Here is a 144179-nt window from a genome sequence, read left to right on the forward strand (position 1 = left end):
TTTAGAGTATTCTCTTTTGGAAAGCTTAAATTTCATAGTGTTTAAGGTCAGAAGTGACCAGTGGATCATCTAATATGAACTCCTGTACATCATATGCCATTACATTTCACCCAGTTACCATAATACTGAGCCCAATAACTCTAGTGAGACCAAAGCATTTCAGTTGGCAAGAGACTAAATTGTTGTGTGGCACAGAGAGACAGAGGTGCTAGCAATGCCCAAGACCTCTGCAATGTCAGGGAATTGATTAGGTGAGATATATACTTACATGATCCTATGCTGCAGAGGAAGGTAAAAAAACAAACAACACACACACACACAAGGTCCCCTCCAATCTGACCTGGAGGGAAATTCCTTTCCAACCCCAAATCTGATGATCAGTTTGACCGTGAGCAACACACAAAAGCCAGGCATCTTAGAAAGAGGATTCTCTGTACCAGCTCAGAGCACTGAGCACCCAGCAATGTCCAACAGTCCCATCTCCAGCTATGTCCAATATCTGGAACTTCTTCTAGACTAGGAACACTTCTTCCTCCCCATTTCACCAAAACTGGAAACTTTACAGAGCTGTGCACCAGCTTCCAGGAGCGAAATTACATGTTTTCATAACTTGAATGACAGAGCCATGTCGCTCTATTTTTCTTTACATAAATTATGTAAAAATCTGAAATGCCTGGTGCCCAATTACCTATAGTTAGCTTGAAAGAGGTCAACAGAGGTATCATTCCAAACACACAAGGTAAGATGACCAGATGATAATCAAACAATCTTGAAAAATCTTTTCCTGCAGCTGACAGACCACGGGTGGGCAAACTACGGCTCGTGGGCCGGATTCGGCCCCTCAGGGCTTTGGATCCAGCCCGCGGGATTGCCCCCCATGGTGCCACAGGCCCCGCGCCACTCTCAGAAGCAGCCAGCACCATGTCCCTGGGGCCATAGGGAGAAGCAGGGGGGCAGAGGCATTGTGTGTTGCCCTTGTCTCCAGACACCGTTCCCTGCAGCTCCCATGGGCCAGGAACAGGGAACTGCAGCCAATGGCGCTTCGGGGGAGGTACCTGGAGGTGTGGTAAGGGCAGCACTCAGAGCCCTGTTCCCGCCCCTCCTCCAGGGCAGGCATGCAGGGAGCCTGTCCTAGCCCCGGTGCGTGCCGCTGCCACCCCGAAGCCACTTTAGGTAAGCGGCACTGGGCCGGAGCCCAAACCCATCTACACCCCACCCCCAACTCCCTGCCTGCACCTCGCACCCCTCCTCTGCCCCAATCCCTTCCCCGGAGCCCATTCCTGCACACCGCACCCCCTCCCGCACACCGCACTCCCTCCCGCATCCCAACCCCCCTGCCCCAGCCCTGCATACGATTTTCCCACCCAGATGTGGCCTTCAGCCCAAAAAGTTTGCCCACCCCTGTGACAGACTAATTAACATCTGAGAGGGCATTTCCTTTCTCCCTATCTTTATTATAATACTATACATAATGTTTCTATTCCTTCTAGAAGTAGTCAATCAACAATATAATGATAGTCATCTAAAAAACCCTGGCAGCTGTGAGTTGTTTGATAGGTCATACACTATAGTATTTTATTTAACTTATTCTTTCAGAAATGCCCATTTCATATGGACATGTGGTAACCACTAGTTTATACAATTAAAAATCAACACCTATCCTCTTTTATACATTGTAACTTCTATGGAACGTTCATAGATGGTCACTAGTTCAAAAAGTCACTCAGAATTCTTACTGTATCTCAAAGCAAATATCGTCCTTATTTTCCTTTCTTCCCTAAGATATAAACCCACTGAAGGGCATCCACTGATGTTGCAAACAAGAAAATTAGACCTTGAATACAGTCTTCGTGATTGCATAACACACTGTGGAGGTGCCTCTCAGATTGGGCCTATTTGAAGCAGTTTATTTACCAAAATAAATCAAGTTAAAACTTACCTGAGTCTGAATGTGAGCAGCCAAAATTTGGTCTTTTTTAAGAAATATTTGTAGAAAGAACTATGTGGGATAATTTGTATGCATTGCAGATTAAGAATACAATCCACTCCAAAGTACAGGAGGCTGTATGGTCTCATGGTTAAAGCGTAGGACTGTGTCAAGAGACATGGATTCTATTCTTGTATCTGCCAAAGACTTTGTCTGACCTTGGGGAAGTCCCTGTGCCTCAATTTCCCCTTCTGTGAAAGAGATGCAAATATACTAACTTCACAAAGATTACTAGGCCTAGTTTCCTAGTGATTTTAAAGCACTTACAGATTCCAGGAGAAAAGATGCTATAAACATTCAAAGCATTGTTGTTAATAATAAACACATATGATCTGAGTGGGAAGTGGAAGAAATACTTGCGATTCTTTTGGCATTTCCAGGCTTGATTTTTTTTCACTAGGATTGCAAGGTTAGAAAAAATGCCTGTATGCTGGAAAAAGAATGAGGAGTACTCTAAGGTGCCACAAGTATTCTTCATTCTTTTTGCTGATACAGACTAACACAGCTACCACTCTAAAACCTGTATGCTGGAAAAAATCGCCTTTCCACTGGGCTGGAAATATTAACCCCGCATCTGGGAAATCTTGTTGGCGTGGACCCTCTGTGAATGGTAGCAGATGTCAGGGCCTTGTGGGTCTGCTTCCTATTGGAGGAGAAATCCATGATGCAGAGTTTGGGTATAGTCTTATTGCAACTTGTTCATTTACATATGTCCACCACTCATGGAAAAGAAGTGGTCACAATGGAATGTGAGCAATTCCCTCTTTCTGAACGCGCAGCACCAGAAATACCCAGGGAACAACTCTGCTGACTCTAGGCAAACAGAAAGCAAACTCTCCTGCTGCATGCCACACCTCCCTCCAGGAACAGCATCAACAAAACAAAACTCCACAACACAGCATTCCCGCCAAGGCTAAAAACTTGCCTGCATACTAAGGAAGAGAATTTGTAAGGCTAAGGGTATGTCTACGCTGCAAATCCAGAGGTGTAACTGCAGCACATGTAGACATACCAAAGCTAGCTTTGATCTAAGCTAGTTCAAGTAACAGTTGCGGTGAAGCTGAGGTAGCACAGGATGCAGCTGCTCGAATATGTATCCAGGGTCCCTTGGGGGGCAGAGCTAGTCTGAGCAGCTGTGGCTTCACTGCTATTGTTACTTCAGCTAGCTTTGATCCAGCTAGACTACAGTGCAGACACACCCTATGTGTAACAGTGCTGTCTGATGAACACTGTCATAACATTTGTTTCTAAAGTTTCGCACACTTCAGTTGTGCTACTGAGACAGCCACCAAAGGAGCTAATTATGCTACTTAGCTATTCATGTACTCCTTATGGGCACCTGAGTCCAACAATAGCACTACCACAGTTAGGAAACAGGGTGTGGGGGGGGCAGTAGAGGTTTTGCACAGTGCACCATGTTCACTAAGAGGGTGGTGAAACACTGGAATGCGTTACCTAGGGAGGTGGTAGAATCTCCTTCCTTAGAGGTTTTTAAGGTCAGGCTTGACAAAGCCCTGGCTGGGATGATTTAACTGGGACTTGGTCCTGCTTTGAGCAGGGGGTTGGACTAGATGACCTTCTGGGGTCCCTTCCAACCCTGATATTCTATGATTCTATGATTCTATGATTCCTAGGGCTAGAGTGTCAAAACTGAGGGTTGGAGGGGGGAAGAGAGGGGCTAGGCACTTTAGGATATCTTTACTTTGACTCAGGTCTGTGCACTACTTTGTGGATGCCAGAGCCCAAGGTTCAAGCATGGGCAGGGACGCTGGAACACTTTTTGTAGTGGGGTGCTAAAAGCCAGCTAAGGAAACTGTAAAGCAGGGGTCCCCAAACTTTTCACCTCATGCCCCACTTATCCCTGTCTGTGCTCCCCATTCTCTCCCCCCTCCCCAAAGCTGTGGCTCCGGGGGGAGGACAGGGACAGGGTAAGGGGCTGAGGCTAGGTCCACAGCTGGGGGTAGGCGTGGGGCAGGAGCAGAGCCCAGGGCCAGCAGCCGGGAGCCCAGGCGGAGCCAGGAGTTGAGCCCAGGGCATGGGCTGGGGCTGCTACAGCACCCCCCACACACCTAGGTCCCGTGCCTATGATCATGGGTCAGAAAATGCTTAAGCTAGGGTTCAAATGCAGTGTAGATGCTCAAGCCCAGGGTTCCCTGATACAGGTCAGCTGACTCAAGTCCAACAAACACTAGCCTTACATTCCTGTGTAGTGTCTTTTTGGTCTTTGGGCAAAATTCAGCTCTAGAATATGTGGGCAGTTTTCCATTAAAGCTGCACTCACTCACTAAGGACTGTTTGGCGCCTTGTATTTCTAAACAGAAACAAAAGCCTTGTCTATAAAACAACATTGCACTGGGTTAATATAGATTTAATTAAGCCAGTGAAAACCCCTTTGTGGATGCTCTTATTTCAGTTTAAGAGTGTCTTATTTCAGTTTAACAAACAGTTTCCTAATCCATTTAAACTACAATGAAACAAGCCTGGTTTAAACTCAAGTAAGAGTGTCCATCCATTGTTCTGCACCAGTTTGACTAATTTGGTTTAAAAGAAAAAAAATCACACCTTTAGTTAAATTGGTGCTACCTTCTCATGTAGACAAGCCCTGCAACAGTTTGAAGATAGGAGACATAGTTAGCACCAAGCTACTCCCTCTTCCAGCTTTCACTACTTGGTTTTGAACTGATGTAGGAGTATGTCTACACTTACAGAGTTTTTGAGCTGTAAGTTTCACCAGTGATAGTGAACCGGTAAAAGTAAAGCACTGGTTTGTGTACTCACTCAATTCCTCAGGGGTCAGAGAGTGTTTACACTACCAGCACTTCCATCACCGATGAGAGCAGCGCTGTAGGGCAGCTATCCCACAGTGCAGCTCTCTTGATAGATCATGTGGGAAATGGGGGGGAGGAGTGAGCAGAAGGCATTCTGGGTCCCTGCTCAGTGCCCTGTGCTGTCCTGCTTCACGTCTCAGGAGCCCCATTACTTACTGGTTTCTTCCGTGGCATTTTTTTAAAAACCTCCTGCTGTCTGGCTGCTTTCCCCACCACATCTACAAACAAAGGGAAAGGGCACTTCAAACTTCCCGGGGCTTACAGGGAGAAGGGCGGATGTCCATGCATCAGAGCAGTGGATATGCTGGCCAAAGTGGTCGCTTTTGGAAGTGTGGGATATCCTTCAGAGGCCAAAGGGTGTTTACACTGGTGGAACATGTCTTCACTTTCACAGCAGCACAAAAAGAACAGCGGTAAGAGCTGTACACCTCTCGTGAAGGTGGTTTTCTTTTTTGCCGTGAAACTGCTGAGTTTCACCTCAAAAAGTCATTAACAAGTATAGTTGCTCCCGCGGTTTTAGCACAAAAAGGGGACTTTTTGCACTTTAAATGGTAAGTGTGGACATACCCTAAGTCTCTGAAGGCAGTACAGGAATATCCGTAGTTCCATCACTACCACCACTATTGTGGCTACTTTTGCTGTTTTTCAGCTACATGATCTCTTCCAGCTACCCCACAATACTGAAAGATATACATTCTAAATACATGTTAAACATGCAAGATTGTATTACCCTTTGCAGTGTACAGCTACTAGGGGTTAATTTTTAAATGTTCATTCTCCCATAGTATTATTTTATCTCTGTTATTTGCCTTTGGAGTTTAACTGTCATATCCTCTTCCGCTGTACTTCAGGGAGTTGCAGAAAGATACCTCCAAAAGGATAAACATTAGGGATGAAATCCTTGCTCCAGTGAAGTCATTAACAAAACTCCAATTGATTCCAGTGGAGTCAGGATTTCATCCTAGAAGCCTAGGTTTTGGTATGAGAGTAGCAAACACGTTAAATTGCTTGGTAAACTTGTGTATTATTCTATGGAGGTGGCACAGGGAAGGGAAGGAGATGTAGCAAGAAAAATGACTAACAAGAGGGTGTAAGACAGTGGGTTACTTTTTCTAGCTGCAGTATTGTCCCACAGCATACAAGATACCCCAATTTACTAAGATTTAATTCACAACACCATATAAATCACCTCTGAATTTGTCCCTAGTTGTCAAAATAGATTGTAAGCTCTTTGGGGAGTAGACCATGTATTTGAGTATGTTTTTACTACATCTACTACAATGGGGTACCATTCTTGTCTAGGGTCTATGGCATTACTACAATACAAAAGTTAATAATAACCAGAATGGGGAATTTTCAAATCAAAATGTGGTTCAATAAAATGCTCAAGTGACACTGTATTAAAATGGTTATGCATAAATTAATTTACCCATTGGTACCACATGCAAGTAGCATACTAGAAAATTATGTGTATTTATTACAAAATCATTGCAAAGGTTTGCAAGAAAACATGTCTATTTGTCTGTAGGAGATGGAAAGTAATGTAGCCAAGAGGCATGCAACATCACATGCTGAGAGGTAAGAGAACACACACACATAAATGGACAAATTCATTACTGCTAAAACTGTTGAAAACGGAACAGTTACATCAGAAATGAAGCTGAGCCTTTGTGCAGGAGCTAGGATACGGTTTTGTTACAGCCAGTTCAGTGGATGAACACTAGTAAATGCACAAAAGGGAATAATCCTGCATTGGCAGAGAGATGGACTGGATGACCTAATGGTCTTTTCCATCTCTAACTTCTATCATATGATGAGCCTCGGATTTAGTGCCACCATGGAAGGACACAAAGGAAAATGTTAACTTGCCTTTCAATCACTGAGCACAAAGTACGCATGATTTAATACAATTCTTTTCAAAAAATTTCCCCTTTCCCAATGAAACATCAACAGGGATTGAACAGCATTTCTCTCATGTACAGATCTTGACTGGTCTTATTATTTAGCCCCCATCGCTCTTACTGACCTCAGAGCTGTGGGGAGTCAGTGTTTTTGAAGCACTTTGTGATCCCTTTAATATTTCTACATTGACTTGCGTAAAGGGACACGATCAATTTGTTACATTTCAGAATGAACTTTTTACCTAATATTCTTGCAAAGAACCTCTGAAGATTTCTGTTATTGAAAAAGATTTGAGGGGAAAATGATTTTCTCTTTTTTCCTTTGCTTGTTTTGTACATTTGATAGACCCATGTGTACAGTTTCCACTGTTTTCCCTGAATTTCCCCTGTTTGCGTGGGTCTTTCACACAGCAACAAAAGAGATAAAAACCAGTTCAAAATATAGGAAAGTGTAATGGTAAAGATTTGACGGGGGACTCATTGACTAAAACTATTTTAAAACTGGCTATTTTCTATTAATTTTATTACTGTAGTTTTTCTCCTGGACCCCAGCACCTTTCAAGTCCAAGTCTTCTGGTAGCACTTACAACCACTGTTCCCTCTAAGCTGTGCGCATGTGCACGCGCACGCAGATCCTAAACCCCGTGCACATGGTGAAACACCATGCACACACAAATGAAATATTACATCGGAGCCAGGCTGAAATATCATTTACAAGCGACTTTTGACATTGTTCACCTGCGATCTATCAACACTGACAGATTCTACTAGCTGGCAAGGGCAGGGGAAGAGAAAGGAGGGCAATGAATCGTAGCCTCCCTGCCAGCATTTCAAACATGGAACATTGATCACATTGGGATGGTCGGGACTCACACATCTCCTTGTAGTCTGTTCATTTGGCTGTGTACAAACTCAAGTACGTGCGAATAAGTCAAAATGCCTGGCCGTAGTTGCGAAGGAACTGCAAAGATTTTCCAGAAATGAACAAAGGTAAGTGTTGTTTTCGTGACTGCAATCTTTCAAAGGCATTGGACTTCATACATTTACTCGTGATGTTTTACCATTTTCCCACGTTTTTTGCCACAGATGCATGGACGTGATCAGAGCTATGCACAAACTTCCAGTATCCTGATATGAATGATCTCCCATTTGCCCTTTTGTTGAGTCACGCTGTTAAGTGCATTGAAATAGTAGCCATATAATAAAAGTATTAATTTTAAATAAACCAATGTGGTAAAAAATCAGTCCCAAAATGTCACTGTCTAGACATCTGAAGCGTAAAAGAACAGAGACTTCATTTAAATCTGGATGGTTGGATGAGACTATAGAGACGGTTACACCGAAGTCACATAGTGTAATGCTTGTTAAACTTTGTGAAATATTCATATATGAGGAGGACAACGGAGAGGTTTGTATATATTGTCGAGATGCCAGAGCTTCGTGAGAATTTTCAACAGGAAGAATGTGGAACAATGTATGAAAGTTGGATTTCTTAAAGCATCATTTGTCAAGTAAGTCTCATATAGATGGTGTAACAAGACTTAGAAACAAAAACCCTTCTTTACAGAGCGGATTGCTTAGCATGATTCTTGAAAGTCCAGCTGAAAAGCAGAGGAGACAAATTAATCTTGAACACAAGCACTCAAACCCAGAAGAAATCAAAGTACTTATTTACAGTGTGTTGTTGGCTATTAAAATGAACAGCTCAGTGCTTTCTGTTCAGGATATTAATGACCATATGGAAAACTATGTGCGCATACCAGCGAGCTGGAGAAGTAAAAATTATGCTTTTGAATTTCTTGAAATTATCAGCTGTCCAAAATGACCTCATGCATGAAATAGCATCGGCAATGTTTCATACTCTAGCTGTTGATGAAAGCACTGATATATCCATTAACAGATACTTGATACTCTACTTTAAATATAGATCCATAAATTCTGCAGACTATAAAACTTCGTTTGGTGGACCATTATGATTGCAAGAATGTGATGCTGTTTCAATAGTGTCTGCAATCAAAGAGTTTTATAAAAACACCAACTTGATCTAATGAAAATGGTGATGTTCACATCTGATGGTGCCTCCGTGATGTTGGGCAAACTCAATGGCATGGTGCCTCAGCTGAAACGTGATATTCCACACTTAGTCCAGCAACATTGCGTTGCACACCGGGAAGACTTGGGGATTTCTGATGCATGGAAAGAGGTCAAACTGATAAGAGACATCGAAACCTTAATGAGAACTGTCTACACTGTCTACACAGTGTTTGCAGTAGCTGAAAGAATCAAAAGCCAATTGGTTTTAAGTTTCCCGGAGATGGTGACATTTGCTCACCAGAACAAACAGTTTCGGGATCTTGCAAAGTTGATAGATATTGGAGGAACATTCCTAGCATAAAGTGCCGACTGTGAGCGTGGCTTTAGCTTAATGAACACTCTAAAAAACAAACTATGGAATCGTTTACAAGTAGATCATTTGGACATGCTGATGTGTATTAAGAGTTACCAACTGGATGGAGGACTGATAGATCTGGACAGAGTTTATATTGAATGGGCAAATGAAAAAGATTGCAGGGAAAAACAGTAAGGTTAGTTTAGCAGTCTTTGACATTTTTACCAATAAGGAAATAAAAATACATTTGTAATTACATATCTTATTCTTGGCTGATAATCATTTATTGATATTTTTTAGGAAAATTTTAAATTTAAAACACAAACTCGTTTTTCTTTTTTTTACTTATGATGTCTCTATCTGAAAACCCATATGAATTGACATAATGGCATACTTATTGAATTGTCTTTATTATATGTTTATCAAAATCTTTTCAGACGTGTGTAGAATGAAAGGTGAAAGTGGACACCAATGGGCAAAAGTCTATGGACTGATAATGATCATGATTAATATGTGCTTGATATATGCTCGCGATTGTCTATAAAAAAGATCATAAAGCGTAATGCTTAAAACTAACTTCTGCTTCATGAAGAATGGTTAAATCTCCCTTTTCTAGGTATTTAAAAATGACATTTATAAAATAACATGGTGTAAAACCATTATTATCACAAATTGCAAATTAAATGTATAAGCATTTTACTCACTTGGGTGCATTTGCCTCATGGCACAAATTTGAACTCTGCTTCAAAAATTTGCACAGAAGAATTTTTTTGCTCACAGGGCCTGTCAAAAATTAGAGGGAACATTGCTTACAACTGTCCAATGCATCTTTTTCTCTCCTTCACCACTTCTAATCGCCTTTCTCCACTATTGACATTTTATGGAAGTTTATCTTTCATTAAAAATCCCCTCTAGGACTAACAACCTCTTGAAATAATCTCCAGCAATGACACTTATCGTGTGTTAACCGTCTCTCTTTTACAGGCCAAGCATTGCTGGATTTGTTTGTGCCAGCCCCGGAAGAGTAAGGTGCGGGGAGGCGGCAGTCAGGCATGCCCCCTTATAAAACATATGGTATTTTCTAAAATATTTGGTCCGGATCTGTCCCGGAGTAACATAACACCACATATCACGCCTGCCTCGGGGTGATTTATTTTAGGCTGGTGGCTAGGCACAGAATAAGAGCACGGCTGGTGGCTTTCCCAGTTGCCCTAACCAAGCAGATCATGTTCTTCGTTGACCGAAAGGCCAAATCCTTTCGCTCACCGGAAAAGAAGCTCTGGTCCCAGCAACGTTTTGAACTCCTTTGGCTGACCAAATGCCATCGACTCGCTGCGTGCCTCCAGGAGCTTTCCAAAGCATGTGCCCGGGGTTAACCCTGCCTGGCCCAGGCGGCAGCAGCGCCCAGGCGTGCACCGCACGAGGCAGTGCCAGTGAAACTATCAAATGCCAGGGGAAAGCCGGGGGTCAGCTTGTGCCAGGGGGACTCTCCATCGCCGGCACCACCCCGGGGCACGCTCCCAATGGAGGCCGTTTAGATCTGTGCAGGGGAGGGAGCCCCTGGACCACGCACAGTCGCATCCCCGGGAACCCCCTCGCTCCCCAGAGGGAGGCTGTGCGCGCATCCTCCCCCGGGGGCCACAGGGGGAGACACTAGGGATGCAGCTGCTCGCCCCAAGCACCGGCCCCCGGCCATCGCCCAGCCCCCCCTGACCGCAGCCCTCCCTCTTGCTCTGCCCCTCCAGCTGTGGCTGCCCGTCCCCTCCCCTTGGCGATCAGACTGCAGCGGCACACGGGCGGGCGCCTGCCTGCCTCACCCGAGCCTGGTGCCCCTCTCCTGCCCCCTGCCCGTCCCCAGGTCCCAGCCCCAGCCCGACCCGGCTCCTGCCGCCCACAGGCAACCTCCGACCCGCAACTTTCTTCATCCGCTTAGCTACTGGTGCAGAACAGCGACACCCCCCGCGCCCTGTCCCTCCCCCCCCCTCCCGCCCCCCAGCCCAGGAGATCGGCGCGGGCTGCTGCTTTGTGTGCATGGGCGCTGCCAGCCACCTGGACACTGCGCGGCTGCTGCAGCGGGGCGCTTAACTGCAGCCCTGGGTCCTCGCAGCATGAACCTCCCTGTGACCCCCACTGGCCGGAGAGCCGCTCTTCTGCCGCTGTGTCTGCTCTTCCTCAGGACCTGGCTGCCAGCGCACAGCTACCTCTACAACAACCGCTACGCCGGGTAAGTCCGCTTCGAGCTCGCATTGCGCTACTCACACCTCCGGTTTGCACTGGGATTGATGAGCTCCTGGACTTGTCCTTACTGGTTGAGGGGGGGGGGGTCGGCTTAAACACCCCTACTTACTAAAACAGCAACCACCCACGAAATACTCAGATCGCCTTTTTCTTTCTCCTCTAAGATCTAGCCATGCTAGCGGTAGAAATCTGGCTATTCTCCCCCCTCCCCGCCGCCGCTTAACTTTTTGCCTTACACCGGATCTTAAATGCATTATGCTCTAGTTCTCTTTTTGGTGATATCACACACACGCGCGCTAATACTTAAATGTGAACGATGCTACCTCCAAAGGAGTTGCGTTGCAGGAATATGACCAGTCTATTTAGAAACAAGAACTTTCCTTTTACACAGAGGATTTTAAAAACAAAACAAAACAAAAAAACCGACGCTGCATTTTATTCTAAAGCAATGGAAGTTTGCATTTCTTGTAAAAGTGAATATACATGTTTTCTGAAACTCACTGAATTGGTTAGGAGAAAGTAAAATAATCTTACTGAATGCAAAAAAAAAAATCACATCCAAAACATCAAGGGAAACTGATTAATTTAGTTATAACAGAATTTGGTGATATTTTTACATTATTTAAAATTAGACCTTTGCTCATTTAAGAGTAATCTTTGTGTTAGAAAGGGGACAGTATGGTCTACATATCAATGAAAGACTGTGTAACATCATTGGGCCCCTGGTGTTCTTACTATGCTAGACTTTTCAGTAAGGGCACATATATACGGCTACATACACTTTTTGTAGAATAGATCTTTATTAAGTATTTAACCAAAATAATGTTATCATCAATAGATGTGGTAACATCATCCATTAATTTCTAACCAGAGATGGGGGATTGCTAAACATAGGAACCACTAGAAGCAAAATGGTGTATTTTCCACAGATAGTATAAAATTCAGTAAAACAGATCCGCAAATTTCTTAATCAGCACAAGTAATCCTGGAAGTAAGAACTGTATTTCCACTTTTATTTTATTAAAGCAGTCAACTAGGTACCTTAATTCCACTGCTGAAACCACATTCACTGAAGTTTAAAGGCCATACCCTAGGCTCCAGGGAATGGCTGGCTATGGGAACTGGTAACGTGATATGAAGCCTTTCACCTCTAGGTCACCAGTAGTGACAGAAAGTACTTAACATGTGACAGCTGTTTCGCCTTCTCAGGCCGATTGTCCCTGGGGTATAGCCATCAACATCTCAAAAAACAAGCACTCTTGTTGGCAGCATCAGAGAGGGGTGGACAGGGAGACGGAATTCCCCTCTGACACCAGGATCCTACAATAAGCTGTGGGTGGGTGCCGGGTTCCACCCACGAGGAGCTCATTGAAGGATTTATGGTGCTCTTTGGCCTCATCCCCAGAGGTGATGGTCTTTACATTATGGCTGTACTGCATTTGTTTGAAGATAAATAGGGAGGAGTTCAGTTTCCCAGTACTGTGAATCTGGCACCTTTCATGAGTACCAGTTGTATATATTATAATATATTGAAAATGTCTGTCTATATCTTCTAGGCTTAAATGAGACAGTCAAGTTAAAACTTAGTCAATTAAGAGAGAAAGTTAAAAATAGTTTCAGGTACTATTAGGCTTTGCAAGCCAGTCAACTGATAAGTCAAATAATGTCAATTGACTGCCTATTATTTCTTTATCATAATCAAATATTGTCAGATATACCAGGGAGAATGCCCTCATGTAGGCAATGCTCCTTTCTGAGTACATCATGGCACCATTCTTTCATTTTTTAGAACTCTGAAAAATGTGAAACACAATAAAATGGAGTTAAAATAATTCAGTTACGTAACTTGTGTTTTTCAATTCGGCATAAGTATCTACTAAAGGCTAAGCCTATTGAAGACCACAAGTCTTACTGTTGTTATTGTTCAAATAAATTAGTGCTTTAAACTATTTGACCATTTTTACATTATTTGACTGGTCAGTTAACCAAATATTTTTGGAATGGTGAGATGCCCAACCCTAGGTATAATACGTGACCCCAACTCCCTCTGCTAATTGGGTTCACAAGCACATTTTCGTACGTGTTTTTTTCGGTTTTGGTTTTTTTACTTCTTCTCCTGTTGCTTTTTGAAAGACCTGCACAAACAACTATCTGCATCATATGGCCCCTATCCTGCAAAACTACTCCACACAACGAGACCCAGGAATATGGTCCTTCCTACAGAAGTTAGCCCAATTCCGATAAGCTTACAGGATCTGGGTGTGTGCAACACACACAGAGAAATTTACTAGTCGCAAAGTGCTGTCAAATGCATAGAGCAAACTAGAAAAATATTTCCCCCTCTACTTTCTTTCATTTATATTAGTCATAAGTATTACTTGTGACAATAGTAAGTTAAAAAATCAGACAAATATGATTTTTCAAATTGAAAAGATCCCTTTAAGATGCCAGGTATCTCTTGCACTTCTGAAGCCTCTCTCAACAGGTTTTGGTCCTGGGCAGAATCACTCTATTTCACTGATCCTTTTTTGTGCTCCAGATTATAAACTGTACAGAATTGCAACAATTGAGCAGGTGTGATTATCATTACTGAACTTGTTTGACAGCCATGGATTAGTGAAGTGCTCTTAAGAACAACAGTCAAGAAAGGGAACACAGGTTTTCTCTGTTCACTATAAAAAAGGATGGTGCCACCCCCACCCCTCACTTTCTTTTAAAGAAATTTATCAATCTAAAGCAGATGTGGGCAAACGACGGCCGGTGGGACCGTCCTGCCCAGCCCCTGAGCTCCTGGTCCAGGAGGCTCTCCCCCGGCCCCTCCCCCGCCTCAGCTCACTGCTCCACCAGTGCAGTGCTCTGGGTCGTGGAGCAGCGAGCTCGTGGGGCAGCACAGCTGCGGGGCCCAGTCTGACCCGGTGCTCTGTGCTGCGTGGCGCGGCTGCCTGTCGCGGTGCAGCCGCACCACCAGCCACTGGTGCTCCAGGCAGCGTGGTCACGGGGCAGGGAGCAGGGGACGGGGGTTGGATAGAGGGCAGGGGAGTTCGGGGTGGTGCTCAGGGAAGTCAGAGGGTGGTTGAATGGGGGTAGGGTTCAGGGGGCAGTCAGGAAGAAGAGGTGGGGTTGGATGGGATGGCGAGGTCAGTCAGGGGCAGGGGTTCTGGGGGCAGTCAGGGGACACGAGAAGGGGTGATTAGATGTGGCAGAGGTCCCGGGGGGGTCAGTCAGGAAGGGGGGGGTTGGATGAGGCAGCAGGGGGCAGTCAGGGGCAGGGAGTTCAGGGGCGGTCAAGGAGAAGGGGTGGTTGGATGGGGCAGCGGTCCCAGGGGGGCAGTCAGGAAGGAGAGGGGGGAGTTGAATGGGGCAGCGGGGGCAGTTGGGGGTGGTCCAGGGACAGTCAGGAGACAGAGAGCAGGGGGGTGGATGGGACGGGGTCCCTGGGGGGGGCTGTCAGGGAACAGGGGGGTTGGATGGGGCAGGAGTCCCAGGGGGACTGTCAGGGGGCGAGAAGCAGATGGGGTCGGATGGGGGCGGGGGCTGGGCCATGCCTGGCTGTTTGGGGGGCACAGCCTCCCCAACCGGCCCTCTATACAATTTTAGAAATCTGATGTGGCCCTCAGGCCAAAAAGTTTGCCCACCCCGATCTAAAGTATTCAGGTATACCTGTAGTATCCCGTCGTCATTGCAGTATCTATGTGATAGGCACAGCTTTAAGTGTAACAAATCCATAATGGGGGCTTGAGGATAAAACCCCTCTTTTTAAAAATAAAAAGAGACTTAGTTTGAGGTCGGAGTACTGGTGCTGCTCTGAGGATGGCTGTAGCAGAAATCAAAGCAGCACCAAGAGGCAGGAAGACAATTGAAGATGTTCAGCTGGGACTCTGACCTATAGCTGCTGATATTCTCATGTGCTCCTTTTCCGAACACCTTCAAAGATATCGGGAAACAGACAGGGAGGGAACAGAATGGAGTTGCAGACAGGTGTAGGAGAGGAGCAACTGTTGCTGCCGAAGAACAGAAGGGCTTTCTAATAGCCACTGCCACTTGGGAAAAGAATCAGCTCCTGTCAGTGGTCAAGACCTGTTAAGTCAAAGGTACATCCCCACTTCCTCTCCAAAAAAATCAGTTCACTATCTTTCCTAGTTCAGCTCTATTCCCTCCACTTGCTACTAGGCATTTGTGCAAATTCCCCCTCCTCCCGAAGCAGCTGTGACGCTACCTTTCCAACCCATCATGCTGTTCTGAGGAGTTTTGCTACAGTTATTTCCAGAAGAGTGCCAGCAAACCTGCCTCAAACCACCAAATGGAGGCATGGGCTGAAAAACTGAGGAAACTCATCCATCAGTTAAAGTGTTTTGGTGTTTTAACCCCAATTTGCAACTGGGGTGTTGGGGGTTATAACTAGAGTTCATTAATCTCAATAGAAGTACGAGGCACAGAAAGAGTGGCAATCACACAGTTGCATTACCAATTTTTTTGGCTAGCTACATGACACATTTCCTCAGACTCATAAGTAATTAGGTACCTACAGAGTCTAAAAATGATGCTGAGGCAGACAACAGGTGGGAGAACTTGAAAAGAGAAAGAAAAACTCTTTAAAACCAAAAATATGACATGCATAGACATGGCTACATGGCTAGTGCATCACATTCCATGAAGTTTGCTTATTTCAGATTGGTGTTATTAATTATTCCGGGTATGCATAACCATGTCTTGTAGACGAACAGCAGCTAGCAAAACTGGGAACATTCAATCAAAGTTCAGATAGTTTAATGAGTATTACATTTATATACTATGGTATAGTGCCTGTATTCTTCTGGTGCTTTACACACAATGGTTGGGGGATTCCTCCCTCTTATGAAACGAGGCTTGAGAGGAGATCCTGTTGTCAAAGGTGGGAGGGGAAGTGTACAATTCCCTTTGTGGCATTTTTTTCCAAATTTTATAATCTGAGGACAAACGGGGTGGTAGGGTGGTTTGTTTTGTTATGTTTAAAACACAACAAAAAGAAGTCACAGTGGCTGAGTTATGTCCCAAATAATCAGGTTTACCAGCTGTACACAAACATGCAAGCTACATACATACTGTGGCTTTGGCAGCTTCTAAATCATGGAACACTATGAGCACAACTAGAGGGCTTGCACAGTACTTAAAGCATCCCCTTCTAGAAATCTGACCACAAAACCACTGATTTCTGAGATCAGCCTGGATCTCTGGGGTCCACAGTGGTTCTGGGCGCTCTAGGCCCACTCCGCTCCTAGCAACATGGCTCTGATTTTTTAATGTCTCATCATCTGAAATCCCCACATTGCAAGTTGCCTGGCTTTCAATTTATCTCCTTCTGAAGGATGAAGGGTGGAATCAGTACTGCCAAAATTTGAAAGTTTTGCTCCTTTAAGTCTAGGCATTTCAAATTTGATGGTTAATCCATGAATGTTTCCTCTCTACCTAAAAAAAGATATTCGATCAGAGCAACCTTTTGGAGAATTTTTAGTTGTGCTTTCCCTCCTTTGTACTGTAATTTGCATAACTGGTCAGAATACAATGCAGGTAGGTTGGGGAAGTCTCAAAGCATTATGGTCTTCCAAAAAGAATGATTCTTTAGGAAGTTTAAGATCGGATCCCACTGATCTTCAAATGTCCCTTGTATATAATTATATATGAAAAAGGAATATAAAAAGTTAAAAAATGTAATGTTCTATGCGTGGTACTGACCACAACAATTAAATATGCATTTTTGCAAGAACAAGTACATGACACTTTTATGATGAGTTTTAGTTAAAATTATCTAAAAAGGAGAAACTCCTTGTTTTCAGACCCCCCCATCCTTGAAGGATCCACACTTAGCACCAAACTCCACTCTACCTCTGTGGAAAACAGTAGCAGCAGCAGGAAGAGTTCATAGGGGGCTGGCTATGGCCTTCCCTAGAGCAACTATCGCCAGTTACAACCAAGCCAAGCCCTTGCAACCATATCCCAGACATCCCCCTTCCCCAGCCCTTGGAGGTAAGTATCTAAGTCCCATTTTTCTAAGTTACATAATGATTTTGAAAATTTTGCCCCACATCTTCATGTGTGTTTGTACAGCACCTATCGCAAGCCCTTAGCAAGAGAATAATTCTGAGCCCTACTGTAATACAAATAATGTTTGTGACAATGTGTGTTGAAAAAAATCTGGTGTTCAAGTCTCTCCCTGAAAGATATGAATAATTCCCACTGAAGACAATGGTTCTAACTTGTATCCTTCAAGGGAAGAAGAGAGCCCATGAATGAGCAAATTTCTTTGCAAAAATCAAGGGGTTTGGGATACAGGCATATGAAAAGAGAGGGAAATAAAATTCTACACTTTTTTCCATACGTTTGGCCAGCTGCGGTGAAATAAAATCCTACTGCACGATCAAAATGAACAGAGTTTGCCTAAAATCCTGATACCTAAAAACAACAGCCACCACAATCAGCATTAGGCAGCCATTATGTGGAGACAGACCAGACCTTACACCAATTCAGGGTGGGTACCAACAGGACCCTCAATCATTTGTATTTCACATGGTACAGAACAACCAATTGATTGGTCTAGTGTAGGCAAGGCCCTAGAACCACACAGTGCAGGAAATTATAGTTTGTAATAGATATCCTCAATAAAAGGTATTATGTAAATACAGTAAATACAAATAATAATACGTTCTCAATATCTTTGTGAGTTAAATCTCAATATACCCATTTTGCAGAACTTGTATCTAGATAATGTACTTCCTGTCCCCTCCCATCCCTTATACAATATTACATCTATGAAGATAAAAAAAATCTATTCCTTTTTTGTATTAAAATTTTAAATATTTAACATGTTTAATTAAATCTACACAATGAAAAGGCAAAGAATGAAGGAAAAAATCAATATGTTGTCATAGTTTGGTGATCTGTCAAATAATTACAGATTAATGTAAGCAAAACTAATATTTATGACTATGCAGATAGCACTGGAAACTGAAAGCATACACTTAGCTTTGTTCTAACAGTACATTTTGTTTTGTTGCCAGGCAGAAGATAAAGACAGACAATTTCCCCTGCAGTGTAAGTCATGTGTACACCCCATCCCAACAGAAACAACCCCCCACCCCAACATTATATTTTTTCCTCTCCTCCTCCCAATTAACCTATTTTTATTTTTTATAATTTATAATATAATTTAAATAATTTTATAATTATTTTTCCTATCAATATTGGTTTTCATTCAGAAAGCAATTTGCAGTAAATCCTACATTCTCTTCTTTGAGACCAAAGAAGCCTACGGTTGCCAAAGTGAGAGCTGACACCTGTATAAGCACACATCAGAAACTGTCCTGAAATCCTGCTACAGGCAAAACTCCCACTCTAAAGCTTCTAGAACACTTGAAGAACTAACGTCACTTTAAATGGGGGCATGACAAAAATAGAATAATCTGTCACATCAAAACATTTCTTTCTTCTGTGTAGTGTATCCTAAAAAATGGCTTTACAAAGTGAAACTATTGAGATAAAAGCTAATACATGCACACTGTACACTGAATGCATCCAATGAAGTGAGCTGTAGCTCACAAAAGCTTATGCTCAAATAAATTTGTTAGTCTCTAAGGTGCCACAAGTACTCCTTTTCTTTTTGCGAATACAGACTAACATGGCTGCTACTCTGAAAACTGTACATATGGTTTATAATAGTAAAGTTATTCTGCAGCAGCAGCATTAACAGTTTGCTACACCAAAACTTCAAGAGGCATCACAGCACTTTAATAATACAATCAGTCAGTGCCACACAAATGACTCAGAAAGAAGTGCAAACTAGTGCATCTTTGGCTTTGATTTAGAGGAGAATGGGACAGCACTAATGACCAGAGTGATCCTTGGATGTTAAATGGCTGAAGTACCAACTAGGTAGCAGGGCACATTTCAGATATCAGACAATACAACAGTTTAGTACAGAGAAAGTCATTGTGTTGTGCACACATTGTGTGGAGTAGGTAGAGTGCATACTAAAATTGTGTACCATAGATGGGATTTCAAATGTAAACACCATGGCGCCTTCATTTTTCTCCCCCAAAGCATAAAGACACAAATCTACTTTAAAAATAAAACAAAGAAACTTTCCCTCTCCCACTTAAGTCAATAGAAGAGTTCCATTGTTTCTACAGGAGAAAGATAGAGTCCTAATCTCCCTATAGAAGAGGGGAGGAAGGCCGGAGAGGCAGGTGAGAAACATCTACTTTTTAGAAGCCCTGATGACCAAATGGCGCATTTATTGATTTACTAGAATGGACGAACGCCTATGAAACCCGCCACCAGGCACTAGTGTAATATGAGAAGAATGTGCAAGATCATAACCCTAGAAAAGTTACTCCTGTGTAGGAACAAGGGGAGTCTAGGACAACACCCAAACCTGCTGTACACTTAATCTATACCTCTGAGCACCATAGGAATGCTAACCCGCTATGTAAACACAGCTAGGTCCATAGGAGAATGCTTCCATTGACCTAGCTATTGTCGCTCGAGCAGGCAGTGTTCCTACAGTGATGGAAAAATCCCTTCCATCTGGGTAGGCTGCATCTGCACCATTATGTTGGCCTTGCCAAAACACTGTAATTGTGCCAGCATAGTCCCCATAGTCTAGACATGGCACAAGTCCAGATATGTGAGATTCTTGGATCAGAGGAGGTAGGTAGGGCTTGCAGGAGGAAACAACTGCAGGGGGCACGCCGCAAAGCTAGCGTCTCCCCTTCTCTTGCCCTTATATTACAAACAGAGACCAAGCACTCTGACCTCAGAGGAGCAGATTTTTATATAGATTGATTGCCTTGTCTGAGTTCTCTCTGAGGCCAGGAAAGGCAGAAGCGATTGCCTGTGGGCAAGGGAGAGTGAGAGTGCTCCTAACTATCACCTCACACAGAACCCCCGGTGTTTAGAATGACACGTTTCAGAGTAGCAGCCATGTTAGTCTGTATTCGCAAAAAGAAAAGGAGTACTTGTGGCACCTTAGAGATTAACAAATTTATCTGAGCATAAGCTTTCGTGAGCTACAGCTCACTTCATCGGATGCATTTGGTGTATTTTCCACCAAATGCATCCGATGAAGTGAGCTGTAGCTCACGAAAGCTTATGCTCAAATAAATTTGTTATTCTCTAAGGTGCCACAAGTACTCCTTTTCTTTTTGGTGTTTAGAATGGAGCCTTGTAGATTGCAATTAATAGAAACCCAGTACTAAGGACATGTTTAAACTCAGGTGCTAAAATGGTATAGCTACAGCGCCATAGCTATGCCATTGTAACCCCATAGACTGGACACAGACTACAGCGACAGAAGATGTTCTTCTGTTGCAGTAGGAATTCCACCTTTCCAAGCAATGGTAGCTAGGATAACAGAAGCATTCTTCCATCAGCCTAGCTGCTGTATCTACACCAGGGGCTAGGGCAGCTAAGCTACAGTGCTCAGGGGTGTGGATTTTTCACAGCCCTAAGCACTAAAGCAACATCGACCTAAATTTTAAAGTGTAAACCGGGCCTAATTAGTACTAGTACAACTACTGCACCATTATGCTAGGAGTCTTCCTACCAGTTTGCACACAGGGACACAGTGCTGTAAAATCATTCAAGATGGAGGATCATAAATAATGAGAAACTAGCTACATGCTCCCTCTAGCTCTGTGACACATTTGTTCTTTGTTTATCATTTTCCCTAATCTAAAGAAAGTTATCTGAGCTGAAAGTACGTTAGCTTCTGTGTATGAAAAAATAGGTCTTTGAATCTGACACACTGTGCTCACATGGCCACCAGTTCAGATGGTCAGAATCTGCCTGGGTTTTCAGTCAAAAAACAAAACACAGGAGACAAAAACATATTCTTGCAAACCTGACTAGGCTAGGCCCTGACAACCAGTCCCAGTTTTCAAAGATAAATTGTCACATTATATGTGATCAAGGCAAACAAGATTCAGCATTTTAGAAGGTTCATCCTATCAGTGATAACATTTACCAGCTTTCAGGTTTATCTAAAGTTACTGAAATATTTGCAGCTAAATTGCTAAATGATCAGTGTCTCTGTTAAAAAAGGACAAAGAATTGTACAAACTGGTGGGAGTACAAGCATGGTACCAGGATGACCCATTTTGGCAGCACCACCACAGAAGAAATAATTATCAAGATATACTCAGCAATTAATAGTTCATCCATCCTGTTTGGAAACATGACTTGTTCAGAGACAAAAAACAGCTCAAGCTTCAGAGAAACAAGGAAAGAATTTTTAAAATTCACTGTGGTTAAAAGGACTTTACTGCTTGCAAAGATAGCTAAATAAATGGCCAAACTAAAAGAGGGTAGTTTTTAAAACTTATCAAATTACAAGTATGGTATTTATCTTTAGACTATGTGCAGTAAAGTACCAGATGTTACACAAAAAAGGAATGTCAGAGCAAGAAAGGGCCATAATGCCCAAGAGGAACAGTCAAATGCTCACTTTTAGTAGAGTTTTCTTGCTTGTAAAAACAAGAAACTTTGCATTAAATATAATAAACACCAGCAGATACATTCAAGACTTGCTTTCCTATAGCCTGTGGGGTTTTTAGTTCTTTGAAGCTTTCTTTTCATTATTGCTAGCATTGCACAGAGAAAAAAATATCTAAGAAAGAGTTTGTGATGGAACCTTTAAAAAATATTGTCAGCATTCTTAGCTTTTAATAGCACCAGCTGATGGGAGTGTAGCCCATTGGATAGAGTACTTGACTGGGAGTTAGAAACCAGTGTTCTCTTCCTGGCTATACCACTGATTTGTGTGAACCTGGTCAAGTCACTTCACTTTCCATTTTACAAATGGAAAATGGAAGCACAGGGAACAGTATACTTTTCCTTTAACTTAGAAGGATGAAAAAAATCACTGTATGAAAGCTAATGTTATCACTACATAACTGGGTTGTTTTTATGCACAATGTAGTTTTTTGACAGTTTATATAGCTGGAGTATCTAGAGGGTAAAGTCTGATTTTCCTTGAAATTTTGAATCAGGGTAATTTGTATAGGAAATAAGGTCCTTTGACAGAAGACTGGACTAGATGGTTTAATAGCTCTCTGCAGCTCTAATTTCTGTACTTCAATATAATCCCGGATTACACAGCCATTAACATAGATTCATAGATATTAAGGTTAGAAGGGACCATTATGATCATCTAGTCTGAACACCTATACAATGCAGGCCACAGAATCTCAATCACCCACTCCTGCGATAAACCTCTCACCTATGTCTGAGCTATTGAAGTCCTCAAATCATGGTTTAAAGACTTCAAGGAGCAGAGAATCCTCCAACAAGTGACCTATGCTACAGAGGAAGGCGAAAAACCTCCAGGGCCTCTTCCAATCTGCCCTGGAGGAAAATTCCTTCCCGACCCCAAATAGGCGATCAGCTGAATCCTGAGCATATGGGCAAGATTCACAAGCCAGATACTCAGGAAAGAATTCTCTGTAGTAACTCAGATCCCATCCCATCTAACATCCCATCACAGGCCATTGCGCCTATTTACCATGAATATTTGAAGATCAATTAATTGCCAAAATCATATTATCCCATCATACCATCACCTCCATAAACTTATCAAGTTTAATCTTGAAGCCAGATAGGTCTTTTGCCCCCACTGCTTCCTTTGGAAGGCTATTCCAAAACAGTTTGTACCAATCCTACCAAATGTACACTAGTGTATGCATGTTATCTGGGCCTCTGCACCTTTATATATTGAAATGATTGCACATGGAAATAAATTCATTCTGTACATGCATTGCAATGTGTGACATAGGAATCAATTATGTTTTCATGTGCATATGTTAACTGAACATTCAAATAAATGCATGGAATTTATTATTAATTAAATTTTACTTTAACACCTAACCTAATAATGAAAATAAACACTGCTGCTTTATGCCTGGTTTTGAGACTGTGTAATGTATTTATACGTTATTCTTTAGTGGAAAGTCGTCTACTGCACACTTTTTTTCCCAAATGGTCATTTTATAGTTTTCTAAATCATATTCCTTTAGCCACGAGGAAGGCAGCTGTCCTCTGATGGGACAAATTCCACAGCAACCTTAAAGTTTAATATTAATCACAGCTCTGAGTAATATAAATACTATAAGAGGACCTGAACAATTTTCTCTTTGTGTGAAATGTCCTCCCACTCTTAAGATTGAGACAAGTCAAATATGGCCATATAGGACTTAACCCAGTTTAACAAAAACATACACACCATATACACACTGCATCATTTCACCTTAGGCAGGGAACAACACATGGGAAGTGCTCTTTGATAACATCAGCTGGGAAACCGGCAACAGTGGTAGTGAAAGTGAACATGCCGCTTGAGAACAGATCTTTTGACAAATAACATCTCATTGATGGAATGTAGTTTCCCTCATAGTGATTTGCATCAATAATTATTTCACAGAAGGCTTCTGCTCATTTTCTCAGTTGCCATTTTCAAAGGACCTTATTCTCAGTTTAGTGGCTAGGCAGGTGGTAAACTGAGATTACAGCCTGCTGTGAAAAAGCTGCTCATTTTATTGTTACCCATTCACTCAGACACCACCCCATTTGTTTGTCTCTCATCCATCTCCCATCTTGTTGTAAACCTAAACTGTAAATCTCTTTGGCATAAGGACTGTATTTCTACTGCCTTTTTGGTCAGAGCATTGCAATATTGGGCTTTGTTTCTTTATGTCCTCTACAAATAAAAGTAAATCATATTCAACCCTAATAATGGTTATTTTGGACAAAAGAGGTAAGCTGATTAATGACAATGTTTTGCCTAAGAAGACAAACTTATTAATACCAATTATTTCGATTTTGGAATTTGTTTTTTAAAGTGGGATGGAAGACAGCAAATACTATGCAAAATCTCTTTATAATTGTCTAATCGGTTTGTTTAAAGACCAGCAGCCATCTCTACAAGGACCTTACTACAAAAGAGAGAGAAAAAGAAACTAAACTGTATCTGAAATAAATTAGTGGTTTCCATCCTGTAGACTAATATTTGCACTGAGCTTGGTAATCTTAGCAGAAATGCTAAGATGATTTGAATGGACAAGGATGGGATTCAAACAGCTGGGATGTGACTACAATTTGTGCTGGCACCTCTCTGAAGCTACAATATTGGTCTCCAGAATCTTGGCTTTCATTTGCACAAAAAGTAGATCTTTATCTCTTTTGGTTGTGAAGAAAATGTGTACCAAGTGTAACCGATGCAGAGGTGAGAGTCAGCAGAGAGCCAGGAACAATAGCACTGAGAGCAGTAAAATGCCTGTTCATCTCAGGGAAGTGTTAGCTCAGATGCCCAGAGCTGTTAAGTTAAATGTCAACATTGTTAACTATTTCAATATCCATGAGAAAGCAGGTCACTGATCCACACAATTTACTGTGAACAAAGTCTCATTTTGGTGCCACAATGGATGGTGTTAGAAGGATATTGCCATTTATTTTTTGATTTGGGGGAGCGAAAAGAACCAGAAAAGTAGCAGAGCTATTGGCATATTTCAAGCCCCACTGAAAGGGAGCCAAGCCATATACATGATTATATTTTAAATGCCTGCACTTTAAGGAGTATTTCATTTTGGCACCTCACATGTGTGGGATTTATTTTGTGGACAGAGTTTAGAAGAGCTCCATCGCCTTCTCTCCCCTCCCCCCAAATCTGACCCTTTGGACATGGAGACTGAATTACTTCCAAACCAAGTCAGGGTTGTGGCATGGTGGCAGAAGTGTGGGAGAAAGTAGTTCTACTGTTGCCTACACTGGACTTGTTCTATGGATAACCAAAGACCTCAGGTATGAGGATAATGAATCTAGCAGCACCTCAGAGGATGTGTGTATATGTGAATATTTTTGTCATAAGAGGGTATATTTTAAACCTTCCAAATTGTAAGCGAAAACATTTACAAGAGCAACTTGCATACAGAAAGTTAAAATGTATAGCTGTTAGGAACTGGGACATGGGCATTCTGGCCTACTAGTCTGAGGAGGAGTCAGGTCTAGGGGGCAAAGCAGGCATCCAGATCAGGGAAGGGGTGAGAGCCAGAGTCAACTGCCAAATACCAGAGCCAGGGAGTACAGCCAAAGTCAGGATCGGGAATTGAACCTGAGTATCAGAGGCGGGGTCAGATACCAAATGCCAGAGCTGGAGTCGGAGGCAGTGATCAGAGCCAGGATTGGTAGCCAATGGTCAGGAGCAAGGTGAAAAGGCAAGAACTGGAGGAAGGCGAGGATCAAGAGCAAAGTGGGAGCTAGGAGTGAGGAGCGGGCCAGGAGCGAAGCAGGAGTCAGGAACAAGATTGGATAAGGATTGCAGAAGGCAGGCAAGAACAAGGTCCTATGTGGCAGTAGCAGGAAGTTTGCACAGTTGCTTGAACCACATTCATAACCTGAGAATGATCAGGATCCAACAAATTAAGTAGATGTAGCCTGCTATGTTCTTCCACTTCTGTGTACTCTCCTGCTGACTGGCTCCAGAAGAAAAGCCAGCCTTTGCACATCTGACATCTATGACTTCCATCCCTCTGAGTTTTTGGAGCCCCCTTTCAGTCCTAACCTCAACCTTAATTTTCAAAATACAAATATATTGTTTCACCAGCTGGAATATTAGTAGGACAACCTGGGCACAATGCAGATATGGCAGGAGCCCTTTACCAGTGAAATCAGAATCAGGCCTTACATGTAGAAAATTTCTTAGTAATACATTTGTTTAACTAAGTAAATTCATGATATCACATCTGCTTAAACTCAAACTGTTATCCCTTGGCACTGCAAGTACCTTTGTCTTATGAAAAGATTTAAAATACAAAAATGACCGGCCGTTAAGATCTGGCTGTGTGTTTGTTTGGTTTGGGTTCTTCTAAAGTGAAAGACTAAGGACATTTATTATGTTGTTAACTTTCCAACACCTATTAGATGCAGTGCTACAGACCTCACTCCAACAAAACATTATTGAATACATGGACATTTTTCCTGTGTAAGACTGACAGAGCCAGTTTGTGCAAGTTCTTTTCATGTAGGATATCCATTGACATAAATGGGAATTCTTCTTGCAGAACCCCTACAGACTCAGGGTCAAAGACAACAAAGCTTCCAAAAATGGATTACGGCTAAAAGAGTAAAGGACACCAAGAACCTAGTGTTTTAGTCTTATCCTCAGAAAGTTTTTTTTAAAAGTTCTTTTTCTTTCAAGCTTCTAATTTTGCTGGTTATTCAGGTAGAATGAAAAGCTTTATTGCCTTATTCTTTGTTTCTTGCCACTTATGAAAAAACACAGAAATATTGTTTTTCTAGTAGGGAAAATGCAGATACTGATTCAAAAATGTGAATTACTTAGGGGCACATTAGCTTAGCAAATTCAGGTTTTGGTCGGTTGTCCGTAATCATGAATGTCCATCCAAAGGCTATAAAATTCTCCAAAGTGAATGGGACTGGTATGCATTTTAATTCAGCCTGTGACCATGGTTACTCACCCTCACTACCGAATTGTACAAATATATATATATAAAATCTGGCCACAGGGGCAAACTTTATTAGACCAAATCAGAAAATTTCATAGATACTATGCTGCCTATAACTCCCTATAAATAACTCCCTATAAATTAAGCAATATTGGTAATAGACACTAATCCACTGAGGCCCAGAGCACTATTTTAAGTAGAATATGTGTCACTTCAGAGCATTTTTCATTTTACCAAAAATGAAGGATTTTTGCAACCTTAAGCATATAAATTTTTTAAAAAATTAGATCAGAAACATTTTTATGAACATGGTAGCACACAGACTGTGGCAGGTGGTTAATGCCTCAGTATATTATATTCCTTTTCCTCCTTGGGAGAAGAATTAGAGAACTCAGAAGCAAAGATTCAGTACGTGGCAGAGAGAGTCTTCCAGCCGTAAGACATCTGGTTCTTTGGCAGCCTTTGCAGGCTTTTGTCTTGTCAGATCTAAATTAGCCATTTGAATCTGCCATATGCTTTAACTGCTGATGGGCCCTCTGGACTGCCATGTGCTGCTGGTGCCATTGCTTTAAACATTTACCTATTAGTCTTATCCCAAATGAGAGAGGATTTCTGCAAAGGCAGAAAGTTAGAGTCATATCTTCTGTCCAAAACATTTCCTGCCTCTCCCTCTCCCTACAAAACATAATTACCAGATATAGGCAAATAAAAAGCTAAATTTGCGATGTAGTAAGAATTATGATCCAGAATACTGTATTTCCAAATATCAATGAAAAAGTATTAATCTTGCAGATATTTGAGCAGAGCTTTCAGAACAAAGTTGGAGGGAAATTTCACAGATGCACAAGAGCATTCTAACCAATCAGATACTGTATTTAACTTCTCAGTCACAGGGCTCACTTCGGCCAAAATTTGTCATTTGTCTCTAATTTTACATGTCCAGCCTGATTTTGAGGAGTACTGAATTATCTGAAACCATTTGGTGCTCAGCAACTCTGAAAATGAGGCCTTAAGTGTCAAGCTGGGCCACCGAAAACCAGAGACCACTTTTAAATATTTTGACCCAAGTCATTCTGCAGTAGTTCTTTACTTGTTTGGGGAGTAGATAAAAGCAAATTGGTGTGTTTAGAGGGGGAAAATATCCCATAATTTCTTCCCTGATATCTTTATATTATATATTACAAACAAACAAAAAATGCATTATCCTGTAGTCTTTTACCTGACTGAATGTTTCCAGCTATCATTAGAATACCAGCACCTCTGAATACAAATATCCAAACACAGTTATTCACCCATCCACAAGAGCCACTGACCTGGTATCTTCTTTTGTTGAACTTCATCTTCAGAATTAAAGTGCATAGGCTGAGGCACAAAGGAGTCTCCAGACCACAGTTGCAAACTTTCACATGGTCAATAAGCACCCCGACTTTCACCTTAAGCCAAAAATCAAGCTAATCCCATTTCAAAACAAGCCAATCCCTAAGAACCCCAACACTCTATGTGAGTAGATCCCCATGGCATGCAGTCTGGGACTGTGGTGGGCCCACGGTGCAACCCTGACTCTCTCCCCCTTTTGCCCCAGCTTGCCCCGTGCCCCTGCTTGCCCCCCCTTACCCCTACTTGCCGGGAGCTGATCAAAAAAAAGAAGCAACAAGTTACAAGACAAACAAGCAACAAGCTACAAGTCAAAAACTAGCCAACAAGCAACTCACAAGCCAATTAAGCCAAAAACAAGCCCAATTTCTGCATTTTTTTCTGCAGGTTTGGCATGTCTGCTCCAGACTCTACAAAGTGATTCAGCGCAATCCCAGTCATTTTAGCTCAAATCACACCTACATCCTAATATAATGCTGACATTTAAATTAAATGTATGTGTGACTCAGACATAACCAACACAAGTCTCAACAAATGAAACGAATCATATTTGAAGGGACAGAATCATTAAAAAACTCTTCAGTTTTTTAATTGCTAAGTACTTAACTAAAAAAACAAAAAATTAGGGACACAGAATGTTAAACTCAAACTCTACAGTCCCTAACTATAAGGAATTTTCTGTTCTCTGAGAGATCCTTAGAAGTTATGTTCTGTACTAGTCTTCTCGTTAAAATACTCTATTGAGAAGTTTAAGGAAAATATTCCATCAGATTCACTGGCATTCACTCAGAACTATAACAATTCACATACGATTTTAATGTAAAGCATTAGCGTATTTCATTCATTTGAGTATGTTCAGACTTTCATAGCATTCAGATTTCACAACTCCTATTTGTTACCCCAGTTTTCTCTATGAACAAAAAAGCTGCCAAGTAGAACTCGTCAAAAACTTGCACTCAGAATTTTAGGAAAAATGTTTTTTCAACAAAATGGAACTTTCTGTGAGGAGATTTTATCAGTTTTCCATTGAGAAAAGAATTCAGTTTTCAAAAGCTGAAGGGATTACAAATATGTAAAACAAACAAAAAACCATGAAAGAACAACAAATATTGACAAAACATTTCTTTTTGTTTTCACCTGACCAGTTATTAGATAAATCAGAGTGTGCCTCAATTATGATGATAATATGAGGTAAAACTCTGCTTCCCTGAAAATAGGAAGACTGTTTATAGGTTGTGCTTGTCAGGAATCAGTGAGAAAATAGCTTTTTACAAACAATTCCAGACAAAGTATCTTTAGATACAGATTTCAGAGTAGCAGCCGTGTTAGTCTGTATCCGCAAAAAGAAAAGGAGGACTGGTGGCACCTTAGAGACTAACAAATTTATTTGAGCATAAGCTTTTGTAGCTGTAGCTCACGAAAGCTTATGCTCAAATAAATTTGTTAGTCTCTAAGGTGCCACAAGTCCTCCTCTTTTTTTTAGATACAGACTGGCTAACCTAATGAGGTGGGCTTTAAACTAGGTTTGACGGGGCAAGAGACAAAAGCCTACAGGTAAGTCAAAAACATGGAGACCCGAAGGGTCAGAATCTGGGGGCACATGGACAATCATAGCAGAGACAAACGAAAGACAAGAGAAACTATAGGGGAGAAAGCAAATCAGTATCTTAGAGTCTGTATACTAATGCAAGAAGTATGGGGCATAAACAGGACGAACTAGAAATATTAGTGAATATACAAAACTGTGACATAGTTGGTTCACAGAGATTTGGTGGGATAATACACATGACTGGAATATTGGTATAGAAGGGTCCAGCTTGCTTAGGAAGGCTAAGCAGGGAAAAAGGGGAGGAGGTGTTGCCTTGTATATCAAAGATTTATACAAACCTTGGACTGAGGTTGAGATGGAAATAGGCAAACCAGCTGAAAGTTTCTGGGGAAGGATAAAAGGGGTAAAAAACAAAGGTAATGTCATGGTAGGGTCTACTGTAGACCACTAGGAAGAAGAGGTGGATGTGGCTTTTTTTTAAAGCAACTAATAAAAGCATCAAAAGCACAGGACTAGATGGTGATGGGGGACTTCAACATCCCAGCCATTTGTTGGGAAAATAATACAGCAGAGCACAGAATATCCAACAAGTTCTTGGAATGTATTGAAGACAATTTTTTATTTCAGAAGGTGGCTAGCAGTGAGGCTGTTCTAGATTTGATTTTGACAAATAGGGAGAAACTGGTTGAGAATTTAAAAGCAGAAGGCAGCTTGGGTGAAAGTCATCATGAAATGATAGAGTTCATGATTCTAAGGAATGGTAGGAGGGAAAACAACAGAATAAAGATAATGGGTTTCAAGAAGGCAGACTTTAGCAAATTCAGGGAATTAGTAGATAAGATTCCTTGGGAAGCAAATCTAAGGAGAAGACCATGGAGAGGATAGGCCCATTACTCAATCAGGGGGAAAGTCAATAACAGAAAAACAGAAATGGCAGAAGTGCTAAATGCCTTTTTTGCTTCAGTTTTCACCAAAAAGATTAGTGGAGGTCAGACATTTAACATAGTGAATGCCAGTGAAAATGAAGTAGGATCAGAGGCTAAAATAGGGAAAGAACAAATTAAAAATTATTTAGACAAGTTAGCTGCCTTCAAGTCACCATAGCCTGATGAAATGCATCCTAGAATACTCAAGGAACTGACTGAAGAGATATCTGAGTCATTCACGATTACCTCTGAAAACTTATGGAGGATGGGAGAGATTCCAGAGGACTGGAAGAGGGCAAATATAGTGCCAATCTGTAAAAAGGGGAATAAGGACAACCGAGGGAATAATAGACCAGTCAGCTTAACTTCAGTACTAGGAAAGATAATGAAGCATATAATCAAGCAATCAGTTTGCAAGCACCTAGAAGATAAGAAGATGATAAGTAACAATCAATATGGGTTTGTCAAGAATAAATCATGTCAAACCAATCTAATAGCTTTCTTTGACAGAGTAACAAGCCTTGTGGATAGCAGAGAAGCGGTAGATGTGGCATATCCTGATTTTAGTACGGCTTTTGATACTATCCCGCATGACCTTCTCAGAAACAAATTAAGGAAATACAACCTAGATGGAGCTACTATAAGGTAGGTGCATAACTGGTTAGAAAATCATTCCCAGAGAGTAGTTACCAGTGGTTCACAGTTGCGCTGGAAAGGTGTATCAAGTGGGGTCCCACAGAGATTGATCATGGGTCTGGTTCTGTTCAATATCTTCATCAATTATTTAGATAATGGCATAGAAAGTACACTTATAAAGTTTGCGGATGATACCTCAAAGCTGAGAGGGGTTACAAGTGCTTTGGGGGATAGGATTAAAATTCAAAATCATCTGGACAAACTGGAGAAATTGTCTGAAGAAAATAGGGGGAAATTCAATAAGGACAAATGCAAAGTACTCCACTTAGGAAGGAACAATCAGTTGCACACATACAAAATGGGAAATGACTGCTTAGAAAGGAGTATTGCAGAAGGAGATCTGGGAGTCATGGTGGATCACAAGCTAAATATGAGTCAACAATGTAACACTGTTGCAAAAAAAGCAAACATCATTCTAGGGTGTATTAGCAGGAATTTTGTAAGCAAAACATGAGAAGTAATTCTTCTGCTCTACTCTGCACTGATAAGGCCTGAGTTGGAGTATTGTGTCCAGTTCTGGGTGCCACCTTTCAGGAAAGATGTGGCCAAATTAGAGAAAATCCAGAGAAGTGCAACAAAAATTATTAAAGGTCTAGAAAGCATGACCTATGAGGAAAGATTAAAAAATTGGGTTTGTTTAATCTGGAGAAGAGAAGACTGAGGAGGGACATGTTAATAGTTTTTAAGTACATAAGAGGTTGTTACAAAGAGGAGGGTGAAAAATTGTTCTCCTTAACCTTTTAGGCTCGGACAAGTAGCAGTGGTCTTAAATTACAGCATGGGACATTTAGGTTGGACATTAGAAAAAACTTCCTATCAAGATAGTTGAACAAATTGCCTAGGGAGGTTGTGGAATCTCTATCATTGGAGGTTTTTAAGAACAGGTTAGACAAACACCTGTCAGGAATGGTCTAGTTATTACTTAGTTCTACCTTGAGTGCAGGGTACCGGACTAGATGATCTACTGAGGTCCCCAGGGCCAGATTTAGGCACAGGTGACCCAAGCAACTGCCTGTGGTGCTGGGCTTGGGGGCAGTGGGCTCGGAGTGCTGTGCATGAATAAATTCAGATTTTCAGATCTTAGCATATAAATGTATCATCTTATGTGACAGGGATAAATCATGGATGCAAATCATGCATCAAAGTCGTGAAATGGGCTACAAATGCAATAAAAATAAAGGTATTGAAAAGTTTAACAAATGGAGGTGGTGGGGCACCAAAGACGGCCCTCGTCCGGATCGCCATTTGGTGTCTAGGGGTGGCCCTGGAAGTCCCTTCCAGTCCTAGACTTCTATGATTCTATATACACAGCTTTAGAGGTTTGAGAGATTCTCCACAAGGAAACATGTTCTTCAGAATTTGTATTATGCTAATTTTAAAACAGCATTAGAAAGAGAAATTGCTTAAGGAACATATGAGGTTAGGAATTACAGTGTTGGATCAAATCAGTAGTCCATCTAGTCCAGTATCCTATCTCCCACAGTAGCCAATACCAACTACTTCAGAGTAAGATGCATGAAAGCCTGCAGTGATGGAATAATCTGCCCACAGGGAAAGTTTCTTCCTAACTTCCAACAATGCATGGCTGATTTTTGCCTTGAATCATGAGAATTTATATATCTGCCAGGCTTTTTTGGAGTGGTGTAAAACCCTTACTACTGTGATAAGGTATTTTTGTTATCAGTATAAATATTAAATCAATCAGTGATGCCTACTAACCTCTTGGCTTACCTGAGGGCAATCTAACTTGTGGCAGGGACCAAGGCAGCCTCTCTGGCAGCTCTGGGCATCAGAGGAGTACAAGTATTACTAAAGTCTTCAAAAATGGGTGTTAAGTGATGCTTAAACCTTACACTGTCCCCCTGCACATGGGTAAGTTTCACCCATCATGAGCTTATTTATTTAAACGTGCAACCACTGAAATGAATGGAGAGCTATGTATTTCAGCATGCATATGTGCAGACATACTCATACTTGGGTGCACATTAAGAGCCTCATCTAGCAAAGATTTACACTTGTGCTTAATTCTGAACATGTGAGTAGTTCTATTAAACTCAGTGGGACTTAATTTCAAGCACATGTAAATATTTGCATAATTAAGGCTATAATTTGGAGGACCATACCAATAAATTGATTTTAAGCATGCTGATTTCATTATGAGTAATACACAGATTACAATAGTTCTTAACCGAAATATTTTCAAGTTTAGCAAAGCACACATTCTTCATTGAGGATTACAGACATGCCATATTTTAAAGCTTAGCCATTTTCAAGTTATCCATGTGTGTGGAGAAGTGAAGGAAGAGAGAGAGAGAGAGACTACATTTTTTGGAGTGCAAAAAGTGCATTTTCTTCAATCTGTCCAAAAAGACCCAGACCATTGACTAGAGTAGTTAATTCCAAATGTAAATTTTAAAGAAAGCTATAGGCAACTAGTAAAGAGATTTAGACCTCGGTCCTACAAACATTCATGCTTGGTACTAAGTTTATGCATTAACTCAATAGGATTATTCATGTGTGTAAAGTCATTCGTGTGCATAAATGTTTACAGGATGAGGGCCTTATAATGGAATGAAATGATCATGTTAAGGTTAACTATAGTATCATTAGCAAGATACTTAAATAAGGACAGGTTTAAGTTGTGCTGTGTGTATATGTCATTTGTAAAATGGAACCGAATGAACATCAGGGACATATGAGTTCAGTGGTACAGATAAGAAGAAAAGAAACAGAGCTAGTTTTGTGGCCATGTGAATATCACAACTATGTAACCCCAGTTTTGTTTTTAATGGAGGAGGCCCTGACTGATGGGTAGTTGCAGAAGGTTGATTATGCTACAGCTAACAAAAGTAACCCCTGGGCTGCCAACTAGCTGTTTGCAGCTGAATTGGCTCCTTCTCCCAGCCAGTAATGCAGCCTCCTGCCACAAGGGGAGCCAAGCAAACAGGGGATACTTATCTTGCAGCAAAGAGGAACCACCATGGCCCCAAAATTCTCATTCCCCCATCTCCAAGGGCAGCAGATTGGGCTAGTGGACTCTTATACTTCACCCATCTCTTCTCTGGTTAAGCAAGGATTGGTTGTCACTCTAAGAGTGCCCCAGTGCCAGAGGGCAAGAGGCTCCTGCTATCTAGTACCAAGCCTCAGCTGTCTTGACCAGCTCAGTGTACCCAAACTCACTATTGTCAATCTGTATCTAAAAGTTGTCACGTAAGGTATAATATGCAAACTGGTAACACTCTGGTCATTAAATATTATTGCAGGGTGTATGTACAGGTGATATAGAACAACTTATAAATGTGCTGGAAGTACGTTCTTAAAAATGTGTTAGGCAAGGAGAGCTTAAGTCACCCCACCCTAGACAAGGAATGTGGTTCCATCTGCTTGAATGTGTCTCCAATGTAAATTGAGCAACGAGAAACAGCGAAAGTACATTTATAGAAAAGATCAACAAAACCATCAAACTAGCAAGTGAGGGAGACAGCCTCTTAACTGTCATGACAGGGGGAGGAGACTCCAAAAGTTAACATGGCATCAGCTCCCCAGTGGACCCAGCAAGCTGAGCCCCCCTGACTTTTAAAACAATGAAAAAACTTGAAGGATATAAGCAGAGAGGAAAAGCCATTTGGGCATCCTTCACCTGTAGAGTCATAGACCTTGTCTACACTACAACTTACTTCAGCGATAGCTTAAGTCGCTCAGGAGTGTGACTAATGTCAGCAAGAGAGCTCCTTCCACCAACATAGCTACCGCCTCTCATGGGAGGTGGAGATATTAAGCCAACAGGAGAGCCATGAGTAGTGCTATAGTGTAGATGGAGCCACAGAAACCAAGCACTTGGATCACTCTGCTGGATCCTGGCCAAGAACTGCCATGCTGGAAGAGCAACGGTGGTGAGAAAGCTACTTTAAACAAAAAACCTCTAGTTTGTTAAGTTGGTTTTAGTCTTAGAAATGTATTTCTATCTCCAATCCTTTTACTGAGTGTCACTTACATATCTGTTCTTTGTCTATACACAACCTGGTTTTATTACACACCCCTGTCAGCACGGTGTTTCATACTGAAGGGTAAAATCCTCAGCCAAACTAACAGTACTGTCTCCTTAAAGGAGCAGCGAACTCGATAAGGTTTGTGAGTGTACAGTGAGAGGGGCTGAGCATTGCGGAGGAGAAGGCTTGGGGGTGAGTCGGGGCTGGCAGGGTCGTTGGTGTCATCCTACAAGAAGTACCCAGGCTGGTGGATGCCAGGATGAGGGCATTGTGCTGTGAGCAGGCAGCTGGTGTCAGGGCTCTGAGCCAAAGCTGCACAGCACAGAAGCACCCAGGGTTCCAGGGCAGGCAGTGGCACAAGCCCTTACTGGCCTGGGTGAACCCCCAAAAGGTGACAATGGTCTTCTCCCCTCATCCCAAGAATCTCTAAGTTCTAAAATCAGCCACACAGGAATATATCCAAAGTATATGTCAGAAAGCGTCTTTCCCCACTACTACGTTAAGCAAGATACCAGGCTAGATTGCAAAGGCAAAAGAATGAGGTCATTAGAGAAACAGTTGGATAGGTTGCTGGGGGAATGTCATACCAAAAATAACATAGATATTGATAGGCCACCAGTATCCTTCAGTGAGCTAAGATTTCCTTTTTTGTTGTTCAGACAGATTCCAACAGCTTTACCCTACTACCAGTCCACCAACTACAAAGGCAGCACTCTCTTCCGAAAGGGGCTTAAGTCACCCCACTCCCCTACTGAAAGTGACTGTGCAGAATCTAAAATGAAATGATAGTTTTAAAGGAGCTGTGTGGCCTAATGTGGATGTTTCATGTTAGATCTCTGTTATGAAGCTCAGTTAGGGAATAGCAATGGGACCAGGGATCCCTTCAAACCACATACAGATGGAAATGAATTTAGAGCCCTCCCTTCCCTCACTCAGGTCAAGGAGGATCTCCATACTACCATTTATTCTTGTGAATAAGAGCAAAGACCCTCAGTACCATAAAAGCCTATCTAGAGTAAGGAATTTATTTATACTGGCAAGACTTTTTCCTCTCCCATAACTTGGTGGGAGTAGTAACACTGCTCAAGCTTTAGTTGGGGCGGGGGGGAGAAGAGTATGTAATCCTGTATAGAGAACTAGGATGCCAACTATCCAGCAGCACTAAGTTCCTATTTTTGGTCTTGGAAAGTCTTTTGGTCTTTGCTTTGGGTAGGTTAGCTTACTGCATAGCCAGCATACACAGCCTCCTTGAGTTTATCTGGCCCAAAGCATAGTGGCCCTGATTTTCCACTGTCTTGCACCTTGTGTAAAATGGGTGTAAAATGTTACCACTGGTGTGAGTGGAGAGGTTCATTTGCACAGATGTATATGTCTGCACAAGGCAAAGGAGAATCAGGCCCAATATATTATTTTAGTTGGGTATGACCACATGCTTCTATGGTACCCATGTGTTAAAAAAAAATCACACTTTTAGTATTCAGTGCAATATTGTTTGTCTTGAATTCACTTACAATAGTTCTCTTTTTCACCTCTCCCTTCTAAAGAAAAAACAAACCCAAACAAGCCTTTAGAAGTTGTATCTGAGTCACAGCTGAGAGCAATGTCGTGGGGGTATTCTTCTCCCCCATAACAAGAGTGGTCTATGACAGGTTTTAACTTTTGAAGTTACTGTAACTGGAATCAAGTTACCACCAATGAGTTAAAGAAATTTAAAGACATGTTCCAACAGTCCTAAACAATTATTGAAATTGGGCTGAAGATTTAAGAGAAGATAAAGACTTGCCTGAGCTTGGCAGCTTCAGATTTATAAACTGAACTCAACTGTTCACAGCTTCTTGTCTGGGATGGGAGGGTCAGAAATCCCCAACCACATACTATTCAATGTTCTTGTTCATGCGACTTCAGTTGCCGCTTTTACATCCCATGCATTTGTTCTAGGATTTCATAGGCAAAGAGGACAGATTTTAGATTTCCTCTTCACCAGTCTGAAAATTACTAAAAAACCGTCATATTAGTATATTGTTGGAGTTGTCACAGAAGAAGAATTCCCTATCCAAGGTACTGGGTTCAGGAGTGCCATTGGAACTCATGTCCAGTGCCCAGAGTAAGCATAATACACGGGTCATATCACTCTCTAGTGACTGGTCCACTAGAGGAAGACAGCCTATTACTGTTAGCAGCCAATGAAGTTTCTCATTTTGCTCAAATGGTAGAGGCCTCTGCTTTGGCTCAGAAGGGCCCAAGTTCAAACCCTGCATAAGGGGACAGGAAAATGGGGCAGGAGGAGTTGTTACATTAGCATATTACTCTGAGGACAAGATTCGTCTCATGCACAAAGCCAACCTTTGTATTCCTGCAGTTCTTTTTCAAATAGCCAAATTCAATTTCTTTACTTTGACATAATAATTAGCCAACATATATCAAGCATTACATAGGTAAAGCTACATTTGAAGAGCATATCCATTACAATAGTCTGGCCAGCATCACATGGGAAGATCTATTTCATAGCCACTTACAGAGTCCTACTCTCGTGGATTCCAGTCCAGTGCTGTGGTGACAAGAGAACTTCCTTATTCTTTTTACAACCCTCTGCCTCATTCACTGTCCATCCTGTGCACTGTTTGAGGGTACACGAGAAAAATCCTATAATGGCAGACAACACGTGCTATTTAGTAAAACTTGGCAATCTAATTATAGATTAGATCTAAGACCCTGTCTTAGATGGGGGTACGCAGTAGACTATATTATTTGGAAAGGGGTACACAGCCTAAGAAGTTTGAAAACCACTGCTCTAGATCAAACAGTGTGTGATTATGTAATAAATGATGGTGCCAAAATGCATGCAGGGGTCACAGTTGCTACTACATTCCTCAGGCTATAGTAGTAACTGTGCAGATATTACATACATTGTCACTGTGTGTATGTATGAATTCAGTTATCGCAACCCTGGTGTAGGTCCCAGATGCAAGGGCCCCCTCATCATTGTGGTTTCATACAGGCAACCTTGGCCCATAGCACCTTTCATCTGAGAGTATCAAAGTAATTTTTACACACACTATAAATTAAGTCTTGTAACTCTCTTGCAAGGAAGGCAAGTATTTATTGCACTGACTTTCCAGATGAATGTGCTAACTCACACAGAAAGGCTATGGCCTGAGTTCGGAACAGAACGTAGGATTTTGACTTGCAGTCACAGTAAGCAGGGATACCATAAAAACCGACGCTTTACTAGTGCAACCCTTTATATATGGATTTTCAGCATTTGATGGTAGATTTACAGCATTTTATCCCTCCATTTAAAAACACTTTGCTTTCACTATTTTAATTGAATGTTCAGCATTATATGCATTTTTTCCCAAAAAAGGACTGTAAAGTGTAAATTTATAATAAGCAGAAATAAAAACCTTCAGGAGTTCTCTTTTGCAAAATCACCTTAATCTTTCTCTTTTAAGTTCTTGTTCCTTCCCATTTATCTGAAGTTTCTTCTTTTTATACTGAGGCTGGATCCATTTTACATTTAACACACTCATCTTGCTTTTATCATCCTTTGGAGTGGCCACTTTAATTTCCATCACTGACTGCATCATTCTCTCTCACTATCAGCTATTTCTCCCAATTTAGTGGCATCTGCAAACTTGGAGATCTGACTTAATACTCTCAGCTATTATGGAAGCAGGCTAGCTAACAAGAAGTGTGGGATCTAACATTTCCTCTCTGAAATACCTCTCCAGTAATTCCTTTATAGCTTGAAAAGGGTTGTGTTGTTGTTTTTTAAATCAAAGACTAGATAGGCTTTTTACCACTTTTATCAGAACAAAAAAGGCACAAAAGGATTAGATAAACTAAATTCAATGCCTTAGCAAAATGTAGACTTTTAAATGAGATACAGCTGATCAGCTTCACTATAGCATTCCTCTCAAACAGTTCTTCACAGCAATAACATACAATGTAAAGGTAACATTCATAACTGCCATACAAAGCCCAAATAACTAGACTTTGTGTGGCTGTATAAGAGACGAGGGCACAAAATCTTTTAAGCCAGCCCAGCAGCTACAGGGCAACCCCTCCATGTTTACTATTCCTGCTGCAGCCTCAGTGTGCCTACCCTCTGGATTCACATAATCACTAATACAGTCCCCTCTCTTATTATTTATATTGTAGCACCAAGGTCTCAGACCACGTCTCCATTGTGCGAGGCACTGCACAATCTAGAGCTGTCCAGAGGAGGACAGTTCCATTTTGTGGCAACTTTTGAGGTTTAAATGTTTGTTTTCATTCCACATTGGAACAAACCCAAAACTTTTCAAATGTCTGTGAAAACCAAATTGTGTCCAAAAGTCCATTTTAAAATCCAAACCTGAGCTTTTCCATTACCAAAGGTTTTTGGGTCCAGGACTTTCTGATCAATTCTGACCAGAAAGAGAGAGAGAGATTAGGGCACTGGCCTGGGACATGGGAGACCCAACTTCAAGTCCCTGCTTTGCTTCATTCAGAGCAAAGTTTTTCATCCCAGATCCCTCCAAGTCAGGCAGAGCAGCCAACAGGGACTTGAACCTGGTCTCCTACATCCCAGATCAGTGGCCTAACCACCAAATGTCAGTCAGCCAGTCACATACACTCCCTCTCCTTCTCTGCCTACACTTCTCCCCAGAGAGCCCTGGACCCAAAACTTGGTTGATGAAAACTTTGTTGAAATTGACCTGTGACCACAAAACATATCAGCTTCAATTAAACACATTTCAACACCATGAAATTTAACTGAAAATGTTCTAATCAACTCTAACAAACACATCATTTCCTTTATGATGTGTTTGTTAGAGTTGATTAGAACATTCAGATTAGATTAGATTCAGATTAGTTGATTAGAACATTCAGAAAAACATGGCCTCTGCCTGAAAGTGCTTTTACAGACTAAACCACCAATCCTGCAAAAGCCTCCACATGTACTTAACTGTAGTCAAATGAGTAAAGTTAAATATGCATACGTGTTTTCAGGACTGGGCCTAATTTAAGCAAAGGCACAAATGTAACAAACAAACGGAGGGAAGAGGGAGGAAAGATCCCTACTTTGAATAAACATTATTATTTTTTTGTTTAGGGGAACTGATCTTGCTTTTTAAAGGATGGTTTTATTCCGTTTATTTTTGATTGAGGAGTAGCTGAGTATTTGCGTCACTAAGGACAGGGACAAGTGCAGAAGCCCCACACAGTGATAGAGGTCAGCAATATTGTCAGAACACTGTTCTGCACATACACTATCACTCCGGTATCTCTTCATCTGATGATCCTAACATTCACGTCTACTATCACAGTAAGCACCAAACTTGTAGTCACTTCGTAATCTTATATGTCCAATAATTACCCCCAATCAGGATTTTAGAACAGAAAAAGCCAACAGGCATGCATCATGGTTAGTAATGCTACCGTTACTGCTGTACTCCAGAGATATTTATTTGTGAAAGGTTGAGTAAATGTTAAATACATACCAATAATAGACTCCTGGATTGCAGGATAATAAACATTCAGCATTAACATCTGCACGTCACAGTTGTCAGCAGGCATAAAAACCTCAAGGACAGATTCTCACTTTATGTAACAGAAATAACTTTGTTGACTTGAAAGAAGACATGGGAATTTACACCAGCTAAGAATCTGGTTCTAAATCCATGTAGAACAAAGTTTAAAAACAAAACATGATGTCAATATGCAACATGAATCTTTTACCATTAACTAACAACAATGGATAGTGATTACCAAAGGGTAAGTCAGCCGTATAGTTGTGCTGTTAGTAGAAACTGTTTGTTTCATGTCTGTGGTAAGAGATATCATCAAAACTGGCCAATTGATTTATTGCCTGTTCATCACCATTATATATTTTTAAAACAAACTATGTAAAATATAATCTAATGATGGATAGGAATAAAAACCATTCTCAACTGATTCAGAGAAACTTACTAAAATGCACAACATTCGTGCAAAGCTTGTTATAAAATGCCCAACAGCGAGTAGCTCTGGACTCATAAAACTGGAAGTTTGGTTCTCTTAATGGCCGAAAAAGCCAATAAAACAAATAGCCCAGAAGTAAAACTGCCAGACAACAGGAATATGTAATAGCCTATGCACAGTTTGCAGCACAATGAATTTGTCTTCCTGAGAACAAGCTTTCAGCAAACCTTCTGTTGAGCAAATAGTGATCACAGTAGCTCTGAAAATCCCTTTCCACAGAAATATTCTTGGGAGGAGAAGAAATGCATCATCTCCTCAGTTAAACAAGGACAGCCACCTCACAGAAGGAAACAGGGCCACTTTCCCATGTATCCACAGCAAGTTTTGGCCCGGCCTAGTTATGGCATTCCCTCTCTGCTCTCCAGCATGGCTGGCTCCTGGGCTGCCATTGCCCCTAGCCCACTTTGTGGTTGCCCATTCCAGACCCCTGCTGCAACAGGAGTCAATACTATTCGGAGGGCGAGAGGGAGTTTTACTAGTTCTACCACCATTAAAGTTCACAGCAAATTATCAGACATTTTTGGCTGTTTTCCCAGCAGAGTGGGCCATGTAGAGCAGTTGCTCCCTTGGCTTTACCCCCTAAAACTAGCCACCTATATACTCCCCACAAGCATCTTATACCTGTAAAGCTCCCAGGACATATTGCTAGAGTGGTTCTGCCAAGGGCTAAGGCACCAGGTTCCAACACATGTAAATACTGCTCCTATTCATGAGGGCTGCACTTCTCTGCAATTTAAGCATTAAAATATAAAAGGTGCATGCAAAATTATTTTCCAGTCTTTCCTGTTGTAAAACACCATTACCATAAATTGAAGGTGAAGAGCCTGGGGGTAAATTGCCATTTAGGCTGCATCCTTCAAAGACTCCTGCACATGCCACTAGTTCTACCAATTATTCATGTGCATAAAAACTTTGAAAGTCAAAGCCTAAGTCTGCCCCAGTGTGGGGAGAAAATATTATGACACTGGTCGTGCTAACATTTAAATGGGTGTAATTTAATTCATGTGAGTCATCCCATTTAAAAATAATAATAATAATAATAATTAATAATACTTCTTGTATGCAGTGCTTTTAATCTTTAGGTCTCAAAGCACTTTACAGAGAGGTCAGTATTATTTTCCCTTTTTATAACTGAGGTACAGACAGGAGAAGTGAGTTGCCCATTGAAGTCAGCGAGAGTACTCCAGGCGATTGCTCCTGAGAGTGAAGTTATGTACATGCTTAAGTATTTGCATGACCAGGGCCAACCTTCATTACGAAAAATTCTGGCATGCAAAATAATACACAACACATTCCAATGCCAATTGTTTTCCAGCAGATTAAGTCAGTCATTTATAAATCCAATACTGAAAATAAGTCAATTATTATTTAACAAGTTAAAGAGAATGGTATAACCAATTAAAAATCCACATAGCATAAAACAGCAATATCAGAGAGGAACATCTAACATTAAAGAGAATCTGTATAACCAATTAAAAATCCGCATAGCATAAAACAGCCATATCAGAGAGGAACATTCAGAACTAGGTGGTAGAGAGGATGCCAACAAATGGAACACCCAAGCATTAAGAAACTGTGCTGAGAGGAGGGAAGAAGGTGGCTGATGGCCAAAAAAATCTGCAATGAGGTTGTTTAAAAAAAAAGGCCTTGTAAAAACAAACTGCACACACTAACTGATTCACACATGTACTGAAAAGGAGTGTCAAATCTGACAATATATTTCCAAATATAAAAATTGTTTTGGTCTGTTTTTCTGAATTTATGATGCATTCCCATAGGTCTCTGATAAAGTCAATGGGAATGCCACATGCTGTATAGGGCAGCTGTAGGATTCGGCTATTTTTAGGCAAGCAAGCTAAATTTAATACATACATCATAAATTCATAAAAACAGACCAAAACCCTCTCATCCGGAGGAGCTTTTGTTTATAACACCATTTATTGTCAGGGCATCTGGCAAAACCAAGACGCTTATGAGGGACCCCACTCATATCACCCAAATTATGGTTGACACAACAAAAGAGTAAAACCCAAGCCCCAGCCTTGCTAAGTGCACTCCCCATACATACAGCTATTACCATAGGCCAGATAATGATTTTTAACAAAACTAATATATACAGAGGTGAACCTAGATGACCCAACAGGTCATCACCATCTCTAAATTGTGTAATCTATCCTCTGCTCATGACCCCCTTTTGCCATGATACCTGAAAACATCAGTCAAACTAAGGAGGTCTGGACACGCACATAGAGCTATAAATTCAAAGAATCCAGGCCCATCAAGTTAAGCTCAGCAATCTTGGGTAACTTTGTGATCTTATTACTGTTACTGTCTTCTTCCTTCCCACTCCCTTTCCTAGCTATCATTTTATACACTCATGCATGTATATAGCCCCATTTGATGTCAGTTTGATTCACACATGCTTAAGAGTTTGCAAGGTCAATGCTTTAGACTGTAAGCTCTTTCAAATTGGGATCCTGTCTTTTTGTGTGTCAGTTCAACACCTAGGTACCACCACAATATGAATAATAGTAATTGTCATAAATATAAAGGGAAGGGTAACCACCTTTCTGTATACAGTGCTATAAAATCCCTCCTGGCCAGAGGAAAAATCCTTTCATCTGTAAAGGGTTAAGAAGCTATGGTAACCTCACTGGCATCTGACCCAAAATGACCAATGAGAGGACAAGATACTTTCAAATCTGGAGGGGGGAAAAAGGCTTTTGTCTGTCTGTGTGATACCTTTGCCAGGAACAGATCAAGGATGCAAGCCCTTCAACTCCTGTAAAGTTAGTAAGTAATCTAGCTAGAAAATGCATTAGGTTTTCTTTGTTTTGGCTTGTAAATTCGCTGTGCTGGAGGAAATGTGTATTCCTGTTTCTGTGTCTTTTTGTAATTTAAGGTTTTGCTTAGAGGGATTCTCTCTGTTTTGAATCTGACTGCCTATAAGATTATCTTCCATTCTGATCTTACAGAGTTGTTCTCTTCTCTTCTCTTTGTTTTGTTCTTCAAATAAAGTTCTGTTTCTTAAGAATCTGATTGGGTTTTTAGTGTCTTAAAAAATCCAAGGCTGGTTTGTGCTCATCTTGTTTATTCTCAAGGGATTATAAAGGTTTGGGGGAATATTTTGGGGGAAGACATTTCCAAGTGGTCTCTTCCTGGATTCTTTGTTAAATTGCTTGGTAGTGGCAGCGTACCAAGTTTTAACCTAAGTTGTTTCCCAAGGCAAGAAAGAAATCTGTGCCTTGGAGAAGTTTTAACCTAAGCTGGTAAGAATAAGCTTAGGGGGTCCCCACGTCTGTACCCTAGAGTTCAGAGTGTGGAAGGAACCTTGACAGTAATAAAAATATATTTCCCTGATAAGTAACAGCAAGACAGCAACACCACAAGACTAGAACTCCCTTGGCTCACCTTTTCATTTAACATGGACCCTCCACTGCTAGCCCTTCCTCTGGAAGACTTCCATTTCACCTCCCTATAGCAAGCTGTCCAATTCCTTACTTTTAGCACAGAAAAACAAAACAAGTGTGGATCCAGTTGACTGAAGAGCAGATTATGGACCTAAAACTGCAAAGGAATTAGCCTGCACAAACTTCCATGTTTGGGCAGGCCAATGGGCAGCAGGTTTAAAACAAATAAAAGGAAGTTCTTCTTCACACAGTGCACAGTCAACCTGTGGAACTCCTTGCCTGAGGAGGTTCTGAAGGCTAGGCCTATAATAGAGTTTAAAAGAGAACTGGATAAATTCATGGAGGTTAAGACCATTAATGGCTATTAGCTGGAATGGGTTAGGAATGGTGTCCCTAGCCTCTGTTTGTCAGAGGGTGGAGATGGATGGCAGGAGAGAGATCACTTGATCATTACCTTTTAGGTTCACTCCCTCTGGGGCACCTGGCATTGGCCACTGTCGGTAGACAGGATACTGGACTGGATGGATCTTTGGTCTGACCCAGTATGGCCATGCTTATGTTCATGTCAGTCACCGGGATTCTGTATGAACAGAAGGTTCTGTACATGGGGATCCTTTTGCGGGATCAAGAAAACCTAAGTCTGCTGCTCTAAATATACAAGGGCTTGACAACATGAAGTATCCTGCTGGACAAGATAAACACAGAAGCAAGTCAGACCCTGCTGGAGCCTATATTAATGAACTCCATCTTCAGTAAAATAAGCAATGTTTCTTCCACACTCCTACTGTTAAATACAGCTGACCTAACAAGTTCCATCCAGGGTGCAATCCTTAACCTCATATTTGGGTTATACTAAAAGGCTTAAAAATGAACAGCATGTTCAAAATGGAGAGCTATCAAAGCAAATACTTGGTTGGGGTAACTATTGTACTGACTTTCAGACCCTATTAAAAATGTAATGAAGAAAATATTTAAAGGGACACAACTTAAAAATCACTCGTGTGAATTTTTTTAAAGCCTACTGTTATTACAATTAACATCTAATGCCCAGATACTGCAAGCACTTATGCTAACTTTAATCATATGGATGAAGTTACATGTGTGTATATTTACAGCACTGGGGCCTAAGCTTGCTCTACCTGAAAGTTTAAAACATATGATCTATATTTATTCAGTACTTTGTGCATCTGACAGCACACTGTCCCTACAAACACTTACACAAGTAACTATGTACATGTGAGCAGTTCCACTGAGCTCAATAGAGAAGGTTACTTACATGCAGAAGTGTTTGTAGGATCAGGTCCTTTGTGACTAGTCAAATTCCTCTCTTTCGCAGCATTGGTAAAGATATTTACACACACACAATTGTAAAACCACAAAGACTGGCAGGAAAATGAAGGATATTTCTACACTCTCAGCTCAAGGAAGCACACCCATGATAGCTTGTACAAAATATAGAGTGTGGTCTGGCAGTCATGCCTAGCATCTTAGACAGGTATAGACCGGGACAACTAGCCCCCACCTGCCACTTGCAATGTAGCAATTACCCTAGGGTGCTATCCTTAGCACACTAGCTTGATCAGAACTGACCTGGGTATGTCTCCTCAAGCTACAAGTTATGTGTCCAGCTTGAAGGGTAGAAGTGAAAGTTATAGTACCTGAAAATAGTTTAAACTTATCAGTAGTCAATGGGACTATTCTCATGCTGAAAGTTAAGTACCTGCATAAGTGTTTGCTAGATCAGGGGCTTCAAGTTTAAAAAATCCCATTCCCAGAAAAGCTTTAAAACGTATGTCCATAAATTCAGCACATGAAACAGCTTTTAAAAGGGAAGATATTTCATCAGTCATTAAGGGCTTCTTTTTGAAATAATTGGATGCCCTACCCCAGCCCAGAGCCCCCTCCCGCACCCAAACTCCCTCCCAGAGCCCACACCCCACACCCACTCCTGCACCAGGCTCAGCCTGGAGCCCCCTTCCACACTCCGAACTCCTCAGCCCCACCCCCCACCCCAGAGCCTGCACCCCAATCCCATGCCCCAGTCTGGTGAAAGTGAGTGAGGATAGGGAGACCAAGCAACAGAGGGAATGGGGATGAAGTGATGGGGTGGGGCCTCAGAGAAGGGGCTGAGCAGGGGCACGGCCTCAGGGCAGGAGCGGGACAAGGGTGTTTAGGTTTATGTGATTAGACAATTAACCCTAACTGTAAGTAATCCCTCTGAAGTCAGTGACTTCAACTTGACTACTCACAGTGCATAAAGTTAATCATGCTTGTAAGTCTCTGCAAGATCAGGGCCTAACAAAACCCATGTGAAGTATATCTTATTTCCAGTCTACAGATGAAGAAACTGAGGTACAGAGAATTAAAGATCCAGTCTTGCAAACATTGTCGAGTTTAGGTCCCTGTCCTGCAAGTTGATCTGCCTGGGCAGAACTGCATGTCTGTGCAGAAGAGACCACTGCAGTCAGCATGGATCCACTTGGGTGCAGAGGTCTACGCACCCAGATCAGCTTACAGAAGTGAGGCCTGAGACCAAATAACAAAAGTGACTGCTGTGCCCATGTGGAGCCTTGCTGAAATCAGTGGGGCACTGCACAGGTGTGGCAGTGCACGGATCAGTTGCTTGCAGGACTGGGACCTTAGTGATTCCTACCATGAGTGGTCCATGCAGGTCCTTGCAGGGAGACCTATGGTTTCTTCCTCAAGATCATATCATTAGTAGACAAGTCACTTATCCTGTTTGTGTTTCAGTTTGCCCCATCCGTAACAGGGGGATAATTCTTCCCTATCTCATTGTCATACAACTAAAATTAAGGGGCCTCATCTGTTTCTCTAACACTAACAAAATTGAGGAGTAACAACTGAAATCAATGGCATCACACCAGGGTGTTAAATTGATATAAATCAGAGTATAATTAGGCCCTAAGTTTTCCATACTAAGTCTTAAACTAGGTTTACTGAATAAAGTGCTGTGATGCAACTCACCTGCTTTGAAACACATTTGCCTGTTCTCTGGCAAAACTGGAAAGGCAAATGTCTTGTTTTTCCTTTATCCATAGAGTATATCATGCTTTGTAGTCACTGAGATTAAAACCACAAAATCATTCTGCTGAAGCAGACAGTAAATTGGACATGACAGGATAGTTTATGTAGCTTAGCACATCTCACAGAGCTTGATACAAATCATGTTTCATAATATTTTGCTTTATTCCACTGAAAAGTCTCAACTACAATGCTGAAATTTGTGATTTTTTTTTCCAACTGACACTAACGATCACTCTTAGGTTCAAATTAAAGTGAAACCCATGACGTTTACTTTCTTTTAATGTGTATGACACAATTCCTCCTACACCTTCTCCCCCCACCCCAGTCACATTCACACATACTTGCCAGTGATTTATATTTCTGTGCCAAGTACTGTAACTAATACAGACTCTTTGGTCCCAGTCCTGCTAACCTTTATACACATGAGTATTCATTGGCTCAGTTGAACTACTCACATGCATAAGAGCTTGCAAGACTGAGGCTTTAAGCTGGAGCTCAATGACCTGTTAGGCAGAAGCAACCAGTTACCTCTAATATTTGTCACATTTTCCCTAAGAATTTCCAAGCTGTTTCACTCTCCAACCTCTCTGCCTCGAATTGGTCAGACATCATCCTCAAGGACTATAGGGAAAACTTTGAAAGAAGTTTTATTTTACCAAGCAGATCAAATCATTCAGAGTAAGAATTTACTAACTGTACAAACTAGTAATACGGAAACAGAAGGGGACAATTTCAAGTGACTATCCTGTGACTGCTCTTCCTGGGAAACATATTATACAGTATGGTATTGATGGGCTTTAGGGGATGCTGTGTCCAATCTTCCATAGACAGTGGGCGATTAGGTCTTTTTAAATACACTATTGCTGCATTTATTGACTCTAAAAATAGAACCCAATTTGGCAATCCCTGCCAAAGAAGAAGCTGTCTGGGATTTAAAGGGATATCATATGTTGGGCTGCCCCAGACCCTGAATGACCTGGAGTCTCCAACTAGGGAGCCCAGGCTCCAAGATGACAGGAAATCAGGCAGGTGTGTGCTGGAATTTCATCGAAATCGGACTGTCTCCGGAAAAAAAAAGATTTTTAAGAATTGGCAAATCAAAAAAAAATTTTTTCATCTGAATTTTTCCAACCAGCTCTTCTCCTTCCCCCCGCTTGTGTATTTCTCTCAACGTGGACAATAAAAAAATTAATCAAATTAATCAAGGCATTTTCACTTTCAGATTTTCAGAGCTACAGGTTGGGTAGCAAGCCTTGCAATGGAATACATATAACTGTGTACAATGGAATTTTTAAAAAATGAAAAAAGAAAAGAAAAAGCTGTAAATGCAGTAGGCAGAATGTGTAACTGTTCCCTCTTTGTTTTCTGGTTCTGACCCTGACAGCCTCACTCCCCCCCCCCCCTGAGAAAATAGGTTAAGATTTTAAAATACAAGTAGCGATTTAGACACCCAATTCACATTCACTTTATTAGCAAGTAAGCATCTAAATCCTTTCTGTAGTTTTGAAAACTTCTGCTCATGGGACAGTTTTACAGACTAGTACTGCAGCTGTAAAAGCATTATGTACTCCAAAAATAGTTTTAAAAAACCAAGCAGACAAATAATTAGTAAAATTAGAGAAGATGGGGATTAGTACAAGAATTGTAAGGTGGATAAGGAACTGGCTAAAGGGGAGAAGACAACGAATTAGACTGAAAGGTAAACTATTGGACTTGAGGGAGATTAGGATGGAGTTCCTCAAGGATCGGTCTTGAGACAGTCTTATTCTATATTTTTGTTAATGAGCTTGGCACAAAAAGTAGGAGTGCGCTAAAGAAATGTACTGGTGATTCAAAGTTGGGAGGCACCGCCAGTATATGATCCAGAATATGACACAAGAAGATCTGGATGACCTTGAAGACTGGAGTGACAGAAATGGAATAAAATTCAATAGTACAAAGTGCAAGTCATGCACTTAGGGTCTAATAATAAGAATTTCTACTATAAACTAGGGAAGCAGCAGTTGGCAGCAACAGAGGCAGGGAGAGATATAGGTGTGTTGGTTGATCACGGGATGACTATGAGCCACGAATGTGATGCAGCAATGAAAAGGCAAATGAGACCCTGGTACTGTATGTATCAGGCAAAGCATTTTGAGTAGAGATAGAAGAGTAACAATGCCATTGTACAAGGCACTGGTAAGAACCTCATCAGGAATACTGTGTACAATTCTGGTCACCCATGTTCAAGAAAGATGAATTCAAACTGAAACAGGTGCAGAGAAGAGCTGCTAGGATGATCAGGGGAACGGAGGGCCTACCTTATAAGAGGAGACTGGAAGAGCTTGGCTTCTTTAGCCTAGCAAAAAGAAGGCTGAGAGAGGATAGGATTGCTCTCTATAAATGCATCAGGAGATAAACAGCAGGGAGTGTGAAGAGCTATTTCAGCTAACGGACAAATGATGGCACAAGAACAAATGGGTATAAACTGACCATGAACAAATTCAGACTGGAAATTAGAAAAAGGTTTCTAACCATCAGAGGAGTGACATTCTGGACCAGCATCCCAATAGGATCGTGGGGGCAAATAACTTACTTAGTTTTAAGAGTGAGCTGAACAAATTTACTAACATGATTGTATGACAGGGTTGCTTATGATGGTAGAAGGCAGGGCTCAGCAACTCTAGGGCTTACTTCTAGCTTATGTTCCTAAAAGCTCATGCCTCAAGGCTTCAGTCGGCCACATGCAGGGGTCAGGAAGTGATTTCTTCCTCTCTTTCCCCATGTATCTTGTTTGTGGTTTTGTTTGTTTGTTTGTGTGTGTGTGTGTGTGTTTCCTCTGAAGTATCAGAGACAGTCATGGCTGGAGATGGGACAGTGGATAGAGTGAGCCAGTGCTCTGAGGTGGCATCAAGCATGCTCTCTGGTATTTGGCTGACAGATGTTTGCTCACATACTCAGGGTCTAGCTGATTCTCATATGTGGCATCAGGAAAGAATTTTCCCCCAGGTCACATTCACTTGAAAGTTTTTTGCCTTCCTCTGCAGTGTGTCACTTTCCAGGATTATCTGTGTATATCTCACTTAATCATTTCCCTGCCACTGCAGGTCCCTCAAGTATTGGTGCACATCAGTCTCTCCTATGGCATATAACACTCGTCTACTGCGGGCTGCAATACTTTGGTCTAATTTTAGATGGTTTTAGTGTGAGGGTGGTCGGTGGTACCTGTATCCTGTGATACACAGGAGGTCAGATTAGATCATCTGGTAGTCCCTTCTGTCTTTATACCCTCTGACTCCAATCCAGCCAATTAGTATTGATCACGCACCTGTGATAGACTGTATACCTGTATTCATCCCTTGCACACTCTTGTAATAATCTGTATGAAGTATGCCTTGTGAGGTATCATTTGAAAACTCATTATTTGCTGGTCATTATTGTCCTGTGTGGCAACACTGTAAAAATTATAAGATTCCACTTTATGGAGTTACTGACATACGTTCTAAGTGCACGGAGTGGGCCAAATCAGTTCCTCAGAGACAAAGGGCAGATTAATGCCTCAGCCAGTTGTAAACAAGGACAATGGGCAATTACCTGCTAAGTGGCCATTCTTTGGCAGGAAAGGGGGCATAGGTGAAAAATCTACATTTTAGCAAATAAACAACATGGAGTTCCCATCCACACAGCCTGCTTGTTGCCTTGCTCCCAGCTGGAGATGCTTCTCAAAGGGGGGAGAGGTCTATAAAAAGAAAGGGGAAACACCCCCAGAGCATCTCTCTCTTTCTCTCTGCCCACTGCATCCATGGCACCTGAAGGACAAGGAAAGCAGCACTGGACTGGGAGAGGGGTCCTGACCTAATGGTTTGGCCAGTAATCTGCTAAAGCATATGAAAGAAAACCTTGCTTTGAATTTAACATAGTTTGTTAAATCATAGACTCATAGAATATCAGGGTTGGAAGGGACCTCAGGAGTCATCTAGTCCAACCCCCTGCTCGAAGCAGGACCAATCCTTAACTAAAGCATCCCAGCTAGGGTTTTGTCAAGCCTGACCTTAAAAACCTCAAAGATAGGAGATTCCACCACCTTCCTAGATAACCCATTCCAGGGCTTCACCACCCTCCTAGTGAAAAGGTTTTTCCTAATAGCAAACCTACACCGCCCCCACTGCAACTTGAGACCATTACTCCTTGTTCTGTCATCTGCTACCACTGAGAACAGTCTAGATCCATCCTCTTTGGAACCCCCTTTCAGGTAGTTGAAAGCAGCTATCAAATCCCCCCCTCATTCTTCTCTTTTGCAGATTAAATAATCCCAGTTCTCTCAGCCTCTCCTCATAAATCATGTGCTCCAGCCCCCTAATCATTTTTGTGGCCCTCTGCTGGACTCTTTCTAATTTTTCCACATCCTTCTTGTAGTGTGGGGTCCAAAACTGGACACAGTATTCCAGATGAGGCCTTACCAATGCTGAATAGAGGGGAATGATCACTAGTTGCATTTTATCTTTATTTTACTTGTAACCATTTCTTTCAATGCCTCATTACTTTTACTCACTTAAAATCTCTTTGTAGTTAATCCACTTGTTTTATCTAATCCAGTGTGTTTGAATTAAAGTGTCTGGAAAACTCCATTTGGGGTAACAGGACATGGGCATATTTCTATTAATTAAACTTAGATTTATATAAGCCTGTATTGTCCTGGAGTACAGGATATACATTTCTGGGGGAAATCTGTGACTGGGAGTGTGATGGGGTTACCCTAGAGTACAAACAAAGCTGGTAAGAGCTAACGTGTGGCTGGCTGGCTGCAACACACGCAGACATAGCTGGGAGTGATTTGCATGCTGGAGGCTGTTCGTGAGCAGTCCAGGACTGGAGGCTATAGCAGCAAAGCAGTGTAAAGGGCACCCCAGGCTGGAGGGCAGGAATAACACAGCTACTCATTAGTCTGGATTGTACCCTGGGTATGTCACAGCACCTTGCCAACTTTCACGTGGTAAATAAGCCCCCGACTTTCACAATAAGCCAAAAATCAAGCTAATCCCATTTCAAAACAAGGTCAAACAAGCCAATCCCTAACAACCCCAACACTCTATGTGACTAGACCCCCCACACTGTGCAGTCTGGGACTGTGGTGGGCCAGCTGTGTACCCCTGGCTCTCTCTCCCCTTGTCCCTGCCCCTGCTTTCCCCCGCTTGCCAGGAGCCAATCAAAAAAAAAGAAGCAACAAGCTACAAGCCAAAAACTAGCCAACAAACAAGTCACAGGCCAATTAAGCCAAAAACAAGCCCAATTTCTGCATTTTTTTCCCATAGGTTTGTCATGTCTGCTCTAGGGCCTTTTGTTTTGCCTTATAAACAGAATTCATCTCATAGGCAAAAATCCACTCAGGAGCCTCCCAGGGATTATTTCTGATCAACAGACCAGCACTTGCATATTTTGAAAAGAATCTTCTAAACTGGTGGAGTAGCTCATCAGGGAAAATTCTTTACATGAAAAGTCACATTAGTAGTTTAATTGGGCCACTCCATATCACAGACATCCACCTAAAGGGAAGGGATGTTTACTTATGAAAACAACTTTCTGAAGAAAAAATAGTAACTTCAATACAAGGTGTGTCCCCCCCCACCCCAAATCTATATTCAGCACCCAGATCTCTTATGCTGAATGAAGTATACTATTGTGAGGAAATTAAAGACAATCCCAGATAGTAGTAGTTTTGGTGGGAGCAGGTGTAGGAAACAGCTGGTATGGAACAAATGATCATCTATTTCCGTGAAAGGACCAGTCACTTAGGTCTAATTTGCGGCCAACGTTTTGGCTATTGTTGCTAGCCTGACCTTCCAGCAGGGACAAGGTTGTGTCTGATTAGATACACTTGGCTCAGCTCTGGTTATCGCTAGACCAGATATTTCATTCAGATTGGAAGTCAATGTAAGTTGTGCCAAATTGATTAGGCATTTAAAATGAGCTCTGGCCATTTGTCCTATTTTTTCCTTCTCATTTTGCCATGTATTTAAAGTTGTACCTTGTCATAATATCATATGGTAATAAATATTTTAGTATTACAGTGTAAAAGTTTCACTGGTACCCAAAAATTTGACATGTCAATTCTTGGAGGTTTGAGCTGCCTGCCTGGCCTTATGTCCTTCAAACAACTAGTGACATGATGCTACCTTTAGTTATCAGACAACTCATATGTAGTTTAGACATACAAGGCATCCCACAGAACTAAGCTCTATGGGAACTGATGCTGCAACATTGCTGGACGGCAGAGACAAAACAATACTTGCCAATAGTGTGTGGGGGAGAGTGAGGGCAGCGGCTTCAACAGATGTTACTGAGCATGCTCTGTCCATGTGAGCTTGTTCAGTAAAAGTCAAACTGCAACTTGGGGGTGGGAGGGAAGGCATGTGACCCCACGTCAGGGCTGGCTCCAGGCACCAGCTTTCCAAGCAGAGGCTTGGGGCGGCGTTCAGAATGGGGAGGCAGTCCATGTCCTGTGGTGGCAATTCGGCGGCAGCTACAATGCTCTTCGTGCAGCGGCGGCTTTTGGGCGGCAGCTCCGATGCTCTTCTGGGGGCGGCGGCAATTCGGTGGCAACTGCTTGGGGTGGCAAAATTGGTAGAGCCGCCCCTGCTCCATGTGTCCCCTTCCCACACATCACCGCAGCTGGCTGGAGACGCATTCTGCCCAAATTAGCATAATCAAAGTTCTGCACCAGTTTACGTCTCTAAGGACTCTGCTATCTGCAGAGACAGTCAGCTATTTTGTGTTGAGTTTCATACAACCCCTTCTGAGTTAATGGGGGTCCTTTATGTTCTTCTTATGGAGATTTTATTTTTGATCTTTCTTGATCTAAAAGAAAAGTAGTTGAGATTTAAGGGTGTATGCGCTCTGTGTATGGAAAAACAACACAAATTAAGCTGTTATCCAATATGAGAAAGCATCGCAGAATCTGACCAATGGTGTTTTTGAAAGACACAGATGTTGGGAGCCAGCTGGTCCTTGAGGAAAAGTGAACAAGGCAGATAAATTTTATACTATAGTAGGGTAGTGGCACATAATTTACACATTTTCAGACTAAAAAGGTCCCGTCTTCAGATGTTTGCAGTTTATACAAAAACCTTACAACATATAAATCCCTTAATATAAGCTCTCCTTACATCATTATACATTTTTCAGATAAATATAAATTTGATGGTTTCATACAATATTAAGTGTACTAAGTTATATCCTGTCAACAGACTTGGCTTGATTTTAGGTCCCAAGGAAATATACTAAAAAAGCCAAGATGGCCGTATGGCAGAGTGGTAACTTCATTTTACTAAAGGCAAAACTGACAAGAAAATTAAGGCTCCGAAGTAGACATATCTTTTAGGTGGCCAGTTTGAAACACTGATCCAGCAGAGCCTCATTTTCCCCACATACAGTGTAGGAGCCCTGATATTTGCCTTCTTCTTAAAGTCATTGTGAGGCCTAACTGAGCAATGGCTGTGAATCACCACTGCCCGAGTCCAGTTTTACACCAGGGTAATATTACTGAAAACTGCAGAAGGAGAGAGTATGTTACAGCAAAAAATGCTACTCTGCCTCTTTTTTTGCGGCGACAACAAAAGTAACGTTTATGTTTCTGCAGCGTTTTACCAAGAGGCAGTGGCAAACCTGGCCTGTGTTTCACACCAAGGTGAACTGCACTGGTACAAGCCGCAATTTGCCCTGGCACAGTTACATCAATGTAGCTCTTTCAGCAACTAATAACCCCCCTGTAGACATGACCTAAATCCTTGCATGCTTAAAGAATGAGCTAAAGTCCTCCACAGCACCCCACGAATGTTTACAGAACCTTACAGAAGTGAACAGCAACGTCTACTGTGTACATGTACACAGCATTCCAAGGATTAGTCAAGAAAAGAAACATAATAAAAAAATCCTATCATGCATGCCTTTTTAAAAAAGTTACATTTACAGCTATCTATCTGTCTATGGTATTTATATGCCCCTCCCATTACCTAGCACCAGAGTGCCTCACAGTCTTTAAAATATTATCCTCATGACACCCTTGTGTGAGGTAGGGAAGCACTGCTATTGCCTTTTTACAGGTGGCAAGTTAAGTCACGGAGAAACCAAGTGATTTGCCCAAGGTCACCAGATAATTCTCTCCTCCACTTCTCTCAGGCTATATACTATGTGTAGAGGCAGAGTGGCATCCATTTGGGGTCACACAAGGATAGGGTTGCCAGGTGTCCGGTTTTCGACTGGAACTGGTTTTTGACTGTTAAAGGTCCAGTCGGCGGTGCAGCAGGGCTAAGGCAGGCTCCCTGCCTGCTGTGGCTCCATATGGCTCCCAGAAGCAGCAGCATGTCCCCTCTCCAGCTCCTAGGCATTGAGGCAGCTAGGGGGCTCCGTACACTGCCCACACCCCAAGCACTGATCCCGCAGCTCCCATTGGCCGGGAACCACGGCCAATGGGAGCTGCGGGAGCAGTGTCTGCAGATGGGGCAGTGCACAGAACCACCTGGCCGCTCCTCCATGTAGGAGCTGGAGGGGAGACATGCTGCTGCTTCTGGGAGCTGCTTGAGACAAGCACCACCCAAAGCATGCACCCCTCACCCCCTCCTGTGCCCCAACTTCCTGCCCCCAGCCCTGATCCCCCTCCCACCCTCCAAACCCCTCAGCCTTGAGCACCCTCCTACACCCCAAGCCCCTCATCCCCAGCCCTACCCAAGAGTCTGCACCCCCAGCCTGAGCCCTAACCCCCCTCCTGCATCCCAACCACCTGTCCCAGCCCAGAGCCCCCTCCCACACTCTGAACCCCTTATTTCTGGCCCCACCCCAGAGCCCAAACCCCAAATCCCTGAGCCAGTCCGGTGAAAATGAGCAAGTGAGTAAGGGTGGAGAGAGTGAACGACAGAGGAAGGGGGGATGGAGAGAGCGGGGGCTGGGTTTCGGAGAAGGGGCAGGGTAGGGGCATGGCCTCGGAGGAGAGGTGGGAAAGGGGCAGGGCAAGGGTGTTCGGTTTTGTGTAAGTAGAAAGTTCGCAGCACTACAGAAGGATGGTCTGAATGCCACAAAAAGAGTAAGTTGGGCTAGCAGGCTGAACCCATCACCACATACATGTAAGCAATTCCTGTGACTAGCTTTATTGGGACAACCTAATGTAGGAGAAGGGAGAGTTGGCCTTCAAGGGACTGCTTGCTGCTTTACACACAGCAGCAGACACATGTTCAAAGTAGAAGGCAGGGAATATCTGGACCCTGATGTTTCCTACCCGCAGTGATCAACTCCTCTGTCCTGTTTCCAGATACACTAATCTGGCACTCCCCACACACACACACATATAGCAGTTGGGAAATGCTAGGCAACTGGCATACACATTCACTTTGCAGAGAAGTCATCTCTTCTACATTAGTAAACATCACACAATCACATCTTTGCCTCTTCAGCATTCCTCCCACTTGCCAGCCAAGCAAATAATTTTCATTCAAAATCAATGAGTGAGGTCTTTATAGCAAGATAAAAATAAGTTTTGCTCCCTTTATAAATAACTTCCATCACAAACAGAGAGTAAACGTGCTGTTACCAAGACAACATGGCTAACTCTCATCTTTATTTGGGTCAGCATCAGCCCCTTAGGGGAAATCACCCAAAAAGGGTCAGAAAGAGTTGGGCCCCCTGGCCTACCAACATTACAAGTTACTGCCCAGGCCATTTAACAGGGCACTACACTGACCATATTAAGTGGAGTACAGAAAATATTGACTTAGAAGGCGGGGAAGTTAAAGGCCAATATCTGCTCCACTTAACTGGAGTAGCTTAGCACCACTTGAACACGGAAACAGTAACTCCTTGTAATGACAGACTGAGACTTAGCTGTAAGAAGTAACCATAGTGTAGGTACAAATATTATCCTAAAGCCTTAGCTTTGGTGCAGCCACTTTGTCTCACACTGCAGGGACAAAGCTGCCCAAGTGCCAAGATAGATGGTCATGGAATAATCACCTCCTGGGGAAATCTCCAATGGTATAGAGAAGCTGCTACTTTTCCCTGCAAGGAGCATACCCAGGAGAAAAGGGATATGTCTATAGCAGCCAGGCACCCTTGCAATCCCTGGTTCCTGTAACGGTTCCTTGGGGACATTGTCAATCAGCATAATTTAGAGCAGTCTAAATGCTTTTCTAACTCATGCCAGGGTGCTGAACTAGTGTATGGCTGACCCAGGAATTGGGTAGAGAAGACAGTAATACTCTAACACTTTGTGAAATTTCTGAATCTTTACACAGTTGATAATACACAGCTGAGCAAAAATACTGCAATGAATTGTGTTAAATTAGATGATACGCACAATTTAAAGGCCCTATTTCATGACCTGCTGGGGCTAGAAAAACTTTGGTGGACCAGTACCAATATTTTTAGGACCAGTAACCTTTTCCAAGCACTGGCCTTGGGCTAAAATTAAATTAAGATTTAAAACAGAGTACTCCTACAGAGTGGTTATATAGAGTACTTATTTTTAATACCTAATCTATTTCTGAAATTCCTTGTGTCAATAATTGAAAGATACAAAAAGTAATTCCATAGCAGACAATTTTTCTTAGGATTTTGTCTCGCAAAAGTGTTTAGTACAGGGAGAAAAGGAATGAAGCAACTGGTCATTTTATCACAGCTAAATCCTGTATATTCCCTTAGAGACTTCCATAGTGTAAATATTTTTTTCATATGTATCTTTCAATCTTGCACCTCCTGTCTTGCATAACCAGTTGTGTGTAGTAGTTTTGTAAGAACCCAATCATTTCTAAGCTATCTTTCTCCATTATTCAATTAGGAAAAAATACTTTTAAGTAGGATTTTATTTTCATTTAGAATATCTCCTTAGGCTTTTGATTCATAACATGCTGTCCCTCAAACCATATCTAAAGAACTGTACTGGTATTGCTGTGTAAATATGTTTTGCAGGGGGCTCTGATCAGAGTTGGCACTAGACAGAAAAAACAACAGAAAGATTTTTCCTCCAGGAAATGTGGAAATGACATAAATGAAGTTAATGTCCTGTCTTTCCAGCAGAAAAGCTTCACATGCATGCATATTATGCAGTACTATTTCACTGAATCTGCCTGGTTTGTTCAAAGAAGAGCAACCAGTGATCATCAGAACTCTACTCTCACACTTGGGGGGCAAAAAAAATTGCCCTTTGCAGACATTTGCTATACAGAGCACATCCCACGCAGTCCAAAAGCAGAGCATCGTTCTCTATACTGTTCCTAGAGAGGGGGGAAAAAAGAAAAAGCAGTTTAGAGCTGGCATCAGCTAACAGAGCTGTTCATTTTGCTCAGTAGCAGAACACTCTCCAGGGAAGCCAAAGGCCTAGCTTCTGCTCCTCATCCACCAGTCTCTTCTAGTCAGTTCATTTAATGTATTGCTGTTCGCTTTGCTGTTTGCAAATGCCTTCAGTTGTGTTTACACAAGTTCAATTCAGCCCATGAAATCATAGCTTGAAAATTCCACTCACCTGTTCCCCACTGTTAAATGGACAACTTGTCCTGGTAAGTGTGAGGTCCTACACCATCAATTTCTGCAAAATATACATTTTCTTGTTTGTTTGGTTGTTTGTTTGAAAAAAAGACATTACTAGCCCTTATGCTGACAGAGATAACCTTGCAATATACAAGGCTTGCCAACTTCCTGAATCGGCAGACAGTTCCAGCATCTCTTTTATTCATAGACTTTTCAGATATGTCATGAACAGCACTCTGTTCAGTTTCACTAATCTGAACCTCTTGAGCAGCGGTGAAACAGACCAGAATCATATCAATTTCTCTCTATTGTTGCTTGGGAAATCTGAGATCAACACTGGAACTATTCATAACGGAGAGTAGCTCTCTGGCCCCCAAAAAGGCAGGGGATTCAGAGCAGCCAGGAGGGCAAAGAAGTAAAAAATCAGACGTTTCTCTCTTCCAACAGCCAGACTAGGGAAAGGATTTTCATATTATCAGACATCCACTCCTCAGAGGTCAATATGAAAGATGGAGCTCTCTAGTAGAGTCCAGAGATCACTAGTAGAGTCCAGAGATAATCATCCCTGAACACCTCCCTCTTCTCAGCAACTAGGGGTATGTGCTCGGACTCTCACCATGGCATTGATTATGAAGCTTATTGATAGATCCACCAAAGATCTCCCATATCAACCTATGGCTGATAGATTTAGTTGTCTGGCTGGTAGATTTTTGAATCCCTACATTAAATGCATTGTGTTATAGTAATGGTGATTGCATAGGAAATATTTAATAGAACATTTTGATTTGTTGTTAGTGTAAACTATAAACAAAGGATCTGGAGCCAAAAATCAACCTCAGGACTGCTTTTTTTGATGGGTAGATATTAGGTACACTGCAGAGTCTGATACCTGTGCTCTTTTGCAGAAGGACAATGCTGGAATGCTTCTTGAGAATTACTGAGCCTTTTGACTTGGCTATAAAAGCTGGTATTAAAATACTGTTTTCAGGAATTCATTGTCACTTTGCATCTTACATTCACAAAAATGAAACTGGATTGCTAGGTTGGATTGTCCATCATTTCATAAAAATCTGACAGTATGAAGTACGCTAAAGTGCTTTCTTTGCACTCTCTAGGAGAAGGCCTGGCCACAGCAATTTTCCAGCAATGTATCAAGCAATTAATCTATCACAACCAGCCATGTCACCATTGACATTTTCCCTTCTCTGGCAGGTCTTTAATCAAGTCAGGCATGACATAGCCACTGAGCCAGATCCAAAAGACAGTTTAGACTACACGTGTTAGTCAGTTAAAGAAAAGGAAAACTACACCTAAATAATATCAGTTCACTCTGAGTTGTAACAACCGCTGAATCCAGGTTTAACTATTTTACATTTGAAATGGTTGTTCCATATGTTCTGCCTCTCCCCAGGACTTCCAGAAAGTAGTGATAAGTGTTTCTTATTTACTTTACATTCAGCCAGTGGAGATTTTAATCACAGTCTCTGCACATAACCTTTAAGCATTTCAGTCCTATAGTATCTGTCCTGTGTACCCAGTAGATCCATCTGTCCAGTACTTTTTTCAATAGCTATTTGCTATTTAGAAAGAAGTGAGTGATAGCAAAGAGAATTAGTGCAATACAATAACTGAAGTTGGGAAACATATTTCCCTTGATACAATGCAGCCTTCGTAGTACTCTGAGGTTCATATCCCTTTGTAAAATATGCTTCTCTCCTATCTGTCTGGAAAATGAAACTTTTGGTAATTTTCCCAAACCCCTGCCACCTCTTCTTCCCAATTTTTAGCACTGTCAAGCAGGAGAACCCCTGTATAGGGTTATCCCTTTGCTATTCCAGCACACAGCACTGAGCCAGTGTTGTCAACAGAAGCAGAATGAAACTGACCCAAGTTCATTTTTTTAAATAGTACTGGGACTAGTGGAACTATGGGCCAAACCTTCGAGTCAGACAAAACCCTTTGAAGTCACTGGGGGCTTTGCTTGAACAAGGATATCAGGACTTGGGTACGCAGTGCAAGGAATGCTTAGCAGGGATATTGCCAAAATGAAAGGGTGGAAAGAGAAACAAGGAGATAGAGACAAACTGAAAGGAACAGATGGTGAAGGGAGAGAAGAGACAAAAGGAGGAAGAGTCATTCACAGAGGAAGAGGAGGCTGGTAAGAGATGGTGTAAAGAGCAGCTGGAGAAAGCCATTTGCACTGCACACCAACACCATTTATTGGTCCTATGGAACCCAGAAACTATCGACTGGCACCTTTTCTGTTAAATAACTTTAAATAATAAAAAGAAAAGGAGTACTTGTGGCACCTTAGAGACTAACAAATTTATTAGAGCATAAGCTTTCGTGAGCTACAGCTCACTACATCGGATGCATCCGATGAAGTGAGCTGTAGCTCACGAAAGCTTATGCTCTAATAAATTTGTTAGTCTCTAAGGTGCCACAAGTACTCCTTTTCTTTTTGCGAATACAGACTAACACGGCTGCTACTCTGAAACCTTTAAATAATAAAGCACTCCTGTAGCAGGAACAAGCCTGCCCAGTATTCTAGTGACAGTACATCACATTTGGAAACCTAAGTTGGTCCCTGACAATTGATCTGGGCAGAAGTTGGGAGCATGCTCTGAAGGCAGCACTCATCCCCACCTCGCTCTCTGGTGACCCATCTGAGACCAACTGAATGCAGTATTCTGGAGGCTCCAGAGTCTACAGTTAAGGCATCTGGGTTCACATCTACTTTGGGACCACAATGCCCCCTCAGCAAAGGCCACTCTGATGCATAATCTTCCTGGATAATAAGGAAGCAGACATGATCCTGGAAAGCCTCAGGAAAAAACAAGGTGAGGGGAGAAATGCAGAAGTAAGTGAGGGGGGAAGAGAGGAGCAAGAGAAAAAAAACCCATAAGAACAGCCATACTGAGTCAAACCAGTGGTCCATCTAACCCACTATTCTGTCTTACAACAGTGGCTAATGCCAGATGCTTCAAAGGGAATGAACAGAACAGGACAATTTTCAAGTGATCCATCCCCTGTCATCCAGTCCCAGCATCTGGCAGTCAGAGGTCCTCTCGTGAATCAGTAACTGGTTAGAAGACAGGAAACAAAGAATAGGAATAAATGATAAATTTTCAGAATGAAGATGGGTAAATAGTGGTGTCCCCTAGAGATCTGTATTAGGACCAGTGCTGTTCAACATATTCATAAATGATCTAGACAAAGGGGAAAACAGTGAAGTGCCAAAGTTTGCAGATGATACAAAATAACTCAAAATAGTTAAGTCCAAAGCACATTTCAAAGAGTTACAAAGGGATCTCACAAAACTGGGTGACTGGACAACAAAATGGCAGATGAAATTTAATGTTGATAAGTGAAAAGTAATCCACACTGGAAAAAATAATCCCATGAGATGGCCTTCCCTCTTATCCCATGACTGCTTACTCTGCTTAGGAGCATTTGGTGAGGGACCTTGTGAAAGGCTTTATGAAAGTCCAAGTACACTATCCACTGTATCATCCCTGTCCATATGTTTGTTGACCCCATCAAAGAATTCTAATAGATTGGTGAGGCATGATTTTCCATTGCAAATGCCATGTTGACTCTTCCCCCACAAAATTGTGTTCATCTATGTGTCTGATCATTCTGTTCTTTCCTATAGTTTCAACCAATTTGCCTGGTTCTGAAGTTAGGCTTAACAGCCTGTAATTGCCAAAATCGCCTCTACAGCCTTTTTAAAAAATTGGTGTCACATTAGCTATCCTCCAGTCATGTGATACAGAAGCTGATTTAAGTGATAGGTTACATATCACAGTTAGTACTGCAATTTCATACTTGAGTAGCTTCAGAACTCTTGGATGAATACCTTCTGGTCCTGGTGACTTATTACAGTTTAATTTATCAATTTGTTCCTAAACCTCCTCTATTGACACCTCAATCTGGGACAGTTCCTCAGATTTATCACCTAAAAAGAATGGCTCAGGTTTGGGAATCTCCTTCACTTCCTCTGCAGTGAAGACCATGAAAATAATTAATTTAGCTTCTCCGCAATGGCCTTGTCTTTCTTGAGTGCTCCTTTAGCACCTCAATCATCCACTGGCCCCACTGATTGTTCGGCTCGCTATCAGCTTCTGATGAACTTCAAAAATCTTTTGTTGTTAGTTTTTGTGTCTTTTGCTAGTTTCTCTTCAAATTCTTTTTTGGACAGCCTAATTATACTTTTACACTTGACTTGCCACCAGATTTTATGCTCCTTTCTATTTTCCTCAGTAGGATTTGACTTCCAATTTTTAAAAGACGGCTTTTTCCCTCTAACCGCCTCTTTTACTCTGAGCCTGCACCCCTAACCTCCTCCCACGGCCAACCCCCTGCCCTGATACCCCTCCTGCCCTCCAAACCCCTTGGTCCCAGTCCGGAGTACCCTCCTGCACTCCCAACCCCTCATCTCCAGCCCCACCCCAGAGCCCGCATCCTCAGCTGGAGCCCTCACTCCCCCACCCCCAGCATCCCAACCCCTTGCCCCAGCTCAGAGGCCTCTCCCGCACCCCAAACTCCTCATTTCTGGCCCCACCCCAGAGCCCACACCCACAACTGGGGCCTGCACCCCCTCCTGCACCCCAACTCCCAATTTTGTGAACATTCATGGCCCACCATACGATTTCCATACCAAGACGTGTCCCTTGGGCCAAAAAGTTTGCCCACCCTGGGTTAGTGGATCATGAAGGGATTAGGGCTCAAAGTCTCATTAAGAAGCTCTAAGCCTTACTCAGCAGGCTGCTAGGCTTATCACACGCTTCCCCCCAAACAGACCACACCATATACTACAGCAAAGACATGTAGGATTCAAAGAATAGGTCCATTCTCCTCACCCATCTCATGGTCAGTCTCAGTCTCCTCACCCAGTAAGTCCTAGTCTCACTTGTGTTGACTCTCTCTCCCTGCCTCCTTGCACCAACTCCCATTCCCAATTTCTCTTGCCCTTTCCCCCTGCCACTCCTTTCCCCCAAGAATTTACCCCTGTAGGACCAGCTCTTGTCCCCTCTTCATCTTAATGAGGCTGCTTCCTCCATGTGCCTGGGCTGAACAGGATTGCTAGAGAGAGCACAACAGAGACAGTCTCCCTGCTCTCAATTCAGGTACACAGATCCAGACACAGCCTGGTCTGCAGTAGTCCAGGGCTACAACTGCAAGAAAAGTCGAGCTCTGTGCTCAGCCCCAACCTGGAGCACGCTCAGTGCAGGTGGAATCTTCAGGGAATTAAGCTGCTAAAATCTAAAAAGTCTGTACTGAGCATGTGTGAACTACAATCTTTGAACTGGGCCACATTTGAGCAGATTGTTATGGGGCTGGCACAAGGCTGAACACAAAGGCCAAATGTCCAGTCCCTGCTGCGCAGAGTGGGGGCTCTAGAGCTTTGCAAAGAAAAGGCTGCCAGAATTTTTTTAACACTGGCAGAACAGCGTGTTATTCCCATCCTCATTCTCAGAAATGTCTGTACCATTTTGACTAAAGTTTTCCAGAAAAATTCAGCCTGAAGCAGACCCATATCATGGAAAATTTCAGCCCATATGGTTTAAGTTTGGCAAAGATATAAACAACTGAAAACAGGGTCTTATAATGGGAAGCGTTGGGAAACCTTAATAATAGCTGCCATCCCCACCTATAATCAGCTTACTTCTTGGACTTGGGAAATGCACAGTTAAGGGGGATCAGGTTTGAAAGCAGATTTCTGATTCACCTGTTATTTTAATAGTATTTAGAAAGAGACAAAATGAATATGGACTGTAAATGATAGATTTATTTCTGGATTCTGTTGTTGAAACAAGTCCTTAAAGTTTCAATCCAATGTTCTCTTATCAACAGTGATAAAGTAATACGGCTTGTTCCAGAGAGCGAAAGAGAAGCACAAGCACTGAATGCCATATTTAACCAGCTTACGGTGAGTTTCTGCTTTGCGGTTTCAATACCAGTGCTCTTCTTGAGGGTTGCCTTTAATGGGCTAATTCACGTGCCTTTCACCCGGGATGACTATTTCAAATCCTGGGTTACATTCAACTGAAAACACATGTGGAGAGAAAGCACAAGAAAAAGTGGAGGCCTCAGCCTAAAATAGAGTGGCAAGAATCCCCACTTCAGCCAAGCTCAAACTCTTTACAGCTATTAAAAATAAAAGATTCCCCCACCTTAAAAAAAAGGGAGGAAAATAAAAGCAGGGAAATCAAAGTTTCTACCTGTTTGTACCTAGTGCCATTGCATCGGCTTATCACAAAAGCACTATCCAGAATGCTGCCTCTCCGGCAGAGCTTAACAAGGGGTAGGAACTGCTCTGCCAGCAGCAGTGAGCAGGTCACAGAGAAGGATGAAGGTATGCACAGAACCTTCCTCCTACCCATACTCACAGCCCGCTGTGACAAGAGATAATGTGGGAAGAGGACCACCATGCACATGCACTGAACTCTGACATTATAGATACCTGGAGGTGGATTCTTGTGAATAGTCTCAGACTGTAAGCTTTTCAGGGCAATGAAAAGTGTGTTTATGTTTCTACAGTAGCTACCAGTAGCACAATGGGGCTTTGGTTCTAATTAGCAATTTTAGGTGTTACTGTAATGCAAATAAATAATAACTTTAATAGCCAGTGGCAATAAATAAATAAGTAAAGTAAACGCCAACCTCCACAACTCCCTTGGACTTCCAAGGTTGCATTTTTATTTTGTTCCCCTCTGTGTTTTTTCTCTCTTCTACTACAGCAATCCCCACAAAGCACCTCTCCCAACTCTCTCATTACATTGCTCCCTTAGGCTCTCAGAAAGTGATTCCTTCTCCATCAAAGTGGGAGCAGTAGAAACTTGAATAACCACATGCTGTAACTCTTACAATAGGGTAATACAATTTTGGCAAGGTGTGCTGGAATCTGATGGGTTAATTAGAAAGAGATTGATTAGGACAATGTAATAAGCTAAAAAGGTTGAAAGGAAGTTTTTTTTTAATAAATGAAAATGTACCTGCATACAGTAATATTCACCCACAGGGTCAAATCCTGGTCCCTGTACACAGCTTGTGGAAACAAGCTAAGCTTGGTTGCTTCCGAAGCCTCAGGGCTGCAGTTCCCTCTGCAGCTATTTCACTTCCCATCTATATGAGGGGCAAACTAGGCATGTCAGTGGGTTTACACACTCCTGAATATACTTGTCAATAATCCAGTTTTGCCTTTTTCCAAACCTCTCCAAGAGCCAATTTTCATAAGTGCACAAATCCAGGAGAAGTCAGTTGGAGCTGCAGGTAGTCAGCCCCTCTGAAAATCAGGCCATGGGAGTTCTGCAATCCTTCTTGGTCTTCCCACCCCAACTTATCATTCAGAGATAGACAGAGAAACATAGAGAGAGTGTGCACGAGTTCTCAGAGCAGAAACAAATCCTGCCCTAGAAAGAAAGAACTTTCATTCTTGAGCACTGCATCTAAACATGAACATATTGTTAATAGCACACTGAGAAACTGAAAATAGAAACCAATGTATGAACAAACATTCATGTACAATAAAAGAAAAAACAAGATACTGACATATTTCTGTCTCTAAAAATCCATCAACACAGTGACAGACACAGAAAAGAAAACGTGTAGGCTATAGCAGTAATGTACAAATTACTTTAATTATGTATTCTTTTATATTGGCCTTCAGGGAGTCTCAGATTACTAAATTTTAAAACACAGTAAGTGTTTTAAGAGGCATTTACTTTGAATATTTTTTGGTTTGGGTTGTAAATTTATATCACCTGAGTATCATGTTACTCATACCCTCTGTGTATCAAGGGATGCAGGGGGAAGTGGAACCAGTATAATAAAACTCAGAATCATTTCAAGACTTAACACACTTCTAATTAAATAGCCACAAACACCAATAACTTTACATTTTTGCACAGCACTATTTCAGTATTTGATACAATAACCTGGTATACTGAGGTATGTTAGCCCCAGATTTTTTTAAGGTACTGTATTTAAGCATCTAACTCCTATTGAAATCAAAGGGAGTTAGGCACTATCACAGGATAACTGGCCCCTTTAGGAGGGAGAAGAGTCCAGTGGACCTGAATTGATAACCTGTTGCCCAATTGGGCTGAAGGGATGGGATCTGGGCCATATAAAGGGAGGAGACAACTACAAAGGAAATACCTGCACAGAGAAAGAAGGTGTCTTCAGCAGGAAAAGATCATTGGGGAAGGCCTGTGATGAAGGCTAAACTTCAGGCAAGTAGTATTGGAAAAGCAGGATGACAGACTCCCAAGTAGGAGGTACTGTGTCCAACTTGGAAGTGGAGGGAAAAAAAAGAACTTTAAAGCAATACTAGACCTTCAGGGAGGAGGGTCCAGGACCAACTGGAATTGAGATGAAGACTGTAGGTTTGAGGTCTATTTTGAAAAACTTTGTACAGGACCTAATAAACTGGACTGCAGAAGGAGAGTGGTTTGAATGTCTGAACTTCTTAAGGGGTCCTCAGTGAAAGAGTACACTATGGTGGAGTACAGAATTGAAGCCAGGTCTCCTGACTTGTTCCTAGAGAGGGGGGAAAAAACTATTTTTTCCACCAAATGCATCCGATGAAGTGAGCTGTAGCTCATGAAAGCTTATGCTCTAATAAATTTGTTAGTCTCTAAGATGCCACAAGTACTGCTTTTCTTTTATAGTTAACACATATTCTAAGGGACCATTCAAGTTTAAGTGGCCCATTAATTCCCAGACCTGAAGGAGAGCACTGAGTAACCCAAAAGCTTGTCTCTGTCACCAAAAGAAGTTGGTCCAATACAAGAGATTACTTCACCCACTTTGTCTCTCTAATGTCCCGGGACCAAAACAGCTACAACACTACCATCTCATAGACAATCAGCACAAAGCAGACACAGCAGGGTCTCTGATTATCCTACTACAAAGTCCTTCTATCTCAAGAAGACATTCCAAAGGTGCTTGTGATTTCTGTTGGTGACCTAAGCAAGAAACAAATGCAAATTTACCCCTTCTTATGGGTATGTCTATACACCAATTAAACACACATGACTGGCCTATGCTGACTTGGGCTCGGGCTGTGGGGCTGTAAAACTGCAGGGTAGATGTTTAGGTTCAGGCTGAAGCCTGGGCTCTGGGACCCAATCACCTTATGGGGTCCCAGAGCTCTGGCTGGAGCCTGAACATCTACATTGCAATTTTATGCCCTGCAGCCCAAATCAACTGACGCAAGTGAGCCGTAGGTGTCGAACTGCAGCGTAGACCAACCCTGTATGACCCACTGACCTGGACAAAGGCAAGAACAAGGAAAAAAAAACATTTTTCTTGAAGTGGAAAAGTTTTGTTGTAGGCAGGTGGGGGGAGGTTTGGGGAGCGGAGAGTGGTCTCTGCTTGTTTGTTTAAATGACTGTTCTTAACACTGACATTTCCTAAACAAGAATCATAATGTAAAACTGGGCATATCCCTTCTACTCTCTCTGGGTTGCTGAATTAGAAGAACACTGTTTTCCAGCACTCTTAGGCATATTCTGTCAGGTTATGTTTTATGCTTAGTTTCAGGAACACAGATAAATAAAAAAGTTTACCTGTACAGGAAAGTTGAAGGAAACGACAGGGCTGCCATACAAGCTGGTAGGCTACTACATTTGATAAAAAAACAAAAACAAAAACAACTGGGGCAGAGAAAGAGGCTGGCACTGACACAGCCTATACTTTCCTGGGATAACATGATTTTGGCAATTAATTGATCTTTAAATATTCATGTAAATAGGCCCAATGGCCTGTGATGGGATGTTAGATGGGGTAGGATCTGAGTTACTACAGAAAATTCTTTCCTGGGTATATGGCTGATGAATCTTGCCCATATGCTCAGGGATTAGCTGATCGCCATATTTGGGGTCGGGAAGGAATTTTCCTCCAGGGCAGATCGGAAGAGGCCCTGGAGGTTTTTCGCCTTCCTCTGTAGCATGGGGCACGAGTCACTTGCTGGAGGATTCTCTGCTCCTTGAAGTCTTTAAACCATGATTTGAGGACTTGAATAGCTCAGACATAGGTAAGGTTTTTCGCAGGAGTGGGTGGGTGAGTTCTCTGGCCTGCGTTGTGCAGGAGGTCAGACTAGATGATCAGAATGGTCCCTTCTGACCTTAATATCTATTAATCTATGAATCTAAGCCTGCTGGTCACTTGCAGAGCTATCAAAGCCAGCTAGTTGCAATTCAGAGCAGGTTTTGAAAGGGGATTCTGGATCTAAGATTAATAGGATAGTTTGGTGGCAAGAGTAGCCCAACAAGAAATAAATCCTTTCTTAAATGTCTGCTTACAGAAGCCTGGACTAAGAATTCCAAACAGGGTACTCTTGAAGTTTGCTGTGTTTTTTATTTTCTTTAGTGTATCTTTAAAATGTCTCAGTTTCAAACAGAGAATCTGAACCTGATTGGGGCAGGGAATGCCTTTTTGATCAGTGTTTGTACAGGGCCTAGCATAATCGGACCAATACCTGACTAAGGCCTGTAATCCCTATCACAATTCAAATGTCACTGTCTTTACTGAATGAATAATACATACTGATTAATTAATTCCACACATTTTAACTTTCTAACCATGAATTGCTCTTGGGTAAATCACAACTGCCTCAGATTTATTATTATTTTGGCCTGTGGATTCTTTGTCAGCAGTTCATTGTGAGTATTCAGTATTAGAAACTGAGTTGGATAGCTTTGACTGGACACACAGACTACAGAGTGTTGACTGGATGAGCATAACTGTTAATCAGGTTTCTAGTGAGAATGCTCACCCTTACAATTTAACACTTGCTTGCTTGCTTGCTACAGATTCTCCAATACTTGCTTAAAGTATTTTTTTTTGTTTTTTGCCAATATTCCCACCAGTAAACTTATTCAGAGAGTGAGCACAAGGGAGGCCTAAATAAACTGCCCTCAACTCACCATTACCTCAGAACAGCAGTAGGACATAGTTAAAAGTGGTGCACTAGGGAGATGGCTTCAGTTCCCTCATGCTTGGCCACCCAGCCCCACTAGAGCAGCAGGGGACCCACTCTAACTTCTGCCACTGGTATAAGCTCCTTGGACAATATGCCAGCGAAGGGTTAAGTAGTGGGCGGGGGAGTTCTGCTCCACCACATTCCTGCCTTGTGCATACCTACTGCCTAGAACACACCTCACCTGTTTGTTCCCTCCCTCCCCTATGTCAGAGGTGCAGAGAGAGATGGCTGGTGGAGTTGCCTCCTTTAGCTTTCCATCCCAGCTGAGTTCTTCTATACCAGGGGAACTTTCCACTAGATATTTCCAGCACTTTTAAATCCACTCTGCACCACTAAGTGACTTTAGTAGATTAGGGAATCCAGCACGTTGAAAGCAAATTCTTTAACACTTCAAATGAAAACTCACAATTTTTTTTTGCATGTATCTAGCTTATTGACAGCCATTCTTGTCATCCTTCCAGTATTTCTCTGCATCACATACCTCAGTTGACTGTCCACTACCATCTGCTCTCCATTGTTCAGGATAAATTGAGAGTCCTGTTGTTGATTTATAAACTCCTTCATGGTTTTAATACAGTTGACTGATTGGAACAAATGCCACATTCCAAAGTGTTTTCCATATAATTGAAGTTTATTTTGATTCTCAGACCTACTTTCATCAGCTATTTATCTGCTTTGGGACCCTTTTGGTCAATATTATTAATGAAGAACTACTTCATTTGAACCTTTAAGACCAATTGCTGCTCTCCTCTAAGCCAATGACTTTCTAGCCATTTCTTTGTCAGATATTCTGAGTTGCATCTGTAAACTGAGTGCTGCAGCTGCTGTTCCATGATAATTCTGGTGTAACAGATGGAGTTACACCACCCTGATTCTCCAACAGCTTTTACAAAAATATACAAGCGCACACAGGCCCTCCCTGGGGTAAGAGAAGGGGTCAAAGTAACAGACCTAGCAGCCACACCCCCACTGCCTTCTGTTTGTCTTGCCCTTACAGCAGTTGCTCACATTGTAATCCTTGAACTGATCCTGACTCTGCTGCTCAGGGAATTTAGACAGTACCTTGTAGGGGGAAAGGATCAGTTGGTACCTTGCAGCTCCTAAGGCAAATGCTGAATGAGTTTTCAGAGGATAAATGCCTGCCTGAAAATGCACTCACTAACATAGCCACTCAGCATAAATGCTGCTTTGCCTTCTTTACCCAAGAAGAGAGTCACACCAGAGGCACAGAGTGGATGCAGCTCCCTAGCAGAGTTCCAGACAAAATAAGCACCTTGTACATGTGTAGCAAGATGCTGTAGACATCCTGATTCTAATCTAATTTACACAAGTGTAAATCAGGAATCCACACAACATTTCAAATTCAGAGGGGACATGATGGTGCTGGAATAAATTAAATCCTGATAAATCAGCATAAATGAGTGCAAGGAAGCATAAGTGAATGTATCTTAAATACTGAGGGGGTTGAAGGGAAGGATTGTTGCCGGAAAAGCAACAAACTGGAAGATGTTAGATAAAGAAGGAAAGGCTTAGTCCACAAAGTATATACATTGCATTCTTAAAACACAGCAACTAGAAATACCTGTTTCAGGAGAAAGTATTCAGCTGGCTCCCAAATGCTGAGAGGGCCTGATTCCATTCTCTTATGTCAATGGCAAAACTTTTACTAGCTTCAGTGGGACCAGGACCTGTTCCCTGGTTTAATATTCCATGTTTTGGTGCTGTGCAGAGGTAACTTTGAAATAAAAATAAAGTCTGAATTGTAAAGCTTAGTAAGAAACTTTTTTTTTCTTTCAAGTCCCTTTAAGGTACCTGTTTCAAATCTTTCATATACATTTAGGTTTGGGGAAAAAAAAGGAGTACTTGTGGCACCTTAGAGACTAACAAATTTATTTGAGCATAAGCTTTTGTGAGCTACAGCTCACTTCATCGGATGAATTTAGGTTTGTGATACTTATACATGTCTGTAAAAACAGATATTTATTTAGGATACAATTGAGTTAAATTTTTATTCAGTAACTCTCAGGAAAAATAACTTTATTACAGGGTAAAACCTTGTGTAAAATTATACCAGTTTCAATAAAGCAGCGAGATCATTCACATTTACAATTTTCTCAGAGATTTGTGCAACTTGAACCTTCAAGCTCTGTATTGTTAGTATTCTATTACAATTGGTACTGTGGTCACTGCAACTGGTTGAGTCACTAACCATGTAACACTTCTCTTTACCAACCTCACTGAAAAGCAAACAAAGGAGTGCGGTTATTGTCGAATATATTAAATAAAGCTTTGATTACTTTTTGCCTCTTCCTGGTTGCCACACAAGTCCTTATAGAAGCCCCAGAGACTCTTTCACAGACCTCTTATCCTTTAATTGGCCCATTATCAGTGCAACTAAGGACAGTTGGATAGGACTGCATTCAGAACCTATCGAATTCATAGGCCTCCTATGTGCTCACTCTCTAAATACGCTGGTCCTGATTCACCACTACCTCCAAATCCACTTCTACATAGTAGAGAGTGGTGGCAGTAAGAAGATGGCTTTGGCTCCTTCATTTTTGGCTACCCAGACATAATAGAAGTTAGAAAGCCTTACCTAGCAGGAGGAGTTGATGTTCATCAGACTACTGTCCTGAGCCTACAAACACATTTGCAGGTGAATAACGTCACATACAAGTAGTTCTGCTGACTTCAGTGGGACAACTCATATGCTGATAGGGAACTCAGATATGAAAGTGTTGGCAGGATCAAGGCCTAAATCATTTATTCTGTTCTCTACCCTATAATTTTAACATGCTGCCACTGCAGCTTGGCCTTCCATTGTTTTATTATTAATTAATTATTTATTATTATTATTATTATTATTAATAATTATTATTATTTTCAATCAGAGTATTAGCACATACGTTAGTGTCAATCGTTCAGTGTTTTTTATCTGTGCAAGAAGGGAAAGTCAGATTGCTACCTACTGACATCCAGTCTCCCAGTACTAAACATGTATAATGCCCCACCACTCACTAAGGTGTTAATGTAAATCCCAAATGTCCTCCTGTTAGTCAGTGTATCTCTTGGGAGTTAAGTAATCAAAATATTTGGTGATTAAAATGCCACTGGAAGTGACTTGACTATATTAGTGATTAGGGGAAATAGTTTATTTGAAAGTGTATTAAACAAATGTAGTGTTGGTTAGAGTATGTGTGTGGGCATGAGCATGTACACTGATAGAGCATAAATAAAGCAAGAAGAAAGGAACTCGATTGTTTTTGTTACTGGCAATAAATTCCAAAATATCAGAGGCTTAAAAATGCCAGTAAAAGCTCTTCACTAGGCCATTTTAACAGCTGTCATCACAACAATAGTTGTATTATGAGCCTGACATTCCTCAGAGGCACGGGAAACCAGATCCCATAATGATCTTATGAACAAGGAAAGGTTTTGGTACCTGCAGTGCCACACCTAATTCAATAAATTAAAAAAGTTAAACTATTAGTTAAAAAACAAGTATAGCAAACTATTACCTTCATATACTACATAATATATAAATAGACACAACTTAGTCTGGATATTAAGAGTAAATTATAATAGTATTGTGCTGGAAGGTGTTAATTGTGCCCAAAAAATAGGTCATTGATCTAAAAACAAATCACAGATCTGGTTAAAGCTGATTGGTGTGTTAAGCATCTTTCTTTCAGATTAATTGGAAGGATCAATTCAATGCCCCTTCATGTAGTATTAACTGGAAACAAAAGGAGATTGCTGTCCAGGCCATAGGACACATCGCAAAGCCAGAGCAGGGCTAAGCCATGTGGTCTGAGGGATTTCCCTGGGACTGGTGCCAAATGCAGGAGCGAGGAGGTTGTTTGGAAAGAGGGGTGGCGGGGGGGTGTTAGAGGCAGAAAGCCAGCAGGGAGGGACGTGGTCATGAACATGACCCTGAGAGGGACCAGAGAGACAGAACTCCTTGGGCACAGAACTGACTGGCGGGGCAGAATGAAAAATAGTGAGCAAGTAAACATCTTGCTGTTGTTTCTACCCACTGTGTTCAGCAGAAAAGGACTTTGTGTGTATTCTTTGTAAACAAACAGAATTGCGCCAAAGAATATACATGACTCGTCATTGATTTCTCCTCTTAGAGGAAACAATCCCACAAGGCCCCACATATTGGCTAACCACTTGGGCCAAAAAAGGCAACCCTGCTAACGTGACCAGAAATAAAATACACCATGTTTCTTTTATACTTAGAAAATAAAATTACAGATTAATTTGGAAGTGTAGACACTTGCATTTAGGTATATGTTACCTTTCTTTGATTTTGTAACCTTTCTATATACTGTACTTTTTTTTTTCCAACATGGGACTATTCCCATCTACCACAGCACCATCTAGTCATTCAGCACTGAGGTAGGACTGTGTCCTGACCATAGACACAAACCACAGATAACCCTCAAGTATGAACACAATCTCACCTCTTTTATAGCCCCATGCTAACCTAATCTGCATTGAAACTTGGGTTGTACCTCTGGCATATTTATTACTAAAGGTCATTGCAGAACTTTAGCATACACTTTGCAAACACCACATTCATATATTTTTGAACAGTTTCCATTTCTCCTCAATTTTTGTTTCCTTGCATTGCTCTATTGAAAAATAAAAATGAAAACAAACGTTGCTGACTATAGGGAAGCTGATACAGCGGGAATGTGCAAGATTTTGACAAGGTAGTTCAGACCAAGAAGAGGTCAAAAAAATTTTGTTAAACTGAAAGTGAAATATTTTTGTTTCAAAAATAAAAGTTTGAGTCATTCTCTAACTACTGTAAGTAAGTAGTGTTTGACCAGTGTACTAAGCACTAGTACTCCAGTGATATTAAATAAACAACATGCCATATTAGATACATAGAAGAAAATTACAACCATGCTATCTCCTGGATTTCCCCACCTACACTGAATAAATATGAATTACAGGTTGGTTCCTGCACTACAGGTGGACCTGTGGCAGCCCAGCAGCGTCTTCCACATCTCAGAGGGTACAGTCACAGATGTACATGTTCCAGGGAACAGTTCACAAATTCTGCTACCCTACCTGCAACAAGCAAACATCAAATACACGTAAGCTTCCATTTCACTTTCTGCGAGTTATCCTGGTGGAATGTGGTATCTGACCTCTAATGCAGGTTTATGTCTATAATACCAAGCTTGTTTCAGCACAGCATATTTTCAATTTGTCTCACAGGTAGCTAGATATTCACAACAAGACAGTCATTTTATGGAATAACAGAGTCTCCCACAGGCAAACAGTTTAATTAAATGGCCTCCTTTAGAGTGCAGACCAGTGTGTCTGGAATGCATGTCAAATTGTATCTATTGTGAGAAAGATGGTAATTACTGTTCCTATTCTATAGTCTGTTTTGCCTGTACATACACTTAACAGGAGCTGGGTTTGCTTATAAGTATACTGTAAATGAGAGAACTCACATGCTTCATTAATTATATAAAGGAATGCACTGATTTGTTTTATAACTCTCTGTTCTGGTCACAAAATATAGGTCACGTAGAACAAAGACTGAATAAGCATCACATCCCACATAAATGTTTTTAAGTATTCAGGAACGTTTCAAATTGTATTGATCATACTCTTCATGTAGAGAGAAAGGGTGATCTTGTGGTTAATGCCTTGATTCAGCAAGGCATCTAAGATAATATATGTAACTTTAAGCATATGAGTAGCCCTCCTGAAGCCCATAGACTACTCACATTCTTAAGCATGTGCTTAAGTAATTTGTTGAATCAGGTCCTATATGGGGGTAATTGTACTTATCTCAGTGTGAATAAAACATTAATGTTTGTAAAGTATACAAACAAAGTGGTATGCTTTTACTGGAAGTCACTGCCAGTATGATTATTTCTTATAGATTGCAATGATCTCAAAATACTAAATTTGTAGTCCTCAAAATAAAAGCAAATATAAAACAATTAAGTATGCAAATCTAGTAGCCCGAGATCAGAGCTGTTTTGCTATGGGCCCTACATTATGGCAATTTTACTTGCATTTAAAAATGAGATGATTATGTGATATTTTTACACTTATGTTTAACTTTTATGTTACATTTTTGTACAGGAATTGACATGTCCAGTTTCTTGCATTCATATGGCTGCTGCTGTTCCTTGTCTCAACAAAAGTCTATAAAAAAGATGGCACAAGTGTTGTCATCGTCATCAAAAAAATACTTTAAAAACATTATTAATGTTGCAAAATCAAGCACTCAGAATTTAGGAAACACCAGAATTAAGGCTGCCTGTGTGACCTTAATTCATCCCTTCTGCATATGCATTATGATAGAGTCTTTAATTACATAGAAATGTAGGGCTGGAAAGGACCTCAAAAGATTATCTAAGCCAGCCCTCTATGCTGAGGCAGGACCAAGTAGACCTAGACCATGCCTGATAGGTGTTTGTCCCACCTGTTCTTTAAAACCTCATATGACAGGAATGCCACAATATCCCTTAGGATATATGCCACAATATCCCTTTTCCAGTGCTTACCTATCCTTATAGTTACAAAGATTTTCCTAATATCTAACCTAAATCTCCCTTCCAGCAAATTAAACCCACTGCTTCTTGTCCTACCTTCAGTAGACATGGAGGACAATTGATCACTGTAAAGAGCCCTTAACATATTGTAAAGAGCCCTTAACAAGTGCTGCCTCTGTCTTCTTTTCTCCAAATTAAACATATCCAGTTCTTATACCCTTTCCCTGTAGGTCAGGTTTTCTAAATCTTTTATCATTTTGTTGCTCTGAATTCTGGACTCCTTCCAATTTGCTCACATCTTTCTTAAAATGTGGCACCCAGAACTGGACACAGTATTCCATCAGTGCTGAGTAGAGTGGGACAATTACCTCCCATGTCTTACATATTATACTCCTTTAACACACCCAGAACTATATTAGTCTTTTTTGCAACTGCATCACATTGTTGGCTCATATTCAATTTGTGATCCACTATAACCTCCAGATCCTTTTCAGCAGAACTACCGCCTTGACAGTTTTTCCAAATTTTGTACTGATTACATAATATTTTTCCACAGGACCCCTGCCTCATTCAGTGTAGAGGATGGACAGTGCTCACTTAATGAGCAGCTATTCAATACTTGATTCAATTAAGAACCTAATTAGAATATTTTGTTCCCCTTGTTATTTCCCTTCCCAATTCTCACTCCCAATCTCCTTGTGCAACTAGTCCTAGCCTCCCCCATCCTCACAGGCCCCCATTCCTAGCATCCTTACCCCCATCAGTCCCAATTTATCTACATCTACCAGCCCTCAGTCCTAGTCTCTTTGCCCAACCAGTCCCAATCTTTGGACCATTCAGCAGCAAAGCTCTATGAAATCTCTACTTAGCATGTGTGAAATGATACTTTTTAAAAAGGTTTATAACTTGGCCTAAATTAGGCAGATTTTCATGGAAACCTCAAAAGGCACATCCCTGATACACAGGTCACCCAAATGCCAGATACCAAGTCCCTGCTCCAAAGCAGGCAGGGAGGCCAGATTTTTTTTTAACATGGTATAAAAAAACATGGTATAACAATGTATTTGACACTAGTCTGATTCTAAGAATCAGCTTAACTATTCTGACTGAAACTTTCTAAAAATATTCAGCCTGAGGCAGACACCTGACATGTAAAATTTCAACCAGAACAGTTAAAATTTGTCAAAAATATAAGCAAGTGAAAACAAAGTCTTATAATGGGACATGTCAGGCAACTTTAATAGGCAGTGAGCAAGAACACTGATTGATTGCTTGGCTGTCAATAAACCCTCAATGTTTAGTAGTAAGGCTTGGAGTGCGGGCCTAATGGTATGGAAGCTGTGGGATTGCTCATTCTTAGAGAAACTGGAGGTGGCAATACCAGGATTCTTCAAGTATGAGCATGCAGAATTTGGCTTGCTAGGAGGATCATTAGCTTTCCTGGACTTCGCTGGGTACTGACAGGTGGCACAACAAGAACACGGACCCATTGCCACCTAGTGGTTCAGTTCTTAACTGATTCTGAACTGGCCAAGGCCTCTGTGCAGCCAGACAGCACTGTTGGGGTCTTCAAGACAACCCAAGCTGCAGCTGCTGCACATATCAAACAATAATACTCATTGTTGAGGAGTGCCCATTAGCCAAATTCAGCAGTGGGTTCCAAGAGCTCCACTTGGCCACTAAGAACGCTATTGTTTGGCTCAGCAAATGTGCAAAATCAGGAAGTATTACCAGACCCATCTATAATACATAGTTTTATCTGACCCTTGAATTTACCAAACTCTTATTTAGCTAGCAATAAGATGGCCATGAAAACAGGCTGTCATAAATATAAAGGGAAGGGTAACCATATTTCTGTATACAGTGCTATAAAATCCCTCCTGGCCAGAGGCAAAACCCTTTCACCTCTAAAGGGTTAAGAAGCTATGGTAACCTCGCTGGCACCTGACCCAAAATGACCAATGAGGGGACAAGATATTTTCAAATCTGGAGGGGGGGGTGGGACAAAGGGTTTGGTCTGTCTATGTAATGCTTTTGCCGGGAACAAATCAGAAATATAAGCCTTACAACTCCTGTAAAGTTAGTAAGTAATCTAGCTAGAACATGTGTTAAATTTTCTTTTGTTTAATGGCTTGTAAAATAAGCTGTGCTGGAGGGAATGTATATTCCTGTTTTCGTGTCTTTTTGTAACTTAAGGTTTTGCCTAGAGGGATTCTCTATGTTTTGAATCTGATTACCCTGTAAGGTATTTACCATCCTGATTCTTTTACCTTTTCTTTAATTAAAATTCTTCTTTTAAGAACCTAATTAATTTTTCATTGTTCTTAAGGTCCAAGGGTTTGGGTCTGTGTTCACCTGTTCCAACTGGTGAGGATTATTACCAAGCCTTCCCCAGGAAAGGGGGGTATAGGGTTTGGGGGGGAATATTTTGGGGAAAGATGTCTCCAAGTGTTCTCTTTCCCTGTTCTTCGTTTAAAACGCTTGGTGGTGGCAGCATACTGTTCAAGGACATGGCAAAGCTTGTACCTTGGAAAAGTTTTTAACCTAAGCTGGTAAAAATAAGCTTAGGGGGTCTTTCATGCATGTCCCCACATCTGTACCTTAGAGTTCAGAGTGGAGAAGGAACCTTGGCACAGGCTATGCACCAGATCATCTTTTACTGAAGAGGCTCTGTCACAGGGACCACCACACCAGAGCACCATCAAGCAGCTAACCTCTGCAATACAGGCAAGTCCTGCCTCAATTTCTCCTTCTTCAGTCCCTGTGGTCACTCGAGGTGCCCATCCTTTCCGCCACAGACTAGTGGCTATATCACTGCCCAGGAAAGGAATGAGGTCTCTCTCAGGGTCTAATAAAAGCCCTATTTCCAAGCATCATTTATTAATATAAGTGCATCCATTCACAGGACTCTCAATGTGAAACAGTTCACAGACCCCCAGATAGCTCCTGCAAGTGGGTTTCCCATAGTGTTCCATACCCCAGGCCTCCTTTGCCCATGAATCTGATCCCTGTTTCTTCAGAATCACTCTCTTGTATGTTCAGCCTGGCCTTAGCTGAGTCGGATCTTCCCTTTTAACTAGAGGCTGCTACGTGAGCCTTTCAGTCACTAGGATTCCCTAGCTCTAGCCAGCCCTGTCCCACCAACTCTCTCCGTTCTTTCTCTGCACCAGCTCTTCCCCACAGCAGCTCCCAACTCCTGCTCTGTAAGGAGTTCATGCAGCTTGCTCCAGAGAACCTTCTTCATCTCTTCCACTCCTTCTTCCTCCTCCCACCACTACCACTTCCTGTTTCTTATTCCTCCTTGTCCTAACCAGTACCTAGGTGTTATAGATACCAGGTGCCCTCTATGAGATCCCATTTGCAAGCGGCTAATAAGTCACAGGGGAACTGGATCTGTTCCCTCTGAAAGGGACCAGTCACCTTGTGATAGGCTCCTGTACCTGCAGTGTATAGGCTGACTATTCAGTCCCTGACAGCCGCTTGCAATTGAAGTTAGAGCCCTGGGCCGCAATAAGTAAACATAGTATGTGCTCACTGAAAGTAAATAAGAGACCCTATAGTATATTCTCATTCTGAGGCACAGAAATCTATACATGGGGAGTTATGTTTAAATCCACACACTTCAAGATGATCAAATAGGACTTGATCCTGAAAGGTGCTGAACATTCTATCCAGGATTCAGCAGAGCACCTAAGTATGTGCTTAACTTTAACATGTGAGTAACCCTACTGACTTCAGCTGGATCACTCACATGCTTAAAGTTAAGCACATGCTTATGTGCTGTGTTGGCCTGGGCTCAGAGTGCTCAGAAAATCAAGGCTTTAGCCCTGGAATTTATTTAAAAATGTATGACTGAAGAGATGCCTTCAGTCATAATTATATATATATATATTACTTCCCTGAGATATTTATTTGAAGAACATAGATAATAATTACTTTGGTACACATATTGATATGCTGATTACATATTAAAATGATATAATTAGTAGTTTATGAAATTAGTAAATAGAACATTTCTTTTTTCTGTATTAATCATTGCTGCTTTAAGAATTAAAAAGATTGAGCATCATCCTCATTTTATAAAAATGACACCTGAGGGCATTAATTGCAATGTTAGAGCAATTCAGTTCAAGAGAGTAGCACCATGATTTTCAAAGCCCGATTCTGTTCTTAATATTACACTGACATATCATATCGCCACTGATTCAGTGAAGGTACTCCTGATTTAAGCTATTGTATGATCAGAATCTGACCCCAAATGTCTGAGATAACAGCACTCCACCAAGATGGATAGACTTCTTTCCATGAGTTAGTGACCTTTCTGTGCTATTCTTTGGTCTAGGCAGAAAAAAAGAAAAGCTTTTTTTCTGCATTTCTCTTTCAATACCAGCCCCCTCGTCCTGTCTATATCTAAGTGTGTGACCGTATATTTAGGTTACATTACACAATTTTTGTTTCTCAGTTTTGGCTCGACATTTTTAAAATGACTGACTGCAAGATGAATATTTCATAGAAGAACTATAGTATAACTATACATGATAAACCAAGGAAAAATTTTACACATTCATTTTTGCTTTAGATGGAATATTTTCAATGCCCAAGTCTGATATTTTCCTGTTGTTTTGTATCTGACCCCCCGCCCCCGTATCTATATGTATGGTTCAGTACTTCTACACGGAGAGAAAACATAGGCATGCATATTTTACAGATTTTTTTCCAGTATAAAAGTAAGTTACAAGTGCTGCCATATAAGCATAACTTGAAAACATTTAAATTAGGCTAAATTGTTTACATCTTTCTGTTTCATTCACTTAAAAACAAACTGCCTCCGTTTTGGAAAGCACTGTTATGTTTCAAAGCAATTGGACTACTTATTTGGCAGCATGTATTGTAATAAGCCTGCAAACTTTTATTGTTAAAATAAAAAAGGATGATGTAACATCAGCACGATTTTACTGTGGCTTTATTTCTCTTTAAATCTGATATTTATTTTGCACCGCACTGTATTTTATTCATGCCATTTAATAATGCTGCTTTCTTTTTAATCTAGGATCATCATATCTGATCTACAGAAAGCGATAGAAAAACAAAGTGGTTTGCGATCATGTAGGAATCGTAGATCAGTACCAGGGTACAACTATGAAGTGTATCACTCACTGGAAGAGGTACGTTGAAAATGAAAAGGTGTCTGTTATCTAAACTCCCATTCACTTCAGCGAGGCTAAGATTTCACCCTATCTATTTAGAAGTGTGTTCTGATCCTGATGAATAGAGATGCTAGTAAATGTTAAAGGTACATATTCATTTTCTAAATGTTTTATATAAAATAAAATAAAAATATAGACCCTTTAAAGTTTGTTTTTTAATCCATTATTATTTATAATATTTTCTTTCAAGGTTTGGCATCTCAAAAAAGAAATATCGGAACGGGGAAAGGGACAGAGGAGGGAACAAAAATAACCAGGAGTATGGAACAGCTTCCATACAAGGAGAGAATAAAAAGACTGGGACGGTTCAGGTTAGAAGAGACAACTAAAGGGGGATATAATGCAGGTCTATAGTATTAAGAATGGTGTGGAGAAAGTGAATAAGGAAGTGTTGTTTACCCTTTCATGTAACACAAGAGCTGGGGTAACCTGATGAAATTAATAGGCAGCAGGTTTAAAACAAGCAAAAGTAAGTACTACTTCACACACTGCAGAGTCAACCTGTGAAACTTGTTGCCAGGGGATCTAGTGAAAGCCAAAAGTATAACTGGGCTCAAAAAAGAATTAGGCAAATTCATGGAGGATAGGTCCATCAATGGCTTATTAGCCAAGATGGTCAGGGATGCAAATCCATATTCTGGGTATCCCTAAACCTTTGACTGCCAGAAGCTGGGACTGGACAACAGGGGATGGATCACTCAATTATTGCCCTATTCTATTCATTACCTTTGAAGCATCTGGTGCTGGCCACTGCTGGAAGACAGGATACTGAGCTAGGTGAACCAATAGTGTGACCCAGTATGACTTATGTTCTTATGTTCCTTTTCCTTTTTAAAAATGTAACTAATTACCTTAGAAACTTCTTTGTTTTAAACTAGGCACTGTTAACGTAACTTTGATTTAAATTCTTTTGACTTCAGAGTCTAAGAGCATGGTTACTTTATTTACATTAGAAGTCTCACTGAAGTCCACAGTTCTACTTGTGATTAAAATTTTCTCACATGCTTAAGTGTTTGCAGGATGGGGCCCAAAAGAGATAAAAGTATTCAGGTAATGGTTCTTCTACAAAGGGCCAAAGCCTGCAAGCTTTCCATGTGAAGAACTCCCATGGATTTCAGTGGACCAATAGAGAAATAAATATAGGCACTGTTTGTATTAATTAAATTATTATTAGGAGCAAAATTCACTATCATTCAGATGAATTATATCTTGATATCTGTAAGGTTTGTGACACAATCCCACATGACATTCTCATAAGCAAACTAGAGAAATGTGGTCTAGATGAAATTACTATAAGGTAGATGCACAACTGGTTGAAAGACTGTACTCAAAAGTAGTTATCAGTGGTTTTCTGTCAAACTGGGAGGGCGTATTTAATGGGTCCTGCAGGAGTACTGCGTCCAGTACTAGTCAATATTTTCATTAATGACTTTGATAATGGAGTGGAGAGTATGCTTATAAAATGTGTGGATGACACCAAGATCTTGGAGGGGTTGCAAGCACTTTGGAAGACACGATTAGAATTCAAATGATCTTGACAAATTAGAGAATTGGTCTGAAATCAACAAGATAAAATTCAGTAAAGACAAGTGCAAAATACTTCACTTAGGAAGGAAAAATTAAACGCACAACTGCAAAATGGGTAATAACTGACTAGGCAGTAGTTCTGTTGAATGGCATCTCCAGGTTATAGTGGATCACAAATTGAATGAGTGAGTCACAATGTGATACAGTTGCAAAAAAATCTAATATTATTTTGGAGTGTATTAACAGGGGTGTCATATGTAAGACACAGGACATAATTATCCCACACTATTCGGCACTGGTGAGGCCTCAGCTGGATGTCCACATCTGGGTGCCACATTTTCAAAAAGATGTGGACAAATTGGAAAGAATCTAGAAAACAACAAAAATGATAACAAATTTAGAAAACCTGATCTATGAGGAAAAAACTGGGCATGTTCAGTCAGGAGAAAAGAAGACTGTGTGGGGAGCTGATAACAGTCTTCAAATATAAGAGGACAGTGATCAATTGTTCTGTACATCCACTGAAGGTAGGACAAGAAGTAATGAGCTTAATCTGCAGCAAAGGAGATTTGGGTTAGATATTAGGAAAATCTTTCTAATTATAAAGGTTTCAGAGTAGCAGTCGTGTTAGTCTGTATCCGCAAAAAGAAAAGGAAGACTTGTGGCACCTTAGAGACTAACAAATTTATTTGAGCATAAGCTTTCGTGAGCTACAGCTCACTTCATCGGTGAGCTGTAGCTCATGAAAGCTTATGCTCAAATAAATTTGTTAGTCTCTAAGGTGCCACAAGTCCTTCTTTTCTTTTTTAATTATAAAGGGTAGTTCAGGTCTGGAATCGTCTAAGAGAGACTGTGGAGGTTTTTAAGAACAGGCTGGACAAACATCTGTCAGGGATGGTCTCGGTTTACTTGGTCCTGCCTCAGTGTAGGCGGCTGGCCTAGGGACCTCTCCAGATCCCTTCTAGCACTACATTTCTATGATTCTGTGAGTCTATGAATCTCTCACTGAAGTCAAGGGGAATGTTCTCTGAGTAATAACTTAAGTATAAGCTCCAAGGTTTTAAAATTTCTGCTTATTTTCATGTGAAAATTGTTTGTTTGTTTTTTAACTATGACATGGCCTGTTGCTATTGCTTCTCCTCCTCTGAAGCTATACGTGCAGAGCCTCTTCAACATCGGGCACTGAGACATTGAGTAGGGAGAGGAAGAAGGAAAAATCAATCCTCCCATTTGACAGTGTGCATGCAAGTACAGAACCTACTGCTGTTAGTACAGAGGATGTTAGATAGAGCTCTGCAAAATCTACCTATTTCAGTTTGCACTAGAAACAAAACCATTGAATTCAGTTTGTAGGGATCTGTAGGTCCTGAGGTTTAGTTGCAGTATCCTATCCACTCACAGCAAAAAATGAAATTGTTGACACTAGTATCTTCTACCACTCCCCTCCCTTCTCCCAACAAGCCCATTTTCCATCTTTACCTGGTGCCATCTTCCAGATTGGAGACTTCTTTCTCAATTCAGCTCCTAATGTCTTTAGGGAATGTCCAGTTGGCCTCACATCGGGGAAGCTAGCTGGATTGCTTCCTCCATACCACTTCTTGGTGGGAGGGGTCTTCAAGGTAGACATACTCCCTCCCAAATTCTTGGTGTTTTCCAAGGGGGAGGTTAGTTGTCACTTTGTTGTAGTGAGGCTCCATCCAGGAGGAATTAGAGGAATTAGGGAAAACTACACCTGAAGTTACTGAAGAAGCAAGGCAGGACAAAAAGGTCTAGAGCATTTATTAGAGCACAGAGATAGTACAAATGAAAGACCAAATCAAAAACCACACTAAGGGCTTAGTCATAGTAGTAGAAGTAGTATTAAAATAGCATCTATGAACCCTATTAAAAGCTCAGCCCCAGGTGCTAGGCACTGTGCAGACATGGAACAAAAAAGACTGTTCCACTCCCTTCCCCATATTGCTCACAATCTAAATGACAGACAGGACACAACTGGAAAACAAAACATATTCTTGACAGGTCTCATTAGCCTTTTTTTTCTCCCCTTCACTTTAATATCTCTTTCACAAAAATGTTAATGACTGAGGCAGCAATTTTATCTCTGTATTTTCAGATTCAAAGTTGGATGTATCGTCTGAACAAAACCCATTCAGATCTTGTTCATATGTTCTCTGTTGGAAAATCATATGAAGGGAGACCTCTGTTTGTACTAAAGGTAAAAATTAAATAGTTAAAGCAGTTGTATGTAACACCTGAAACCAAACTCAAATAACTATTTCACACAGCATATTTATATGAGAGGTTCTAAGCACCTACTTCTCCTAATGAAGTCAGCAGGATTTGTGGGAATTCAGCACCTCTCTGGATAAGACCTTTAATAAACAATGTAATAAGCTGTGAGAAAATAGTTCACACATCAGAATGTTAAGAGCCAAATCTGCTGGCTTTACCTCTACATGTATTCTCTTTGCAATCTACTGGATTATTTGTGTGAGTAAGGCAAGTAGGATTTGGTTTTAAGGAAGTTGGAAAGATCTGTGTTTATAACTGACTTCTAGAATGAGTACCCTCAAGGATAGATGGACCACAAGAAACCCTGGAGCTCTTCTGTACATTGTGCCCCACATAATTCTTGTTGATCCGTTGATGATGAAATGATGGTATTCAATGCTCAAAATTAGCCAAGGCCTACAAAGGAAAAGTTAGTACTTCTATATGTTTTCCTTGCATCCTTTCCCACTAATTTCTTAAAATTTGGTTTCATATCACATGCTGATTTCAGGAAAATCTCAGAATTATTCCCCAAACGTACATTTTCCCAGCCCTGCTCCAAGTGGCATGTAAGGGCTTATGTTTTCAATATAAGAGGAGTTGATAGCTCTGACTTTTACTGTGACTTTTTCAGTTCTCCAGTTTGTAACCTTGAAATGATCTGCATGGATGATACCTAGAATTCCCATTCCAAAATAACAGATCTGTATCTCTTTTGTAACTGTTTACAAGAGAAGTTCAAAGTGTCTATGGTAGCTAATTAACTGTGTCCATTTCTGCTATTGCTGCTCACTAAATGTGAATAAGCACTAAGACCTGTTGTGGTAACAATGAATATTTACTTTTTTAGTTAGGTAAAAGAACACGGCCTTATAAGAGAGCTGTCTGGATAGACTGTGGCATTCATGCAAGAGAATGGATTGGTCCTGCCTTCTGCCAATGGTTTGTAAAAGAAGTAAGTGTGCAATGCCTTACACTATTTTTGCTTTAGAGCAGCGTTTCCCAAACAGTGGGTCATGACCCACAAGTGCATTGCAGGAAGATTGTAGATGGGTCGAGGGCTCAGTGTGCAGGGGAGACCCTGGTGCAGGAGGAGTACTGGAGAGGTTGTTCACCCTGCACTCAGCCCACAATACAAAGCTGGGTGCAGTTCCCCGCTCTGGGTGTTGTAACCTGGCACGTAGGTTTGCAGCACCACTCAGATTTAGTCTGGCCACCATTCTGTCATAATGGAGGGGCAGCCAAGCCAAACCTGAGTGGGGCTGTCTCCCCTGCATGCAACCCTAGACAAAGCTAGGCACACATCACAAAAACATGCCCTACGTGTATTGGCAGAGATTTGGAATGGGAGTCTATTCAGAACGCCCACACTGTGGAGACTGATATGTTGGCAGTGGTCCAGATAAGTCAATGCCAAGCCCACCACTAACCTTTGTAGAGCAATCTGGCAATATCCTTGCCCTTGAAACTTAGAAATCTTGAAAAAGAGAAATTCATCCCATGTGTAATTCAATTGGAGTGAGTAGAGTAACACCAGGGATGAATTTGATCCAAAATGATGAATTCTGGATTGTCTGAACACTCACTGTCTCATTAATTTCTCTTTGGCTCCACCCCACTCTATATTTTGTTCCCTTAACCCTTGATTTATCTGGAGTCTAATCATCACATACATACTCACAAATAAACTCCAGTTCCCTTTGTCATTCTTCAAACAATGGGGCAGGGAAATTAAACCAATTAAAATTCAGCATTTCACTTGCCTGCTCCAGTACATCAGTATTCTTTTTCATGTCACCACTTACTCTCATTTTCACTCTGGGCTCAGTTCAGATATATGACAATTTTGCAAGATTTTTATTTAAGGACCAGGGTTTTACCTGCCAAACACTAGTCACTTTGGATCAGCAAGATTTATGGAATCAAACAATTGTCAAAATCCTTCATAAACAAACTATCCTAACTACTGCTGTAACTCTGAATGCAAGTGTCTTCCTATAGCACACATTTTCCTCCTTCCTTGGTTCTCCTCTAAGCCCACATTGTAGCAACACTGTCTTCTCAGGAAACCTGCCTCTAGTTTTCCAAACTATCAGCATTGTGGTAACTCCTGATCCCGCAAGGCACTGCACAAAGTCAGACCCCCGCACCCATATATAGCCCTGTAAACTTTAAGGGTGTATTCACTGCAGTACTACAGTTGGGCTCTTTCAGGTCTTGCCCCTACCTACCTCCCATCCACACACAATATACTCTAAACCCAAGTTTAATGATACTTCCAACCTACACCAGGTAGCTCAGTGGGGCTGTAGGCTAGCGCCCGAGAGAGGCTTTCAGTCAGGTTGGTCACCCACCCACTTTGCAGTGAGAAAGGATGTTAAACCACAAAGTGATGCTAATCCTCCAGTGCCTTCCCATATTTCCCCCACATGCCCAGAAGGATAGACAAGTTCTCCTACAATTCACTGGGAAAGAATTATAGAAAAGCTCAGCTTACTGCAGCGCAAAAAAAAAACATGTGATATGGCTCAAGAAGTCCTAGTGATATACATGAGGGAGCACAGCACCAGTGAGGACATGGTAACACAGGTATGGCTTTGCAGTGTCGCTACTCATACGCAGGCGCCAATCACCTGAGTTTACTCTGCAGGGAAGGCATACTTTAACAGGACTCTATGCAAGTATAATAGTTTGCAAATACAGAGGAGCCTGCAGGATTGGGATCCAAGTCCCAGTCTTGAAATGAGGGAGAAGTGGGTGTAGCAAATAAGCAGTGTGAGGCACTCCCTCCAGTGCCTGTCTTTTTAATTTAGTGCTTTAAATTCATTTTGCAGTTAGGTAACTAGGATAAGGTTTCTTTTAAAGTCCACAGCAGGAAGTAAGATACATATGAATTTTCTGCCTGTTATCTGAGACCCTTGAAGTCTAGACTGCTAGCATCATTTCACTAAATATTTAACATATGTTTTCTGTGTTTAATTAAAATGTGTACAGCTCAGAATCTACTTAGAGTAAATGAATGTATGAATGTGTCTGTCACTCTTTCTCATGCATCATATTTGTTCACATGTTGCATTTCCTCTATCCCCCTTCTTCAGTGCAATGTGTAATCCCAATTTTTAGAAAAGCACAACAGGAAAGGAATCCATTATAGTCATAGTTTCTGGCCAGAGTAAATGAAAACAAAAAAAATATGAACTTGAGATATTTGGATTGGGATGTCATTTTCCCACTAAATGGTTAGCCATTTTAATGAGAGCTCCAGAAGCACTCCACGTTTCAATATGCTCTCAACTCTTGGCAATTCTCTGTAAGTGTGTATGGTAAGCAGGTAAGAAGTTCATCCCTTCCGAAGTTTAATCTGAGTTTTGGAAAACACAGTCCATTAGGAGGCAAGTTTTCTGGACATCCATACACTCTGTCTCAATACTGACTCCAGGCAGGAAGGGCCAGGAGAGCTCCTCCAACTAATGCAGGGATAGTGGGGCTATGCCCATCTCCCCTTAAAGGGCAAGTCACCCTGTAATAATTTGCTTTTCAGAAAACTGAGAAGTTACTCTCCATTCTTGCAAGAGCTGAGAACACTGGAGGCAGCAAGTTCAGGCCATAGCTAGGGGAGGGCTCTATAGCAAACCATGTGACCAAACTGAGAAACACGTTTATTGGTACAGAAGGCATCTCATTCAGGCTTTCTCAGCTATGAAAAGTCAGCTTGTGGAATGGAGGGTCTCTACTGAGGACCAGTTAAGGACTTATCTTTACTAGAAAATGACATTGAGCTAGAACACAACCTTGAGGAGTCCTGTTAAGTAATAAGAAAAGGAGTACTTGTGGCACCTTAGAGACTAAAAAAAATATTTAATGCATCCGATGAAGTGAGCTGTAGTTCAAGAAAACTTATGCTCAAATAAATTTGTTAGTCTCTAAGGTGCCCCAAGTACTCCTTTTCCTTTTGCGGATACAGACTAACACGGCTGCTACTCTGAAACCTGTTAAGTAATGTGATGCTAACTACAACTTTGCTGTCATGGCACACAGGGACAAGTTGTGTTTAACATCATGCAGCTGGTTGTGAGTAAACCCCACTGGAACCAAGATTTACCCTTGACCCATTAATATAATACTAAATACAGCTTGTGGCTGTCTAGTGTGACAGCAAAGTTGTAGTCAATCTTGTGTTAGTTTAAGGTCATGTTCTAGCTCTCTAAATTTCTAGTGAACACAAGCCCTTATTGAAGATTAAAAAAAAGGTGAAAGTCATGAATAAAAAGTTTAACCAGTGTAGATATACCAGAGTAATAATTTATGCTCCCTTTTCTAAAGCAGAAAAAATGATGACTCCTCAGAGTCTTAAGCAGTGTGAGGAAAAGGGGGAGAGGTGTCATGTTCTGATAGAGTGGTGTAATTCTCCACATTATCAAGCTGCTTGCTGTTCTGTAGATAGCAGAAAGACAGATTGTTGTCATCTGCCATTTTTTGCCTTCCCCTCCCGCTTGCATTTTATCTGGAAAGGAAACAAAAATTAAACTTGTGTTCATGAAAGATGAAGTATTCGTTTTTATCATTTATTTTAGTATTAAAGTGTTGTCAAAACATTATTGTGAGGTACCCTTTCAGTATGTTTCCGTGTGTACCCTTAAATTCTCGGTAAAGTGGCTGTCACGGTCAATGCATGTTAGGGCTCAGTCCTGTACCAATTAGGCACATATCTGCATTGGGCAGATGTTGGAGGAATTCTGCCTAAAGGAGGTAGAATTTCTCCTGGAGCTCTATAGTAGACTGGGAAAGTGTGACTGCTGCTACACCTCTGCAGAAGTTGCTGCATATTCCACTCTACCCACCTAATCATGGCCCTGCCTCCTCTCCAGCTCTCTCTCTTGGAGCACACAGACAGCATGTGGGTTGCAGTTGAACCTGGCTGCATAAGATGGTGGATTTTCGCACCCTTCCTGCCTGCCCTGCTTACACTAGGCAGCCAGACACAATCTAGTCCTTAACAATACTAGAGAATAAGCAACACTGTTCTATGTATTTAAGATGCTAAATATTCAGATATTTATTTATATGAATATGCACTAGAGACCACAGGCAGCTGCAGTTTGCTGCTGATCAGAGAGTCGGTCTCCTTTGTGTAAAGATGATCCCACACTACACAGTTTGGGATGTTTTCCTCTAAAAATTTGGTGCAGGCCCACGCCTACCTTTTTGAAATAAATACTGTTCTTTTTTTTTTTTATTGGGAAAGGCTGTTCTAAATGGTGTGTGTGTGTGCACATGCACACACGTTTCTGGCCTTTGTTATACAGATCAGAGTAGGTAATCATAAATGATCTCTCTTCTGGCTTTACTCTGAATATTTTTTTCTATTTGAAAATACTTATAACACAAAACCTCAGCCAAATCTAAGACTCAAAAGTAGCCTGGATGTGTATCCCTGCCTGATCCTGCAAATACTTGCTACTAGCCACTAGTGCAAGTGGATTTCCATGGAGCTAAGCTCTGTGTGGGTAGCATGGGTTTGCAGAACCATGACCTAATTATGAGTGTAATTTTAATGAATAAACTCTTAAGCAAATGATAAAAAAGGTTGAGTGTAGTACCTTCTTGTCACCACAATGAGGCATGTGATGATTGAGGCATTATTTTATAAATAGCTGTGGAAAGCATTCCTATGCTTTTAATGTTTTTTCTCTTTTGGTCCATAGTGTGTCCAGTTTTGTTCAACAAGAAAAATGTTTAAAGTAATTTTTCCTTGCTCTGCAACAAAAAAGAGAAAATTATCTGCAGCTTCTTAGTGTAGAGAGATGTTATTTTTGTTAAAAGAAAAGGAGTACTTGTGGCACTTAGAGACTAACAAATTTATTAGAACATAAGCTTTCGTGAGCTACAGCTCACTTCATCGGAAGTGAGCTGTAGCTCACGAAAGCTTATGCTCTAATAAATTTGTTAGTCTCTAAGTGCCACAAGTACTCCTTTTCTTTTTGCGAATACAGACTAACATGGCTGCTACTCTGAAACCTGTTATTTTTGTTGTGCACTTTAAACTTGTCAACTGCATCTTCATGACAACCCACAATAATCTTGTGAAGGTAAAAATTACTTTCGTTCAGATTGCAGCTATTCATTTTTTTACCACATGAATGCATTTTGATGAAATAAAAGTATCACTGCAGCTGTGTTGTGCCTATAGGAGGAGTTTTCCAGTGATAATCACTATTTGTAGGTTTCAGAGTAGCAGCCGTGTTAGTCTGTATTCGCAAAAAGAAAAGGAGTACTTGTGGCACCTTAGAGACTAACAAATAAATGTGTTAGTCTCTAAGGTGCCACAAGTACTCCTTTTCTTTTCACTATTTGTAGACGTCTGTGCTATCAATCACTCGGACATTCAAACACCAATACACACAGGGGCTTTCCTGGGTATCTGGCTGGTGAATCTTGCCCATATGCTCAGGATTTAGCTGATTGCCATATTTGGGGTCGGGAAGGAATTTTCCTCCAGGGCAGATTGGAGAGGCCCTGGAGGTTTTTCGCCTTCCTCTGTAGTATGGGGCATGGTTGACTTGAGGGAGGCTTCTCTGCTTCTTGAAGTATTTGAACCATGATTTAAGGACTTCAATAGCTCAGACATGGGTGAGGTTTTTCATAGGAGTGGGTGGGTGAGATTCTGTGGCCTGCGCTGTGCAGGAGGTCGGACTAGATGATCAGAATGGTCCCTTCTGACCTTAGTATCTATGAATCTATGAATCTATAAACTAGTGAGTATGGGCTTGTCTGCACTGGCAATTTACAGCACTGCAACTTTCTCACTCAGGGGTGTGAAAAAACACCCCCCGAGCGCAGCAAGTTTTAGCGTTGTAAAGTGCCAGTGTAGACAGTACACCAACACTGGGAGCTGTGGTCCCAGTGCTGGTAGCTATGCCCCTCATGGTGGTAAGTTCTTTAGGTTCTTTATGTTTCTCTTCAATGCATGTATTGACCTACATGAAGGGAGGGAGGACCATAGATTACAGGATCAAAGAGTTTAGAGGAGAGACTAGGAACTCAGTCTGTGTGCACGACTGGAATGCTAGCTGCAGGCATAGCACCTCTGTAAATACCTCTCTTAATAAAGAGACAGGTTAGTTTTAGAAACATAGGAGAACACCCATCGTTGCTCAGCAATGTTATCTGCACAGAGGAAGAATACAGTCCTATATTCCATGAGAGCTAGGTGACCGTATGTCCTGTTTCGGCCGGGACAGTCCCTTTTATAAGCCGTGTCCGACCTGTCCTGACTTTTTTGGCAGAAGAGGGAATTTGTTCCATTTGCTCTTGCCAACTGGTCAAGTTGGCAAGAGCAAGTGGGACAAATGCCAATTTTGTCAAAAAAGTGGGTTGTGATACAGAGGAATGTGGTGGGGGGGGAGGGCAACAGCAATGCCAGTCCCTTGCAGACAGGGGAGGCAGGGCTCGGGGGGCCAGGCGCGGTTCCAGGCATAAGTGACAGCCTCTTGCAGTGTTGGGGGAAGCAGAGTTCCAGCGACAAGCAACCCCAGCCTCATGGCAATGTCCCATTTTTCCTTTGGGAAATATGGTCACCCTAATGAGAGCCCGTATCTGCAACTCTTACACAGAATAATACTTTGCAAGTAGACCCATTGACTTCAGTGGGACTGCTCATGTGAGGGAGTACTACTTAGCATGAAAAGGAATTTCAGAATTAACTGTCAAACATTGGATAATTTAGACAATGAGGAAAGTAAATAAGTTATAGGTGACTGTTTATCCCCTTTACTATTAGAAGCTGTCACTGTGTCTCAACAGCAAATTGAACAGACTGTATATTCAAACTGTTGGATTGAAAGCACCTGGACAAACATTTCCTGAGGTTAACATAGCCAAAAATAAGATTTAAGTGTCAAATTTTCCAAAGCTGGGCATCCATTTTGCAGAATTTTTAGGGATAAATGTTTGGGTACCCCTCCACTTGGCCACTTGGAATACTCCTATTCTCTAAAGGTGGTACAGACCAGTTATTCCTCCCTCCTAAGTGGTTCTGTGGCCTACCTTGGGACCAATGGACCCTGAATCCTTTATGGATCATTTCTCCTTCCCTCGCAAAGAAACATGGAGTTCTGCATCTTCTAATGCTGCTAGACGCTGAATTACTGCAGAAAAGTCCTTTCCCCAAAACACTGTGCTTGTCTAGACTCAGTGGATGGCTGGGTATGCAGTCTTTCCTGGGATTACAGTTGAATGCCCTGGCATATCAATCGAGCTGCTGGCTCCATAATCCCTTCTCTTCTCCTCTGACCCAGCCACCATACAATCCACGTGTAACCTCCCCTCCTGTTCACCATCCCAGTATGAAATTGTTCAAGATACAGTAAGTCTGCCTTGTGGCTTTTTATTCTGCTGGACTGGGCTGGAGGTTTCCCAGTGTGCTCTGTGTTGTGTACCAGTGTGTATCCACCTCACCAGACCCACACAGACAAATCACAGAGGAGCAAAATTTTATTCTGTTAGGAAACACAGAACGGGATTACAGTCCAGCAGCCTCCTCTCTGCTTGCCTCATGCTCCCAGTTTCAGCCATTGCTAAAGTTTTCTGCTGCAAGGACAAAGGGTACTTCCTGGCAAGAACCAGGAAGTAGTCCACAAGTTGTGGTTCCCAGTGCTTCTGCTGAAGCACACTGGACCTTGGACTACACCTGTCTCAGGCACCTAAGTTAGGGGGTCCTTCTCCTTTCTGGAGTTTTCCCATAGGGTCCCTGCTAAGCATTCCCAGAAGGACATAATACTTTGTCATTTTTCCAGCTGCTGTTTCTAATCTAGTGCCAGTAGATGCTTCTTGTACCACCCCAAATGGCAGGGAAGGTTTGTTTGCAAACATTTTTCAGGCACAGTTGAAGCTCCAACTTTTGAAAATTTGACCCTATGTTTTAAGATCTCTATCTGAGTCATGAAATTGCACTTTATTACCTCATGTGGAATCATAGATCTAGCACCAGGCTTATGACTTGTAGGGCTCTAAGCAAAAGCAGATCCCTAAAATGTAAGAGAGGAGAGCAGATTAAGTTATGAGTTGTCTCCAGAGATGAAGATAGGAAACCCAGGATTTACCAAATCAGTGCAGAATTACGTGGGCTCAATCAAGCAGCTGCTTTGCTTGTTGCCTATGGCCAGACCTGATTATAATTTAAAATGTACAGAAAATAACAAACATCTTAAGTTACTTTCAATAAGGATGCTATGATTGATGTTTGAACACAGAGAGAGGAGCTAAAAGCCTGTTTCATTAGAAATAGTGTTATGGTATGATTGCTATGAAAACAACAACATAGTCAGTTTTCAGTGCTAAAATAGTAACTGGCTAAGTCAGTGTTAATAATTATTAATCCAAAACCAGAAATAGCAAGTCTTAACTTAAATGTAAAGACAATGAATTGTGGAACAGGATACGGTTATTAGGCCCAACTAGCTTGTCTACAATTTAAAAGTTTCTCTGAAGCCTGTCTCCTTGCCTTGTCATTTGCCATCAATTCCCTTCCCTTGTAAAATGCATAGATTCATTCATTCAGTGTTCTTTGATTTGCAGCCTTGGTGACTTCTAGCATTTCTGTGGCACAGTGTGTTAATATATAGAATAGATCCTCAGCTGGGGTGAACCAACAATAGCTCTATTAATCATTATGTAGGTTTGCTGGTTTATGCAGCTGAAGACATGGGCCTCTCTTATCAGTCACTGTTTATTTTTTCTCCATCAGATTTTTGGCAACGTTCCTATATCATCTTCTCTTTTGGTACTAATACTATTCCACATTTATTGGTCCAGACTGGTTCTCAATGAATTTAGTGGCAAAACTTCCATTGATTTCATTCGGGAATGCAGGATTAAGCCATGTAAAATATAATTATTTTATATTCTGAACGCATTGTACAAACTGTAATGGAGAAAAATGACTAGTGGTTGACATACAAGTTGTATTTGTCATGGTGATGAGAATATATGTTTTAACACTTAGTATTTTTTCACTTTAATCATTATTTTGAAGATTTGATACACATTACAAAAGGCAAGTTGCATAGTATGATACTGATAGAATATAAGAACAGAACATAAGAATGGCCATACTGGGTCAGACCAAAGTCCATCCAGCCCAGTATCCTGTCTGGGAATGAACCTAACAGGTAATGATCTAGTGATCTCTCTCCTGCCATCCATCTCCACTCTCTGACAAACAGAGGCTAGGGACACCATTCCTTACCCATCCTCGCTAATAGCCATTAATGGACTTAACCTCCATGAATTTATCCAATTCTCTTTTAAACCGTGTTATAGTCCTAGCCTTCACAACCTCCTCAGGCAAGGAGTTCCACAGGTTGACCGTGCACTGTGTGAAGAAGAACTTCCTTTTATTTGTTTTAAACCTGCTGCCCATTAATTTCATTTGGTGGCCGCTAGTTCTTACATTATGGGAACAAGTAAATAACTTTTCCTTATTCACTTTCTCCACACCACTTATGATTTTATATACCTCTATCATATCCCCCCATAGTCTCCTCTTTTCCAAGCTGAAAAGTCCTAGCCTCTTTAATCTCTCCTCCTATGGGACCTGTTCCAAACCCCTAATCATTTTAGTTTCCCTTTTCTGAACCTTTTCTAATGCCAGTATATCTTTTTTGAGTTGAGGGGACCACATCTGTACACAGTATTCAAGATGTGGGCATACCATGGATTTATATAAGGGCAATAAGATATTCAAGATGTGGGCATACCATGGATTTATACGAGGGCAATAAGATATTCTCCATCTTATTCTCTATCTCTTTTTTATAGTATAGTAATATAGCATAGTATAATAGTAACAGAGATGGTGTCCCTAACCTCTGCTTGCCAGAAACTGGGAAGGGTGACGAGATGGATCACTTGATTACCTGTTCTGTTCATTCCTGCTGGGGCACGTGGCATTGGCCATTGTCGGAAGACAGGATATTGAGCTCGATGGACCTTTGGTCTACCCAGTATGGCTGTTCTTATGATACACCTTAGTGATTGTTAAACAAAATGGCAAAGGCCTCATGGATGCCATCAAGACATAACATTTGACGGTAATACACAACCTGCTTGTCTTGTTACAAATATAAAGCATAAAATTTGTAAAAAGAAAAACCGTATATGAGAGAGATATTTTTAAGATAAAGAAATTATTTTGATGTCACTTACACCAGTTTTACACATGGCTAACTATTTATTTCATAGGAGTTACTTTTGATTTACACCAGTCAGAAAGCTTTATCTGGTCCATTATGTTTTAAATCAGATGATAGTTACAAAGTTTTAAAATAAACCTTTAAAGTGTTTTAAAAGAAACATTTTAAAGAGAAACACATGAATCATTCAAGTCAATTCTAAGACTCAACTTGATATTTCTAAAAGTACAGCTTTGGGACCATACTGATTTCCAAAACCTCTCACAGTGTCATTTCACAAGATAGCAAGCATCAAAACAAAACATAGAAGTCTATCAACTGTTTGAAATTGGATGTTGGAAGATGTGAGATCATTTTTAAGTCATTGCATTATTTCTCTTTTATAGTCACAGTATTACTTTTATTTACAAGGGGAAAAAAAACCTGTAAAATGCTGACTTGTCCCCAGCCCACAAAGGACCCACGGCCAGACCCAAAATCTTTTTACAGGCACTTTTCTTTTCCAGACATAAGCAAAAACTACAAAACAGTTCCTCAGCACGTCGTGGGCTATAGCTCCCAGGAGATTTTTCCCATTTGTCTCTTTCATTCTCTCCTGCTTCAGGGCCTCCTGCAGGATTCTTCCTTGTTCTTTTGACTGAGGCCTACTTCCAGGGCTTTCTCCCTGGAGGCCTTTTTTCCCATTTTTCCCCCAGGTTCCCATGGTCTCCCCTGACAGCCTCTCCTGCTCCCTGTTTCTCTTCTGGAATAGCAGCCCCAGGACTGCCATCCTGGAGCCTGGCCCCTTATTTAATGAGCCTACTCTGCTCTCCAGCCACAACCCAGCTTGACTACTCTCCTCCGCAGCTGGTCCTTGCCTTTCTGCCCTCCCCACCACCCCTCCTAGCCCCTCCCGTGTCAAAGCAGAGTTGACTGGATAGTCAATAGCCAACACCAGCTATACTCCCCTAAATAGCTAGCAGTTCATATTCTCTTGTTCTGCCCTGTGCCTTTCAGGTAACGTAACAACACCTTTCTAATACAATCGCATTTCCCCCGTATTTTTACTAAATAACATAATGTAACTTTTCCTTTCCTTTACCAAAGCCCTTACAAACCCATAAAAGGTGATCAGTTACAGCACGCACATAATCCCACTTTGTGGTTGTTTATTTGTTTAAGTTATAATGGCCAGTCAGTTCTCTAAACAAAATCACTTCATTTGTCCAATCAGGGCCCTGAAGTATGTCCTTGTCCTCAACTCTAGAACACAATTCAAAAATTCCTCTTCCTCTTTTTTCACTGATCCAAATTTTTGGCCATTCCTCTTTTAAATTTTTCTTCACTAGGCTTTTGAATTGCTATTTACTCGAGGGTATTTCTGTGTCAGTCCTTCCATTTCTTATAGCACTTTTAGCTGCCTTGTCCACCATTTCATTCCCTGTTATCCCAATATGTCCTGAGATCCAGACTAATGCTACATGTATCCCCATCTGTACTAACTCTATTTAGCACTGTTGATTAATTGCAGTTAACTCACACTATTAACTCGAAAAAATTAATCGTGATTAAAAACTTAACTGCGATTAATTGCATTTTAATTGCACTGTTAAACAATAGAATACCAATTGAAATCTATTAACTATTTTGCATGTTTTTCTACATTTTCAAATATATTGATTTCAATTACAACACAGAATACAAAGTGTACACTTCTCACTTTATATTATTTTTATTACAAATATTTGCATTGTAAAAATGATAAACAGCATTTTTCAATTCACCTCATACAAACACGGTAAAGTAATCTCTTTATCGTGAAAGTGCAACCTACAAATGTAGATTTTTTTTGTTACATAACTGCACTCAAAAACAGAACAATGCAAAACTTTAGAGCTTACAGGTCTTCTCAGTCCTACTTCTCATTCAGCCAATCACTAAGACAAACAAGTTTGGTTACATTTACGGGAGATAATGCTGCCCACTTCTTATTTACAATGTCACCAGTGAGAACAGACGTTGACATGGGACTTTTGTAGCTGACGTTGCAAAGTATTTATGTGCCAGATATGCTAAACATTCGTATGCCCCCTCATGCTTCGGCCACCATTCCAGAAGACATGCTTCCATGCTCATGACACTCATTAAAAAAATAATGCGAAAATTAAATTTGTGAATGAACTCCTAGGGAGAGAATTGTATGTCTCTGGCTCTATTTTACCCGCATTCTGCCATATATTTCACGTTATAGCAGTCTCGGATGACGACTCAGCACATGTTGTTCATTTTAAGAACACTTTTGCTGCAGATTTGACAAAACACAAAGAAGGTACTAATGTGAGATTTCTAAAGATAGCTACAGCACTTGACCCAAGATTTAAGAATCTGAAGTGCCTTCCAAAATCTGAGAGGGACGAGGTGTGGATCTTGCTTTCAGAAGTCTTTAAAGAGCAACACTCCGATGCAGAAACTACAGAACCCAAACCACCAAAAAAGAAAATCAACCTTCTGCTGGTGGCATCTGACTTAGATGATGAAAATGAACATGCATTGGTCCACACTGCTTTGGACTGTTATTGAGCAGAACCTGTCATCGGCATGGACACATGTCCTCTGGAATAGTGGTTGAAACATGAAGGGACATGTGAATCTTTAGCATATCTGGCATGTAAATATTGGCATGTAAATATCTTGTAATTCCAGCTACAATAGTGTCATGCAAACACCCCTGTTCTCACTTTCAGGTGACATTGTGAACAAGAAGCAGGCAGCATTATCTCCTGCAAATGGAAACAAACTTGTTTGTCTGAGCAACTGACTGAACAAGAAGGAGGACTGAGTGGACTTGTAGGCTCTAAAGTTTTACATTGTTTTATTTTTGAATGCATACATGCGTACATAATTCTACATTTGTAAGTTCAATTTTCATGATCACGAGATTGCACTACAGTACTTGTATTAGGTTAATTGAAAAATACTATTTCTTTTGTTGTTTTTAGATTGCAAATATTTGTAATAAAAATAAATATATAGTGAGCACTGTACACTTCGTATTCTGTGTTGTAATTTAAATCAACATATTTGAAAATGTAGAAAATATCAAAAAATATTGAAATAAATTGTATTCTATCATTAACAGTGCAATTAATCACGTGATTAATTGCAATTTATTTTATTAATCGCTTGGCAGCCCTAACTCTTATTGGAAATATAATTTTGTTGATTCAATTATTTGTACATATGGAGACAGTCTTTTTTATTGCCCTAAGGCCGGATAACTGAGTCCAAAAAATGAACTAGAGAAATTCATAGAGGTTAGATCCATCAATGGCTATGAGCCAGGATAGGCAGCGATGGTGTCCCTAGCCTCTGTTTGCCAGAAGCTGGGAATGTGCGATAGGGAATGGATCACTTGATGATTACCTGTTCTGTTCATTCACTCTGAAGCACCTGGCATTGGCCACTAGACAGGATACTGGGCTAGATGGATTTTTGGTCTGATCCAGTATGGCCATTCTTATGTTCTTATGACTGCCACTGCTGGGCGTACATTCCAGATCCAGTTTCAGCCCCTAACTGCTTGGCTTCCCCCCTTTTTAATTCCTGTACCTAACCCAGGTGTGGCAGGGTGGAGCTAATTAAACAGGACTGGCTACTCCCTGGCTTCCTGGTCCTGCAAAGGGGGCAGGACACCCTTTTACAACTATTCATATAATTTAAAGCATATGACCCTTTTCAGTTTACTTTTTAATTTTTTCTCTGAGTTTTCATCACAATTTTATTATGTACTGTATTTATATTTTATAAATATTATTTGGGTGCCCTACTAAGGAAGATTTTGACATCCAAAAGCATTTTAGTGTGATTTTTAAGAAGTATGTATCATATTACATCAATCTGGTAATACAATATACATCACAACACTGCAGGTAAAAAACAGATCCTATGAAAGAGCACAGTTACAGTACATGATCTGAAACCTAAGAGCACTATACAGAAAACAAAAACTAGAGGCTACTTCAAACTCAATATCTTTGACATGGAAATCCTCATTATAGGGACAGGATCTCCACTATATTTGGTAGCATTTGGTAATGAGAAGAAAACATAAGATGGCAAAAAAGTCTCTCCTTTCCCCAACTAAATCCTCTCTCCTTACTAAAAAGCCTCGAAAAGATGCTCAGTTGCTCTAACCCACATTTTGAGTTTGTTTCATTGCAATACAGAACTTTTACAGTATCTATAATTTCCCTTATCCTACAAAGACTTAAGCACCTGCATATCTTTATATGTATGAGTAGCCCCATTTACTTCAATTTGCATAAATACGCAAGTGCTTGAGTCTAAAGGATCAGGGTCTTGGTTTTCTAAACCATCACTGCAGGAGTATGCATAGCCTTCCATTCTGACAAAATTATCATTTGCTAGTCCACAGAGCAAGTGTCACTAATACAAAGATTTGTAACCATTTTGATGGGTAGCCTTGAAGTGGCTTTCTAATATTAACAAAGTTAGTATAGAAAAATGGTTCATAGAAACAATAACATGGTTGCTATAGAGGAAGAGTTGTGTCCAGTACCTCTGTCTCCAGACAAGTCCAATTATAGAACCATAGAAATGAAGGGGCTGGATAGGACCTCCAAAGATCATCTAGTCCATCCCCCTCCCCATTCTGCAGCAGGATTAAGCATACATAGACTATCCATGACAGGCATTTGACAAACTTGTTCTGAAAAACCTCCAGTGACAGGGATTCCACAACCTTTTCTGGTAATCTGTCGCAATGCTTACTTATCCTTACAGTTAGAAAGCTTTTCCTAATATCTAACCTAAATATCCCTTGCTGCGAATTTATGAGAGCATTCTTGTAGTTACGTCACACAGAATAACATCCTTTGACTTCAATGGAAGCTTCACACTCGGAGCATCTGCAGGACCAAGCTGCATAGGTATTAAATTCCCTGACCTGATACTGTAGCCCTAGCATTTGTGAGTAACAATAATTTTAGCTCTCATCGGTTTTAAGTAAATCCTGCTCCTCTCACCACAACTCCTGTGTGAGCCTTGAGGACCTTCAGTAGAATGCAACTGTTGTGGGTACATTGCACAGGGTGGTCAGAAGCTGGGAGCATGCCTATGTAGCCTACGTTCAATGTGTTACACTTTCTTCCCTCAAAGTTAAGCACAGGATTAAGCACTTTACTGCACTGAAGCCTGAACACTGGAGTTAATGCCCAGTGATGGTGGTAGATACACAAGGATTGCACGCCTCTGCATACAATGGAGGAGAGTCTGTGGGGCTGGTGGAATTGCAAATACATAGACAAACCAGAACTCTGATGAGGAGTGCAGCACATGCATGGCTACTGCATTCCTGAATCCGGCAGAGGGGAAGAATTACTTCCTCCACCTTCAATTACTGGTCCAACCTATGGTACACAGACTTGGTGCAGGGTACAGGGTTTGCCCAATTGTAAGTGGAGAAGTAATTTGGGTTGATGATTTTGAATTTAAGAGATCTTTACCTCACATACGATGTGACCTTTATCGTTTGCCTTTTGATACCTTTTCACATATCATGACCTCACCAATATTAGGTGCTGGTGCAAATCAGTATAGCTCCATTGACTTAGTGTGAGCTAAACTGATTCATGCCAACTGAGGAACTGGCCCATTGACTTTTAGCTCCTTTGCCCAATCATCTCACTAATGCTCAATGCACTTGTTTCTGTTTAGAGCAAGTAGTTCCAGTATTCTCCTGTCTGTTTGAAACTAACTAACAATAGGATGGTCTCATTTTGAAAATCTTTTCTGAATATATTCTCATTACTGTGTTGCTATTAGTCTTATTTATGGACAGACAATACTGCATTCAAGCACAGTTGTTGGAATAGCAGTAATGCAATAAGGCCAAGCTCCTGTTACAGAAGTAAACCCTCCAGTACTACTAACTGCCTACAGTCATGTGACTGGCTTAGCTAATCACAATACTTACTTTTCAAACCCTTTTATTATAGAAACTACTTTTATTTTACTTCCTCCTTTAGGCTCTTCAGACATATCGGAGTGATCCTGCCATGAGAAGGATGCTAAATCAGCTGTATTTCTACATCATGCCAGTATTTAATGTGGATGGATACCATTTTAGCTGGACCAATGTAAGTAGTTTGGCTAATGTTTCTGAAAACATATTAAGATCGAAAAGATGGAATGATTATAGATAGAAGTCTCATTTGAATGCCGTAATGATCTGATCCATCACTTTATTATATGTGACCTAAGGATATAATTGACTTGTAAGAAAGTTAAAATATTGCATTGAGCATCTTCAACATAGATGATTTGTTATATGTACATAGTTGTTTTATCAACATGTATTCAATTATTTTCATTATTTTAAAAATTATAACTAGGATCGATTTTGGAGAAAAACAAGGTCAAAGAACTCACAGTTTCATTGCCATGGTGTAGATGCTAATCGTAACTGGAAAGTGAAATGGTGTGGTAAGTCTGGAAAGAAGCTGAATGTGGATACCAATGTCATCCTGCATTTAACTGTCCAGAGCACTGAAAAGATTAGAACATTCTATAGCAGCTGTAGCCTCTCCATAGTTAAGATTGAAGCTAGTATCTCATGGGCTAAACCACGACTTGTGAGCCACATGCGGCTCTTTTACAGTTAAAGTGCAGTTCACGGAGCACCCCTGCCACCCCCATTCTCCATGTACCAGACTGGCCAGGAGAGCTCAAGGCTTCTGCCCTGCAGCAGGGTGATGGGGTTAGGGTCTTCGGCCAGAGATGACTGGTGCCTGCTGAGAGTGAGAGAGCATAATTTAAAGGTTGCTCCCGCCCCAACACCTTAAGTCATACCTACCCCCCATACCCTCAGCAGCTCCTCCCTGCAGCTCCCAGCTGTTTGCCGCTTCCTCTCCACCCAGAGCTAACACCTGGGAGCTGCAGGGAGGGGCCACTGCTTTAACGCTGTGGGGAGAGGCAGCAGCAAACGGCTGGGAGGGGAGTCTTGGGGCTTCAGCCCCACAGGGCATGCCCGCCAGGGCTCGGGGCCCCAGCAGTAGTGGGGCGGAAACCCCAAGCCCTGGCAGGTGCCTCCTGTGGGGCTGAAGCCCTGAGCCCCAGCAGGCATGCCCCCACTCTTGAACTTCTGAAGATTGTCGTTTGTGGCTCGGAGGATCAGTAAGTTTGGTCACACCTGCATTATATTGTAGGCTTGATTGTGAATGTTCCTCCTAATTTCTCAAAAAAGAAACCAAGTTTTCTGAAATATCAGGTGCCACGTCTCACCCCAAGGTAGAGTTTTTCTGGGAAATTTGGTAAAAGCGGAGAAAGAAGTTTTAATGTTAGGAGTATGCACTAACTGCTTTGCACTATTCCAGTGATGCAAAGCAGCTGTAAACCCAGCTTAAGAAGCTAATTCAGCCAGTTTTACAGCTGTCTTTGTGGTGCTGGAATGAGCTGGTGTACAATGGTAAATGTGGCTCAGGGTGTTAATTAATCTATTTGTTTGTTGTTGGTTTTTAATTCCTAACTTTTTTTATTTATGTTTCTAAAATGTTTTGGCTAAGAGACTTCAGATGTTTTGCTGGATTTGGTGACACAAAGTGCCATTTAGTATTTCAAGGGGGCTATTAGTGGAGGTTTATAAAAGAAATGAAGAGCTACTTTTAATTGTATTGAGATTATTTTAAACTCTATTATATAAATATTTATAATAGAAACTGACCTAAATTTGCATAAATATAGATAAAGTTCAAAATAATGAATTATAGCAGATTATTAGAAATGGATCCCTTGAACTGGAATGGCAGTTTATAATCTTTACACGTGTATGTGGGCATATATACATTCAAGTAGTGGTGCAGTAGGTAGGACGTTAGACTGGGGCCTAGAAGACTAAAATTCTATTCTTGTCCAATGTGTGGCATTGGGCAAGTCTCTTCACCTATGTTTCCCCTCCCTCTGAATTGCCTATTTAGACTGTAAATTCTTAAGAGCAGGGATTGTTTCTCATTATGTATTTATACAGTGCTTAGCACAACATAAGAACTTAAGAATGGCCATATTGGGTCAGACCAAAGGTCCATCTAGCCCAGTATCCTGTCTTCCAAAGCAGCCAATGCCAGGTGCCCCAGAGGGAATGAACAGAACAGGTAATCATCAAGTGATCCACCCCCTGTTGCCCATTCCCAGCTTTTGCAAACAGAGGCTAGGGACACCATTCCTGGCTAATAGCCATTGATGGACCTATCCTCCATGAATTTATCTAATTCTTTTTTGAAAGAATGCCCTAAATCTGGGGGTCTGATCCATCTTGGAGTCTGTAAATGCTACTGTAATACAAATAATAAAAATAGTTTAATTACTTCAGTGAAACTAGTTGCATGAGGAAATGCTCAGACACTGCTAGGAGGAAGGGCTCCACAGTCTGCCCTCTAGTGATTTGTTGTTTTTATCTATACATAATTTTGCAAATTTTATGTAGAAAAGTAAACTGGGCAAGCAGTATTATCATAGTGATGGCAAGTCAGGAAGGACAGAACAGAAACATTGGAAAATCCAGTAAAATACACTTACAGTTTTTGACACCATCTTTTGCATATATTATGAGCCCTTAAATCTACTTGTTTAAATTGTATACTGTTGCTTCCATTCCTCTTCTCCCATCCTACTTATCTTGTTAATATTTCTTCTTTTACCATCTCACTCCCTCCAACCCAATTCCAGTGCATTACTTCCCACTTTCTTCCTGTGCTAGAGCCTAAACACATGGGCCTATGTCCTGAGCTGTGACAAAGGGGCACTCGACAGTGCTCAGGAGGGACGAGACAAAGGCCATCTTTGCGCTCGCTTGATTTTGGACAAATCTGTGCTCTTCCCTAGAGCAATGTAGACCAACGTTAAAGCTACTCTAAGACTCGTTTACATAGAGACATTCAGGAAAATTAATCCAAATTAACTAAATGTGTGAATTTCAAGTAGATTAGTTAAACAGCATTAAACCCTGATTTGGATGTTCTTATTCAAAATTAAAGTGGCCTTAATTTGGTTTAGCTTACTCCATTTTGGAAGTGAATTAAGGTAAACTTAATTAAGGACACTTTAATTCTTAGTAAGGGCATCCACACAGGGGTTTAATGTGGTTTAATTTCCCTGAGTGTCCTTGTGTAGACAAGCTGTAAATAGCTACCTGTGGTCCAAAAGGGCTTTTCTGCCACCTTGTGATCACTAATAGCTTGTCTACACTTGAAACACTTCACCAGCACAGTTATAGCATTGCAGCTGTGCCACTGTAGCATTTCATTGGAGACACTACTTATGGTGACAGGAAGGGTTCCTCCATTGGTGTAGGTAATACACCTCCCAAAGAGGCAGTAACTTGGTCAATGGAAGAATTCTTCCATCAACCTAGCACTGTCTACACGGAGACTTAGGTCATCTTAACTATGTCCATCAGGGGTGTGGATTTTTCACACCCCTGAGTGATGTAGCTGGGTTAATCTAATGTTCTAGTGTACATCACCCCTAAGTGGACCACTTACTCCACTGCCTGCAGGAAGGGGGTTGATATAGGAGCAGCTACAACAGGTCATCGCAACCTGAGAATTCCTCATGTAGGGGAGAGAGATTCCCAGAACTGACCCCCAGATTTAGGGCAACTTTAGGGTATAGATGCAAAGCCGAACTAATCCAAAAATACAGCCTATGCTGTTGCATCATTCTTTGCTTAAATTTATGACCACCAACCACAGATATTTTGAAAAACAAATGTATGTGCACAAAAGAAACTATTGCTTTCACATTGGAGTGGGCAGTTCTCTTGTCATGTCCTTGGAGGAATATTTTATTGTATCTTATCACATTATTAATACCACACACATTTTTTCAGTTCCCAATTGATCTCTCTCAGTTTCCCTTAACTCCCTTGCTCCTTCCCCCCCTTGCATTGAAATACAAATACCTGTTCCTGGGTTCTGGATTCTGGAAGACATTTGTCTTTTCAGATGAGTGAAATCTTTCTTTTCTATGCAGAATGAATTTGTTGTCCTATAACAATGCTATCTGGACTGCTTTGTGTATTATGACTATTATTTATTTAGTTCCTGCAATGTCCTTTGCCCTGTACAGAACAAAACCAACATATCCCTGCCGTGATGGGCTTATAGTTTAAGAAGTCAGAATTCATTCCCCATGTTCATTCAGTCCTGCTCCTCACTCCACCAAAAACACAGACTGCGCCCCATGAGACCCCAGTCCATCCTTAAAGGGACTTCTATACAAATAGCAATTTACTGATCTTCAGAACATCCCTTTGAAGAAAATATTTTTTCAGAAACAAAAACTGAGACTGATTAGAAGTTCAGTATTTTGCCCAAGGATAAACAAATCAGTCCATGAAAGAGACAAGATTAGAACTTCGAAGTTCCTTACTCCAAGTCACATGCTCAGTCGTCTCACTACACTGACTGAAGTGGAGATGGAGGATTATCATATTTCCATGCTTACATTGTCCTGATCTGTTTAAAGTTCTGCGCTGTGAATTCTCATAAGGTAGATTCTAAAACCTTTTAATTGGGTCAGTTGTGCTTACAGTTTGCAGGCAGGGTTTGAAATTCATATAGGTGCCTCTGGGCAGGTACCTTGTGAGCACAAATCCTATTTTTGTGTAGTGCCTGCCCCAGTCTGACACCCAAGTGGCTGGCTTGGTACCATGAGTTTCTTCTTAGAATTAGGTGACACTGCTGTGCCACCTTCTTTTCCCTTCTCTTCTAGTGTAGGTCTTTGATGCTATATTTTACTCTGTTGCTTTGTATTCTGTGAAGACTGAAAAAGGAAATTTATCAGTGATTTTAGTAAATTTCATTTTGCAGCTTGTGGCTCATGGGAAACACAATTATTTCTTTAAGTTAAATTATGGGGTGGGTAACCAAAAGCAGCACTAGAAGCGGCAGCAGTTTTAAAGTATAGAGTGTACAGATTGCAAGCTCTTTAGGACAGGGAGTCTTATTATGTGTGTGTATATAACACCCAATAGAATGGTCTCCTGATCCTCATGCAGATCCATTAGGCACTATTTATAGTACAAATAATATTTTAAAAAACCAGTAGGCAAATACCTGGGGACAAATCCTCATCTCATAAACTAAACACAATTTAAAGAGCTTCACTGACACTTAGCATAAGGAGCTGGGAGTTGGGGGCAGAATTTCCACCTAAAGCCTGCCACATAGCTGGGCTGTGGAGAAGATTACTTCATACTGGCAGAAATAGGAAGTGCAAGCAAGTTTGGGGCTTATGCTGTTCCTTATCTCATCCTTAATCCCACCTCAGTGTTTCTGTACGAAAATTAGCTGTATTCATTTCAACACTTCCACACAGTGTGAACGCAGCGTTTCCAGTTTATTTTGAGCCTTGCACATCTGCAGCATGTTCTGGAGGATTTGGCTGTCTCGGTAAAACACTGCAGGATTCAAAAATCAGGCAGCTGGTTGGCATTCACTGTATTTCTATTTTTTCCTTGTGACTGTAGCTTTGACTCTTGATAGTAGTTGATGTTTACTGTATTTCTTTCCCACCCCACCCACATCCCCATTCTGTCTGTAACTTTGAAGAACTTCCAGTGTGGAAACTTGTAGTGAGCTCATTGTATTATCTGAAGTCATTCATTTACAGGACAACTTCATTATAATAAGAGAGTTTAGAAAAATCTATTCTTATACAGAGAGAGAAACTAGAGCCTGCTCTTCATCCTGTTTTCTGCACTGGTCTACATGAGGGAGGAGCCTTCTTCAGGGTTGTTCAGTCAGCATGTAGGCATTACTAAAACTAATTTATTGTATAGATATGGGTTCATCTGGAAGCAGGGGTTACACCTTGTTTTCATTCATTATGGACAAGATTTCTGTCTGGCAATGAAGGCATAGTCATGTCACACCACTATTGAAATGTAGATTAAAGAGAGAAACCTAAAAATGCATTATCTTAAAAGTAGATCTGTTCTTCAAAACAAGTTTCCTACAGTAAAGAACTCTGAATAAGAACAGTTTTTTACCATTGCCTATTTTGGCAAAAGTTGTGCAAAAAATTTGAGTGGTTTTACAGAGAGATTGTTTTAAATAAAAATACCAAACAAACAATCTCAGTAGTTTCACAAAGGTTTGGGGTTTTTTTAAAACTGGGACACAGATTATGCCTAAAACTAACCCACCAGGCTAGACATTTGAGGATTTTCTCCAACATACTAGAATGTCCAGGGTGGCAATGAGCTGCCAGTGGCACCTACACCAGCCACTGATTGTAGGGGGACAAGGCTAGGAAAGAGGGCCACGTCCATGGATCCCTTATGCTAGTGATTTCAGACTTCTGGAACAGCCCCTTAGGATTATATAGACCAGCCTTCAGGCTGTTCCAATTTATGCCAGGGACCAAGGAGGCTGTAGGATCAGAAAGTGTGAAAGTCACCTCTGTACCCACCCTCCCAAGCTGTACTGAGAACTTCTTAGCCTCAGCTCAGGTTCTGGGCTTAGCTGGAGGTAAATGAAGTCTGTTTTCACATGACAACTACACATTTTAACAGAGAGCTGCAGAGCAATAACACTATGACTATCATATTCCTTGCTACTGCCAGGGTCTTAAACACTTTTTTCATAAATTTCTTTTGTATAGTAAGTGTCTTTCACTTTAAGTGGAAGGAAACCGGGGCTTTGCAGGAATCCTTAATATGTAATATAATAGGAATAGCTACTCAGCTTGATACCTAAAATGTGATGGCACTTACTGAAGGGATGATGAAAACGACCAGCCCCCGCTGCAGATTCAGAAATGAATATAGCTCTAAGATCATGGACTAGAAAAGATAGCTATACTTAGGCAAACATGGGTATGCAGTGGTTATGGTGAGGGCAGATGGTTTGCTCCCTGCAGAACAGATGACCACCGAGTCATCTAAGTCTCAGGAGCATCCTGTCTCAATGTCTTGTCAAATATTACAGCTAAAAGAAATAGCTACCTTTCAGAGTCCCAAAGAGTTTGCAATTTCTTGTTATTTCATCTCCACTTACAGCAGTCAATGAATCATGAAAATAAACATCTCTCCAATAATAAACAGAATAATCCCATCAGACCCTTAAAATCCTACTGGAAACAGTGAAATTCAGTTTGCCATGAAGAATGGAAGTTCTGAATTGTTCAGTGTATTTCTATGTGCCAGTTGCAATTCCAGTTTCCTGGGGGAGGCCTGTATCGTCTTTGTGGCAAGGATATATGCCTACTGGATAAAAAAGCATTCTATTCCACTGATTTCGTGGCTGTTTGCTTCCATTAATTCTTTTCAGATAGCAGACTCTCTGTGTTTTCAGAAGTAGGATGACAATTTGTGTGCTGTTTTTTAGGCTTCTCCATAAGCACAAGGTAAGCCAAAATTGAACCGTTTCATGCCATTTGTGAACATTCACGGCTATTTTTCTTTTTCAATGTGTAGATGAGGGGGCTTCCTTTCACCCATGTGATGATACGTACTGTGGTCCCTTTCCTGAGTCTGAGCCTGAAGTAAAGGCTGTAGCTCACTTTCTTCGCAAACGCCGGAAACAAATAAAAGCCTATCTGTCTTTTCATGCATATGCTCAGATGTTGCTGTATCCATACTCCTACAAGTATGCAACAATTCCAAATTTCAGCTGTGTGGTAAGTGCAATAGTTCTTGGAGATTACATACCCTTATATACTCTTTCTGTTATTGTTTAGAGAGCAGACGGGGTTCTCTAATACTTCATATTTAGCAATATTTATTTCAGCTCTAATTACAGTGTTATACTGGTTATGTAACCTTTATTCTAATTGAATTAATGGTGACTCACTTATAATGAGATAGTTTCTTACATCAATCTCTATAAAGTAATTTATAGGCTAATCAGTGGAGTTTTAATTAGTGTTATCATAAATTATTAAATATTAATGGAAGCTGTTACTAAATCCCCATGCACCTAGCTGAAAGTCTATCCCTATATGTTTGAAAGAACTGAAGAGGTATAAATACTTGACAGAAAAAAAGATTTGATATTTTAAAGTTTCAACAAAATAGAAATCTTTCAACTATTAAATTTCATCCAGAAATAAAGCTTCTGACCCTTAATATTGCAGCTCCCTGAGATAATACTGTTACCCCCTTTGATTTCAGCAATCAGCCAGTATTTAAGATCTTGTGAGTTGTTTCATTTAGGAAAAATTGATGATGGAGTCAGGGGGTTTTTTTTGATGAAATCCCGTTTATTTATAAAGCTTTTATACAAAGTCCAGTTTCCCAGACTTTGTATAAAATTAAACAGGGGACAGTTTCTCTGCTTATAGTAGCAAGCCTCTTTTCAGCCAGCACTCTGCCCAAAGATCTCTCCCTCTTAACTTTCTCTCAAGGGCACATTATTGGTGCTTCTCTTGAGGTCTGCTTCTGTTCACAGACACAATCCCCTCCACCAAATAATACCCACCTGCTGGATTTGCATTTAGTACCCCAGAAAACCCCCTCCACCCACATAGCTCAGCTTCTGACCAGCCTTTCCCAATGTCTATTTTTTGAATTGTCGCTCCTATTGTTTCAGCTATCTTACTCTGAAAAGGAGCTTAACAGCTCCTAATTTTTATCCTGAATGAAGGGCACTATCATACTCACCAGCTTCAGTTAGGTTTTACCCCTCCTCCATCATAATACAGTACAAACTGAATTCTCCTCATTGCATGGATCTGGAGTATGGATTGAGGGGCTCAGCAGCGTTTCTTTTGGGGGGCTATTAGGATGATTAAAAGAAATAGTATCAGGAAAGATCTGTTAAGACTTAATGGCTCCAACTCCTGAAAATGTCCTGTGTCTGATGTCATGCTTGGGAAGTGGAGCTAAAAATGAGGATTATAAGGTGTTGCAGCATGACCAAACATTTAATTTACAATGCATCATCTTTTGATTCCATGAAGAGAAATTAGGGTCTAGAGGGAATTCTACCCAAGTGAAGTAGTCACTATCAATAGATCAAGAACATGAAACTCTAATATTTCATCTGGAGAACAGAGAAAGCAAACCTATCTTCAAGAACTGGCACGACAGTAGAAGGAGAAAATATGGTATTAGGAAGAACTGATCTTCCAATGCCAAAAAGAAAATTACAGAATATCCTGATGGACACCTCTGGAATGAAGTGAGAAAGTAGCAGGCAAAGACAGAAGCAGACAGTGGGTCAAAAAAATTAATTCTTGCAAAAGAAACTTAAAGTCTAGGCTTTCACCCATCAGTAAATCTTTAATGCATCCTGTCCTAATCATCTGGCTTCTTCTTCCATTCTGTGTTGGGGAACCCTGGTCCACTCTCTACCCTTCCCATTTGTAGCATTTAAATCAGAGGAAGTTGGTTTGACAGTTATGGGTCTGTTCATTGGATCAGTGGAAGCCTTTCCATTGACTTCACTGGACCTTGGGTCAGGCCTTTTAAGAGCCAGGGACAGGTTAAGTGGAACAGATACCTGGAAAAGCAGCCAAAGACACCTTTAGCAATAACCTCCAATTAGGAGCCAACATCTCTGGACAATTACGGCGTTTATTAATGTTCCACTGACATCCTGGCCTTTACATCTGTTTGCATTTCAATCTCATTACCTCCTTCAATGTTTTTTTGGAAGAGGAAAACAAACAAAAAGTACTTTTGTATTGATGGGCCAGTTCAACACAAGCAGTAAACATAGGAGAGAAGCATACTGAAATGGAAGAGTCAAGCTGTTGGTCGTTTTACTAAGGTTCTGGTGTGTGAATAGAAGTGAACCCTTGCCAAGAAGCCTGAGACATCAGTGTGGCAGTACTATCACAGAGAAGGGAATTTATGCAGAATGGATGGGGCTCCCACTATAATACAACTTGTATTTTTTTTAAACCATCATTTTCCAAACCCATCAGTATTTATGCTCTAGGGCAGGAGTTTGACCATCTTAATGCATTGACATGAGTGTGGGCAGCCCAAAAGACTGTGCACATTATGTGAATGTAGCTTCATATTATTTAACCTATAGCTTTGTGCCATGGCTGGTTTAGCTTCAAGATGTATTGATTTTCAATATTTAAAATATATACCATAATCAAATATGGTGAGGTTTCAGCTCGCTTGAACTTTTGTGAAGAACTGTACTGAGGTAGAAAGCAGAATTATAATGAAGCTTCCGTCCCATTTATCTCTCTCCTTGGTTAACTGAAAAAGTTTTATTGGTCCAGACGGATTTCATGCATTGAGGTTGACCAGCAAGTGACTGCTGTTCCAGGGGCCTCCACATGCATGAGGGTTTACGAACATTTAGTGTAAATAGGGTCCTTAATTATTCCTGAGCAGAAAGCAAAGATGCTTCTGTCCAGCTCTCTACACACTGGTGTGCTGCTGTTTCAGTTAAAGTGGTAAATTATTCAGTGATGCTTTGAAACTGGAGTGCAGTATATTGCTAACAACGTGCATAGATATTCTGCTCTAATTTAGACAACTCCCTTATTAAGTTTCAGTTGAAGCCAGTTATGTTAAGATCGTTAAAAGGAAGTTGTACTTCAGTTATCATTTGGTAAATGTCTGCACCACTTATTTCAATCTGTAGCTTTTTTTTTTTTAAAGTTTAATTTACTAGTCATTTTTTCTATACAATCCTTTGTTTCAGTTTTCACAATCTACTTTCCTGAAACCTGCTAATATTGTAAGTTCTCGGGACCTGCTCTTGAAAGATGCTGGAAATTTTGGTTGCTCAGCACCATTCAGGATCAGACCTATATAGCATATGAAGCATTTCAAAATTGTTCCCTTTCTTCTCTGTGTGTGGCACAAACAGCTGGAGTGAACACATTGCTGGTAGCCTGAAAACTGTGCACTCACTGCATCCAGGTGTTTGTTTCCCTTATATTGGAAGCATATTATGGTCATTTACCATGGACCTTCAATCAGTTGCCACATCTGAACAGGAATCAGTATATTATCATCCTACTTTTAAAATAATATTGCAATAGAATTTCTCCATAACATTTTCAACAGGGTTTTTTTTTGTTTTGTTTTTTGTTTTGGTTTGGTTTTTGCCATTATTTGATATACGGGTCCTTGGAACCTTGAAATTGAAACCTATTTCCTTATCAATATTTTCTCTCTTCCATGACATACATTCTGGTGTGGTGTTGTAAGATTATTCCTCGGAGGTAGGTCACCCATATGAAATCATAGCATTTTCCCACTCCCCTATGTGTATTTCAGATAGTGGATTGCAAGCACATATCAGAGGAGAAATAGGCCCAAGTAGCACCCCCACCCTCTTTCACAGATCTCAAAGAATAGCATATAGCTGGGGGGGGTCTCTGTATTTTGAGGTAAGTGGTTGGACGGGAGCAGAGCTGGGAAATGGCCAGTCTACACAGGATCACTCCCACCTCCAAACCTGTTGAATTTCTCACAGGAGCTTATTATAGCATTAACTTCATTTCCTAGCTCTATACATTCTCTCTCCCCCTTATGGGGCTGGGAGAGAAATGAGCACAGGCTGGGAACCTTTTGCAGCACAGTTCTTCCACTACAAACAAACAGAGGCAACTGTAAACCAAAAAAGACCACCTGAGGGATTCTAAATGAGTGTACTAGAATTTCTTCTAGGATAAAAAAATAGTTTCTGCTCCAGTGAAAAGCCACATATAGGCTGAGCTCCATGCCCAGTCCAAAACAAATTTTGTATAACCCTACTTGTTGGACAAAAAAACTGTAACACTGGAACCCATATGGGGAATCATTAAACAATTACAGCCCATGCTCAGTGGAGAACACAGCCTGGAAGAAGTCTTCCCATCTTCTGGCCTTCAAACAATACTCCACAGTCCAAGATTGTCATTTAGAGCCACATAGGCCACTACCGGACCGGACTACTTTCACCTCTGATAGTGGGGGGGTCCTGTGAGCCATTGAACCAAACTGTAAACCATGTATAGAATGGAAACTACTTTGAGTCAGGGGCTACTGTAGCACCCCCACACTCCTAGTTCCAGCACCTATGATTGCCAGGTCTCCTACATTATCTAAGCCATCTAACCCTTGCACCAGTTCAGATCCTGGACAAGCCTGCAGTGTAACAGCATGTCATCCCACTCCTGTCTGTTTTCTAGCCACTGACTACTCAGAGACTTTCTGTGCAAATTTATTTACAGTGTTCCCCCCGCCACCCTTACAATCTTGCACAGGTCAGCATTTACAAGCATATAATCCTCCACTCAGCCAAGAAGTGGAGAGACAGAAGGACACTCCCCCTGGGGCTCTTTCCTGGCTCTGATTCTCAAAAGCTTTCCAAAAAGAAAAAGGAGTACTTGTGGCACCTTAGAGACTAACAAATTTATTAGAGCATAAGCTTTCGTGAGCTACAGCTCACTTCATCGGATGCATTCGATGAAGTGAGCTGTAGCTCATGAAAGCTTATGCTCTAATAAATTTGTTAGTCTCTAAGGTGCCACAAGTACTCCTTTTTCTTTTTGCGAATACAGACTAACACGGCTGCTACTCTAAAAGCTTTCCAGTATCTCTTCTCCCCCATCCCCCAGCACAACTTTCCTGTGACTTTTATACTTTTTGGGCTCATGGGTTAATTGGTCATAGCCCTTTATAGTCCATCCCCAATATCAATTAGGCACAGCTTTGCTCCTCCCATTTACTCCAGGATAATTTAATTGATGATCCAGTGATCAGAGTTATAGTACAGCTGCTGTTGCCCAGCACTCTGTTACATATACTCTCCCCTCATCATCCAAGTCATTAATGAAAATATTGAGTAGTCACCAGACCCAGGAGAGAACCCCTGGCACCCTTCCTCCCCATTTGACAGTGAACCATTGATAACTATTCTTTCAGTGCACATTTTCCACCAATCATGTACCCACTTTACAGCAATTTCATCTAGACACCATTCCCTAGTTTGGTTATGATGACACATTGGACTGTGTCAAAAGCTTTACTAAAATCAAGATGTTCACATCTACTGCTCCCCACCCCCATACATTAGGCCAGTAATCCCAACAAAGAAGGAAAGGAGACCGGTTTAGCATGATATTGACAAATCCATGTAAGGTATTTCTTATCACCTTATTATCCTCTAGATGCTTATCAATTGACTGTTTAACAATTTGTTCAAGTATCTTTCCAGGTATCAAAATTAAGCTGACTGGTCTATAATTCCCTGGGTCCTCTTTGTTCCCCTTTTTAAAGATAGGTGGTATATTTGCCTTTCTCCAGTCCTCTAGGACTTGGAGTCCACCATAAGTTCTTGAAAATAACAGTTCCGAGATTGCTTCAGCTAGTTCCTTAAATACCCTAGGATGAACATCAGCAGGCCCTGCCAATTTGAATAGATCTAACTTATCTAAATGTTCATTAACAAGTTCTTTCTCTATTTAAGCTTGTGTTCCTTCCCCCTTGTTGTTATATTAATTGTTAAGCATCTTAATTTTTGTATAGAAGACCAATGCCTATTGTGCTTCAAACACCTCAGCCTTCTTGGTGTGGTCTATTATTAGCTCTCCTTCCCTGGAAAGCAGTGGACCTACACTTTCCTTCATCTTTCTGTTGCTCTTAATCTATTTATAGGATCTCTTCTTACTGCCTTTTGCATCCCTTGCTAGGTGTAACTTACTTGTGCCAAAGCCTTTCTGATTTGCATGTGTTATTGAGTATTGTTTTGTACTTATCCTTAGCAATTTGTCCACTTGGCCACTTTTTGCAAGGTTCCATTTTGATTGTTAGGCCATTGAAAAGTTTCTGATGCAGCCCTATTGGCCTCTTATTATATTTCCTTCACAGTGGGATAGCAAGCTGTTGCATCTTCAATATTGTCTCTTTGAAAAACTGCCAGCTCTCCTGAAAATATGGTAACCTGGGCTCCACAGGACCATAAAACCTAGTATTGCATTAGGAGGATCATCAAACCTAGTATTGCATTAGGAGTAAGCGTTCTGTAGTTGAAGTTCTAATCCTATTACAGAAATTAATGTGAAGTCTAATGTATTTATTTTTTCCTCCCATACACAGGAAACTGCAGCTTATAATGCTGTTAATGCTCTTCAGTCCGCTTATGGTATAAGATACAGATATGGCCCTGCTTCTAGCACTTTGTGTAAGTTTCTCTCAAACTGGTTTATTACTTTGACCTAGATATGGTATATGGGGCGGCTTGTACTATAACAAAGGAAGCAAATCTTGTCTAAAGTGAACTTTGATCAAATTGTGGCAGGTGGGGAAGGTGTAACTGATTAAATCCACCTGCAATGGCAGAGATAAATGCAACAGTTTCTAGAGAGAAAAGACAGACAGACACAAGGAACATGTCCAGTGAGCTGCAGTAAATTTTAACATAAAGATCAATAGAAAACTTCAAAACAGGATATTTAACAGTTAAATCTTGAGATTGAGAGAAAAATAATTCATAGTAAACATTTCCATGCTCTCGTTCTCTGCTCTTGTAATTGAGATTTCACTGCACATGCTGTTCATTCAGAAACTGAGGTGATCTTATTAAAAGCTGGGTTTAGAATACTGCCATTTCTCATTGAGAATAAGAAATAGCAAGCGCATCTGTATTTTGGAAATCATCTTTAAAAAAAAAAGATTAAAGTCAAATGCTTATTCTTCCCCCAAGGGCAAAGGATCTTTAAAGCTTGGGTTTTAGCTAACAATGTCAGCTGAGCTCTCTTGGGAGGTTAGTAAGGGAAAAGTTCAATAGTTTTCTACAACACCACAAACTTTTCACTAGGATCCTTTGATTTTATAACCATTTGAAGACTGAACTTACTCAGTTAGGACAGGTTTAAAACAGCATTTTATAAACATAATAAGATAGTTTTCTTTACCTCCTCTGCTATTGATACAAATATGCTCGGTAAAGCATTTTTCACCTTTCCTCACAACTCACTTTCTCTTTGTGCTTAGTCCTTCAGCAGGCTGATAAGCTTGTGGTATAACCATACAGTCTTTTGCCATGTCACAAGTATAGCATTGGGACTCAAAGGTTAGGATCACGTTGAAGAAAATAGGCTATAAAAGAAAAGTCTTTATCTAAGTATATATGATAAGGAACATCTAGAGCAGAGGTGGCAAACTACATCCCGCAGGACCATCCTGCCTGGCCCCTGAGCTCCTGGCCTGGGAAGCTAGTCCCCAGCCCCTCCCCTGCTGTTCCCTATCCCCTGCAGCCACGCAGGCAGCACTCTGGGCGGCCGGGCTGCCTGCTCATGCAAGGAAGTGTGGCAGCGTGTCTGGCTCTGGCCAGGCAGCAGCTAGACATGCTGCTCTGAGCAACATGGTAAGGGGGACGGGGGAGGTTGCATAAGGGGAAGGGGATCCTGGGGGGCAGTCAGGGGACAAGGGGCGGTTGGATGGGGCGGAGGTTTGGGGTGGGACAGTAAGGGTTGAGGAGCGGGGGGGGTTAGATGTGGTGGTTAGGGGTGAGGGTCCGAGGAGGGGGTGGTCAGCAGACAAGGACCTGAGGGGAGGGGTTGGCTGGGTCGGGGGCAGGCTGTTTGGGGAGGCACAGCCTTCCCTACCTAGCCCTCCATACAGTTTTGCACCACGATGTGGCCCTCGGGCCAAAAAGTTTGCCCACCCCTGCTATAGGTGTTCAGCAAATGAGGTAGGAGAAAAGAGAATGGAGAGAAAAATATTCCTTGTGTGAAAGTCTTCTTACATAAAAGATAATTATTAGATTTTTCTCATGTTAACTGCGGGCCTAATCATAGATGATGATAAGCCCCTTCCATGAATATTAGATGCCTATGAACTTCTCTGGGAGATGAGGGTGCTCAGGGCCTTAAGGTCTTGGAGGATAAGGCCCTGTGTTGTAAGTACTCACTAAGAATCTTAAGTACAATATTATGATAACAGTATTTTTCTTTCAAAAGGACAAACAAAACATGATACTTTTTTTCTTCCCCAGATGTGAGCTCTGGTAGTTCTATGGACTGGGCCTATAAAAATGGCATCCCCTATGCATTTGCATTTGAGCTGCGTGACACTGGCCATTTTGGATTTTTACTTCCTGAGACTCTGATCAAACCCACTTGTACAGAGACCATGCTAGCAGTTAAAAATATAACTATGCATTTGCTAAAGAAGTGTCATTGAGAGTTATATTTGGGATCCAGAACTTAGCTAATGTTTTACTTCAGGTGTTTATTAAATAGACACTGTCAAATCATTGCAACTATAATCTGACATTTTAAAACTAGCTCGCAGTAGAAAATGTGGTAATTATTCTTGGAGGGTTGGGAGGTGAAAATCCTTTCAACTTCTACACTGCAAAAGTCCTACTAAGTTCATATGTCACATCAGTGGTTTGTTCAAGCTAAATACTCTGTCCTTATTAGGGATGTATACTAAGGTCTTGATTCTAGACCATTGAAATAGTGGAATTTTTGCCACTGACTTCAGTTGGAGAAAGATCCAGTCCCAAATACAGTTTTGGAGCCAAATTCTGGCAGGTTCCACACTCCGCAGACTGCAAGGAAACCCACATCCAAAACTATCAGGCACAATTGGCTACCCAGTTCCTTCCATTCTCCCTTAAATCACAGCATCAGCAGGAGCCACAAAGGAACATGCCAGAGTGGGGTCTATAGATCAGTATAGTTCACATGTTCATGCATGTATGTCCCCTAACCCAGCTTTGGCCCTTCTACATAACACCCTGTACCCCCAGTAGGAATAATTTATATGTGGGTCCATGATGCTGCTGGCCAGACTACAGGCAGGAGACAGTGTGATTTCTTCACCATATGTGTCTGCACATTAGAGGCCATTTCTTTCACATAGTGCCAGAATTTGACTCCTAGTTTTCTTTTAAATATTCAGAGTAAGATATTCTTAAATAGAGAGACCAGCATATTATCATGTATAAATATACATTTTAAAAGTTGTGTTCCCTGAAATAAAGAATTATAATAGATCAATTAATAGATATAATATTCCACTGTATGGATATATAGTAACAGAATAATTTGCAGTGACTGTGGACTTGGACAAGATCATCAGCTTGTGTACAGAGCTGTGGGCAATGAAGTTACACCATTTTGCAACAGCTGAGGATTTAGCCCTTAAACTATAACAAACAAATTGGAGTTCTTATTTCTAGGTACTTACAGTGAGTGCTCTGTGGCTACATGGCTATTCAAGGTTTTCACATGTTTTAAAGATATTGATAATGGATTTTTAATTGAATTGGACCTAAAATGTGGAAGCTTTGCAGGTGACAGGTTTCTAGTGAAGAAGCACAGTATTTGAAAGAACAATGCTGAAAGCAGAGGGGTTTTTTTGGTATTTTCAGAATAATATTTTTGTTGCTAGATCTTTAACATTTTATACGTTTTAGTATTTTTGTTTTGAATTTAAATTTGTCATAAAATGTTAAATAAATCACATTTGTTAATAAAAATCTTCAGACGTGTGAAGCATTCCTTCCATATGCCTCCCCAACCCCTCTTTGTAATGTCATCCCTTGACCTATCACATCAAATTTAGTTATTAAACTCCTTGGAGCAGAGAAACTCACTTATTTGTCTGTATAGCATCACAGATACCTAGATATATATAAAAATCTACAGAACTCAAACTCAAATAAATTACTTGAAGCTGCATTCTGACACCCTTACTCACATGGAATAAAGCCATCTTCATTGACTAATTCTTTTGATTTCAGCTGGGCTGCTTATGGAGCAAGGATGGCAGAATCTAGTCCTGTATAACTTTAAGGATAAAATATCATTAATAAGATAGATGTTTATTTCCAATGTGTAACTTTGCTCTATATATATATATATAATAAATTATTATTGTATGTATGTACACACACATTATATACACACACAAGTTAAAATGCATACATACACACACACACACAAGTCACTTCTATGACTAGAAGCAACTTTCCTTGTTGTTGGTTTATGGTTTTGTTTTGTTTTTCCTTTCATGTTTAGGTCAAGCTGGTTATAATATACTTGATTTTTGCTTAAACATTTTAGAGTTAGCTTTTTACAATTCAGTTACTATAGTATGAAACAGAATCTCTTTACTTAGTCTTAATTTTGCCTTTTTGTAGTAGATTGGGTTATGTTTGGGATTTTTCCATTAGAAGAATCATCCAGTTCAAGCTCTAAATTACATGAGATGCATTTTTGCATATTAAATTCAGTTTCATTAATTAATTATTTATTATTATTAACGGTTGCTTCCTAAAAAGTATTCACATTAGCTCAGACTTGTTTGATTAAACCCAGCTTCTGTACTGATTTAATTAGAGTCCAAAGAACAGAAGCACTCACGATGTGTGTGTGTGTGTGTATATACACACACACACACACACACACCACCTCTTTCCATTCATAACCTTGACTAGGCTCATGATTACAAACCATTTTGGAGAATGCAGTAACAGCCCCTTGCTGTGCATGGTTTCTTGATGGTGATGCTAAAAGCACATAGTCTACCCAGTTAGTCATGGTGCTAATCAGCTGCAGAAAGTTACTCAAGATTCAGGTCACGATGTTCATCTACTAATGACATTTGAGGGTAGGATGGGAGAGAGAAAGAATAAGCCACCCAATCAGGAAGAGGCACCATTAGTGGTAGCTTGTAATCTTACCATGCACTCCAAGTAAGGATCAGCATGTATTTGAGCCATCCAGGAGCAGGGGAGGAACCAGACTGAGAGTCAGAGTTGTGGTCTGGCTCCTGCTTTTCTCTTCCTCCAGGGAGGAATTAATCTTCATCAGTCCTTTTACTGGGACAGCTGGCCAATGAGTTGGAGACAAAAACCAAGGCATTGCCCACTCCTTGCCCATTCCTAATCTAACTGCACAGAAAGGGGGATAGCACCCACAAAATAACTGCCACACATGAGAGGGCATAGTCCTGCTCCTATTTCTTCGCTAGACACAAACTGTTCAGAGATCTTCTTCTGGTCAAACACTTCATGCAATTTATTTACAGTATCTTCCCCACAGCCATTGCAAACTTGTGCAGCTGAGTATTGACAAGCATATAGTCCTTAGCTCACTCAAGACAGGGAGACAGAAGGTATCTTCCCTCAAGAGCTCACTCCTGGCTCTCTCAGAAACCTGTCAGTTTCTTGCTTTCCCCCTTGAGCACTTCCTTCCTGTCTCTCTTCTACTTTCTGAGATAATTTACCTAGTAAGTTCTCCTGAGCCCCTCCTAATCTATAAATTAGGCATAGCTTCATCCCTCAGATTTACTCTTTGTCAATTTCATTGGTGATCCAAATGCTAGTACAGGTGCTGTTGCCCTGCACTCTGTCACCCATCTCTCCCCCACCTTACCTGACAAAGATTTTTCTTACCCCATGCTCTCCCTCCCTTACTGGATGTGCTTCCTTGCAGGGTTCTCCCTCCATCTCCAGGGTGATCATCCAGGCCCCCCTGATAGGGTCCATCCATTCTCTACCTGCAGAAGTCACTTGTAGTGGGTAGAGGTTGCATCCAAAATTCTGTTTGAGGTCTTCATACCATGGGCACCTGGTTACTTAGTGTTTCTGGTTCTCCTAATCCTCCAAAATTCACCTAAACTTTTTCCCTTTGGTGCACCAGTGGAGAGGAGGAGAGGGCCACTCAAACCCCATTAACAAGTCCAGGGTATCTTTATCCACTGGGCCTACATTCTTCCACACCCCCTCAGGGGTCTTCCCTTACGGCCTGGCTTTTATTCTCCCATCTAATACAGTGTAAAACCTTCTACAGTACCTTGTTTTCCTTCTTCTCCCACTCTGTCCCTTGGGGAACTCTTTTCTTCCTTTTCAACTTGGTTTGTGTCTTGTCTAGAGGCAGCTACCTCTGCTTTGTCTCTTCGTTTCTCTTTGGGTATCACTTCCTCCCATCATGGTGATATCTTCCCCCTCCTGAGGCATCTCAACACCCACTTGTTTTCCCAAAAGGAAGGGCCTGCAGTCACTGCCCAACACAATGGGAAGGAATAATCTATCCCCTACCCCTACTTGTTTCCAAAGTGAACCTCCCCCAGACTTGCAAGGGTACCTCGGTATAGGGCAGCACTTTTTATCCCTATGGACACATGCAATGTTCACATTTACAACTGGACTTATCTAGTGAGTTTTTACCAACTGCTGCCAGACTACAGAGCAAGCTAAGTCCATGTCTACCAGGCCCCTTCGATGCTTCCTCCCCGTTTCCATTCTGTCCCCTGCCAACAAGTCCCAGCCCAACCCCAGAACTTGGCAAAAGCACACTGCATATATGGACAGTTCCTTTTTGTGTGTCCCTACTGTCCACTCTGGTAAAAGGTAAGGGTACAAGTCCCTGTCATGAGCTCTTTCCGCTTCTTCTCTACACACCTTCCCAGGAATAAGTTGGGGTCATCCACAGGGCCCATTTTAGAGAGGCCCCATCCCTGTGCTCCTTTGCCATTCCTCACCCCCCGCACTCACTGCCCTTTGTAGTGACTGCTGCTGCACATTCACTTGTGCTAGCACAAAGTCCTGCTGGTACTTTTGCTACTTCTTCTGCCAGATGAGCAATACATGCCTTTCCAGGGGGCACAACTGCTGACAACTTCCTCTTACTGTTCCACCAGCCACTGCAGAGTCTCCTCCAGGGTCCTGGCCACTGAATCCTTATGCCAGCTATAATCCCAGACAAGTGTGACAGGGCCTCATCCCATTCCTGTCTGTGTTCATAGAATCATAGAATATCAGTGTTGGAAGGGACCTCAGGAGGTCATCTAGTCAACCCCCTGCTCAAAGCAGAGCCAATACCCAACAAAATCATCCCAGCCAGGGCTTTGTCAAGCCTGACCTTAAAAACCTCAAAGGAAGGAAATTCTACCACCTCCCTAGGTAACACATACCAGTGCTTCACCACCCTCCTAGTGAAAAAGTTTTTCCCTAATATCCATAGACTGCTCTGAGGCTTTCTTCTGGTGAAACGCCTTGTACAATTTATTGATGGTGTTACCATACCACTTTAGCTCACTCAGCCAAAGAGGGAGGAAACAGACAGTAATTCCCCCTGAGAAAGCTGTCCTGAAACTGACTGTCAAAAACCTGCCTGTTTCTGTCTCCTCCCTCCATACTTCCTTCCTGTGCCTTTTCTGCGGTAATTAATCTTTTGGGCTCTCAGCCCATACCATTCTACTAATTAGGTATAGCTTTGCCCCTTAGGTTTACTCTGAGGCAATTTAATTGGTGATCCAATGATCAGAATGCTCTGTCACATGATTGCACAGGCTCTGGCAATGAGGGTAGCCCACTCAGGGAAGTAAAGGGTCTCCTTACACCCCCTAACTCCCCTACACAGACACACAGCAGGTTTCACAATTGAGCCCTTAATAAGCATTCTCTTTAATTCTGCATCTAAAAAGTTAATTGATCAAATGTGGATTTTAGAAATGTGCATGGTTTTCATTAGAACTTTGTCATGGTAAGCAATGTTCAGATGAAATAATCTTTAGAGCAGAGGTATCACAGAAAACATAGCAGGTACATTATATGTCTAAATGAACTATTTGGGATAAAATATAATGCTATATGAGTTATGCTGTCATGGTTCCCCCTAAACATCTGTCTTAACTCTACAGCATCTGGTATGAAGAGTAGTGAAAGATTAATTGAATTCTCTTGAAAAATAGAAGTATTTTTTCATCTCTAAATAAGTTTGTCTAAAATTGGAAATCCAGCTGACCTCTTTGCAAAAAAAAAACAAAAAAACCCACAACACTGCAAACATTTTAACATTTGTCTAAGAAGCTTTGACATGTAAAAATGTTAGATGTCAAGAGCAGTCCATTTTATGCTACTGTGGCTACATCCTGGAATCTGTATGTGAGCAGTCCGAATACATAGCCTGCACCTGGGAGTTTCAAGGGTCAAGGTGGGAAGTAATACTTCTCCCCTCAGATCTGCAGCAACCTTAGAAACTGTTGCACCACATACACAGGAGAGCTTAGTCAGTGGATTGGTCCAATCACAGAACCACTGGCCTGCCATTCAGGTCACCAGTGTGACAGTGATAGAGGGGACCACACAAAAAGACAAAACATGTAGTGCTCTGGGAGTGGAGACTTCCTATGTGGGTCCCTGCATCTTGCTCCCCCTGCACAGTGGAACATACTGACTTCACTACCTATCAATCCTTCCATGCCCACAGGGATTTCAGGTGCATTAAAATGCATATAGAATCTTTGGAGAGAGAGTCACTAGCAAAATCCAGGCTATATGTGCTGAATGATGAAGGATAATATGATACTTTATGATGAATCATCAAAAGTTTATAATAAATAGAAGATTTTACCTTGAAGAATAAATTCAGTATCAACTACTTGAAATTAGACTGATGTTCTTTTTTGACTCACAGATGTAAGCTTGCTGAACATCTAATCTTACTCAGTAATTACTTACAGCTGTTCCCTTTTTATTCATTATCTTTACTAGCATTCTATCATGTACAAGATAACCTGACTGATAACCAGCTTTGGAAACATTGATCTTACTTTGCTGTGCATGTTTTGCTGAGAATATTTTATCATCCAGGATAACATCAAATATGTCAATGGTAGAATTCTGCTGTTATTAATCTTGTGATCAACAATGTTCTATACGGTGATTATGTGAAATCCAGAAGTGACAATTTTGTTGACTAACGGAATAACTACACAGATTTTGAAACTGAAAATATTGGTTAGCCGTGATTTTCAGTGGCATTTCTTCCCAACTCTGCTGACTTATAACTTTCAATAATAATTTAAAAAAATGTAGAAACTAATTGATATGTAGGAGACACTCCTAAGTTTCTCAAAGCCATCCTTCTCTGCAAAAGAATTTGCACCAAATGGGAGCCTCTCATAACATCAAACTAATTCAAATGTTAGACTTTAGAAAGTCCAAATAATCTTGACCAGTATATAATCTCCAGACAAGTGTTTTTACTGAGCAATATCCATAACACATATTTGTCTGTAAAATGCAATGGCAGTGAATTAAATATACTGTATCTATGTAATGTAGAAAGAGTTTATGAAAAGCACTGAAGCTAATGCTTCAGGTAGAAGGGGAGAGGAATTATATAGAAACATATTTCAAAATAAGTTTAAGAGTCATCAGTTTTTGAAATAGAGACCAGTGACCACACAAACAGAATGTCACATTTCTGACTTAAAACACCTTCCTAACTGTCAGAACCAGCGGTATGAATCTTAAGGATTCAGATTCTGATTTCAGTCCTACCAGTGTAAATCTGGAATAAATTCACCAAATCCAGACTTACAACTTTTTGTATTGTCTGAAGAGGAGAGAAACAGCTAGATCAATACTGAAGTAAATGGAGTTATTCTGGATTTGCATCAGTACAGCTAAAATCAAAATCTGGCCAGCAGCCTGTAGGCCAACTGACCATGCCTCAACACATTTTTCTTGTTTACTTTTATATACGCCAGTGATTTGTAATAAATTACCTTAGAAATTCCTTCACAATTGAGAGGTTAATAATTAAGGATCAGATTCTGATTTACTTATGTTGAGTAGTACCTTATTCTCTGGGTCCCACTGAAATCAACAACACCAGTTCTGAAATAAAGTACTACTTATCTTGTGTAAGAGTATCTATAATGTTTGTGTGCATTCTCCTTGCCGCTTATATAGCTTTGTCAGAAGACTTTTTCATTTCCAGTTTTATTTTAATCCAACAATCAAATTATATTATGAAAAATGTTTGCCAGCCACATGATTTAATGTTGTTGACTTTTACTACTGAAAGCTAGATGTTACCATGTCCCTTTGGTTCTTAAGTGACAGTAAAGCATGAGAATAATACCTCAGACTTGTGGCTCTATCATTACCCAACTGCTGTGGAAAATAGGGCAATGCAACAGAAAGGTAAATAAATACTATCCATACTTTTCAAAATATAAAACCCACCTAACTGTAGCTGCAAATATTATACCAGACTAGAACAATGATTCACCTGAATCACTTAATTAAGACAATGCAAATTAGATGAAGAACTAACATTTAAAATATGTCTAAAGAATTAAAAAGTTTTTACCCTTTTTCAAAAAAATCCATCTGGTAAATTAACACAAGTTGCTTATCATCTCTTGGTTTAAAAAATCTTCAAGTCCACTGACAATTTAAAGCGTTTGTTATGGTCAATATATTTATATTAAATGTTCATGTTTATGGAAGATAAAAGTGTAAGACCCATGGAGACTTAATTGTTTTCTTCAGATCAGCTATACAAGAAGAAATCAGTGTGCAGTCTTAATACCAGTCCAGCTGATTATATCCACAGACTTTTATGCCACACTAGCACCGCAAAGTTATGAATGCTGCCAGCCTATCCTGGCAAGAAGTTAGTCAACCATGAGAAGAAAAGATCCACAGAGGGTAGCTTGTAAATGAGTTCCCCACCTTCTTGTACTCTGTAGCTGAATGTATATATTGCCCTAAGACTGCAGCTGAAATTTGAAAGTTTGAACTTCTACATCCTTGGGGCTGGAGCTAACCTCTTTTGCAAATGACCTCAAAAGGAAGGATGGATTGATTCTGGGCCTGGCTTAACTACCAGTCTTTTTCTTGTAAATTATTTATTTTAAATACTTGCAAATTGGGGAATCTCCCCTAACTCCAGTCACTGGAGAGTGGTGAGATGACACCCTCCAGCCCCCTCGCCCCACTGCTGGAAAAAAAAAAGTTCTGGGGGCAGAGGCACTTCAACTATCTTTTCTTCAGAGAACAGGTGAATCTTTGACCCTATGGGTCCCTTGCTAATTACCCTTGATTGGCAGGAACTGAGTGGACAGGCAGGAAAATCTAGCTGTCTTCAGTCTGCAATTCATTTCAACTGTCCCCTGGGTGAATGGCTGAGAAAACCACAGAAGAATCTGCCCTTGAATTAAGACATTAGGGAATGCATTCATAATTAATATATTCAAATGGTAATTGAAAAAATCCTGTCATACTCTCAAGCCATGCAGACAATGCATTCATTACACATGACAAAGAAAGTCCTCCCACTGCAACAAAGACATTAGATGCACAGCTTATTTGTCATGTCCATTCTGTGCATATGAGGCTTAGAGATACTATTTCCAGCCTTTTTTTTTTTTGCATTAAAGAAGATATGGTGCAGAATACACCCATAATAGTAAATTATTCCAACCTATCTCAGGGCTGTTAGGAGTATATACTTTATCTCAGCCAATAGGTAGTCTAGTCTGAAAAGATGTTGTGGGTGTGAATGTGGGTGCTTTTGCCTTCAGTGCATACTATGGGCCATTCTTTCTGAAATGTCATATTCCTTTGTATACAAGTACTTCTCTTAGTATCACTCAGATTGGGTTTCTTTATATTTTTTTAAACAAATAAGTAATTAATCAAACCCTATTATCTTTTCTTCACAGAATATCAATTTGTATCTTAAGAGGTATATAGAGAAAGAGTTTGGGCAGGTATAAATTTTAATCAGAATTTTCATATTTCATTAAAATACAGTATACATGTAAGGTCTAACAAATAGTGCTATAGTTGCATGTCTATATGACTTGTTTTTTAAATTTGTCGTAAATTTGACAAAAATTGTATCTTCAGGTTGAAAAGTTCCATGATTTGCCATAGTCCAAGTGATTGATTTAGTTATTGATTTTTTTTTCTAGTTTCCAAAAATATGGTTTGGCTGGTTTTGAGTTAAAAGGGATAAAAAAAAACAAAAGCTGAGTGCAGAATATGTGCCGGTGCTCAACTAACCAAAAATTGCTTAGTTTTAATACATGCAAGTTGGTATATCTTTAGTTTTTATGAGAGATAAGTCACCTAATTTGAAATAAATTACAGAGCTAAGTATTGTCAAAAATGACATACTGTTATTCTTCTGCGAGACAGCCTAAGGGTTAATTCAGAGGAATTCATGCTATTGTGGTAGGAGAATTAGAATTATATTTGACTTTGTTCCTCAGAAACTGTCAGAAAAGCATTCTGTATTTGAACATATCTTATGGGGTGAAATTTGCCATATCATGCTATTTCTCTCCTCCATTTCTTTTCATCCATTTCAAAAAGGAAAAGAATACTGTCTGACAGTGGCATCTTAAAACTATAATAAATGCTAGCCCTGGGTAACAAATTTAAATCATGAATCTCTTACAAATATGTGAACTTCCCCACATACCTACGCAGATTCACTCACACACAAACGAGATGTCTCTTTGTACAATGTGTACAATGGCTTTTACATACAGTGTAAATGCAATACTTGGCAAATCATACAGTTGCTGACAGCAGCCAGCATGTTCTCAGTGTCTGTCTCCGAAACTATGTGAACCTACAAGACCAACTGGTTTGGACAGACACCCCAATACTACAAGAAAGTATTTTCTTCATCCAGAAAAAAGAAAGCTCTCCTCAGTTTGCTGCAAGATATGCTTGCAGGTCATTTGCAAGGCTGAGCTGCTACTGATATTAATAATGTATTATTATTACCATAGTGCCTAGGAGCCCTAGCCCAGGACCAGGACCCCAGTGTGCGAGGCCCTGTACACACACACACACCTCTCCCTTCCCCCCAAAAGATGCTCTCTGCTTTAATGATGCCCTTTCTGCTTCTGCTTTGGGTTGATCCTGTGAGGTGTGGAGTGTTCTCAACTCCCAGTGAAATCAAAGTGATCAGAGGGTGCTCATTGTATCACAGGATACCTGGCAACATTGAAAAATTGTGAAGAATGTACTATAGATTAGAACTTCATGAAAAAGCCTATTCAAAACTATATATATAACAAGATGTAAATAACTGCTTGAGTTAAAAGAGCGGTTCCTCATAATGTTTAGATATTTTCTATTAAAACCTTGGCTGTATATTAGGTCTGAATTTATGCCACTTAAAAGTTAGAAAAATTCACACCCACGAAAGCCATAGTTAAGCCGACCTAGCCCCTGGCATAGGTGTGGCTAGGTGTCAGAAGATGCTTCATTTCCGAAATTGCTTTTTGTTCTTAGTATCCCAGTTTGGAAGTAAACAACAATTATTACCATCCTGCTGTCTGTTTGGTGAATTGGTGGATCCGGTCCTACTCAATTACACTGAATCCACCCCCACAGTTGGTACTAATTGGCACCTTGCTGCTTGTCTTTGAAAAGAGGCCAAGGCTGGATTGTGCCTGAAGAATGAACTACTCTGTCACCCCCTGAGTTGATTCTTCCAGGTCAGTTTTGAGGCACATTGACAGGATAATATAGGGAAGCTGGCTCATGGTATACTTTTTTGAGGACAGAGTACTTCAAGTCTCCAGTGCTGTCTGGCCACCGCCCTATACAAACACTAAAATTAATGTAAACATTTAAACAGGGAGGGAGGAAACACTCATTTTTTGCATATCACCAGCATGTTCTAGATCATCAACTGGTGCAAACTGGTGCAGGTCTATTGGCTTCAGTAGAGCTGTGTCAATTTACATCAGCTGAGGAGCTGGCCCTGTCAGTGTGATGTGCATAAACAGCTGATGAACACAGACCCTCAGACAGAGAAGACACTCAACATAAATTATGTCATCATAATATTGTCACTTAAAGTTTTTGAAATCAACATTTTTTTCTTTTTATTCTGTGTATGTTTATGTAAAATCCCATCTATTACCTAGTATCAAGGTCTCAATCTACACAAGATTGTCCCTACCCTGCTTAGTTGTCTGTTGAAAAATTCACAAAAGTTTGCTATAAGACAGTTTTCTGAGTGTTCCTTCTTAACACTTACAGCTGTGTGTCTCTTTGAAAATCCTCTTTGGATGGTGACCTGCTGAGAGCTTTTTTAAAAACGTCAGTAAGTAAAATACTTATTTGTATATCCTGATATTAAAAACTGAAAGAAAATAAAAGATTACACTCCATAGTGGGAATATGCAGAATGAAAGTGCCAACTAATATGTTTGGGGTTTGTTTTCTCTTTTCAGTCATTATTAAGAAGATTAAGGAACAGGCACAGAGGATATGCCTAATTAGTGGTGGTGTAAAAGATCTGGATTAAATATGAGTAATATTATGCACTGAATGGAGTGGAATTAATCAGATTATTTTGGCTGTTGAAAAAAAGAACAATTTTAGCAGGAGATGAAATAACTGAAAACCCAATAGATACAGGGGAAGATGAAAGGGAAACAATAATGAGGGGTAATTAGGTGATAGAAGGGTCAGGCTGCCTACTGAGAGAACAAAAAAGAATTAGTGGCAGAGAAGCCAACTGAAAGATCAAAAGTAAGGAAACAAATTTTCCTGGCAAATAAACAAAGAATAGTATTTTTTTATTTAAAAGGATTGCATGAGATTTAAAAAACAATCTCTACCCTAAAGAACTTAAAGTAAATGGAAATTAATGATTGTAGTTCTAATTTTTGAAGAAGAAAGACTAAAGGAACAAAACAAATCTAGAAAAGAATCTGTTGTTTAATATGAGGGATCTCATGATCAAGATTTTCATACCTAAAAGTTAACTTGTCTTGGAAAAAGAAAAGGATGAATGCATCCGATGAAGTGAGCTGTAGCTCACAAAAGCTTATGCTTAACTAAATTTGTTAGTCTCTAAGGTGCCACAAGTACTCCTTTTCTTTTTGCGAATACAGACTAACACGGCTGCTACTCTGAAACCTGTCATGTCTTGGAGGTGCCCCCATACAGATGATCTTATCTTGAGGAGTCCCGCAATATAATTTATTTTTTAACATATTTAGTGTGAAGGAGGGCTATGGGGGTGTAGTATCATTCTGTATCACCTAACACCTGACTTGCTGTGTCCCAGTATACACAAATTTGTATACTTAGGCCACTTCCTATTTTGAGGCCATGTCCTGAGGCTACATACATGTAGCTTTCAAAGGGCAGAAATTGGTATATATCTTCTATGTGGCAGAGAAGCAAAGCAGTAGGGAATCCATAGAAGATTAGTCTATGCTGCCTGTGCAATACATTTGTTTCATCTGCAGTGCCGTTCCACAGGGTAATTTGAAAAAGGATAAACTAATGCACTTCTTCTGTAGAAATGTGGGACACTTTGGGAGCACTTGTAAGGAAAAACTGCTCTTGGCTTTTTTTGTAGTAAACCTTTCTTGTCATAAATACTGTTCAAAATAGAGGTATGGTTAGAATAAATCCACATGGGTAAAAACCCGCATACAAAAGCAGCAGTGGGCTGCATTTCTCCCGATATTCTGCAGTAGACAACCATGCAATGATTCCTTTCCCCAGAGCCACTGTATTGCAGTGCATTTTCCTACGTACAAATTTTTACTTGGGCTTTGTTCACTTTTTCAGGATAGGGCTGATACTTGAGATATATAGATTTATTTGCAATGAGGAATACAATAAATATTAGGCAATGCAGTGTGACATTAAGTCCACCCAGCAAATTCCAAATAAAATACAACACTGGAATCCTCAAGATAAGACTTCTGTGGGACCACTTCTAAGGAAGGTCAATTTTTAGGCATGACAACCAGGATTGTGCAAGTCCATTTACACTAAATTTACTGCTCTATTCTCACATCCACTACAGTGTAAAAGTTAAGGCTGAAAAGTTAAAATATGTGAAATGAAATGGAAAGCTATTGGCTAGGAATCATCTTACCTGCAATTAGGTATGAGGGACATTTTTAACAAGTTAGAAGCCAGACTGTTTCTCCAATCTATGATGAAAATTGGCTTTTTCTATTAAAAAGACACTCAATACATAATATTCTTTAACCACTGAGAAATTCATAGTCAGACAAAAGGGATATTACTTTTCTGATATTTGTTTATTTTGATTTATACAGCCATCAGTTAAAAATTAGTGATTTAGGTATTCTTTGATGATTCTTAAACACACAACCAAAAATTAGACCAATCCTATAACAGGCCACCAACTAGTATTCAGCATATCCATGGCAACCAGCAATAACCCAACAATAAAGAATGTACTTGAGATCTTTAAGACAGCCTACCTGAACCTTCCCATCTGGGGAAAACAAACTATCCTTATATCGCATCGTGAAAGTCAATCAACTTTTATTATTATGAAGAGATGGGGGTGTTGTGGTTACAGGTCTAACTGAACCTCTGTCCCCTTTCTGGTTTTAGGCCTCATGCCTTTACCTCTACCATGGTGCAATTTCATAGTTCTCACAATCTTAAACCAGGACTTGTGTATCAAGTGTATCCTGTGTATCAAGTTTTTTCTACCCATCAGGTCCCACTGATCTTAGGCACTTGTAGTTCTTCCCTTCAGGCATCTGTGACCAGTGGTGTGTATAATGACCAAATAGCCTTACTAAAACAAAAGCATTGTTTACTCTAGTAGTAGGAACAAAGCATTAGAGAAAAAAAGCATTTTAAAACAAACAGTCGACACACATGTCTATCTTTCCTAACGTCTTGTCATCCCCTGACAGTGGGCAGGCCTACCCTTTTCAGACACCCCCAGTCGGGTCATGAGACACAGTCTTCCCTCTGTTATTTAATCCTACCAGAGTTCTTTGTTCTTCTTTGTTCACAGGCCTTTTTCTGTGCTGGTCAAAACCAATTTTATACATTGTCTGCAGGCAAAAACATCAGAGCTAATAACCCTGGCATTGTCCTTTAACAAATCTTAAGTGTTTGCTGAAAACTGGCAATCTCTTTTCCTCCGGCTTGTTTTTACAGACAAACTCCTGTTGAATTAAATGAATATTGTCATACAATAAAGAGGTCAATAGCCAGGCCAACATACAGTACTAATAGGTTACCACAGAGTAGCTCCAAATCCATCCTGGGAGGAGTAAGTTCCAAAACTGGAGAGCTGTTATGGGAATGCCAAACTAGCTGACTCATATCCTATACTTATGGTGTACCAGCTGACAGGTCACACCTGACTGCAAATGTGGCAACCCTAGATCAGTTTTCTTTTTTAGTCACCTCTTCTTTCCTATTATCCAATATATGTAAGTCCAAGTTAGCCTCTAAACATAAAGGGTGCAAGCTCCATGTGTCACTGATCTCAGGCAGCTGCCAGGAAGCAGCGACCTGCCCCTCCAGCTCCTAAACTCAGGCATGGTCAGGCAGCTCTGTGTGCTGCCCCTGCTTGCAGGCACTGCCCCCTCAGCTCCCACTGGTCGCGGTTCCTGGCCAACGGGAGCTGCAGCAAAGCTGGCTCTCGGAGCAGGGGCAGTGTACGGAGCCCCAGTGGCCGCCCCTATGCCTAGGAGCGGGAGGGAAAGGTCGCTGCTTCCGGGAACTGCGTGAAGCCAGGTAGGGAGCCTGCCAACCCCACATTAACCAGACTTTTAACGGCCCGGTCAGCACTGCTAGCCCATTTTAAAAATAAGTCCTTTTGGTCTCAAAATCCTGCCCAGCACAATACTGAACTCTGTGCTCAGGGTAATGCCAAGCACCCCATCACATAACTCATAGAAGGGGAACATTTTCAGACTTGCTGTTGACATCTTTTGCCGCGTGGTATGCAGTCTTCAGATTTTTAATTCTTTCTCTGCACTGAATTGCCATCTGCTTAATTCCTCGCTCCCCTTTGCCAGCCTCTCTCTTAGAGGTGATGATTTTGGGTACATCGCCCCAAACCATGGACCTTACTTCCCCACTTCAGAGGACCAACATCTAGAGCCCCTGGCCATCTAGCAGCACACTGAGATGAGGATCTCTCAGATAGCATCTTTGTTCAAATTTTATTCAACTGCTGTGCAGAATTGGAAGAGGTCACATGACATGTGGGCTTTAAACACCATCCAGGTATATATATACATATATACTGGTAGGTGACTTCCGGTGCAGTGAGTATGTAGAAGGGCAGGAAAATACAGCTCTCAGAGAATTGTGGGAAGGTCCTGGAGTACTATCAGAACCCAAGTTTTGTAATCTCAGTTTCAGCCTGAGACCAAACTGCAAAGTAAGCAGGTTAGAGCCTGTGTTAAAGTGAAACCCAGGGTGTAACCTATACCCTCTCCCCAGCTCCCAGCACTGTACCTCAGGATACCATCTTGCACTGCTCAAGATGGGCAGTGCAGATTTATTAATTGGTTCACCACTTCATCCATGGAAGGTGAATATACACCAGCCTTTGCAAAACCTGAGCAGATTTGCCACACTTCATACCAACTCACTGGTAAAGATAAACAATAAAACAAATTTACTGACTACAAAACATAGATTTTAAGTTATATTAAGTGATAGGCAAAAAGTCAGAGTTAGTTACCAACGAAAATCAAATATAAGCAGGTTTCAGAGTAGCAGCCGTGTTAGTCTGTATTCGCAAAAAGAAAAGAAATATTTGTGGCACCTTAGAGACTAACAAATTTATTTGAGCATAAGCTTTCGTGAGCTACTGCTCACTTCATTGGATGCATTCAGTGGAAAATACAGTGGGGAGATTTATATACACAAAGAACATGAAACAATGGGTGTTACCATATACACTGTAAGGAGAGTGATCATGTAAGATGAGCTATTACCAGCAGAGAGTGGGGCGGGGTGGAGGAGAAAACCTTTTGTAGTGATAATCAAGGTGGGCCATTTCCAGCAGTTGACAAGAACGTCTGAGGAACAGTGGGAGGTGGGGAATAAACATGGGGAAATAGATTTACTTTGTGTAATGACCCATCCACTCCCAGTCTCTATTCAAGCCTAAGTTAATTGTTTCCAAATTAATTCCAATTCAGCAGTCTCTCATTGGAGTCTGTTTTTGAAGTTTTTTTGTTGAAGAATTGCCACTTTTAGATCTGTAATCAAGTGACCAAAGAGATCGAAGTGTTCTCCGACTGGTTTTTGAATGTTATAATTCTTGACGTCTGATTTGTGTCCATTCATTCTTTTACGTAGAGACTGTCCAGTTTGGCCAATGTACATGGCAGAGGGGCATTGCTGGCACATGATGGCATATATCACATTGGTAGATGTGCAGGTGAACGAGCCTCTGATAGTGTGGCTGATGTGATTAGGCCCTATGATGGTTTCCCCTGAATAGATATGTGGACAGAGTTGGCAATGGGCTTTGTTGCAAGGATATGTTCGGGGTTAGTGGTTCTGTTGTGTGGTGTGTGGTTGCTGGTGAGTATTTGCTTCAGGTTGGGGAGCTGTCTCCCAAGATCTGTGAGAGTGATGGGTTGTCCTTTAGGATAGGTTATAGATCCTTGATGATGCGTTGGAGAGGTTTTAGTTGGAGACTGAAACGCTCAGTCCTATTAGACTGGGCAACAACCAGACTAAGCAGTTTTTCTCACCCCACTGGATATTGCAGTTCATAGTACACTAATTCCCCCTTGAAATATGGGCCAGTCCCTTCAGTTGGAGCCTTCAGAGTGTCCTTGTTGCTTGGAGCATAGGTGGGTGAAGGAGAAAGGCCCAGCATGTGGCCACTATGTTCTGTTTTATAACCTCAATCCCATGAGTTTGGGAAGCAACAATCCAGGCATGTCTGGGGGCATTGCTGAGTCTCCAAGCAAGGTTGAGCAATTCCCCTGTTGTGGCCTCATCCAGGTGAGTCATGGAATTGTAGCTCTTTTGCTGGACAATTGTTGCTGATGGTTGTTTGAAACCCCACCCGGGTTTTGGGTTTTTTCCTTGCTGTTGCCTCTGGGAAGCTATATCTGGCTGATTCCCCAACTTACAGCATGTTTTAGTGACAACCATACAACACAATTTTCATAACTTCATATGCATTAATGAGATACAAATATGGATAGAGAAATGACTTTCAGAAGATTATACTCTTTCCCCGATACCTTACAAGGCATGCTTTATATGTAAGATCACAATTATATAAAAATGAGGAATATGGCAGTTCCAGGACGCCTCCCCAAGATATAGAATGTCACACTTTTGTTTATCATTTTACAGTGCAAATATTTGTAATAAAAATAATATAAAGTGAGCACTGTACACTTTGTATTCTGTGTTGTAATTGAAATCAATATATTTGAAAATGTAGAAAAACATCCAAAATATTTAATAAATTTCAATTGGTATTCTATTGTTTAACAGTGTAATTAAAACTGCGATTAATCGTGATTTATTTTTTTGAGTTAATCGTGTGAGTTAACTGCGATTAATCAACAGCCCTAATAAGGACTTTGAATTACTAAAGATTATGCTGGCAAGCACACTAGTCACATGACCACACACTCCCCCAATGTTGCTAAACAAAAGTGTCCCCCACCACTCAATTCTTTCTGTCCCCTATATCTCAGGTATCTTGGTGGTGTACATGGAGACACGTTGCAGGCTTGTAAAGAGATGCTATTAATATCACAGTTTATTATATTGGGAATTGGCAGTGAAGGTCTTGATGATCCAGGTAGATGAAAGTCCTTTTGCAGATGCAATGTGGTGAAAATTAAACCATAACTACCTATAATATAGGGTACTCTCAGGTTCCTCTTTTGGCTGAGCGGTCAGGAGACTGATCCAGGCAAGCAGATCCTCCCTAGGGATCACTGGAGAGGGACTAACCACCCGCTCCCTTCTGGAACTGCGCTGACAGTCTGTAAAGCTGGGAACCCACAGATCAGGTATCTGGATCCAAAATCCCAGATCCATTGTGCGTTGGCTGCAGGGCAAACAGGCTTCAGACAGTGGCAGTAGAGATGAGCTGTCTCCTCCTTTTGCTGGCAAGCTGGTGGCAAGGGGAGCAGATTGTCCCCTCCTGAGGTTTTTCTTCATGCTGAGGTTACACATAAACCAGTTGCTGGGCCTGGAAGTGCTGTGCTAGCAGGCTGTAGACCTTCTCTCCCTGCCACCACCTGCAGGACTCTGCCACATGGAAGAAAAAAGGCACAAGGGACTGACTGAGGAAAGGTATAGCCTGACCTTGTGCCATCTAGAAGGACTGCCTTGCCCAAACCCATGTCTCCAAGGCTAAAAAGAACTGAGCCTGCTGAGGCGAATAAGGTACTTTTCCACAATATTTAACTAGGATACTAGAATGAATCACTACAGTCAGTCCTTTAATATATTTTTCTAGGCAAGAATAAAAGTGGCTCCCCTGCAACTTTCTCTTCTGCTATTCATATTTGAAGCCCACAGTTTATAATGTATATGTTAAAGTAACAGTTATTGCATTTTTGACAGGAAATAACCAGCTGCATTTGCTGAAGGAAACAATCAGGAAGATTCAAAGATCACTGTGTGGCAGTTAAAAATAGTTATTGCTCCAGTCTCATTGCTTCCCACCTTAATTCACATGACTTTTATGATCTCTCTGTCTGAGCCTTTCAACACGGATTTTAAAATATCTAGAAGGGAAGAACATCTGAAACTATCCTCGTTATTAATCTGATTTACTGTATTTCCAGATTAAAAAGAGATTTTTTTTTCTGCTAAATTCCTATTTAGCATTTTCCAGTTCTCTATATTTTCAGCTTTTCTTTTGTTATTATGAGCTTCTTAAATGTGACCTGCAAATACTTTGAAAAAATGCATCAGTTTTAGATTGATGTGCTGAACTAACCACATATCAAAGAGAAGAGAATCATTCAGCACATAAAAATTAAGTTAAATTTTATAGGTTTTTTCTCCTCTTCCAGCTGAAAATATCCAGACTATTCAGTCCCCAGTCTGTGAGACCCTCCAGCATGCATTATGCTAGTCATATCACACCAGCTACAGAACCGTACGGGAGCCTGGTGCTAGCATATTGGGGAAAAGGTGCTAGAATTTCGGGGGTAAAGCAAGTACCTTCTTCTCAATAAATAAAATATTGATTTTTTCATTAAAAATAAAATATTCTTACTTTATAACTCATATAAGGATATTAAAAACTTGGTGCAGTCATGCACCATTTTAAACCTGCCTTACAAAGGTGTTTTGAGAATTAACTAGTTAATGGGCCAGATTCATCCCTTCAGGGAACAGCAGGATGTTATCTAGAGGAAGATGCAACAGAGGGGCATTCATCCCCAAAGAAGGTGGCAGGAATACAATTACTGTCTTCTCTCAGGGGCTCCAGGAGTCTATCAGCTGGGGTTTCCAAAGAGATGCAGTGCATCTTCCACTCCTGGGGAATTCTACTCCACTGCAGGCATGCAGAATTCATGTCCCCTGCCGATTTTTTTTCTCTGCCGAAAATACATTCTGCCATAGAGGCAGTTCAGTTACGCCTGTTGCACCAGAACAAATTGCAGCAGGCTCACCATAGCAGAGAGCCGCCGGCTGCATTCCTTACAGCACCCTGCCAGTGGGACCAGGTTAGGAGGAACAGGATATGGGGAGGAACAGACAGGGCAGGGCAAATGGGGCTGCTGGGGGGATCACATAGACAGGGATTTAGAAGGGTTAGAGGGGTGGGACAGACTGGGGAAGGGGCTGAATGGGAGTGGGAGTGCAGGGCCACATGGGGATGAGGGGTGGCTGAGTGGGGGTGGAAAGACACATGGGGATGGAAGGAGGGAAGGTGCAGGGCCACATGGGGATGGGGGCATGGGACACATAGGGATGGAAAGGTGGTGCAGGGCCGCATGGGGGTGGGGTGGCTGAGTGGAAACAGGGGAACAAGGGACAGGGTAGATGTGCCTAACTCCCCAACTCCCTAACAATTCCTCCACTCCAAAAAACTGTCCATATTTCTACCCACACCCAACAACTCTCCAGGTTCACTCCCAGGGTCCTTCCCAGCAATTTCTTCCCACTCCCTCAGCTGCTACATTACCTCTGACTCCCAAGCCTTTGCACTACTTCTGAGGTGTGCAGGAAATACATTTCCGCATTACAGTTTAAATGAATTACTCAAAGTTTTGTGTTAATATGTCTAATAAGGAATCTATTTGTCAAAAAACATTTCCTGAATTTTTTGTTGTTGCCTGTATTGTTACAGACATACTTGCTGACGGGTATTTTGAAGTAAATTACCAAAATAACTGAAACTGGTGTGATTATATTGTGTTCTTTTGACAAAAAAAATATGCAGAATTTTAAAATATTGTGCACAGAATTTTTAATTTTTTTGGCGTAGAATTTCCCTAGGAGTATATTATTCACTTGAACCCTGCATGTAAGTACAGCATAATTACTAATATGAGACCCACTAGCAGTTGGATTCAATTAGCTCCGATCAGGATACTAAAGGGGCTGAATCTTTTTGTAGATGGTCTGAGATAGGGAAAATTCTACAAATAGCCAAGCTTGTGGAAAAAGTTTATGTTGAAGTTTATATTGAGTTGTTATTATTTGAGTTACCAATAAAGCCAAACCCAAGACGGGAGTAAGTTTTCAGTGTGCATATACTCTGTTCAGAGAAAAGTGGGAACTTTACTTACTGACATCTTTGTTTTTCTTCTACTCTCTTTCAAAATACTTTTTATGAACCCAGATCCATACTCTCTGTGGTTGGCCAGAGGGAAGCCAAAAATTGGAGGAAACTTATCAATCAAAAATTCAATTGAAGAAGTTAAAAACTTTATATGCTAAGGTCACTACACTGTGGCCCGGACCCTATCTTGTGCTGGGGACACCAAAAGGTTATACCTACTTTACACTTCTCAGATCAATAAGTTGAATAAAAGGGAAATAAATTGCAGCTTTATTTTCCCCTTATTATTTAAAGAACTGTTAACTGTAATTAATTTAAAAGTAATAAAAAAACCAAAAAACTCTTTGGTAGTTTACAAAGACTTTTAGTGTTTTTCTTTTGACTAGCATGTTGATTTATACCACCAACTGGGTGATGCGCTGGAAATCAATTAATTGAGCTGAAGTTGCTCTAACCTGAAGACAGAAACTAGAGATTCAGAATATAACAAATAAAAAAAAGTGTATTGGATTTATATTGAAGTTGGAATGAAACAGCTAGAATACAGTATAAGGGTTTTTTGTTTTTTGGGTTTTTTTTGCTGTCTTCTCCCCCCTAGTCTCAGCAACAACTCTAGAGGACAAATTTTCAAAAACTGGCCAGTTAAATTACACCTGTGACATTTGCACATACATCCTTTGTGTATGGAAATACACATTTACACATGCAAAGTGGATAACTGCATGCACACATGCCATTTGCATGCAGTTACCTTTTTTTTCTTCATAGTCTATAATGGAAAACATCTATCTTGAAAGATGATGGTGTAAGCATCAAAGCAGTTCAGTTACTATGTGTCATGCTGCAGCATTGCAAGTGACTAAAACGTCTAATTCTCAACCAAAAGCAGTCCTTGCCAAAATTGCCAGAGACACCACAGACATAAGACACAGGGCCTGAGGATAAAGCCAGTGCACTACTAATACATCAGGTCTCCTGCAATTTTCTCTTCACTTTCTCTGCTTTCTGCTCTCTCAACCACCTCTCTTAAGCCTCTTTGACTCCTGGGTACAGCACAGAGCTCAAGTATAACCTGTTGGTAGTTGCATCTTCCCAGCCTGCAATGTCAATGTTGAAAGTTTTCGAGTCCCTCTTCCAAACATCCTTGAACCTGAGCCTAGGTCGATTCAATGGCAAGTTCTCTGTACAAGTTCTCTGTCCGTCATCCATCGGACACAGATGACCAAATGAATGGAGACATCTGTGTTTGAGAATAGTGATTAGGCTTGGCAATTTTGCTTTCTCAAGCACTTCAGTCTCAGGAACTTTGGTTTCTCACTTGATATTTAGAATACAGGGAAGACAGAAGATGTGGAAGGTGTTTAGCCTTTTCTTGTGCCTGCTCTAGATAATTCAGGTCTTGCCACCACACAGCAGCATGCTCAAAATGCATGTCTGGTAAATTTGTATCTTTGTTTTTCAATGTTAGTTTTCTCTTGTCCCACAGTGGCTGCCTTTCCAATGTGAGAATTAAGCTTGTCATCTAGAGATAAATGATCTCATACAGATGATCCCAGATAGCAGAACTTGTGCACAGCTTCTAGAGTGGTGCTAGCTATTAAAGCTTCTAGTGCAGTCAACACATCCTGTTGCATAATCATTGACTTTTTTAGATTGATGGTTAGTCTACATTCATCACAAGCTACTGCAAAGCTATTGTAACGTTGTTGGAGCCCTTCTTTACTGTGTGCAACAAGCACGGCATCTGTCAATTCAGGTATGTAAAGCCTACTATTGGTACCACATAACTTAGTATAACCTGCCACGGCTTGAGTGCTCAGCAACTAAACTGGGGTGGCATACCCCTCACCAAATGGTGGGGGTATGCCAGATACCCATTGGAATGAAAAACGATATCCACAAAGGAGTAATTCCATCTGGCACTGCTGCCTTGCAGCTGGTTCTTGATTGAACAAAGGCTAGGAGAGAAAACTCTGAACCAAATCTGCTGTGGAGAAAATGTCAGGTGGTTTGCACTGACACTCAGCTCTGCCCTCCGGCATCTCCTGCAGCTGTGTTGGTTTCCAGATGTTTTGGTCTCCAAGCCTTGGGCACAGTCAGTACTGTCAAGAGAGGGGCTTTGGTCCTAAGGCAAGTCTCTGTCTCCTTATTTTTTTATGCCTAGGCGGGTGTGCCAAAGGTTCAGGTACAATGGTTGCCCTCTTCAAACTTGCTTGTTGGAATGTGAGGACAATGTGTACTACTATGTCAAACGACCTAGAGGAGGTCAATGATTCTAAACAGACCACCATCATTGACAGAGGGCTGGAGAAACTTGATACCCACACAACCACTCTCTCTAAAACCAGACTAGGTGGCACAGGCTCTCTACACAAGATGTGTTACATCTTCTTCTTGCATGGAAAAAGCAAACAAGAATGCCACAAACTCATGGTGGTATGGGGTTTTTAGCACCCTTGGTTGAATGTCTCATTGCAACATCAGAAAGTATCATACCACTAAGAATATATACCACAGGTGGCTTTGCCAACACCATCAGTACACATGACCCAACACTTTTCTCCATTTCTGAAGAGAAGAACTTGTTCTATCAGCAAGTCAATAGCATAATCAGTAAGATACCACTGGATGAGCAATTCTATCTACTGGAAGCCTTAAACACAAGAGTTGGCTGAGATGATGAGACATGGCCACTATGCATTGGCCACAATGGAATGGGAAAAATGAACAACAATGGGCAAAGACTACTGGAGCTCTGCACTCAACAAAGACTGTGCATTATTAACATCTACTTCCAAGGAAGTCACCACTGGAAGGTCTTGTGGAGACACCCCAGATCTGGACACTGGCACCTACTGGATTTAATTGTCGCATGTAGAAAACAACTACTGAATGTTCTCCATACTCACAGTTTTCATAGTGCAGACTGTGACATAGACCATGTACTTGTATGGTGCAAAATAAGGCTTTCACTACAGAAATGTCATTTTATCAAAAAAGCTGTTGTCCACACATTAACATCAACAATACAAAAGACCAAGGAAGGAGTCTCTGTGTATAATAATTTCAAGAAAATAATATATAGCCTGTTTCTGCCAAATGGACTGAACAAATCAATACAAAACTCTCTTTTCTAAATACCACTTTGTATGCCATCCATTTATGGCTTTGCTAAGGAGATTTGTGCTAAGGCGATTTCTGCAAAACAAACAGTAAGGCATCAGCAGGACTTCTTAGTCTTGCCAGTTGGTCACCATTGTTAGGTTTGAAAAGCCAAAGCCACTTTGACATCTGCAGTGTATGAAACCGTGACTGGCATGAAATATCCATATTGGTTTAGTATGAGAAAGGCTTTTCAGCAAACACAGAGTCAGAAAAGAGTTTAATTAACAAATGCCACAAAATACTTTTACAGGGCACTGTGCTTCTGGAGGTACAATCCTTTGGGTGAGATGTAAACCTAGTCTTAACTGCATGAGGTCATTAACGATCCCATGATGCTTTCTGGAACAGTAAGGGTGTTAACCATATTAATTATCTTGCTCAGTCTTCAATATATTAAATCACATTTCACTTGCCTATATTTTTCTTGCACCTTCAATTAGATACAGTATTTTCATTTGTTTCCTGCCCTGGACTGTAATGTAATGTTTCTATATGCTATTGAAACAGCTGCTATGGTCTGTCCCAAAGTTAGATACATTTCAGTTGTGAGTGACATCACTATGTACCTTCTACCAGGGGACTGTTATTGGGCTTATACCAGGTCTACATTACAAACGGGTGCTGGGATAGCCATGGCAATTGTAGGTTTGATTTGTGACTGATGTAGCTGTGCCAGCAAAAGCCCTTAGTATAGACATAG

The 144179-nt window shown here is 41.0% G+C and overlaps 1 protein-coding gene across 1 annotated transcript; it reads left to right on the forward strand.

Annotated features, from left to right (window-relative positions):
- Positions 1 to 11166: 11166 nt before the first annotated feature.
- On the forward strand, positions 11167 to 120347 carry CPA6 (carboxypeptidase A6). The gene is made up of 11 exons (XM_038391412.2): positions 11167 to 11329; positions 65173 to 65248; positions 75290 to 75414; positions 81887 to 82001; positions 85684 to 85785; positions 86692 to 86796; positions 103060 to 103170; positions 103426 to 103516; positions 110508 to 110710; positions 117087 to 117171; positions 118987 to 120347. Exons 1-11 carry the CDS (start codon positions 11214 to 11216, stop codon positions 119172 to 119174), a joined length of 1317 nt encoding a protein of 438 aa, XP_038247340.1. The 5' UTR covers positions 11167 to 11213; the 3' UTR covers positions 119175 to 120347.
- The last annotated feature ends 23832 nt before the right edge of the window (positions 120348 to 144179 follow it).

The sequence above is a fragment of the Dermochelys coriacea genome, chromosome 2 (assembly GCF_009764565.3).
Source record: "Dermochelys coriacea isolate rDerCor1 chromosome 2, rDerCor1.pri.v4, whole genome shotgun sequence".
In the NCBI taxonomy this organism is placed as follows: Eukaryota; Metazoa; Chordata; order Testudines; family Dermochelyidae; genus Dermochelys; species Dermochelys coriacea.

What these genes read in the sequence shown, in the direction of transcription:
- CPA6 (XM_038391412.2), top strand. Translation starts at nt 11,214, where the DNA reads ATGAACCTCCCTGTGACCCCCACTGGCCGGAGAGCCGCTCTTCTGCCG. An exon ending in CCATATTTAACCAGCTTACG is followed by an intron (nt 65,249 to 75,289) that starts GTGAGTTTCTGC and finishes CCTGCACTACAG; the next exon opens with GTGGACCTGTGGCAGCCCAG. An exon ending in TGTATCACTCACTGGAAGAG is followed by an intron (nt 82,002 to 85,683) that starts GTACGTTGAAAA and finishes CTGTATTTTCAG; the next exon opens with ATTCAAAGTTGGATGTATCG.